The sequence below is a fragment of the Odocoileus virginianus genome, chromosome 15 (assembly GCF_023699985.2).
Source record: "Odocoileus virginianus isolate 20LAN1187 ecotype Illinois chromosome 15, Ovbor_1.2, whole genome shotgun sequence".
NCBI classification, from domain to species: domain Eukaryota; kingdom Metazoa; phylum Chordata; class Mammalia; order Artiodactyla; family Cervidae; genus Odocoileus; species Odocoileus virginianus.
In genome coordinates this window covers 20,689,632-20,829,289 of record NC_069688.1, presented here as the reverse complement: position 1 = coordinate 20,829,289, position 139,658 = coordinate 20,689,632, and the positions used below count along the sequence as shown (strand labels likewise).

Below are 139,658 nucleotides of genomic sequence, written 5' to 3'. Positions count from 1 at the left end.
TGGTTAGAAACCTAGCGTGATAAAAGGCAAGGAACTCAGAAGCTAGATCTTAATATCCAGCCCTGACTGCCCATTTGTCATAACTCCTTTTAAACTTGACAAATTTCAGTAAGTTGTGGAAACTTTTATAGATACTGGTGCCTTAATTATATTTTAGATGAGAAAATATACAATAAAATATAAAACAATCCTAGTACTTAGATTTAGGTTGTATCTATAGATAAATGTTTTATATATACTCCTTGGAATCACTTTTCAGTTAATATATATAGGTTATTCAGTATGAAGCTAAGTTAAGCATTTATATGTTTAGGGCTGAAAAAGACATCTTAGGTCAGATTCCATTTATCCAAACCTCCATTGGCATGATACTGGATGACACTGCCAAGCTCCAGGACCCTGCTTATACATTGTATTCCCGTTGTGTAGACATAAAAATTGGTTTTTGAGTTTTAATTTGCCTAATGTTCTGAGCCTTAGTAGCACAGCTGAATTTTAGTGTGCCCCTGGGTTGAGGATCCATCTTGATGCCCCATTGAAGGGTTGAAGTCTTTGCTGTTTATAATTGTTCAAATTAGGTGGTTATCCTAAACAAATGTATGTCTGTTCCACAAAAGTATATGACAGGTATATAAGCATTTTACAAATAATAAAATTTGCCATTCTTAGGATTGCAATAATGAAATTCCTGCCTTTCCTGCCAGGAGCCCAGTCCACTTTGGATTACCTTGTTCAGTGACATCAGTTAGCATGTATGTTTAAACTGTTCAGGTTTGTCTGTGTATCCAATTATGTACCAGATGCCAGAACCTCATAACTGGAAGTTGACAAGTTGACACCTTGTTTTTAGCCTGTTTTCAACCCATGTCCAACACATGCTGCACAGTCATTCTGATATTGGAATTCTCATCCCTAAACACTTCTGCAACATCCAAGTGCTTTTGATTCTGTTTTTTTCCTTCAAGCAGGTCTCCAAAACACCAGATTTTGAAAAGGGATTTTAGTGGAGTAGAACCTGGAGAGGTGTTAATAATACTAAGGTTTAGCAAAGATGCTAAGGTAACCTATGCTACCCATTTATAACAACATTGTGCCAGATCAACTTTTAAACTAACTAGCTTGGGAAAACAAAATTTCATTGCATAAAAAGAATCTTACAGTTCTATTCCTGAGGCCAGCAGTGATCTAACCTTTCCTAGAGAAGCTGGTGTTAAGAAGTTGGTAGAAAATCAGCCTGGCAGTGAGCTACTGACTTGCACTCTAGCCCAATTTTCAGCATTCTCTGCACTAGAAAGTTCTAAAACTACAGTGGCAGTTAAGATCATTAATGGCTAAAGAGTAGGTTGTTAAGCAAAATGTGCCTTCATAAATCAAAAGATACAACTTGCATACAGTTCTGAAATGTAACCAACACATGCCAGGGTGACTGATGGTTTAGCAGTTGTCATCACATAAGGATAATTGCATTTAAGCCATAAGCAATAATACATAGGGCTTGAAATATAGCTGAAACCCGGCACTTAAAATTCAGGAACTGCTATTATCTTAATTCCTTTGTTAAGTCCCTAAATTTTGTGGGACTCTGTCACCCCATGGACTGCAGCACACCAGGTTTCCCTATCCTGAAATGCAGTGAACTAACTGGGTTTTTAGTCTTAAGTTCCACAGCTGGTTGGTTAGGCGAATGCTCAAACTACCACACAATTGCACTCATCTCACACGCTAGTCAAGTAATGCTCAAAATTATCCAAGCCAGGCTTCAGCAATAGGTGAACCGTGAGCTTCCAGATGTTCAAGCTGGTTTTAGAAAAGGCAGAGGAACCAGAGATCAAATTGCCAACATCTGCTGGGTCCTCGAAAAAGCAAGAGAGTTCAGAAAAACATCTATTTCTTCTTTATTGACTATGCCAAAGCCTTTGACTGTGTGGATCACAATAAACTGGAAAATTCTGAAAGAGATGGGAATACCAGACCATCTGACCTGCCTCTTGAGAAACCTATATGCAGGTCAGGAAGCAATAGTTAGAACTGGACATGGAACAACAGACTGGTTCCAAATAGGAAAAGGAGTATGTCAAGGCTGTATATTGTCACCCTGCTTATTTAACATATGCAGAGTACATCATGAGAAACGCTGGGCTGGAAGAAGCACAAGCTGGGATCAAGATTGCCAGTAGAAATTGATATAACCTCAGATATGCAGATGACACCCTGATGGCAGAAAGTGAAGAGGAACTAAAAAGCCTGTTAGTGAAAGTGAAAGAGGAGAGTGAAAAAGTTGGCTTAAAGCTTAACATTCAGAAAACTAATCATGGCAACTGGTCCCATCACTTCATGGGAAATAGATGGGGAAACAGTGGCTGACTTTATCTTTCTGGGCTCCAAGATCACTGCAGATGGGGATTGCAGCCATGAAATTAAAAGACGCTTATTCCTTGGAAGGAAAGTTAGGACCAACCTAGGTAGCATATTAAAAAGCAGAGACATTACTTTGCCAACAAAGGTCCATCTAGTCAAGGCTATGGTTTTTCCAGTGGTCATGTGTGGATGTGAGAGTTGGACTGTGAAGAAAGCTGAGCGCCAAAAAATTGATGCTTTTGAACTGTGGTGTTGGAGGAGACTTGAGAGAGAGTCCCTTGGACTGCAAGGAGATCCAACCAGTCCATCCTAAAGGAGATCAGTCCTGGGTGTTCATTGGAAAGACTGATGCTGAAGCTGAAATTCCAATACTTTGGCCACCTGATGTGAAGAGTTAACTTATTGGAAAAGACCCTGATGCTGGGAAAGATTGAGGGCAGGAGGAGAAGGGGACGACAGAGGATGAGGTGGCTGGATGGCATCAGCGACTTGATGGACATGAGTTTGAGTAAACTCCAGAAGTTGGTGATGGACAGGGAGGCCTGGCATACTGCGATACATGAGGTCACAAAGAGTTGGACATGACTAAGCAACTGAACTGAAACATGCTTGCTTAAGTTCTTTGGTCATTAATTCTCATCTGCAAGAGGGGAAAGGTTACCCACTCCAGTGTTCTGGCCTGGAGAATTTCATAGACTGTATAGTTCACGGGGTCACATAGAGTCAGACACGACTGAACGACTTTAAATGTAAACTCCTCCAGGTAAGATTTTTTTCCTTCTTCCCCAAAGGAAACAACATTTTTCCCCTAAAAATAAAGAGAAATTCTGAGACCTTCAGTAACTCACATAACATGAATAAACTAAGCGTAATAAACATCAGCCCACTACCTCAGAGGACTTTAAAAGGACAAATGAGAAAATACACATAAATATACAGTTGTTGTTAAGTTACTCTGTCATGTCCAACTCTGTGACCCCATGGACTACAGCACACCAGGCTTCCCTGTCCATCACCAACTCCCAGAGCTTGCTCAAACTCATGTCCATTAAGTCGCTGATGCCATTCAACCATCTCATCCTCTGTCGTCCCCTTTTTCCACCTTCAATCTTTCCCAGCATCAGGGTCTTATTTCCAATGAGTCAGTTCTTCACATCAGGTGGCCAAAGTATTGGAGCTTCAGCTTCAGCATCAGTCCTTCCAGTGAATATTCAGGACTGATTTCCTTTAGGATGGACTGGTTTGATCTCCTTGCAGTCCAAGGTACTCTCAAGAGTCTTCAACACCACAGTTCAAAAGCATCAATTCTTCGATGCTCAGCTTTCTTTATGGTCCAACTTGCACATCTGTACAGGACTACTGGAAAAACCATAGCTTTGACCATACAGACCTTCGTTGGCAAAGTGATGTCTCTACATTTTAGTACACTCTGAAGCATTCAAAAATAGCTACTTAAAAGTAAAATCCCTACTGGGCCTTCAAATATTAGTAACAAAATATTGGTAGTTTACATAGTGGTATCGATATCAATGAGTCTGGGTTGTAGGCCAGCTTGTATGGATTAGGGAGGCAGAGTGTTAGTCCCTCAGTCGTGTCCAGTTCTTTGGGATATCATGGACAGCAGCCTGCCAGGCTTCTCTGTTCATGGAATTCTCCAGGCAAGAATACTAGGGTAGCCATTCCCTTTCTCCAGGGGATCTTTCCCACTTGGGGATCAAACTTGGGTCTCCCACATTGTAAACAGATTATTTACCATCTGAGCCACAAATTAAGCCCGAGGCAGAGGCAGGTTGAAAATGGGAGGCTCTCCACTCCTAACCACATTCCCATTAGATTCACAGCTACTTTGTTTTAAATATGCAGCTAAACCGGAGACAACAGCTGTGCAATTGCTAGGTCAGATTTTTCCACCTGATGCTCCTAAAGTATGTATTAAATAGGTTCAGGATCTGAGATGTAAGGTAAATGGCTAAGAGAGGAGAAATTCTAGGCTGTGTTGTCAAATATGTTCCAAACTTAATTACCTGGATATGCAGGCTTAATAATATACTTCTTTGAGCCTCAATTTTCATGTGCAAAATGAAGGGACTTGTGTCTATCTCAGGGTCATACTAGGTGTTCCTTTGCCTCTCTGGGAGACATTTTCTAACAAAGTCAAGACTGGTTTGCTAAGTGCATAGATTTCTCCCATGGCGACCTCGATTCGCACAGGGTGTGGTGCACTGCTGACCAATGGTGTTAGGTGAGATTACTTACAGGGGATTTGAGCCCAGGACATGGCTTTCCTAATTGCTTTTCCTTCACCAAACTAGTGAGTACACAGGTCCAACTCCAAAGCAGAACATGGCAAAGCCGAAGTTTAACCTTTAGAAACTGAGAAGAAATAATTCTCATTCTAGGTATACTACCTTTCACTTTCATAGCAAATTAGATTTCTAGAACAAGAGAACTTGATCTTTCTGTACGTTTTGTCCTATAAAGTGCTTTTTTTTTTACATAGAACCCACCCACCCCAAAAGGTATTGTTAATATTGAAATTTTCAGAACTTCTCTTGTAAATACAAGTTTATGTGATTTTATTCAATATCTTCTCTTTAGCCATATAAAATTTATCTCTTTAAAAAATACATGTGAGACAAATACTAAACATATTGCTGTCTGTGTATTCTGATATTAACTGATTATCTGATATGTGATTTGCAAATTCTCCCATTCTGCAGGTTGCCTCTTCATGTCAATTCATTTTGAGTCAATTTTTGTATATGGTATAAGGTGATTTTTGTAGATGGCTTCATTCTTTTGCAGTAGATATCTGTATTTCTCCCAACACCACTGGTTAGAAGAGACTTTTCTTTTTCCCAGTTGCTTCGTCTTGGCACCTTTGTTGTTTGGTTTCTAAGTTGTGTCTGAATCTTTTCAACCCTATGGACTGCTGCAATTCCTGTCCATAGGGTTTCCCTGTCCTTCCTTATCTCCCAGTGTTTGCTCAGACTCTTTTCCATTGAGTTGGTGATGCCATCCAACTGTCTCATCCCCTTCTCCTGCCCTCAGTATTTCCCAGCTTCAGGGTTTTTTCCAATGAGTTGGCTCTTTGCATCATGTGGCCAAACTGTTGGAGCTTCAGCTTCAGCATCAGCCTTTCCAATGAGTATTCAGGACTGATTTCCTTTAGGATTGACTTCCTTTAGGATTGACTGGCTTGATCTCCTTGCATTTCAAGGGACTCTCAGGAGGCTTCTTCAGCACCACAATTCAAAATCATCAATTGACACCCTTACTGAAGATCATCTGACCTTCAGTCAAGGCTGAAGCATCCTTGTGTTCCAGGAATAAATCCCACTTGGTCATGGTGTATAATCTTTTTATCGTGCTGTTGAATTTGGCTTGCTAGTATTTTGTTGAGGATTGCCTCAGCGTATTCATCAGAGATAATGGTGTGAGTTTTTTAAATTGAAGGCTTCCCTGGTGGCTCAGGAGTAAAGAATCCGCCTGTAATGCAGGAGGCTGCCTGAAATGTAGGAGGCATGGGTTCTGGTTGGGAAAGATTCCCTGGAGGAGAGCAAGGGAACCTACCCCAGTATTCTTGCCTGGGAAATCTCACGGACACAGGAGCCTGGCGGGCTACAGTCCACAGGGTCCCCAGAGTTGGACACGACTTAGCGACTAAACCAAATCACCATAATTGACATATAGCATTATATTAGTTTCTAGTGTACCATGTAATGATTTGATATTTGTATATAATCAGTAGTTTTCTTGTAGTGTTTGGTTTTAGTAATGGAATAATGCTGCCCTCACAGAATGAATTTTGCATTTTTCCCACCTCTTCAGTTTTTGGTAAGAGTTTGAAGAAGATTGGTGTTAGTTTTTCTTCAGATGTTTGGTAGAATTCCCCGGTGAAGCTGTCTGATTGTGGACTTTTCTTTGCTGTTCTTTGTTAAAGCTACTTCAATGTCCTTACTAGTTCAGATTTTTTATTTGTTAGTGATTCAGTCTTTAGAGACTGAATTTACAAATAAATTCTGTATTTCTAGGAATTTATCCATTTTTCTAGGTTATCCCATTTGTTGACATATAAGCGTTTATAGTATTCTCTTATAATCCTTTTTATTTCTGTGGCATTAATTGTAATGTCTTATATTTCAATTCTGATTTTAGTTAAGTAGTTTTTTCCTAGTTAATCTAGCTAAGAATTTGTCAATTTTTATCTTTTCGAAAATTCAGCTCTTAGTTTTATGAATTTCTCTGTTGTTTCCCTATTCTCTATTTTATCTCTGCTCTAATCTTTATTATTTTCTTCCTTCTGCTAACTTTGAGTTTAGTTTGTTCTTTTTTTAGTTCTTTGAGATATAAAATTAGATTATTTATTTTTCAAGAGTGTATTGTTTAATTTCCACATATTTGTGAATATTCCAATTTTTCCTTTGCTATTGAGCCCTAGTTTCATTCCATTGCAGTCATTTGGTATGTCCATTTCTTTCCTCAAATTTAGAAAAATCCTGGCTATCTTTTTTGGGCTATTATTTCTTCAAGTAAACTCTCTGCATTCCTCCCCACCCCCACTTCTCCTTCTGGAGCTCCTATAATTATTACTTTGATCTGCCTGATGGTGTCCCAGAGCCGCCAAACTGTTTCACTTTTCCATTCTTTATCCTTTCTGCTCCTCTGACTTAATAATTTCAAATGATTGTCTTCAGGTCATTTGCTGATTCTTCCTTCTGCTTGATTAAGTCTGCCACTAAATCCTCCTATTGAGTTTGTTAACTCAGTTATTGTATTCTTCAGCTGTAGAATTTCTTTCTTTTTTCTTTTTAAATAATTTCTGTCTCTTTGTTGATTGGTATTCTTATTTTGTTCATCCACTGTTTTCCTGATTTTCTTTAGCTGTCTGTCTGTGCTCTCTTTTAGCACATTGAGCACATTTAAAGTACTTATTTGAATTCTGTGTCTGGTAATTCATAGACCTCTTGTTTCTTTAGGGTTGGTTTCTGGAAATTTATTTTGATCAGTTGATTGAGCTGTGTTTGCCCCCCCCCCCCTTTTTTTTTTCTTGTAAGCCATGTGATCCTGTATTGAAATTTGGGCATGAGAAAAATGGCCATCCCTCCCAGTCTGTTGTTTATTCACCAATTTGTGCCTGACTCTTGCGACCCCATGGGCTGGACTGTAGCTTACGAGGCTCCTCTGTCCATGGAATTCTTAAGGGAAGAATACCGACCGGAGCGGGTAGCAATTTCCTTCTCCAGGGATCTTCCTCACTCAGGGATTGAACTCGCGTCTCCTCCGTCGGTAGGCAGATTCTTTACCAATGAGCCACCAGGGAAGCCCAGTCTGTAGGGGAACCCCAGTCTGTAGGGGAAGTCATCTTGGCTGAAGATCTGAGAACCCCTCAAAACTTTTCTGGGAGTCCGTCTCTGGGCTTGTGTGTGATTTACTAGAGGCATAGACGTGTTTCCTTCTCAGGAACCTGTAATCTCTTACTCCCTCTGGTGTCTGTCTGTAGTACTGCATTCTCCATGGTATCAGTGCAGTTCAGTCCAATCGCTCTGTCGTGTCCCAGATTCTTTGCGACCCCGTGAACTGCAGCACGCCAGGCTTCCCTATCCATCACCAACTCCCGGAGCTTACTCAAACTCATGTCCATTGAGTCCGTGATGCCATCCAACCATCTGATCTTTTGTCGTCCCCTTCTCCTCCCACCTTCAGTCTTTCCCAGCACCAGGGTCTTTTCAAATGAGTCAGTTCTTCTCTTCAGGTGGCCAAAGTATAACTCCCAACTGAAGATGACTTTGTTCTCAACAGCCTCGAGTCCGGCAACCACACACACAATATACTGCTTTCCCATCAGTGCCCTGATTCCAGAGACTGAAATTAGTCCCTTAGGCAGCCCCGCAAAAAGCCAGGACTTTAGACTCATGTTCCACTCCATTTTCCCTCCCAAGAGAGAAGCTGGGAGTTTTCTTCTGGTGTCTGTCCTGGACCGGGGTGTGGGTGGGACGAGGGCAGGCAAAACACAAGGAGCTTTCTTACCTACTGTGACCCTTCTTGGCTTTGTGCTCACCTTGTGCTGCAGACTGTCGCCTGGTTCCCGGAATTGTCACAAAGATACTGTGGTCTGTGTATCACTGTTAGGTCGCTGTCTATGTCAGAAGAAGTTCTGGGGCTTCCTATTCCTCTGTCTGGCTGACATCACTCTAATAACTCTTTTTGAAATATAAGCAAATATCATAAATAACAATAGCCTCTTAATATGCTTAAATATCCAGTAGTATTCAAGTTTCTCTGAGTGTTTTTTACTGTTTGTTTATTTGAATAAGGATCTGATTGATATTTCTCAAATTTCTTTTAATCTAGTGGTTCCCCTTCCATCTAAGAAACTGTTTAGGTACAGACAAGCCTCGTTTGGAGCAGTAGCATGGACCCAGAGAAAGTAAACACGCAACCTGAAAACTTGCAAAATGGTCCTAATAATCAACAGGAAAAATTATGGTTGTTCTGTTACCTATAAATTTTTACAAAAAAATTAAGTCTTTGCTCTCAGTTATAAATGTAAAGGAAAATATAAAAGGTAGAACTGATATTCAGTATGTGTGTGCTGTGCTAAGTCACTTTTGCTGTGTCTGACTGATTGCATCCCTATGGACTGATGCCCGTCAGGCTCCCCTGTCCGTGGGATTCTCCAGGCAAGAATACTAGAGTGGGTTGCCATGCCTTCCTCCAGGGGATCGTCCCGACCCAATGATCAAGCCCATGTCTCATATCTCCTGCGTTGGCAGTCCAGTTCTTTACTACTAGTGCCAACTGGGAAGCCTGATATTTAGTGGGCTATCATCTAAAACATTAGTAATATTAAGAAAATATTCTATATCTTTGATAAAAAAAAAGAACAAAAACCAAAACCCCAAACTCATCAATAGTAGTATGAACACTGCTTGCTTTCTCATTACGTAACTTAAGGCATTTTTTTTTTCCTATGCCTTGGTGAGCTGTCATATTTCTGACTTTGGTCATGAAATATGTCTAGTTTCTTAACGTGTAGCTTTTTGATGGTATCCCCCCTCTAGGACATCATCACCCTTTTCATCGCAACCACGTTGCTTCTTCACCTCAGTAAGTCTGTCTTCACTAAGTCCCTTTGGCTGTGTTTCTGAGTCTCTCAATGTTGCACTGTCCACAGGCCCCTGGTCCACTGTTCGCCCCACAGCCCTGCTTACGTCTGATTCAGACTTCACATCCAGCACTCTCATATTGCTTCTTCGCTGTTCTTTTGTCTCTGTGGGCCAGTTTCCTGTTCTTAAGTCTCCATTTGTGTAAAACACCACATGGGTTTATGGCTGCATGCTTTGTCGTCTCTGCCGCCTCTGTGAGGACTGAATAACATGAGCCATCACCAGACTTTGAGAGAAGTGACGTTGTTACGCGTGTGTTACTGATTTGCAGACTGGAGCGCCCGCCACAGAGTCCATCCTCTCTGCAGCCTCTCTCACAACTGATATACTGTGCTAACTGGTCCAGGAACTACATCGGTGGGGGCCTGGTGGTGTAGGCCTCTCCTGTGATAACTGTGATAAAGCTCGTGCTTACCAGAACCTGGCAAAGAAACACCACCCACATTTGTCTTGGCATTGTCTCTGATTTCTCAGGGGCAATTGTCTATTTATTTTTATTTTTCCCTTTGAAGCTCTGGGGAATCTTTGGTTTCTTTTATTTGTAGTTAAGAATCGTAATTAGCTTTTCTTTCTGGTACTAGCCTAGATCTTCCCTCTTAGGTAGACAGACCTGCTTCTCTCATAGGCTCTTCTTTACCATTTGAAGGATTTTCAAGGCCTGGAATTCCCTGTAAGGTACACGTATAGGCAGCCAGCTGCTAGACTGGGGATCCTCGCAACAGACACCACTTAAATGAGGAGCAACACTCGGTCACGCCTGATGCTTTTATCTCTTCCCAGGAGTTATTCAGGTTAGAGACAGGTGCAGTCTCCCTCTTGTCCCGAGTGAGGCAGAAGCTTGTTGGGCAGGCTGACAGGGGTTTCAACAACACACTCTCAGCTTAAAATTAAGCCTCTGTTGGAGCCTTCTTCTAACCCTGCACCCAGGGGTGCACCAACTCCTCCCTACCCAGAGCCCCAGGAAGGGCAGTTCCCACCACCAGCCCTACCGGGAATGTATTCTAGGGCGTGCCTCCTCCATTCCATCTCTTCTCACACATTCTGAATCCTAGAAAGCTGTTGAACTCAAAAGTCTGTTCCATTCTGTTTCTTGTTATTGATTTAATCCTCTGTTTTCCTCTATGATAGTTTCAGTGAGGTCTCTAAACAGAGGTGAGGCAATGTCCTTGGCTTAGTCTGCAATCCTGAGCTGATTTCTAGCTGATTCTTACCCATCCGGGACACCTCTCCTTAGGAAGAACAGTGGAGTGGTGTAGTAAGGAGACTAGGGGCTCCTAGCCAGGCTGGCTGTGCTCGAAATGCGACTCTGCTCTTTTCTAGCTGAGACTTTGAGTTATTTATCCTCTTGTATCTCGATTTTCTCATCCAGGACTTCCCTGGTGGCTCAGATGGTAAAAATAAATCTGCCTGCAATGCAGGAGACCCAGGTTCGATCTTTGGATCAGGCAGATCCCCTGGAGAAGGGAATGGCAGCCCACTCCAGTATTCTTGCCTGGAGAATCCCTGTGGACAGGGAAGCTGGCGGGCTGCATTCCATGGGGTCACAAAGAGTCAGACATGACTGAGCAACTAACACTTTCACTTTCTCATCAATAAAATAAGAAAATGCCTCATGGAATTGTTTGAAAATGAAGTGAGTTAATATTTTTAATGTACTTAGGACAGTGGTTAGCACAGAATAAGAACTATTTAAGTATTTGAAAATGAATAGCTTTGAATTTCAAGAAATGAAAAATGAATCTGAAAATGTGGCCCCTTTAATTTCTTGTCTCCACATCTAGAACAGAGTTCCCTGAATACAAGGAGGCTTAAGAAAAATTTTTTTTCCTGCTTAAAAATCACTTAGGTTCAGTGGTGACTGCTTTTGCAGTTAAGTAGGCAGTTCATAAGAAGTAAATGTGTAAGTTTGAAGGACTAAATATATCCCAGACAGGACACACAGGCATCAGAATAGCAACTGAAATGAATTCACCATACAACTAACAGGGAAGAGACACAGGCTGACAAAGGAAGCTGAAAGACAGGATTCCAAACATCTGTTTGCTTCTATTTTTGGTAATCACTGCATCCTCACAATACTTCAGCCAAAGCTCGAGGAAAGCAAAAATGCTACCTATTTAAAGCCTAACAAAAAGACCACAATGAAATATTCAGCAAAAGATCAAGTTCTAACCAAACTGCAATTAAAAAAAAAGAGCTGTGGACATTGTTTTCCTATGAGCATTCAACAGGTGTTTTCAATCATTTATCATTTGTTCACTTGTGATTGAGCACATTGTCCATTATCAAGTCTCAGATGTTTTCATTTCCAAAAGCGTCAACACTGAGCTGGAAAATTTTCCAAATACGAATCCCATTAAACTTTGGTTTAAAGAAAATGGTGGAAAACCCACAAGAACAAGAAGTAAATTGCCTCTAAATAAATAAATAAATTGTCTCTTTAAAACAAGAAGGAGAAATAAACCAGTTACACTACGAACAGGAAGCTTCATTGATCTCGATTCTTGTTGGGATCCCAAAACTTGTTGATCCCAAAATTTGTTGCTGCCATGTCAGAAAATAATGTTGACTAACATATGTTCCATAAAGATTCTTTCTTTTATTTTTCCTTTGAAATAACCACAAACTTACATAAAAGCTGTAAGAACAGTGCAAAGAATATTGTCACCCATTTGGGTAAAAATGATCAACATGACACCATCATTCAAATACTTCCCTTTGTGTATTTCAGCCCTGTCCGCCCCCCCACCCCCACAACAGTAGTGCAGCCACCAAAATTAAACCAAGGATGCTCGCCTTGGTCTAATCCTCATGTCTCATTCAAGTTCTGTCAGCAGTCCTAACTCTTTAGAGCACAGTAACAGACTGAGTCAGGCATCGCACTGCATTAAAGTTCTATTTTGCCTGATTTAGCCCATCCATTCCTCAGTCTTCCTTTGACCTTCATGACCTTGGCACTTTGGAGGGTTACAGGCATTGCAATTTGGATGCCTGCCTTATCTGCTCAGGCTGCAGCCCCACTCAGGGCTCGCTCCTGCAATCTTGCCCTTCTTCTCCACTGAGCCCTTCCCTCTCGGGCAATGTCCTGGGCAGGGCTGGGCTGCTGGTCCCACCACCTCCCACCGCTGGGTGCTGACACGCTGCAACGGGGCCACTGCCCTCCCACCCCCTCTGGGGGTGATTACACCCATGGCTGAGATGCTCAGGAGAGAGGGATAAACGATAAAGGGGAAAAAAAAGAAAAGAAAAGGAAGAGGCCTCTAACAGTCTAGAGAAATATGTTTTTGTGTTTGTCTAACCGTGAACTGTAGCAGGTAAAACTTTGATCCAGTTGATGACCTGAAGTCATCCTAAGCAGAATCACAGATTTTAAACAAAATAACTTTCCACTTACGTCATGAATCTCAGAGGAATATTTTGAGGGGTTAGGAAGTGGTCATACTTAACTATGATTATTTAAAAACCACATACAGAGAATTCACGCGGTCTTAAATATTTGTGTACCCCAGAATGATATTCAATCTATTTTGCCCATACTGAAAAATGAAATCAGTAAATTACTGTATAAAACATTTAAAGTAGTTAGAGGTTATTATGAAATGTGGGTTTATGTTCTGCAGTGATGTGCTAGGGTTCTCCAGAGAAATAGAATCAATAATATGTATGTATATATGTTGTATGAAATTTACTGAAATGTATGAAATTTATTATAAGCCATCTCACGTGATAATGAAAGTGAAGTGTTAGTCGCACAATCATGTCTGACTTTTTGCGACCCCAAATGACTCTTTGACGTCTGTGATGATTAATTTTATGTGTCAGCTTGACTAGGGCGTGAGATGCCCAGGTATTTGACCAAATATTTTTCTGGGGGTTTCTGTGAAGTGTTTTTGTATGAAATTAATATTTAAATCTGCAGACAGTAAAGCAAGTTGCCCTCCCTAACATGAGCAGTCTTCAGCCAATCAGCTGAAGGCCTGAATAGAACACAGAGTCTAACTCTCCTGGGAATAAGAGGGAACGCTTCCTACGTGGCTGTCCTTGAGCCTGAACATGGCTTTTTCCTGCCTTCAGCCTTGAGCTGAAACACTGGCTCTTCCTGGTCTCTAGCCTGTTGGCCTTCGGGCTAAAATTATTCCATTGATTCCCCTGGTTCCCAGGCCTTTGCACTCCGTCTGGACTTAAACCATCAGCGCTCCAGGTCTCCTGCTTGTTGCCTTGTCCTGCAGACCTCGGGGTCTGCCCACGTCCATAGCAGCTCCCCTGGTGGCTCAGATGGTAAAGAATGTGCCTGTAATGCAGGAGACCTGGGTTCGATCCATGGGTTGGGAAAATTGCCTGGGGAAGGGTATGGCTACCCACTCCAGTATTCTTGCTTGGAGAATCTCATGGACAGAGGAGCCTGGTGGGCTACAGTCCATGGGGTTGCAAAGAGTCAGACATGACTTAGTGAATAAACAACAACAGAAGCTTAATCCTCTAATTTCCAAAGCTTTTCTATTATTCACTCTCAGGGGGACTCTTCTAACATGTGCTATGCTGTTCCCTGCTGTATTAAACAGGGAGCACTGATTATCTAGGCTTTAGAGGGCCATCTGAACCTCAGGTGCTAGAAGACTGTCTACCCTTAAGGGCCACGGCACCATGAGGGGCTCTTGAGTTCACTTAAGGAGATGCTGCTCTAGTTGTTCTCCTTCTCTTCCAGGAAAGCTTCTCAAGGCTCTCTTTCCCAGTGGCATCATGCTTACTAGAAAAGCTATCTTATGGAAAGAGTGAGCAAGGTGCCAGAAGGCTGAGTGGAAATGGACTGGAACACAGCTAGGTCCCTGCTTGGTCCAACAGCCACGTGATTGCATCACTTGCCCTTCTGAGGCTCCAAGAGCCTGTGTAAGGCGCTTGTTTGTTGTTCAGTCACTAAGTTGTGTCTGACTCTTTGTGACCCCATGGACTGTGGCTTGCCAGGCTCCTCTATCCATGGTATTTGCCAGGCAAGAGTACTGGAGAGGGTTGCCATTTCCTACTCCAGGGGATCTTCCTGATCCTGGGATCGAACTCAAGTCTCCTGCGTTGGCAGGTTGATTCTTTACCACTGAGCCACCTAGGAAGCCCAATGTGAGGTGATACACACCCACTGAACTTCAGAAAGTATGCCCCTGCCCTCCCCCCACCCCACCCCCAGAGAGCATGCTGCTGCCCCACATCCAGATCTGGCTATAACATCTTTCTCAAATTCTGTAGTATCCTATGGTGAGCTCTTCTTTAACAAAGAGCTCTTTTCTTAGGAGCTTCGGATTGCTAGACATCTGTGGAAGGACTTCAGTGAATTCACTTTGAAATTACAGACAAAATTTTGCTTGGGCTTATGCCTGACATTTCTGGAAAGAAGATCCAACAGTGTCATCAGATTCTCAGAAGGAATGAGATGGACTGAGATCTTACTCCTAAGAAGAGGAAGTGATGAAGCGAGGTCATTAGTCTTCTGAACAGCTTCGGTCTGAGCTGAGCAGGTATAAGCGAACAGATAGAATAAATTGCCAGGGTGACCTTTGTGGAATGAGACCCTAAGGCGCCCAGGTGTGCACATGGTGCTCAAATTACAGTGCCATCTATACACTGTCCTGTTTTCCTTCACTTACGTATCACAGACATCATTTTATTTTTGTTTATAGAACTGTTCTAATATTTTAAAAATAATTACATAGGATTCCATTGTATGGCTATACTGCAGTTTCTTTATCTGGCACCTCATGGATAGATATTTATAATTTTTATTCTAGTTTTGGTCATAAACAGTGCTACCCTGCAGATCTTTGTACATATGATTTTGCATAACATATCACAGTGTCTTTTTGCTCATTCCCTTCCAGCACAGGATATTGTGATTATCTTTTGGACATTTTCCTGAATGAAAGGTGAAAACTATGTCTTTTACTTGTTATTTATTCTCTGGAAGATGTCCATGTATTTGCGGATTATCCATATCTGTTCTTCCATGAAATGTGTGTTCACATTTGCCCCATAAATACAATCTTTCTGGAGTATGAAGTGTTATAAGTGAGCAGCCAGAGCGCTAGAGGCACAGCTCCCATTTCGCCAGCGGGTGTGTGATCTGATCCTGCTCCAGAACACATTAGCCACGTCTCCGTTTTCTCTTTTCAATGGTTTTTTGCTGGATCTGTTAAGGCCAGCTGGAAATCTGATAGAAAAGTTAACTGCCAAAAGACTAACAATGCACTGATGCACTAAATAAAGATTTATTAATACCCGAAGTGATATTCCAGGAATTAATAGGAACAGAGCAGATTAAGAGGTCAAAAATTCTATAACATGACCCCAACTTGACTATGAACCTACTTAAGGAAATGCTCGTAGCAATCATCATATTTTTGGTTTTTTTTCTAAAAAGTAAAGAATGCTTTGTTGTAACCATGGATCTCATTATTATCTATAGAAAAATAATTTTATGTCCTGTAGTGAAAACGCATAAAACTTCAAACGGGTTGTGATATTTAAATGCAAACTTTGAAGTTTTATTCCTTGAATAGTCTCCCTGTAGGTTTTTGGAATTTGGTCTACTTCTTTCAACATGTGCTTGATCCTTTAAGAGCGTATTAGGAATTTGGCTCCATAAGAGGTGAAGGGCCGAGCTCTGTGTTGAAGGCAAGCCTTGGTAAGTCGTATGTTTTTCTGTAAATGTCAACATGGTTATGATAAAATCACGGTTTCAACTCAATACATATTTGCTTTATTGCAACGCTAGATGTTTCACCTAACTCAGATTTTGGATATAAAGGTCAGAATAAACTAGATTGTGGATGGGAACCAGAGGTAGGGGGGTCAGGGAAGTGCTAAAGAGGACGAGAACAGGTGAAGGAACGTTCCAGGAACGAGGACCAGCTCGCAGCTGAGAAAGAGCATGGCGTGGTGACGGGACTGAGAAGTCAGGTGTGGGTGAAACGCCTCGTCTGGGTTCCTGTGAGGAGAGACGCAGGGCTGGTGAGGTAAGGAGGGCTGGGTCGTACTTTACCCTTTGCTAAGGGATGGAGCGTTCGTTTTCCAGCAAAGCGGGGAACCCTGGAGCGAGAATGCTGCAGCGCACGCGCTTCTCACTGTGGTGGCGTCCCGGGCCCTGGATCACAGGCTCGGCGGTTGTGGCGCAGGGACTTCGTTACCTCGAGGCGGTGAGAAGAGGAGCCGCCACAGTCGGAAACCCGTCACTGCACCTAGAGAGCAGCCCCTGCTTGCCTGGCCAACTAGAGATAGCTTGCTCGGCAATGGAGAATAAAAATAAATAAATAGATCTTTGAAAAAAAAAATACAATCCTGCCTTCATACACCATATGCCTTGTCTTTATACAGAAAAAGATATACATCCAACCACAAACATCCGTGTGAGGAAGAAATAGTTATTGACAAATTCTGTTAGAAGAATAAATGGGCTTTTATATTAATAGAGGTGGCAAAGGAAATAACACCTGAAGATACCACGGTTTAAAATGGAAAGCTAACCTCTCTGCTGAGCAAGGAAAATAGCTCTCTGGCTCTCTCTCTTTTTTTTTAAATTGAAGTATAGTTGATTTACATCTATAATTTCTGCTCTACAGCAAAGATATTCATTTATATACATTCTTTTCCACCGATAGATAATAGTACTGCAGTGGACACTTTAAAACCTGTTAAAAGGGTAGATCTCATGTAGGGTCTTTTTGAGATAATTAATATTACCACGTGATAGACCAAGAAATCCACAAACAAAAGGGGGGATGTGCAACAGTCAGCGTGAAAGGATGAGCCTCTCAGAGCAGCAGGTGAGCCGTGACTGTGTCTATGTGCGAGCCTGCACCGACAGCGGGGCTGACGGAGCGCAGGACTTGGTACTGGCAGAGGTGGGCTTCACTTCTGCTCTTCCTTCTTGTTCGTCCTGAGCAAGTGGTTCGACCTCCCCGGGACTCGGATGCCTGGTATATAAAAGTTGGGGCTAAGTGAGATCTCAGCTTTGAACTCTACAATTCTATGATAATATTAAAGAGAAACAGTTTTTTCCTAATCATAAACAAATGTGATGTGAACTTCCTTCCGTGGCTATATAACATAATTAATAGGAGAGGTGTTATACTCCATAATTACTAGAGGACTTTCTATTGCTGTAATTCTGACTAAAGATCTGAGAATACTGGCATTGGTGTGCTTGGAGAAGTGCCAGGATTTTTGTTTTAAAGTGGCTACAGCAAAGAATCTAGTAACATTAAATAAAACAAGTTGTTGTTGTTGTTGTTAGAAAGGAGTTTTAGTAAATAAGAGATGCTAACTTATTTTTCATCTTTAAATAAATGTACATAAATGGGTGCTAAGTTGCTTCAATTGTGTCCAACTCTGTGAGATCCCATAGACTGTAGCCCACCAGGCTCCCCTGTCCATGGAATTCTCCACGAAAGAATACTGGAGTAGGTTTCGCCTCTTACTTCAGGGGATCTTCCCAACCCAGGGATCGAACCCATGTCTCCTGTCTCCTGCATTGGGGAGTAGATTCTTTACCATGCTGCCATGTGGGAAGCCCAAATAGATGTATGCAGTACTGAAAACCCTAGGAGATGCACAAACTTTCCCCATGTAATTAATGAAACCTCTCCCTTTTACTCCCCAAAATATCCCAGTTTGGATGCTAAGATGGAAGGGCAGCCTACTGTTAGTAGATTCTTTTCTGCTTTGCTTAATTCCAAACCCACTTCAAAGATATTCTTCATCTGGTTCTCAAGTGGCTTCAGATGGGCTTTATGAAAATCAATTGCAGCCAGAAGTGTGGGTTTTCCTCTTTCTTTTTCATTTCCTAGCTGTGGGGTTATTAAGAGCCATATTTCCAGCGATCCAACACGCTGATGCGGTTTTTGCTCTGACAGGTAAAGAGCTCAGAAGTGGTCATTCCCTCCTATGATAAGAAAGGCTGACCAACGGAAAATCAAAGAATTTCCCTGTACTCATCTGAGAACTGCAGCCACAGGGCACCCTCCCCCCAACCTCTCACCAAATCTGGAGGGTCTATCACAACCAGAAAGGTCCCTGGAGCAGAAACTGGGGATCCCAAGCTGGCAGAAAGATTTAAACCAGCCCTCAGGACCCTCTCTGCCCTCCCTCCCCACCCTGCTTCCTGGAGAATGTCCCTTCCATTCTCCACAAATTTCCAGAACTCACAGCCCAATATATCTTTATGTGTTTTTATTAATTCCAAGGACTCAAGATTGGCATGAAATTTATTACAGCAAATTTAAAGCATTGCACAATTTCACTGCAACTTTGAAGAGATTCCCTAGGGATTTTTTTTTACTTGAAAATTTAATCAAATAACCCCTTGGTCATGAATCTGCCTGGCCAGTTGATGGGGAGTTGTGTTCACACCTGCAGTGACGTGTACTCCACACTCAATTCAATTATAAATCTCGGTGACCTCAACTCACCTACAGATGGCACTGAACGGCATGGAAAAGGTTCAGATCTGCTTGCTCTCTGTAACTACAGTGACGTATCCAGTTCTACAAAATCAGTGAACAGCTCCCAAAGTTGCTACACAGCAAAATGGTGCGGAGTTACATGAAAACTGAAATCCTGCTTTGTTCAGTCAACAGGGAAAGGCTTGTATCATCTCTAAGTTTCATTTGTTTTTCAATCAACTTATAACTGCTGTACATGGATGTTTCTCAGAGGAAATTTGATTAAGCTCACTGTCAACTACAAATGGGCACTCACCACGGGCACTTGCTTCTACAAGGCTGAAATCATGAGCTACTGCAGCTGCTGACCTTCAACACCCCCTGAAAGGAGCTCAGGGTGGAGAGCAGAAATGAGGAACGCTGTGCTCGGGTCGGGGGGAGGAGGGGGAAACTTGCAGGACAGGTCTTCAGGTAGCTTGGTATTTTCAGGAGCCAATTTCATAAGCCCAATTCTTATATCTCCTCGTGTCTAGAAAAGCACTAAAACCCTTCATGGAGACCACTGCTCCTTGTGACGAGCAGAAAATTTCTGGGAAAATTTGTGCTTGATTGCATGTACTCTCCCTTCACCAAAATCACACACATACTGATCTTGCCCCACTGTCTCTTTGGAGTGGTCTTTCAGAGCTATCTGAGGTGCTATCTCCCAGACTGCAGTCCTCATTTTGCCCCCAATAAAACTTAACTCCCAGTTCTCACATTGTGCATTTTTTAAAGTTGACGTCACCGCCCCTTTTGCTATTGGGAGTTGCATGGATGGGGTGTTTCTGTTGAAACCGCGCTGTCCCCAGGGAACACAGAGTACTGCAATCTGTCTCCCTCACTGAGGACCCAGTATCCTTCAAGAGACCGTCTTATCACAGCCAAAGACTCCTTCTTCCAAGCACCCCGGAGACTCCAGCCTGTTCCTCTTAGGGCTCCAGTCAGTCCCTCTGTATCTGTTGGAGATGATGTTGGTGGCAGCTCTGCCTCTTGGTGCTTTCTCCTAGAAACGCTGCCTCTCCTCGGCCTCCCTGGGGCTTTCCCATCCTCTGGAAGTCCTGAGACTCTGTTGCTAAGAGACCCTTGTATGTGCTTAGTTGCTCAGTTGTGTCTGACTCTTTGCAACCCCACGGACTGTAGCCCACCAGGCTCCTCTGTCCATGGGATTCTCCAGGCAAGAATACTGGAGTGGGTTGCCATGCCCTCCTCCAGGGGATCTTCCAGACCCAGAGATCAAACCCGGGTCTTCTGTATTGCAGGCAGTTTCTTTACCTTCTGAGCCATCAGGGAAGCCTTTATATGTCTGTATATATATATGTATATTCTTTCTCAGATTCTTTTCCATTATGGAAGATGACTTCCTAACCCAAGGACACACATCTTACAGACAAAATCTCTCCCGGGGCCTATCTTAACATGCCTTGGTGGTTAGAAGACTACAAAGAGTGTCAACCAAATTAATAACTGAAGTGAATTTTCAATCTATTCTATATGCCAAGTATATAGGAAATTATAGGGGGGAATAAATTTTTGCCATTTATATTCTAGGCAATCTGCTACTTTGGTTATTTGTAGTTGAAAGGTGCCAGTTATTTCAGCTGTGTTTCTTTTTTTAATGACATATTTTGAAAAAACATTCAGGTTTATAACCAATATATGTTAATTAATCATTTCAGTTTTTTCCCTTGAGATGTTTTAGACCATAACTGACCTCATTTTTCCTCTTTCACTCTTTACTCTTAATAAAGGTATAACTTTATGAATAGCAATCTGATATTAATATAAACATGGACTTATTAAACAAGGGAATTTTATGTGTTAGGGTAAAGTTAAATAACACAATATTAATATATAGCTTTATGGTTTCTAGAACAGACACTTAGAGTTGAGAGATCTCAATTCTGCTATCTTAGAAGACTTAAGTTATTTTGTAACTTTTAAACGTGGCTCTGTAATTACACTTTTTCATCAGTTTGTATTTCTGATAAGGTCTCTTTCATACACATTATTATTGGACTGAATATTTTAAAATGAAGTAGGCATTTTAATAAACAAAGATTCAAGTTATTGCAATTTGATGGCTCAAGCCATTTGGTATTAAAGGACTTCTGGGGAAGGTGGGGGAAAAGTGCTTCCATTTCATTTTTCTTTCAGTTTTGTATTTGGATGTAAGGTAAGGTATAGCCTATGAAGAAGTAAGCAGACCACCTCTGGTTCATTTATGTGACAGAACACTAGATGGCACTGTCTTCCTCGGGAATTGATCAGAATTCTTTTCAAGTCCATTCGTCAGGACATGTTTCTTTTGTGTTTTCCAGAAATCAGATAAAAATATTCCCTTCACTTTCTGTTCTTAATGAAGTGTTAACTGTGTGAATAAGCATCTACACTTGAAACAAAGTGGACTGTTTGAATAATGCAACTGAATAAATGATGGGTTGGTAGCTCTTTATGGCTTCTGGGAACCAAGACTCCTGGAACTAGTTTCCTTTTTCATTGCTGTTGATGCTAATCAACTTTAGAACAGTTTCAGGTTTACATAAGCATCTCAGAGCTAGTACAGGGGGCTCCCATGCACTTTGCCTCCAGGTCCCCATTATTGCTCCCTCACTTTAGTGAGGCACACTTGTCACAGCTGATGAAGTGATGTTAACTTACTGTTAGCTGAGGCCCAGACTTCACCCAGTTTCCTCAGCTGTTACCTCGTGTCTTTTTTCTGTCCCAGGATCCCTCCGGATGACTGCTGTACATGTCGCCACCCCGTCTCCTGGAGCTCCTCACGACGACCTCAATGGTGCGGGGTTACTGACTGGTGTGCGGGTCAGGCTGGGTTATGGACTCCGGGGAGGAAGACCACGCAGGCCGGGGCGCCTCCTTGCCTGGCGTCAGGGTGCTCACTGGGCTCCATCGTGCCCGACTCTGAGACCCCATGGACTGTGGCCCACCAGGCCCACGGGATTTCCCAGGCAAGAATACTGGAGTGGGTTGCCATTTCCTTTTCCAGGGTGCACACTATTTAAAAAGTTAATTTATTTCTAATTGGAGGATAATTGCTTCACAATATTGTGTTGATTTCTGCCATGTATCAACACGAATCAGCCACAGGTATACGTATGTCTCCCCCCTCTTGAACCTCTTTCCCACCTCCCAGCCCATCCCACCCCTCTAGGTTGTCACAGAGCGCTGGGTTTGAGCTCCCGTGTCATACAGCAAATTCTCACCTGCTTTCTATTTTACGTATGGTAATGTATATTCTTCCGTGCTACTCTCTCAATTTGGAAGTGTCCACCAGTCACACTATTGATGTGACCAGTCACCGTGTACGTTGACCTTCGTCTCCCAGCTGAGGGGGGCTTGCTGAGCTTCCTGTTTCCCCGCTGTCAAGGTCCCTTTTCCCTCCTTTTCTATCCTCTTCTCCTTGGAAGGAAGTCACTTTTCACACTGAGAACTTGAGGAGCTGGGTGTGATGAGTCACCTCTTGGAAGGTGAAGTATGTACTGCATTAATCATCTGGAATTCTTCTGTGTTGGAAAAATTTCTCTTCTCCATTTATTCACTGGTTTATTTCTTTAGAACAGTGTAGACTCATGAATATTTATTTTACCCTCAGGGTTATAACTCAGTACTACTTTATTTATTTTGTTGCTCACATTTTTCCAGCTTTGGCCCTTGGGAGATCTTTCAGTTGGCTTCTGTGTGCCTTTGACATACCTCTCTCAATGTATTTTTTTCTTTTTAAGCAACTTTTAAATAGATTCTGTTCAGTCTACCAATGGGATTTCGCACTATTATTCTGTGAGCAAGACTCTATTCCGTTATTAGAGTAATATGTTAATAATGAAAACTGAAAGATGAAAGTAGAAAGAAAAAAAGCCTTCATTGCTTTGTCAATCTTTCTTACTATTCATGTGTTCTCTGAAAGTTTCTTTTTTCATTATTATTTTGCATACTTTTTTTACATTTCCTCTTTAAAAAACAGGTTTACTCATTCTTTGTAAATAATTTCATATCCTGATCATTTCTATTTAACAATACATCGTGGCTATTTTCCCCATGTTATTACATGTATATTACTTAAAATGTCCTCCATCAAATTAACCTTTCCTTTAGCGTTGAATTGGCTCATAAGTATCTTCAGTGTTTAATTCTGGATGCAGAACAGACCTTTAACACATAGGGACTGACTAAATTATCTCTCAAAATTATCTGTTTCAACATTTTAGAATTACAGTGATGAAATGAGTACATTTGAGCCTACAAGTTCTTTAAGCACTTTCACCTTATTTCATGTATTTAAGATTGCTAGGAGTTGAGCTAGGTCCAGGAGAGCAGCAATATTTTTGAAGCCCTTGATTCGTGTTTGGGTTTTCCAAAATTGGGCAAGCCGTATGAGGGCAGCCTAGGAAAAGGAAGGGGAAGATGTTGTCCAGACTACGCAAATAAGCCAGGGGTCAACAGCCAAGAAGCTAAGCAAAATGAGCTGCTTAGTAAGAAATAGGCTTTTCATAGAAATGACATCTAATTCAGAGCCTGGGTGCTGCCCTGCTCAACACAAATTCTTACTCCTTTACTGAGAAATTATGCAACTGACTTAATCCCACGTAGTTCAAGAAAATACGGGAGGAGATGACTCCACATCCTGGGTAGTACTAGTCACCTTATCCTCTCAGGAGCTCTCATAAGTGGGCAGAACAGTGAGAACTTGTATTTTTCCCTAAGAGCTCTGCTTAATCACACTACCATGCTATCCAAAATATTCATTAAACAGTTAACACAGGTGACTGAAAACAGAAAACACCACAGGCCAGGCTCTTATACATTTAACCAGAGGTCGTACATTAAAAGAATGAAATGGAATTTCATTCTGTCATTTTTTGTTTTAAAGTTATTTTTCTCTCCAAGAAGAGAGTTCAGCCCTCATTTTGTATCATGTGGCATAATAACACGGAATTTCTTTCTGGGGTTTCGCATTCAGAGGTTAAACCTCACGGACATTGTCCATGTGTCTGGCGGGGAATCCTCTCTGGCCCACTCACCCCCAATTCTCCCGTGAGGAGCTCACAGAATTTTCACTTTATCTTGTCGCAGCTTCGTCCTCACAGAGTGGGCGGGGAGCATGGGGTCCTATTTTCCCACCCATAGCTCTTGTTCCAAAAATCTGTGTATGTGTGAATTCTCTTCTCAGAGGACTTCCTTGCTATACTATTGATTGATAAGAAGAAAAATTTATTTTTATTTGATTCTCTGGAGTTGAGGGTTTTCATCAGATTTTTAAGTTTTTCACACTCTCCTTTTCTTTATTTCCTATTACAGAGTGAGCAGCTCTCTGGAATACGATTGGGATATTTTTAAAGCTGTTGACAGATGGGGAGCTGTTGTTCAGAGAGCTAAGTGACAAATGACTGTGGATGTGTGTGTGTGGTGGGGGGCATTCGTGTCGGGGTGTCCTTAGAATGAGTGCATTCCAACCAGCCAGCACCCGACATGGTGCCTGGCACATGGCAAGTGATCCACAACTGCCTGTTGATTGAATAAGTGGACGAATAGCTGGTACTTTATTGCGATATGATTCCCAAGCTTGAGATTTTGTTGTTGCTGTTCATTCACTCTGTCATGTCCGACTCTTTGCGACCCCATGGACTGCAGCACACCAGGCTTCCCTGCCCTTCACTGTCTCCTGTAGTTTGCTCATGTCCATTGAGTCGATGATGCCATCCAACCATCTTGTCCTCTGTCACCTCCTTCTCCACTCTTGGAGCCAAGGATGGTCCCAGAGAGGGATCCAAGGGAAGATGACACTCTGTCCCAGAACCAGAAACTCAGGGGTGGGCCAGGAATCTGTGATGAAGAGGCAGTTCCGAGGCCTCTAAGATTGAGAGTCATGCCCTAACTCTACAGTCTGGGGGGCTCTGTCCTTTGGTGTCCGCCCCCCACTTTGCTGCTCTCCTCCCCCTCACTCCAGCCTCTCTCTGAAACCCCCTGCAGCCTTCTCTTCTGCTGCCAGCACCCCGTCCCTCCTCTAAGCCAATCCTGAAGGTCCCTTATTTACAAAGCCTTTTTGCTGCTTGTCCAGGCCTGTCTTTGTAACCAGCCCCACCACCTCTCCACAGAAAGATCCTCTTCACCTCCCGCCCCCCAAAACTGTTTTCCTGCACTTGCATGATCGTCACTGCCCTTGTCCCGTTAAAGCTGGCCACCTGAGACTGAGTTCAGTGAAGCACTGTAACAAATGGCCACTATTAACTACGGGATAACGTTCTTTCAAACTAAATACAAGGACAAGAAATTAGGACTGATGATCCACTTTGGAGAGAAAATGCCTTACAAAGAAGGATTCAAATCCTTTGACAGGGCAAGTGTTTTAACATCTGTCACCTGCACCCCCTTGCCCACATCAGAGTGAATTTCAGGGCAGTTAGATTTGGGAGTCCACCATCAGTGATCAGAATTGAACGGAACGCCCCCTTGTGGTCTTTTGTGAAAGAGCATCTCCTTTTGTTTGTGGTCTTTGCCTGCTGCTGCGCCCTTTATCTATTTCAGCAACCACAGTTCACTGGCATCTCTACGGTCACTAAAACCACTAGACATTTCTTCCTACTTGAACTTCGAAGCCCCAGGCCTCCCTGAAGTGCATTTGATCAGAGAATATTTCAATGACTACGTTGCTTCAGGGCTTCCCTGGTGGCTCAGGCAGTAAAGAATCCATCTGCCAACACAGGAGACGAGGGGTTGATCCCTGGGTTGGGAAGACCCCTTGGAGGAGGAAACGGCAACCCACTCCAGTATTCTTGCCTGAGAATTCCATGGACAGAGGAGCCTGGTGGGCTACAGTTCATGGAGCCACAAAGGGTTGGACACGATTGAGCAATTAATACACACACATGTATTGTTTCAAAGAGATGCATAAATATTTTGCATCTTGCAGCATAGCTGCATAAAATAGGTTTTGAGTAACCACAACCCCCTGTTGGTCAATTTGAACTGGACATTTCACTAACACTAAAAGATCTCACATACTCTTCAAGCTCTCTGGTCCTTCGCCTTAGCTCCAAAACCCCAAACCACACATTTTTTAAGAACCCATTTGGTGGTAAAACATGATCTGAAGCTATGTATAGGCTATGTTCATTCCACTTCCTATGAACGCAGGCATTTTTCCTACAGAAATGTTTTATTTGTTTAGTGGTTTCTTCTCCAGTGATCACTGAGAGAAATCCACCAAATATTCAGTATATTTATTGTATTAGCCTTTCAAACAAAAACAAAAACAAAAAAGCAAACCTTAAATCAGAAACACATCTGACCCTGAGGTTAGCAGATGAGGGCTTAAGAACTTGTCTGAGCCCCAGCATAAAGTATAATTTTAAAAATTCACGGATTGTTTTGTTTTGTGACATGGTATTAACGTTCAGTGCTGTAAATAAAGCCACCTTTGATTCTAGAAGTTCTGTATTAACAGGGCACAATGATCAATCCAGATTATACCTGAAAAATCTTGTCAGTGACCTACAGATGGAGGCCCAAGCCTGCCCCTATCATTTCCAGATTTAAGGGAAATATTAGAGATCACTTGGTGACCATCTTGGGGACCCTGTGACATTTCTGGCACTTGCTCCTACTCCAAGTATTTAGATTCATAAGAATACAGGAAATTAAACTGGAAGACTTCCCTCTTACACATCTCTCAGATTAGGACTTTCTGGGATAAATTTTCATCAGTTTAATAGAACCTCAATGTCATGAAATGGAGCACAAATGTTATCAAAGCAATTCATTCAAAAGCGTAGTTTCGTAAGTTGTCTTTTTAAAAAGAGTGAATGGTGAATTAAATACTTGCATGACTTTTCTCCCCAAATTAAAATTTTTAGAAGAAATTTTCTCTCACATCTGTCTGGACTTCAAGTGTGGCATCTTGTAAGTAGTTCCTTTGCCTGCTTAGAACATCTAGCTGAGTCACGAAGATGCCACTGTAAAGGAATTTCACTTGTTTTATTTTGCAAGAAAATATGAAGAGAAACCACTCTATTCCTTTTGTGGCCCTGAATGCAACTGATTTCTCAGCCGTGAATCGGTGATCCTAGCGTCCAGGTATTCCAGAGTGACTGTGTGAATTCAAGGTAATCTTTTTTTTAAAGTGCCAAAGCACAGAATGGAGAGAATGGTGTATGGGTGTATGGGTATCTTTGTGTATCCATTGTCATTATTGCCATAAGGAAGAAAGGCAAGGCACCGCCCAGTTCATCAGAAAACTTCACGTAGCCAAAGCACAGAGATAAAGAACTGATGTATCATTCAACCAGCAGAAGTAGAAATGCAGGTACAGAATGGGGGGAAAGGAGGGCGGTGTGAGAGATGCTCTGATGGGAATTAAGCATGGGCACGGAAAGTGGCTTTAAAATCAGAAGGGTGGGGGGCTGACCCACAGGATGAGCCTTGGTTTTAATTCAGTTGAATTTATTAGATGCTGGTGCTTCGCTTCCTTTTAGCTGCAACCTCCTCAGATGTAGTTTGTTTGAGCAAAAGGAAAGCCCTCAGCACAGGCAAAATGAGAAATGAGCTTATATTTAACTTCAGCGCCCTTGATCTGTCACATTGTGTAAGCAGACAAATATGGCCCCTCCTCTAATCGACCCTCTTCTCCGCTCCTGGGTGTAGTGTGTACCCTTCTGTGATGTACTGTGCCCTAAAAGCAGACCCAGACCTGCTTTGCCGGTGGGATTCTGACGGCACCCCGAGAAGCCTTCTGGAGGGCCTATGGAAGCACCAAGTGTCCCCTCCTCCCAGGGTCACATGTCAGGGCCACGAGCTCTACTTTAGGTTCAGCGAGCTTCCTGTTTGTAAGAAAGGAAAAGGCCACACTTCCTCCTCCTCCTTCCTCCTCTACACCTACAGCCACCTTTAGGAAGGCAAGCCATCTAGGGAGAGAGAAGTTCTTCTTTTGAGCAGATCACTTTGCAATACGGGTCAAAGCTGGGGTTGGCTCTTGAACCTGGGCGTACATTGTACTCACCTTAGATTCCTGGGAAGCTTTTCAAGTTCACTGACACCCCCGTACTTCCCCCACCCAGGGCAGAACAACAGAGTCAGGATCTTGGGGATGGGAGTGGGGTGGGCATTGTGTTTTTCAAATTCCAAATAATGACCTGGGACATGAAGATGTAACCAGCCTGCACATCTCTGTGGACCCCGAGATTAAACAAGTACCTCCCCAGCCCCTGGTTCTGCCAGTCAGGAACCCGAACAGTGCATGTCATCTGCGGAGCACCACCCAGTTGGACGCAGGTCAAGAACAAGCAAGGAAGCCCGGGTGACAGAAGAGATGCGGAAGGCAAAGGAATTTAGACTTGACCTGGGGGCAGGGTGGTGTGTGGGGGACAGTTGAATGTAAAACTGCCAGACGAAGCAGAATGGAGAAAAACAAGGTGAAGGTGAATTTAGTCATTTCCTAGAGATGTTCTTTGGCTTTGGGGATTCCTTATACTCTCTCTTGATGCTGGGTCATGTGTGAGCTTCTGAAATGGAGTGTGAACAGCTGTGTATGTAAAAAAATGCAGCGTGGTGAGTTAGGTCACCAACTGTGCAGACATTAGATGGTGATAATAGTTCACCTTTGTGAAGGTGGCTCTTATGAGTTGAGAATTTTAGAATACTTTAGAATGGACCTTTAAAAAACATTATATGGGAAAGGAAGTTAAAATTTAGGGGAAAGCAGAATATTTCATCCTTTTCTTCAGGCACACAACACCTAGGCAACACATACAAAGTGAAATTGTAATGGTGCTTGATAGATAAGCCTGGCTTCCCTGCTGGCTCAGTGGTAAAGAATCCGCATACCAGCGCAGGAGACACAGGAGAGGCGGGTTCGATCCCTGGGCCGGGAAGATGCCCTGCAGGAGGAAACGGCAACCCAGTCCAGTATTCTTGCCTGGAGAATCCCATGGACAGAGGAGCCTGGTGGGCTACAGTCCATGGGGTCGCAAAGAGTCAGACAGGACTGAGCTATTGAGCACGCATGCATGTACTTTACTAAGCCTATTTGAAAACAAATCCTGTTGGGCCCCCGACAGGGATGATGGGTGTCCAGGCCACCAACTCCTCAGTTCTCCAATCTGAAAACACTCAAAAGGTGGAGAAAGAACTTGTACACATTTTTCAAATGATGTAACCAATAGAATCACCTCCCAACCCCCACTCTCCCACCAACTGGTACCCATTTTTATATTGACGACAGTTGGAAATGTTAAACACCAGTGAAAAACTTGAGATGTTACTGGCCCAGGTGTATTAAAATTAGATCAAAAATAGAAATATTAGATATATACACAAACAGTATAGGTGAAACGTGATGTGATATAGCATTTTCCATTCAAGCTTACAGTAGAAAAATTTAACAAACAAAACCTCTCTCTCACTTGCTCCAGTGATTCAGGAAAGCCTTCTCACTCATTTAGTTTCCAGCATAGCCTCATATAAATAGACTCACACAGATCACACACAATTTAGAAAAGATTGCTGAATCACAAAAATAGCCCCCAAATATGGCATTTTTACTTTCTAGAGTACAACTAAAATGAATACTTGATCAATAAAATAATGTTCAGAATCATTGAAGCAGTAAAGAAAGCTCTGATGTTTTGTAAGGTCCTAGAAGGTTTTGCAGAGATTAGAATCATCTTGTTTGTCCAAACTACAAGGTCCAAAGAAGTCTGGATAGAGGAAATTGTGGAATTGAAAAGCTGGACTGTTAAAAGACATTCCTTCTATTGGCAGAGCAGTTCCTGAAGCTCCCTTCCAGGAGAGCTGGGCAAACCTGGGTGGCTGGGGAGTCTGTGCCGCTTAATACGGTGGCCCTGCCTGCTTGCTGATGACACTTTCAAGGAAAGAGATTCCTCTGCCCGGCTGGGGTTCTGAGTGATCTCCTTGGAAAGAAGTGCTGACCAGTCCAGATTTCAGGGGGTGGGAGGTCACAGAAATCTGGAAAGGACAGGGAAGCATCTGACTTCACCTGCGAAATCTAACAGGTTGGATTAGTAGATTTTTTTTTTTTTTAACAAATAAGCTCAAGCATAGAGAACATACAAAGAAGTGTCATGAAGACATCTGGCTATTTCAGTTGTGCTCCTGTCTGCGATTTACAGAAATGGCCTCCAAACCTCTGTGTCACATGCCCCCTCGTAAACAAGAGGCCGATGTGGGTGCACTTTTGTGGGATAGGTGTTTTCTTCCCAGAAACCCATGTCCAGGTGTTGGACTTGCAGAGCCAGTGTGCCGCTGGGTGCAGGCTGGTGGGCATATCACCCTTGAGAGGAGAATCCTTTCCCGTGGAAGAAGTCCTTCCTGAGTTCTGGCCTTGTTTGAAGGAAGCAAGGACAACCAGGGAAGCCAGCCCAGGAAATAACTAGTGACCAGGGATTGTTTTTCCCTTTGAGGGAGGCGGCGGTCCCGTGCGTGGCTCGAGTCCCCGGCACTAAGGCTGCTGCTGGTACTGGCCCTCGGTGGCCGTGTAGAAGTCATCCAGCACACTCTGTAGGTAGTCAAACGTCGGCCTCTCCTCTGCCTTTTCCTTCCAGCACATCTTCATGATGTCGTAGAGCTCATCCGGGCAGTTCTCCATGCGAGGCATCCTGTACCCTTGTGACAGGGCGGTCATCACATCCGCGTTAGTTCTCCCTGGAGGCAAAAAACCCACAGGTACCATTTAGAAGCCAGACTGAGGGTTATGCGATGCAGTGGTACCCACCTTCTTCATCCCTGGTTGGAGCAAATGTCAGAGGATGCTGTGGGCTGAACTGTGTTCCCACAGTCCCTGCTCTTCTGGAAATTCCTCTCCGGAAGACCCAGCCCCCAGGACCTCAGAATGGGACTGCATTTACACATAGGGCCTGTAAAGAGGCGACCAAGCCCTTAGGGTGGGCCTAAGCCCCATCTGACTGCTGTCTTTATAAGAAGAGATTAGAACATGGAGATGCAGGCAAAAGCCAGAGAGAAGACAAATGGAGAAGATGCTGTCTCAAGGGCCAAGGATGAGCCTTGGAGAAAGCAATCCTGTCAACACCTTGATCTTGGATTCCCGGCCTGAAGAACTTTGAGAAAATACATTTCTGTTGTATGAGCAATTCAGTTTGCAGTATTTTATTACAGCAGCTCTCAAAACTGGTAGAGGGGCTAAGGACATTTCTGTAAGCAACGTAATCATATAAAGGAGGTTAGTACAAAGAGGATCTAGGCAGCATTCAGCTGCCAAAGTAAAAACAGGTGAATGTGATAAGCAGAAGACAGAGTTCCCTTTAACGACAAAAGGATGTTGGATCTGACAGACCTTGTGAATAAACAAGCAGAAGTCTAACACGTCATCTCACTGTCTTTTGCACTATTTTTTCCCCCAGCTTCTACCAGTAATTAAAAAAAAAAATCATTTTCTCATCCATTATCTCCTCCCAATACTTTTCAAAATCAGCTTTTCATTGCAAGTTTACTTAAAGAAGTCAGTATCCTTAAGTGAGCTAGACCAACTGTTTCATTTCCACTCCTCGAGTTGTTCTCAGGACGAGAAGAGGCAGAGCTTGGTGGGCTCTGGCGAGGCAACCAGCGTGCCCGCGTGCTACGTCACTTCAGTTGTGTCTGACTCTTTGTGACTCCATGGACTGTAGCCCGCCAGGCTCCTCTGTCCATGAGGTTTTCCAAAATACTGGAGTGGGCTGCCATTCCCTTCTCCACGGGATCTTCCTGACTTAGGGATCCATCCCGTGTCTCTTAAATGTCTCCTGCATTGGCAGGAGGGTTCTTTACCACTAGCTCCACCTGGGAAGCCCAGGGCACCCACTGTTCCTGCCGGGCTCTGCACGATCACTGACTGTGGAAGATGGCTTTTACTATGATCACTTGTCTCAGGGTAGCTCGGACACTGAACTGTCCATCTTTGACGCTGAGAAGAGCTTTAAGGGGAAAAAAAAAGAGGCCCTTTTAATAATATTTGTCGCCATCATTAAAATGGGATAAGAAAACATGGTCATTCAGGCATTTTAGTAGGCTTCCCTGGTGGCTCGATGGTAAAGAGTCCGCCCGAAAGATAGCAGACCTGGGTTTGATGATTCGGTCGGGAAAATCCCTTGGCAAAGGGAATGGCAACCCACTCTAGTATTCTTGCCTGGAGTATCCCATGGATAGAGGAGCCTGGCAGGCTACAGTCCATGGGGTCGCAAAGAGTTGGACACAACTGAGTGAATAAACAACAACAACATCAAAAACAAGGGGCTGGAGGGGGGCAGGCGGATCGGGGAGTTAGGGTCTAATGTGTACAGTATCAGTCTGGGAAGATGAAGTCGTTCTGGAAATGAATGGTGGTGATAAGCCCAGCAGGTGAAGGTGAGGTAGCCAGGTTTCCGAAGGAGCTAGTGATGCGGCTCTGAGCCAGAGTCTCCTCCTCCAAGCCCCAGAGCCTCCTCCACACATCACTGTGGCATATGCAGTACCTACCACACAGCACTTGTGAGGCTGTATGTTTATTGATCAGGTGTCAGTTACAGGCAGAGTAAATAATCTTTCTCTATAGGTTATAGATTATAGATAGATAACGTCAGATATCTCGGCTGATTCAAAAATACCGTCCCCATTTTGCAGTGGTGTCATTCATTAACTTCAGTGTCTAGAGCAGAGCAGCCGTCAGAATATGAAATTTGGCACTGGAGGGTTTCACCGGATTGTCAGTCCACTGTGTAGGCCCCACCCGAAGGCTTCCCCCTCCTGCCAGCCCTCCAGGCCCAACAGCAGTGAAAGTGACCAGGAGCCTGGAGGCCACATCACTGCTCTGCCCCAAAGCCTCCCGTCTCTTGCAAAGTCAGAGGTGAAGCCCCTGGGCAGCCTCTGAGGCTCGCCTCCGCTCCATGTCTGCCCCACACCTCCTGCCCCTGCTCGGGACCCTGCTCTTGCTGTTTCTGGGACACCCAGCCCCGGACAGCCCCTGGGGCTCTCTGTCAAGTCACTGAGTCCCTGCTGCTACCAGATCGCTTTTAGAACCTGCAACCCATCCCCCAACCCCAATCCCTAAAACATCACACCCTCCCCCAACAGCATACTTCCCATCCTACATACGGTCCTTATTATCAGTGATTATTATAAATGACTGTAATCAATACTCAACTATTAGCTCTCAAGGGAGGAGCTGGGACTGCTCCATCCGGCACCTTGGGAATGCTTAGCACCTTCAGATTTTTGAATGAGGAAGTGATTTAAACATTAAAGATTTACTTTTAAATTGACTGTATCCATTAATTTTGTGAAAAGTCCAACATTAACAAGAATGAGACGGCTTTGGGAAAAATCCCTCTGCTTGTATGTTCCTGGAAAAGGGAGGGCTGGCAGAATCTGGCTGGGAAGATGTTAGGAATCTGGAAATACTGAATGACGTCCCCACAGCTAGTAAGTTGAGGATCTAAAGAATCATTTGTTTGCAGACAGAGGTGGTTGTCTCTTGAAGTGGCAGAGACTCCGAAGTATATTATACAAATCTCTGTTTCAGAACTGACCAAGAAAGAATCATACTGCCTCATCTCTATGTCCATTTCCTCCACCATCGGGTGCGAGGCTTGGGAGGAGCCCCGTGTCTAGTCCTCCAACCATGTTGCTTCAGCAATACCTGTGACCACACCAGCACATTCTAGGCTGTTAGTAGTGGAATTCATTAGTGGAGCGACAGAATATGCACTCAGACAAGAAGGCGGAGAAGTGTCTAAGCATATTTTAGAACACCTTCCCCTAAAGACAGTCAAAGTTCTCACACCCTTGTCTTTCCTCTTTGTTCATCTTTTTTATGTCTCATACCACCTGTCTTTTTTCTCATATATATCCTGCAAATGGAAATAGGTAAGTAAGCAGTACCTGGGTAGGGAATTTTCCCATAGGTGACAATTTCGTACAGGAGAATTCCAAAGGACCACACGTCAGACTTGATGGTGAAACATCCGAAGTTGATTGCTTCTGGAGCTGTCCACTTAATGGGGAACTTAGCACCTAGGGGAGAAGACACAGGGGCTTTACTTGGGTTTCTGAGCTGAAACAAAAAAGTCACAGGCGTGTGACTTTCACACTTTCCTTCTTTGGGGGGGAAAGTTTTGATGATTTATTTTGAATGGGTAATACATGACTATCCTAGGTGGTTCAGTGATAAAGAACCCACCTGTCAATGCAGGAGACCCAGGTTCAATCCCTGGGTCGAGAAGATCCCCTGGAGAAGGAAATGGCAACCCACTCCAGTATTCTTACCTGGAAAATCCCATGGACAGAGGAGCCTAGCGGGCTACAGTCCATGGGATCACAAAGAGTCGGACGAGACTGAAGCTCCTGAGCACACACACACACAGAGGCTTGTCAAATTCTACTAAGCCAATGTCATAAATGGACCTCCTGGGTCTGAATCCTGGCTCTCCCACTTGCTATATGGCTTCAGAAGCTTCTGAACCTCTCCTTTTTCCTCATATACAAGATGGAAACAATATACTACTTGTCATATAGGGTTACTGCAGAGATGAATGAGATAATGTACGAAAAGCACTTAGAACAGCAGCCGCCTCACTGCAAAGCTCACTACCTTTTAGACTGCTGTTGTTGTTCAGTCGCTCAGTTGTGTCTGACTATCTGCGACACCAGACTGCAGCACACCAGGTTTCCCTGTCCTTCACTGCCTCCCAGAGTTTGCTCAAACTCGTGTCCATTGAATAGGTGATGCCACCTCACCCTCTCATCCTCTGTCACGCCCTCCTCCTCCTGCCCTGTCTTCCTCAGCATTAAGGTCTTTTTCTTTTGCCTACTTCTCCTCAAACTGTTTCCCTTGACCTGCCATTTTGCTGAAGGTGCTTAAGGCCAAAGATAAATGATAGTCCACCGAAGAGTACCGAAACTCGAGGCAGGAGAACCACCTTAAGCATGACAAATGCAAGAGATGTTTCGCAAATCAAAACAATGTTTTCAGTCTGTTTGTCACACCTATGAATTCTGTGGGCACCTTCCAGAGATAACACACAGGTTGTAATTAATCCTTGTTTAACAAGTCTTAGGAATGTCAAGGAAGTGCTTGACTCTTTCAGAAAAGACAGCACTGCAAAAAACCCCAAAAAAACAACTCACTGAAATTTCAGGAATGAGATTGTCAGAGTCCTCAGGTCACAATCAACACAGAACAGTCTCCAACAGGAGAGGCCGGTGCAGGCGGACAGGCCGGCCTCGGAGCAACAGGCCAGGGACTCGGGCATTTACCCTGCTCCGGATGTTCTTTGGTTTCCATGTATAATACGGAATGTGGGGAAATAAAGGAGTGTATTTTTGTAGTGTTACATTCACTTCTGTGTGAGTGTGTGATTGTGATAATTTCCATGATTTAATTTGTATTGGGTTGGCCAGAAGGTTCGTTAGGGTTTTTCCAAGAGATGCAATGGAGAAACCTGAACAAAATTTTTGGGCAACTCAACAGTTAAAAGGCCAGAATATAGCCTCAAATAGTATAGTACAGAATTATCGTTACAAATATTTTTTCTACAGTGAAGCGAAGTGTACCCCATTGGGTGAAAAGCTCTGACATGTAATATGAACAGAGAATTATGATTCTGCCAAGCCTCTTCTTGTTTTGCCTTGCTAAACTGAAATACAAATGATAGCATTTGTAAATTTTATAAAAGTGTCATATAGAGATAACTGAAAGAGTCATTAAAAAAACAACAATTATTAGAATACACCACAAACTGAAGCTACGGTACATTTTGAATATTGTACCAAATGAATTCTTTTTTTTTTATGATGCCTATTGTAATTGCTTTGTTAAAAATAGGCAAAAATTAAACAATAACCAAACACCTAAAGACAGCTCTGGGAACATACCTTCTCTGGCTGTGTACTCGTTATCTTCAATCACTCGAGCAAGACCAAAGTCTGCGATTTTGCACATGAGAGACTCGGAGACGAGCACATTAGCGGCTCGTAGGTCCCGGTGGATGTAGTTCTTCCTCTCGATGTACGCCATTCCCTCGGCAATCTGGAAACAGAACAAGGCTCTCCTTTAGACGTTCCACTTAGGCCCAGAGAGGAAAATCAGAAAGCTTCTGAGTTCTTGTATGATATTCTGATGGTTCAAGTTTTTCAAACAGTGGGTAAAGTATAACCACCCCCTTGAGTCCTCTCTAAAATAACTGTTCCTCCGAATCTCCAATGATGACAATCACTCTCAGCATGATTATTTAAGTTGTCTCAACCTTTCTGAATGTGTGAAGACCCTTTGGAAGACTCTGTAGATACAAGGACGTCATTGTTGCAGCTTTTCAGAAGAGAAAACAGAGCTGGGGGAGTGATGTGCTAACAGACCCAAGAGCAGGCTGTCCCTGTCACCACATATTCATGCAAGAAAAGTTGATTCTAGATTCCATTAGCCAAAGTAGTCTCTGATTTCTTCCTGTTGTTGCGAAATAGAGAAACAGAGCTGGATTTACTGGTGTCCGTCACCATATCCCTGCTGTCCAGTTAGGCAACTGCCCACAGGACCCAGGCTCCAAGCTCTCTGTGCACAGTCCCTCCAGGATGAGCAGCAAGAGTCACCCAGACACAAAGCTGACAGATGGCAGGAGGGAAGCAATGAGCCAAAGATACAACAGGGGCGCTGAAACCACATGCATCACTTACTGGAAAACCGGGTTAAGGAATTAAAATAGGGTTAAGAATCAAGAAGGAAGAATAAGAATCGAGAATAAAGTAAAGATTCAATAAAATAAGAATCAGGAAGGAAGAAAGGAAGGGAGGAAGGGAGGGATGGAGGGAGGGGAAGGAAGGAAGGAAGGAGAGAGGGATGCATGAAAGAAGGAAGGGCGGGAGGAAGGGAAGGACCAAGGGGCTGTGTCTGGTGAGCAGTTAGAGGGGAAACTAATTAGGATTCCTTCACACAGGAATGAGTGTATTCTGCAGATTCTACCTTGAATTCCAGGCAGCTCAGGGTGGGGGACCTGACTCCCCGCTAACTCCATTCTCCTTATCATTCATCAAAGGCCAGTTCAGCGGGCAGGCGCTGCGGCTCAGCAAAGGCTTAGCTCCTTACTGCATGCGATGCTTCTTCTGACTCCAATAACTACAGACTGGGACTAGAGACTCCAACGGCTGGACTGGGAACCAGGAAGAGCCGAGGTTTGCTAGCCAGACACTGCATCAGGGACCCTCGCCAGACACGCCTCCAGGGTGTGACCCACCACTCAGAGGAGCCCAGAGGACACAGGCTGAATCCCTAACCTGGGGCACCAAGGACTCACATCTCTCTCATTCTCGGTGACGGATCTGAACGCTCAGCTCATGAAAAGCGCCCTAGGAAGTGTTGGTAAGGCTCTCCTTACACATTCACTGAGTTCTGCATTTACACAAGCCTGAATGCATTTTTAAAAAACATGATTCTCTGAAATAACAACAGACTTGCAGCAAGTCCAGTTTACTCTGGCTTTCTTTTTCATCTCAGGGTTTGTTAAGGAGCTCATATTGCAAATAATAATAACGGCACTCACCAAGACGAAGATTCGAAACAATAGCATTCGCCAAATGGAATAAACAATGGATATGAGAGCATAACAAAAGCTTTTGGATAGGACTTGTTCTGAGGTCACAAAAGACTACAATTCTCTTTTTATATAAAATGTACTATTTCCCTGGTCTGTATGCATTGGTCTTTCTGGGTTTCTTTCTTTCTTTTAAACCTTAATCTTTTTTTTTTTGGTTGTTGTATTTATTTTGACTAAAGTTAATCCAGCTCTATTTCTCTATTTCTCAACACCAGGAAGAAATCAGAGACCACTCGGGCTAATGGAATCTAGGATCAACTTTCTTTGTGTGAATATGTTCTACCTCCTCTGGGCCACTTAGTCTAGCAGCTGTCAGCATGGAAGAAAGAGCTATTGCATAAATACATCACCCCCAGGCTCAGCCATCCTCTGGGATCCAAGGAGGGGGTGGTGCTCACCTCCCACTTTCTTCTTAATAAAATTATAGTTCATCTACAATGTTCCCGTCACAATGTACTGCAAAGTGGCTCAGTTATACCTGTATATTGGGTTGGCCAAAAAGTTCAATCCAGTTTGTCATAAGATCTTACAGAAAAACCTGAAAGAACTTTTTGGCCAACCCAATACATGTGTATTCTTTTTCAGATTCTTTTCCATTACAGGTTATTATAAGATATTGAATATAGTTTCTTGCACTCTACAGCAGGTCCTTGGTATTTATTTTATATATAGTAGCATGGATCTGGGGCTTCCCAGGTGGCTCAGTGGGTACAAAATCTGCCTGCAATGCAGGAAATGGGGAGACACAGGTTTGATCCCTGGGTTGGGAAGATTCCCTGGAGGAGAGCATGGCAACCCACTCCAGTATTCTTGCCTGGAGAATTCCATGGACAGAGGAGCCTGGTGGGCTATAGTCCATAGGGTCGTGAAGAGTCAGACACAACTGAAGGGACTTAATATGCATGCATGCATGCACACAGCATGTATCTGTTAATCCCACCAGCTTGGGAAGGGTGAATTGTGAAGGAGTTAGGTGGAGTTGCTCAGGTCTGATGAGGACAGAATCTGATTCAGGAGACTCCTTTGCACCCAGAGGTATTTTACAGAGATGATGATGATAATAATAAGGTGGCTGATTGACAGGTAGGTAGGTAGACATATAGAGAGAGATGGTAATAACCACCACTTCTCCCAGCACTAAAGGAGCACTTTTTATGCACCAGACACTGTTTTACCTTCATTAAACCTACTTCACATTTCATCTGAAAAACAAATCTATCAGGAAAGTTTTATTTCCACTGTACACATGCAAATGAGACTTAAAGAGGCACAGGAACCTCCTGAAAGTCCCAGAGGGAGGGAGAAAGCCAGGACTGACACCCAGGAGGGTCGACCGCCAGGTCACATCCCAGAATGTCCCATCAGCAAGACAGCTCACAACCAGATGCTTCTGGAACTCAAATTTTTCATCGAGAGGATACTATTTTGCTGAGAAGAGGAAAGAATGCTTTTGACACTTCCTCTTAGAGAATTCATTGTTGTTAAGTCCAAATTTCACAGCTCAGAAATGCTATCACAAATCCTCCCCAGGAAGAGTTCAGGAAGGACATACAAGCTTGGACATGCATGGGTTGTCTTTGTCTGGAACAGTGCTTCTCAACTGTTTTTCATTATCACCCCCTAAGGAGAAAAATTGGAGGGCAAGAGGAGGATGGAGTGACAGAGGATAAGATGGTTGGATGGCATCACTGACTCAATGGACATGAGTTTCAGCAAACTCTGGGAGATAGTGGAGGACAGAGGAGCCTGGCATGATGCAGTTCATGGGGTCGCAAAGAGTTGGACATGATTTAGCGACTGAACAACAACAAAAATAAATACAATGAAATAGGACCTCGTCCAGTAGGTCTGAGCAGTGGCAGGCCACAAAAATATCTAAGCTTTCCTCATCCCCCACGAATGAGTTCTGACTCCCGTGGGGGCAATCTTGCCCCATTTTGAATTCTTGGTCTAGAAGCTAAATTAAGCAAAGAAGGTATAAAGCCCGTTTTGCTCTATGACTCAAAAGCAGCAAATAAGATGGATGATGATATATTCTTGGCTTGGATGAGGTTAACACTCTGTCAGAATGAAAATAACCAGGCTAAAATTAAGCAGGAAAATAGTCTTTCATTCAAATAGCCCTATATATTGTGAAAAAAACTAACTATCTTTCCTTTTGGAAAATTCGACGAGGCTGAAAGGAAATTATTTTCCTAGAGTCATGCCACAGGTTAGCCCAATGGTTTGGAAGTGACTTTAATTTCCCTTCTGCTCATTTAGCAGTTAAGTTAAGTTTTAACCCTTTGAACCACCTAAACCTGCATCCCTAAGAGTGAGGCCTCCCTGGCTGGGTGTGATGTGCAGTCCAGGTGCAGAACTGCCTTGGCCCTTGCCACTTTCTGGGAGCTTGACTCTGATCCTGATTTATTCAATAAGAACCCGGATTTTAATAAGCTCTTTGTCTGCACACTGAACTTGAAGAAGCATTGCATTAGATCCAGTGCTTTTCAACTTCAGCTGTCTTAGGATTTCAAGTTCTAGACAGACTGGAACAAAATCTCAGTCTCAGGCTCAAGAATGGATGGACGACTGTCCTCCTAACGCTGGGGAAAGGAGGGCCGCACACAACTCAACTGAGGAGAAACAAGGAGCAAGATGAGCAGAGCTGGCAGGAAAGAGCCCAGGCGGGGAGGCGAGGGTGCCAAACGGGGGCTGACGGCCCAGATGGTGGGCGGCTCAGAACGTGTGTCCTGAGCTTCTGTTTCTTTTGTAACTTAGGGAGGAGAACTCCAGGCTTGGAGCTCGGAGGCAGGGAAACCGGAATCTCTTGCTGCACATCAAGGTTCTGGGGTCAGGCTGTTACTGAGAGGGCTTAGAAAACTGATTTAACCTCTCAGCTTTAAATAGTTGGAGGGGATTCTCTACCTCTTGAGCCACGTCGGTATCATGCCAGCTTCAGGCTCAGTGACGCGCAAACATGAGAAAACCTTGACTTTCTGAACCACCTGCCAACACTAAAGAAGAACTAAAAGTGTCTCTTGTCTCCATGGGCTAATTTCCAACTCTGTATTAGAGTGTCTGTGTATGAAGCGAGTGGAAATTTGAAGTAAAAAGCTCTCTTATGACCTAAAATGAGAATAATCATACAAGGAGACAACGTTGGTGATGTGTCTGGACTTTTGGTTTAAAGCTACCTTGATTGACGGTCACATGGGCTGGCCATTTCCTGAGGTCAAACAGCGTGGCAGGCATACATGTCTAGTTCCTCTTTTTCTACCTTCAGTGGAAATATATGGTGACATTTTCTCTCTTTAATGTTTCTGTGTGCAAGTGTGTATGTGTGTGCGCGCGCGTGTGTAAACTCCCAAGAAAACAGGGAGGAACCACTTGGAAGTGAACCGCTGGGACTCCCACCTGAGCAGTAACCCAGCAGCTTCTGGCAACATTTCCCAGGCATCTGGTGCCCAGTAAAAGTTCTAGGCACTGAGAAGACATTAAAAATGATGCTTCTTGAGTTAGAGGTCAATCTCATCTTGCATGCGTGCATGCTCAGTCGCTTCAGTCATGTCCAACTCTTTGAGATGCCGTGGACTGTAGCCTGTCAGGTTCCTCCGTCCATGGGATTCTCCAGGGAAGAATACTGCAGCGGGTAGCCATTCCCTTCTCCGGGGGATCTTCCTGACTGGGGGATCTTCCTGACCTGGGGATCGAACCCAGGTCTGCTGCACTGCAGGCAGATTCTGTATCACTGGGCCATCAGGGAAGCCCCAATCTCATCTTGGTGCTAAATAAGCAGACCCCCAGCCTCACGGCTGTCCTCCAGGGAGGCCTTTCAACATGCTGTGAGAAGGAGAAGTGTGACCACTGGGCGACTGCCAATCAGCTTCCCAGATAGGACCAGAGAGAAGTCTCTGACCCCGAATACCGGGAAGCTGCTGTTCTGAGAAATGGGCAAGTAACAGGCTATCTTGCTTAATGAGTGATTTGTAAAATTTTGATGAGCAGAGCCCACATGAGACAGAGCAGATGGAATAAAGGAACCTAACCTAACTGACGGACTTGATGTGATTTCTCGAGCAAAGTTAAAATCTGCCCCAGGAAATTCCAGCCCGAAAGAAAACTGGAACTGAAAACCCAGCCTGTCTTCGAATTGGCCAGTTGGAAAACATTTGTCACTTAGATGAGCAGTGAGAGAGAAAGAACAAGAAACCTGCCAGAAAGCAGGAAAGGCTAAACTTTGGTTTTCTTGTGGCACTTTGTGGCAGTTGTGCCATGAGGCATTGTTTGCCTTACTCTCTAGATACATACTTTCTTCCTACACTTGGGAAAAACAATTCAAATAATTAATCACTTTCAAAAATGCTAGGGAGATTACAAAATAATAATAGTGTTAATATTAATAAGCTGGAACCGAGCCAAAGGGTAAAAACCTCTCAAGCCTCTCTGAAGGGTTCTCTCCATCACTCTGGGGTCAATCCTAAATGGATCTGAAAAGACCATTTCGTGACAAAAGGAAAATAAAATGCAGAGAAAACAGTTTTCAAAAAGAAAGTTTAAGTAAGAACACATTTCCTTGGTACTCCAAATGGGACAGCATTTGCTTTGTGGCAGGTGATACTTCCTATAGATGTACTTCTCCATCTATCAATATTCACTGAGCCTCCATACTGGATCCCTGCACTCTTTAATCCATAATTTGGATGAAGGAAGGGATGGCTTAGAGAGCTCATTCCTTGCTATGTTTGAGCATCACATTTCTTAGAAATTATGTTTTAGCTTTATTGGGTTATTAAAACATTCTTCTTTATTCCTCTTTTTCCAGCAAAATGTCTAAGAAATAATGGAAGCTATGGCTTTGGTGATGATGGTGATGATGATGGTAAGGATGCTGATGGTGATGATGTGATGGTGATGACGATAGAGATGATGATGAGGGTGGTGGAGATAGTGATGGTGATGATGATAATAGTGATGGTGATGATGACAGCTACCATGTTTGGCTGCTTACTCTGCCCAGGCACCTTGCCAGGCATTTATAATCCCTAAAACAAGCCTATGAAGTAGCCAGCATTCCTAGTAAAGATGAGAAAGCTGAGTCTTGGAGAAGTAAGATTTTTTTCCTAGACAGACTTGGATTTGAATCCAAAGCTGGCTGGTCCTACCCCCTGTGCCCTTAATTATGTATCTGTACTAGTTTTTTCCTCTTAAAAGGGCTACAAACAGCAGAATGCTTGCAAGTTGATATCAGGGGAAAGGAAAGAAAGAAGAAATAATAACTAGATCATTTAACAAGTGGCCACATTAAAGCATGCAGTCTGTAATATCTTCATAGCTGAAAGATGAGGGCAGAGTTTGACACATACAAACTTAGGGCTGGTGAGGTTCTCTGATAGATCAAAATTTAATCAGTTCAGGGACTTTACTGGTGATCCAGTGGTTAAGAATTTGTTTTCCAATGCAGGAGACAGGGATTTGATCCCTGGTTGGGGAACTAATATCACACATGCTAGGGGGCAACTAGGCAGCCCGTGCATTGTAACTAGAGAACTGGGCAACTAGGCAGCCCGTGCATTTTAACCAGAGAATTCTTCATGCCACAGTGAAGACCCAGTTTAGCCAAATAAAAAAAAAATCCATCCAAAAGCATGCAAGGATCCACAAAGCCTCAGGAAGACACAATTTCCACACAGACAACATCACAAAATAATCATACTTAAATCACTAAGTTTCCATCAAAGAGATTTACCTTCATTAGCAGAAAAGAAAGAACCATTTGTCAACTAATTCTCATAGACTTTCTCCTACAAAAACTTATTGAACCAGCTTACATCCATTAAGATGGTTGTTACAAAAACAGCCAAACCACACACACAAAAGAAAATAAACAGTGTTGAGGAAGTGGAGAAATTAGCTATTGCTGATGGGAATATAGAATGGTATAGCCACTGTGGAAACCAGAATGAGTGTTCCTTAAAAAATTCAACATAGGATTACTGCACAATCCATCTATTCCACCACTGGGTATAAAGCACAAAGAACCAAAAGTAGATAATTAATATTTGCACAATCTCGAACAGATACACTCCTGATCATAGAAGCATTATTCACAATAGCCAAAGGGTAGAAACAACTCAAGTGTTCATCAGAAATGGAAAAAAAAAAAAAAAAACAAATTGCAGTCTATACAAACAATGGAATATGATTCAGCCATAAGAAGGAATGGAATTCTAACACAAACTACAACATGGATAAACCCTGAGGACAGTAAGCTAAGAGCAATAAATAAGCCAGTCACAGAAGGGCATATACTGAATGATTCCACTCATACAGGGTCCTCAGAAGATCAAATTCACAGAGACGGAAAGGGGAATGATGGCTGCGGAGGGCTGGTGGGAAGGAGGAGCGGAGTTAACGTTTCATGGGTACACAGGGTCAGTTCTGCAAGATGAAAAGGGTTCTGGAGATAGATGGTGTGGTGTCCACACAGCAGTGGGAATACCATTGCCAGCTGGATGCCACTGAACTGTGCATTTAATAATGGATGAAATGGTAAACTTTAGGTTATGTGCATTTTATCACAGTTGAAACATAAAACGAGGAGCTTCCAGCTGTAGGAAAGCAGGAACAGAAGGTGGAAAGTCTGCTGGCTGCAGCAGAGTGGGCCACACCCACCACCCACCACTTGCCAGTGCATTCTGCAGCTTGTGGTGGCACCCTGGCCAGGGACACCCATGCACAGCTGGGGGGACCAAGTCAAACTGGGCAGTGGTCAGGGCTCCTCCCATACCACTTCCTCCCTAGGCCACTCCTCAGTCTAACCTCAAATAGACCTGGCCGAGATGTGAATACACAACTGGGGATCAGCAGGAAGTAGACCAACGATGCCTCAGAAGATAGTCAGATGGCTGTGACGATGGGTCAGAGACTTACAATGAGTCATCTTGGGTTTTAAACAAAACAGGGGCAAGTTTCTTCTCAAAATCTCAACTTTTCCACTCTGTGAAATGCGATAAGAATAGCATCACCTGAGAGAGTCCAGATGAGACTGAAAAGGAGAACGCAAGACTACTCAACGCAAGATGGAGAGGAATGATTCCTAACATTATACATGGATCAATAATTCCTAACATCAATACATGGATCTCTGCTCAGTGCTATGTGGCAGCCTGGATGGGAGGGGAGTTTGGGGGAGAATGGATACACATATATGTATGCCTGAGTCCCTTTGCTGTCCACCTGAAACTGTCACAATGTTGTTAATTGGCTATACCCCAGTATAAAATAAAAAGTTAAAATGGTAAAAAAAAAAAAAAAAAAAAAAGATGAAATGGGACCATAGCAAATAGTAGTGATTTCCTTTTTTTAAAGCAACTTTTTTACTGTGGGAAAATGTACATAACATAAAATTTACTATTTAAACCATAAAAAAAATTATTACTACTACTGTTAATAATCCCTGGAGAAGCGCAGGGCAACCTACTCCAGTATTCTTGCCTGGAGAACTCCATGGACAGAGAAGCCTGGCAGGCTGCTGTCTGCCAGGTAGGACGGGTCATAAAGAGTCGGATGTGACTGAGCACGAACTGTTAATAATAATAAGACCCACCTCCAGATCTGGTCGTATTGGTGAATGGAGAGTAGGGCTGATCTCCAAGGGGCAGTGGGCAGAACGCTGCCCACAGGTGCCCGAGTGCAGCCTCGTGCACACTGCCTCCCCTGCTGAGCGGCTGCCACCACCCTTGGGAGGATCTGGAGCTGGACTCCATGTCCACTGATGGACTCCCTGATATCAGCTGCCTGAGGCTGAAAAGGGATGACCTGTCGATGATCACCTCCTCCCAGTCAGGTCAGGGACTCCCCACTCCGTACCCCTAGGAAAGGGCAGTGGATAACCAACACTAAGGTCAAAACTCTCCTTTGCCTGCTGGCCCCTCTTCTGCATCAAGTTCACTGCTGCTACTGTTATCAAGATGACCTACTGCAACCTGCGGCTAATGAACCGTGCTTATCACCTTGGAAGGAGAAGAAGGAAGCAAAACGTTCTCAACCTATCCTAAGGAAGAATGAGAGAAAAGCCACTGGTTCTTCCGCCCAAGCTTTTGCAGGAGAGAAGAGGTGCGATGGCTGCATGAATGTTGCCTCTAAGGAGGAATGTGGCCTGACGGGGTTTGCCCCACACACCTCCAGCGGAGGGACAAGTCGCAAGATGCAAATGTTCAAATCTGCTCAAAGAAAACAAAAACTGTCAAGTGACTCGAAAACCTTCCTACTCTGATCTTATTATCTGGCAACTGGGGCATAAGGAAACAGGTGCAGTAAGTAAAGTTTTGTTACTTGTATTAATGGAAAAGTGGAGATTCCCCAAATATTCATCTACATGAACATAAACCAAGGAATGGTAAGGAAATCAAGATACAGTTACAGGAATAGAATATTATACTTTAATAGGTACATACATGTTGATGGAGAGTTAAAACTAAAAAAAAGGTTTAGTTTATATTTACTTATTTGGCTGTGTTGGGTCTTTGCGGCAGCATGTGGGATCTAGTTTCCTGATCAAAGATCAAACCTGGACCCCCTGCATTGGGACCATGGGGCCCTAGCCATTGAACCACAAGGGAATTCCCTGGAGAGTTTTTAATAAAATGAAAAACTATAATATTCAGTTCAATACATATAACACAGCACATATGGTACAAAGCTAATATCCAATCAAAAGAGCAATTAGAAGGGAGGGATAATGATGAACTAATAACAAAAAAAAAAATTTGGTTAAAAGCTTAAAGAAATAATTCCCAGAAAAATAAACTGCAAACAAAGAATAAATATAGGAAAAGATGCATGATTTCATCTATACTAAATAAACACAACTGACAATAAAGAAATAGTGCATGCCTGCTAAGTTGCTTCAGTCATGTCTGACTCTCCTGCACCCCCCTGGACTGTTGCCTGACAGGCTCCTCTGTCCGTAGAATTCTCCAGGCAAGAATAACGGAGTGGGTACCCATATCCTCCTCCAGGGAATCTTCCCAATCCAGGGATCAAACCTAGGTGTCCTGTGTTGTAGGCAGATTCTTCACCATCTGAGTCACCAGGGAAGCATCCTGCATTTAGGGTGTGCCCTAAACCAAGACCGAGCCTAGGAGAAGGGGGTGACAGATGATGAGATGGTCGGATAGCATCACTGACTCAATGGACATGAATCTGAGCAAACTCCAGGAGATAGTGAAGGATAGGTAAGCCTGGAATGCTACAGTCCATGGGGTTGCAAAGAGTCAGGCATGCCTTAGAAACTGAACAACAACTAAACCAACGAGCAGTGTTGTTATAAGAGAAGACACATGGAGAGACACAGAGAGGAGAAGGCCTGTGAAGAAACAGTGATGCTGCCGCAAGCCAGGGAATTCTAAGAACCACCAGGAGGCAGAAGAGGCAGGAGAATCCTCCACTAGAACCTCTGCAGGGAGCGCAGCCCCGCTGACACACTGGTGTAGGACGTCTGGCTTCCAGAATTGCGAGAGGATAAAAATTCCTGATGGTTTAGCTACCCAGTTGGTGGTAACTGGTTATGTCGGCCCTAGGAAAGTACACAGTGCTCTCAATGAGATCACTCAGGAGGTGAATCTGGAGAAAGAGGAGGTCCGAGGACTGACTTCGGGGACCTTCCAGGGTTTAAATGCTGGGAGCCAAGGAGGAAACTGCCAGTGAAGTGGGAGGAAAACCAGAGAGCCGTGTCCCAGAAGTCAAGTGAAGAGGAATGTCTGGGAGGAGAGAGAGATCAAGCACGCCGCTGTGAGTCTGAGGAATGCCCTTGGACTTGTGTGGTGGGGTCACTGAGGATGACTTGTTCAGAGCTGTTTGCTCGAGAGCTGGTGAGCTCGAGAGAGCCAGAGGGGAAGAATTGTGAAGAGAGAATATGGTCCTTCAAGGACCTTTGTCGTGATGGGGTGGAGTGAACTGGAGGTAGAGGCAGCTGGAGAGGGGGAGATGGGGCGCTGTATCATAGTTCCTATGGGAATGGCACAGAAATGAAGGGAAAACAGCAGGGCAGAATTTCTAGGGCAATGTCTTAAAAGGAGGGCTTTCCAGGGGTCGTGGTGGTAAAGAATCAGCCTGCAATGCCAGAGATGTGGGTTCGATTCCTGGGTTGGGAAAACCTTTTGGAGAAGGAAATAGCAACCCACTCCAGTATTCTTGCCTGGAGAATCCCATGGACAGAGGAATCTGGCGGGCTACAGTCCATGGGTTCGCAGAGTCAGACATGACTGAAGCGACTAAATGCTCACGCACGTCTTGAAAGGAAGAGGGGACAGGACTTGGTGCCCAGAGCAGGCGGCCATCAGTCAGGAAGGAGTGAGTGTGCTGGCTTCTCCTTCTCAGGGAGTGACAGCAAGTGACCCACAAGAGTGGGAGGGGGAGGGCTGTGGGTCCGGGGACACGTATGTGTGAGTGGGGTCCCTAGGCAGCACGACCGCTGGTCTAGAAGCAGGAGAGCCAGTGCCTTCCATCAGCAGTGGTCACAGCGGGCGTGTGCACATGGGGGCCAAACAGGTGAAGGGCTGGGCTTGACCCAAGCATAAGTGATAAAGGAGGGGGCAGGTGGTACACAGAAGCCAGGTCAGGAGAGAAAAGAAACATGGGGGGTGGTGCAGAGTGTGGGGACGGGGACAGGCGGGAGCATCCTGAATGGATGGGAGGTATTGGAGGGGGCCCACATTGTTGGAGCTGGAGGCCTGGAGCAGGAACCAGGCAGATGGGGGGTGGGGGCTGATGGGCAGGAACAGGGATCCCAGGGGCAGTCTCTGGTCATAACCATGGTGGGGCTCCAGCAGGTGAGAACAAAGTCCTGGGGGAGAGGAAGTCAAGAAACAGAAGAACTGAGTGTGAGGGTCTACATGCCTGGATGACCACCAACAATGGCTGGGGCTCTGGGGGATGGAGGGGGGTACCTGAGCGAGTGTTGCACTGAGAGGCAGTGCCCAGGGATCCTGGGATGGATGGTGGGCTCGTGGATCTCAAAGCCAGGGGTCCAGAGAGGGGGAGACGGAAGGTGTGGAAATGATGAAGATCAGCTAAAACGCACGGCTGCCAACTTGAGTATAATATGATGGTTACCAACCAACGTGCAGGTGGTTCTCCAGCTCAGAGCAGCTCAGATAGTGATGTCATAGACACGAGTGTGTGTGTGTGTGTGTATAACCAGGTAACAAGGGCTGGAAACCCCGGTTGCTAAGAAAAGCCTGACAGCCCCTTTGCCCCTTGAATTCCAGCCCCAAAGGAATCTGAATGGCACTAGAGAGGAAAAACTCATCCATTTAAAAGTGTTTTCCCGAATAAAAGCATCAGCCACTGGCTGCCATGTGCAACATTTCATTTATAGTTTCTCATCCTCCTGGCGTTCTTTACTCCACAGACAGTGGAAACAAGGCAGCTCTTTGTCTTTTCAGAAAGACCCGGCTACTGCTCTTTCACTTCCTTCTTTTTCTCTCACTGTGATTTTGACCAATCATGTAAGCTTGGTACAAGGAAGTCAGCACGGTCAGAGGGAGGGGAGAAAGAAATGTACCGGGAACATGTTTCATGGGTAAATCCACCTGAAGAATGGCTCAGAAAACATCAGAAACATAAGCTCTTCTAATTAACCATTCAGAGCCATGCGAAGCCCGCTGTGAGTCAGTGCAGTCATTCGACAAATATTTATTGAGTCCCTATTGCACGTAAGGCACTGTGCTGAGTGTCTGGGACACAGAGATAAACCCAAACTGCCCAAATATTCACACTGCAGTATGTGCACTGAAAGAAATAGAAAAGAGAGAGTGGGTGGTCTCCAAGAGTAGGCTTGGGAGAGACACTGAGATAGGAGCCTGGTGGGCTGCAGACCTGAAGAAGGCTGTGCCCACAGGTCATCAGGAGTTTTTTGGCTTCCCTGGTGGCTCAGATGGTAAAGAATCTGCCTGCAGTGTGGGAGACCTGAGTTTGATCCTTGGGTCAGGAAGATCCCCAGGAGAAGGAAATGGCAACCCACTCTAGTATTCTTGCCAGCGGTAAGCCCACTGCCACTAGGGTAGGGGGCCAGGCAGGACCTATGAACCCACCTTCTGGGGCTACATCCTTGGGCAGGGCTCTGGAGGCCTGAGGCTGGGGAAGGGGTCTCAGTGCACGGAGGGGGCAAGGCTGCAGGGTGGCACTCATGGCAGAGCACCATGTGGCCTTGGGCATCACCTCTCTGCTCTGGTGGCCCTGTGGTCACAGAGTTGTCCTTCTGGCCCTTGAGCAGGACCCCAGGCTGAAAATAAAGCTGGGGAAAGTGCCTCCAGCTCCACCTTGACCTCAGAATGAACGCCAAGGACAACAAACTCCTCTTAAATTGGGGATGGAGTGATTTTGGAGACTCAGTTTTAAGTCTTCTATTGGATTATATGAAGCCAGGGAGTGAGGTAACACAAGTGTCTTAAAGCAGGTATTCTAGGGGTGGGGAAGGAAGGACTCATCTGTGAAAGGCTATGAAAGCATCTAAAGGTTTTGGGTAAAGGTCACTCATGTAAAGGTCACTTGAAGTCATTTTCTTCCATTTTTTTTCCTGCATAGAAAAAAGTCAATATGAACCTGCTTTTAAGGACAAGGACCACCATTCACCATTGCAACAAAAAGAATAAAATACTTAGGAGTATATCTACCTAAAGAAACAAAAGACCTATACATAGAAAACTATAAAACACTGATGAAAGAAATCAAAGAGGACACAAATAGATGGAGAAATATACTGTGTTCATGGATTGGAAGAATCAATATTGTGAAAATGAGTATACTACCCAAAGCAATCTATAGATTCAATGCAATCCCTATCAAGCTACCAACGGCATTCTTCACAGAACTAGAACAAATAATTTCACAATTTGTATGGAAATACAAAAAACCTCAAATAGCCAAAGCAATCTTGAGAAAGAAGAATGGAACTGGAGGAATCAACCTGCCTGACTTTAGGCTCTACCACAAAGCCACAGTCATCAAGACAGTTTGGTACTGGCACAAAGACAGAAATATAGATCAATGGAACAAAATAGAAAGCCCAGAGATAAATCCACGTACCTATGGACACCTTATCTTTGACAAAGGAGGCAAGAATATACAATGGAAAAAAGATAACCTCTTTAACAAGTGGTGCTGGGAAAACTGGTCAACCACTTGTAAAAGAATGAAACTGGAACACTTTCTAACACCATACACAAAAATAAACTCAAAATGGATTAAGGATCTAAATTTAAGACCAGAAACTATAAAACTCCTAGAGGAGAACATAGGCAAAACAATCTCTGGCATAAATCACAGCAAGATCCTCTATGACCCACCTCCCAGAATACTGGAAATAAAAGCAAAAATAAACAAATGGGGCCTAATGAAACTTAAAAACTTTTGCACAACAAAGGAAACTATAAGCAAGGTGAAAAGACAGCCTTCAGAATGGGAGAAAATAATAGCAAATGAAGAAACAGACAAAGAATTAATCTCAAAAATATACAAGCAACTCCTGCAGCTCAATTCCAGAAAAATAAATGACCCAATCAAAACATGGGCCAAAGAACTAAACAGACATTTCTCCAAAGAAGACATACAGATGGCTAACAAACACATGAAAAGATGCTCAACATCACTCATTATCAGAGAAATGCAAATCAAAACCTCAATGAGGTACCGTTACAAACCAGTCAGAATGGTTGCTATCCAAAAGTCTACAAGCAATAAATGCTGGAGAGGGTGTGGAGAAAAGGGAACGCTCTTACACTGTTGATGGGAATGCAAACTAATACAGCCACTATGGAGAACAGTGTGCAGATTCCTTAAAAAACTGGAAATAGAACTGCTATATGACCCAGCAATCCCACTCCTGGGCATATACACCGAGGAAACCAGATCTGAAAGAGACACGTGTACCCCAATGTTCATCGCAGCACTGTTTATAATAGCCAGGACATGGAAGCAACCTAGATGCCTATCAGCAGATGAATAGATGAGGAAGCTGTGGTACATATACACTATGGAATATTACTCAGCCATTAAAAAGAATTCATTTGAATCAGTTCTAATGAGATGGATGAAACTGGAGCCCATTATACAGAGTGAAATAAGCCAGAAAGATAAAGACCAATACAGTATACTAATGCAAATATATGGAATTTAAAAAGATGGTAACAATAACCCTATATGCAAAACAGAAAAAGAGACACAGATGTACAGAACAGACTTTTAAACTCTGTGGGAGAAGACGAGGGTGGGATGTTCAGAGAGAATAGCATTGAAACAAGTATACTATCAAGGGTGAAACAGATCACCAGCCCAGGTTGGATGCATGAGACAAGTGCTCAGGCTGGGAAGACCCAGAGGGATGGGATGGAGAGGGAGGTGGGAGCGGGGATCGGGATGGGGAACACATGTAAATCCATGGCTGATTCATGTCAATGTATGGCAAAAACCACTACAATATTGTAAAGTAATTGGCCTCCAACTAATAAAAATAAATGGGGAAAAAAAAAATAAAAAAAAACTATTGATGGATTGACTAAGAAAAAAAACTTAAAAAAAAAAAAAAAAGACAAGGACCAAATGATTCTATTCAAGAAATACCAGGTATAGTTGTTTGGAAAGCATGACTGAAACAGGCCAGGTGGGGAGTGGGGTGGGCACAGGGAGGAGGAGCAGTCAGGTCTAGGGAGGAGGCTCCGGAGGCAAAGGAAGGGATTCCAGGAATCGGGGACAGAGGAGGAGACCCCGGAACAGGGAAGGGGATGATGCCCCAGCTCAACTTCCACTGAAATCATCACTGGAAACCATCCAGCTCAGTTACCTGGGGGCTTCCTTGTTGCTGGTGGCACCCGTCCAGATGATTTTGTGGAATTGACCATCTCTGCAAACTGGCGGTTCCAACTCAGAGTTATTACAAGGGATCCCCTGTCTATATCCTGTTTTCTCGATCAGTAGATACTTCAATGAGGGCAGACTCAGGCACTCTAACATTTAGTAAAACAGGCTGAGAATCACATGATTGTAGACTGAGATATCTGACCTGCCTTGGTCCCCGATTTCCAACTTAAATGTGGCTTACCCTTTAACACGAGAAGGCAAAATGTATCTTGAGCACAATCACTGCGTGACACAAAGACCTGCATCTTGGAGATAGAGATTCTTTGGGGGAAAAAAAAGCCACTAAAGATATTATTAATTCTGATAATCAAAATCTATAAAAGGGGGAAATACATATTAGCAAAATGTCAGGTGCAGATGACCACAGGGCAACTCTGATCATGAAATTACAGTGGGGTGCAGAGGAAAGGACCAGTTATCTAGAGTCAGAGGAGCCATGATGGAGCACAGCAATTCTACCACCAGCTGTAACCTTGGATAAGTCCAAGGTCACCCCTCCATCTGTAAAATGTATTAAACAACAATATAAATGCTTTCAAGGTGGTTGGGCTCAAATTAAATGATGGAGGTAGAAGTGTTTTATCATCTAGGAAGAGTTAAAGAAATGCTACTTGCTGCCATGATTATAACAACAACTTTGATTTTCCCATCTTTACTGCAGTTTCGTTGTTGTTCAGTCGCTAAGTACTGTCTGACTTTTTGTGACCCCATGGACTGCAGCATGCCACAACTTTGTTATGGCAAAGGGGCTTGTGTAACTCAATGAAGCTATAAGCCATGCCATTCAGGGTCACCCAAGATGGATGGTTCATAGTGAAGAGCTCTGACAAACCGTGGTCCACTGGAGGAGGAAATGGCAACTCACTCCAATATTCCTGCCTGGAAAATGCCATGGACAGTACTGCAGCTTTACTCACACGTGACTGTGTGTTCTTTGACTTTTGGTACTTTTGTTCCCCCAAAGCTCATGAAATGCCTTGATTCCCCTGAATTACAAGATGATTTATGTGACCTCCATATTGCAACTGTGAAGTCCCTGCTTCCTTTCCTTCTCTGTTTGATGAGTCTACAAGCCCATTTCCATCTCTGCTGAAGGAAATTCCCAGATTTCACCCACTCCTCTTTCCAAGTTCATTTTTGTCTCTTACATGAGGCAAGGGCTGGAAAGCAGTTGGACAAAGTTTCTCTGCTTTGAAAGTATCAAACTTCCTTTGCAAAGGGGTCATTTTTCTACTTCAGCACAAGATGGTTTTAATACAAGAGAAGTACTGGATATGGCTGACTCAGTTGGGATTTCTTAATTTCCACTAAGTGGAGAGGAAGACGGGTTGCCTGAGGTGGGCTGGTCGATGACACTGGGGCTCCGAGGAACCTTTCAGAACTTATCCTGAGACAGGAAGTGATGAAATCAGCTCTCACAACTCACTTCCTATCTTGATTGGCCCTGAGGGAGCTTGCGGAGGGGAGAGGAGCATGGGGAAGTAGCTGGTGGGGAGAGGGAAGAATTGCTGAAAGGAGAGTCTGGGAAAAGTCCCAGCACTGCCCCTCACATGCCCCACCCCCACCCCCGTTTCCTTATTCTTCTGGGGCTGGGAATCAGTCAACTGGCTTATTTCTGCTCTCAGTCTCCCATTGCAAAAACTACTGAATTTAACCATAGCCTCTTGTGAACACTCAGTTTCCCAGATCTCTGATGCTACTGACAGTGCAGATGGAAGAAAGCAAGTGTAAAAGTATTTTATAGGCTACTGATTGTTGAGTTCAAATACCACTCAGATCCACCAATTCTTCTGCTTTACCCCATTTCCACTTTCAATAGTCAAGTGGAGGTAAGGGGTAAGAAGGTCAGTTTATTAGGAAAACTGGGTGTCCTGTGTCACCTTATTGATCGTTGTTTAGTTGCTGAGTCATGTCTGACTTTTTGAGACCCTGTCTGACTCTTCTGTCCATGGGATTTCCCAGGCAAGAATACTGGAGTGGGTTGCCATTTCCTTCTCCATGTGTCACCTGGGGCCAGCTTTATGAATATTTACTATTCTCAAGTTATTCACTATGGGAAAGCGACAATGTTCATTACTGGCACATGATGGAGGGGAAAAGGAGAAACAATTCAGAGATGACTTTCTTTGTACAGAGACTGTTTCAGAAAGGCCCATGAAGATGGAGGAGTGTGGGGAGCGCCAGTCATAAAGGGAACTGACTATCACAGAGGGATGGGGTGGCTGGCATGGTTGACAGCGATTGGATGTGTGCAGTGTAGGATTTCAAACCGAAACTGAGGCATACATGCCCCACCCTCACTGCCAAGGTGCAGGTCCCTCCAATATTACAATAAGAAAAGCCACAAGCAGATAAAATGGATGACAATTAATAACAGACAACAGGAGATCTCAGTAGTTCCCCCTAGAGGGGAGGGCTGGGGGAGAGTTGAGGCGAGGTTTGCCCTATGAACAAAGATGATCTGAAGGAGATGGAATTCGGTTATAAGGACCTTGAGCTTTGAGCTGACCCCACCTGCTAGGGGCTCCCTGGTGCTGCTGACCCTCCACAGACACTCAATTCTCCTGCTCTTAAACTAGACGTGGTACCCAGCAGTCACTGCTGGGAGAGCCAGCCTGAGACGGATGAACAAGAGCATCATTCTATGAGCTGGATGCAGTATGCTGGCTTGGACGGTGACCAGAGGTGGGCACCTCGACTGCTCCCTGGACCCTCCTGGAACCCACAATCTGAAAGTTAAAGATTAGAGATGGAGGCCTTGACTTGAACCTTAAGAACTATATCAAGATAAGGTTTTATAAGATAAGCTATACAAAACCAGATACAAAGTACCCTTGTGACAAGATAAGTCCTACCCAGACATAGCACACAACCTGATGTGCTAATTTCCACCCTACAGGCAGGCACAAATGAGACCCCGAGAGCCCAGACAGGGATGACCATCCAGGCCTCCAGGCCACGTGCCCTCCTCTTCCACAGCCCCTTTCCCCTTCTGAGAAGCAAGTGCATAAGCCCTTACGATACCCCTCAACATTCGTATCCAGTGGGGACTCCTTGGCAGGGCTCCCCCGCCTCGTATAATGGTGCCGAGAGTGACATAGGCTCGTGAGCCTCTGCCTTCTTGGTCTCCTGACTCCTGTCCGTGCAGGGTCCAGAGCTGAGCCCAAGTCATCTCTCCTCTCACTGCTCAGCAGTGGTTTTCAAAGCGTGGGCCTGGAGACTCCCCTTGGAGGTCCAGTCGTTAAGACTGTGCCTTCCGATGCAGGGGGTGCAGGTTCAATCCCTGGTCGGGGAGCTAAGACCCCACATGCCTCTCGGCCAAAAAAACCAAAACATAAAACAAGCAATGTTGTAACGAAGTCAACCAAGACTTTAAAAATGATACACATCAAAAAATCTTAAAACAAAACAAAAACTATTGGCCTACAGCCTGGGGGTCCCACAGAGCCTCACGGGGCAGCTTAGAGAGTTTGAGAAGAGGGTTCAAAAGTCAGGGCTGCCTCCTCAGCCCCCACGACAACAATCGTGCTTTTTTCCACTCTAGATATTGGAGTTGCAGATACCGTTTGAATTGCCTACTGGGATAAGGAACCTGTTAAGAGCCCCAGCTGTGCAGACGAGATGAGGGTAAGCAGGACAACTTCCTCACTTGCCTTTACTGCAGGGAGGGAGGAGAGTCACCCCCAGGGTCTCTTCAGTGTCTTCCTGCTGGCTCCGAAGCACCCTGTCCATGCCAGCTAATTTGACTCTACCCTCAACACCTCTCCTTGGAGCAGGAATGACCATACCCCTTAAACAGGTGAAGACTAATCCAAAGAGGAAAAGGACCCCTGACAGTGGCCACCGAGTGTCCAAGCATCGGCACCAGCTCAGTCCAAGATGCTGGGCTCCGACTCTGCCCCCTGACACTCTGCTACACGGCATGTGCTCTGGCCCTTGCTACTCAAAGTGCTTTATGTTAGGACTAACTTGTTCCTCTGGTCTCATCTTCTCAGAAAGTGAAAAAAAGAAGGTGCTAGTCACTCAGTCATGTCCGACGCTTTGTGACTCCATGGGCTCTAGACCTTCAGGCTCCTCTGTCCGTGGGACTCTCTAGGCAAGAATACTGGAGTGGATTGCCATTTCTTTCTCCAGGGGATCTTCTCGACCCAGGGGCTGAACCCCATCTCTTGCATGGCAGGCAGATTCTCTACCACTGAGCCACCTAGGCAGCCCGAGGCTAGTACTAGAAGTGTTACAAATGAACATTTCTCAGAATCCTAAAGACACATCCAGCAAGGAGTGTAAGTGGGGTAGAGAGGGAAGGAAAACAGTTCTTCTGTTTCCCAGAACACTGAGGCATCAGAACTTAGTAACTTAAACACTACATATACATCACTGAGAAGGTGCCATGCTTATACCGCATGGAGTTCATCTCCAGAATGCACGAAAGTAATCAGCTCAGTGGTGCTGTTTCTATCTTTCATGCAGAAATGAACGCAAGTATAAAGAGGTGGACTGGGTCAGACACAAGAGCATCCATGTCAACACTCAACACGTGCACACACGTTCCAAGAGAAACACCCATCGCCACCTCCAAGGACCTGTCCTTCGAAGGTCTACTAGGAACACAACCCTAATGCCTTCCCCCTGGAAGTGCAGTTCCATCCCGAGTCTGAAGCCGGGGGACATTTACAGCACTTTACAGCTGCTTTTTCATACGTCACCTGAGCAGAGAAGTCAATCAGCTTCGGAAGCAGCACCTTGCCCCCCTCATCGCTCTTCAGGAAATCCAGCAAACTGCCTGTTGATGAAGGAAGAGTGAATCAGTGCAGTTCAAACATACACACACAAAGAAATCCAAACAAAATTCAAATGATCATTCCTACTGGCAGGGCAGGGAGAAGGGGCCAGGTGAAATGACTGCTTTACCATTCTGTGTGGTCACAGTGCCTTTTCCTGATGTTGGTCAAACCCAGTCCCCTCTGACCTATCCCCTTTGACCTGTTGTGAGATGTACACGAGCTCCAGGTAAGAAAGGGTGACAGTGGATGCTCCTTTTCTTGCTACAGAGCATTTGTACCTGCCACCATGGCATGCATCCTGCCTGCAGGGCCTCTCTCAGACAGAAGCCATCCTGTCCTCCCAGCTGGGCTCCTCATGCCCACAGCAGACACTCACTGTCCTACTTCCATCCATGTCCAGTACGGCTCTCAGGCACCACCCAGGTGCCCAGTGAGGATGTGATGAACCAACTGTGCTTTGGAGGAAAGTGAGATCTCACTTAAAAGGGAGCAAGTGTGCGCACCAGCATTGTCTCCAGTATCCCCGGACTTCATCTCTAAAACATGCCCTGCTCCTTCTTCTAGAACTTGTAGCACCAACTTGAGGGTGACCTTGGGCAAGTTCTGTACCTTGTCTGAGCCCCCGTCAAGTGGGTAGTTCCCAGGAACTCTACCACAGTCCATGGGAGGAGCGGTTTAAAGCACGTGCCAGGGTGATGGCAGGTAGTAAGCTCTCAATGCATCCTTAACACAGAAGGTGGTGCTCAGCCTAGACTGCTGAGAAGATGAGTGTGGTCCTCAGGGAAGACACCAAGTGCCATCTGGCATACAGTAACTGCTCAGTACAAGGTGGGCACTGCTACCGTTTACATTTATGGTTAAGAACATTATTGGTTAATCAACCCCACAAGTATCTATGAACTCCTGCTTAAGCATCTGATCCTGAGTCTGATTCCTGAATGGCAGCAACCTAATAGGTAATAGGGTGTTTCCAAAATGTATTGATCTATTTATATTTATTTTCTTGGCTGTGCTGTACGGGCTGCTCTCTAGTTGTGGTACACGGGCTTCTCCTGGCAGTGGCTGCTCTTGTGAAACATGGGCTCTAGGTGCATGGGCTTCAGTAGTTGTGGCTCCTGGGCTCCAGAGAACAGGCTCAGTATCTGTGGCACATGGGCTGAGTTGCTCCGTCAAATGTGGGATCTTCCAGGATCAGGGATCGAACCCGTGTCTCATGCACTGGCAGGAGAACCACCAGGGAAGCCTTGATAGGGCTTAAAAAAATATTCTTTTTTAGAAGGACTCCGGGAGATATTAATATTCTGAAATATTAACCTATATTAAATAAGAAAATGCAATATTCATCTTTCTAACCTATTCAGTTATGGCATCACACTATAATCTCCAGTCTCAGGAGGTCACTGTTAGTTATGGATGATGGCTTAGGTATCATCTTTGTTCCTTCTGAAGATTCTTTAGAAATCATGGGCAGTTTAATTAGCATTTCTCCTGAGCTGGAGGAAGAAGGATGATGACTTAAGACTCTTGATCTGAAGGGGACAGCAGTGGGAGAAAAGATGGCCACTTGAAACCTCTTCTTCAGGGACTCTGTGATGGCATAGGAACTTGACTTTGACAAGTTTTTCAAATATTTATGCTTTAAAGTGTCATTCTGAACATTTAGATAATGCTAAGAGAACAAGGAACTGGTTTTCAATTTTGAGAACTCACAATTGGAACCCCAAACAATAATACTCTTATTTGATATCTGTATTTACTTATTTGACAATTATGTCTGGGGCCCGTCTAGGTTTGGGGTCCCATTCTTGAGGCCAGCAGGTACACGGAGACAAGTGCACAGAACTGGGAAGACAACATGTTCATTTTATAACAGATGACTTCCAGTGAGGTGGCTTATGAAAGGGCTTCATTTTCCTGTGTTTTCTGATGTTTTTCTACCAAACAGTTGTGCCCGACTCTTTGTTGACCCTGTGGATTCTAGCCGGCCAGGCTCCTCTGTCCATGGGATTCTCCAGGCAAGAATACTGGAGTGGGTTGCCATCTCCTCCTCCAGTGGATCTTCCCGACCCAGGGATCAAACTGACATCTCTTATGTCTCCTGTATTGACAGGCGGGTTCTTTACCACTAGTGCCACCTGGGAAGCCCTTGTGGTGAGCCTGCTGTTGATAATCTGAATTATCAAAGGAGTCTCTGAATGTCTAGATGTTCTCCTTTCTGAGGCCTGGGCCGTCACACACCCGGGTGTCCTTTCTGAGGGCTGGACAGTCACAAGCCTGGGTGGGGGGCGGGCACTCACCCTTGGCCATGTACTCAGTGATGATGAAGATGGGCTCCTCTTTGGTGACCACGGCATACAGCCGCACCAGCTTGTCGTGCTGCAGTGTCTTCATGAGGTTGGCCTCCTCCAGGAACGCCTGCACAGACATTGTGCCTGGCTTCAGTGTTTTTACGGCCACTTTGGTGCTATTGTTATAGTAACCTAGGGAGGGAAAAGAAGGAAGGTCGTGATTCATCAAAAACTTCATGCAGACTTAGAAGAATATTTAGCTATAGACAGAAAAAACTTCTATAAACTCTATAGTGTTAACATTATCTAAACCTTTAGGGACTTCCCTGGTGGTCCAGTGGCTAAGATGCTGATCTCCCAATGCAGGGGACCCAGGTCTGATCCCTGGTCAGGGAACTAGATCCCACATGACACAACTAAGAGTTGGCAAGCCTTAACTAAAGATCTCACATGCTACAACTAAAAAAATCACACATGCTACAACGAAGACCTGGTGCGGACAAATAAATGCTTTAAAAATAATAATAATAAGATAAACAAAACCTATATATGTAACATTAGGGGGCTTCCCTGGTAGCAGCCCAGCTGGTAAAGAATCCGCCTGCAATGCAGGAGACCCCGGTTTTACTCCTGGGTTGGGAAGTTCCCCTGCAGAAGGGATAGGCTACCCACTTGAGTATTCTTGGGCTTCCCTGGTGGCTCAGATGGCAAAGAATCAGCCTGCAGTGCCAGAGATCTGGGTTCAATCCCTGGTTTGGGAAGATCCCCTGGAGAAGGAAATGGCAACCTACTCCAGTATTCTTGCCTGGAGAATCCCATGGACAGAGGAGCCTAGTGGGCTACACATAGTCCATGGGGTCGCAAAGAGTCAGAAATGAAATTGATCACAAAATGACTGAGCAACCAAGCATAGCATAGCACGTAACATTACGGGCAACTGAGTAAAGGGTGTGTGAGAATTCTCTGTATTATCTTTACCAAAAAACTTAAAATTATTCTGAAATGAAAAAGTTTTTATAAAACAATGGTAAAACAAAACTCCATATGCACTGTACCATTTTGTCTAATGAATTTGATTTTCTCTAATTCATTAGATTTTTTTCTAATTAATAAAATGCTTTTAATCCCAAGACAAAAAATCCCATACACCATAAGTCTATTAGATACTCTTACACAACACACACACACACACACACACAGTCTGACAACTATCTGGAAGAAAATACACCAGAATACACTGAGCACTGGCTTAATTATGAGTGATTTAAATTTTGCTCACCATACCTTTAACTCTTTAACTTTACTACAATGAATATGCATTATTTTTATAATCAGAAGGAAAAGCTTTGCCCTTGAAAGAACCTTACTAACTCTAAAGTACAAAGAATACACAGGAGTCAAATAAGTATTTCTCATAGTTTTCAAAGAGAACTGGACACAGTGATTCTATGCAAAGCAAGGGCTCTGGCTTGAGCCACCTGGAAACGCCTGCCCGCCCCACGCCGTCTCACCCAGGAGACACAGCGAGAGTGCAGACAGCCAAGCAAGGAAGATGCCCATCTGGCTCGGTTAACCACAGCATTTCCCATGCTATCTCAACCTCAGAACACATCTTCATGTACCTTTTATCTCCCAGAACACACTTCGGGAAACACAGCTTCCTTAATATAGTTCCCCCAAGGCACTGATTTTCTGGGACCTGCCTCCATGATGTGGTTACTTTTTCTTTCTTTATTTTTGATGTGGACCATTTTTTAAGTCTTTATTGAATTTGTTACAATATTGTTTCTGTTTCTGTTTTGGTTTTTTGGGTGGTGAGGCACGTGGCATCTTAGCTCTCCAACCAGGGATTGAACCCATACCCGCTCCATTGGAAGGTGAAGTCTTGACCGTTGGACTGCCAGGGAAGTTCCCAACGATGTGCTTACTTTGGAGCTTGATTTTCTCCTGGAAAAGCCTTTTCTCGGTGGTTTGGTAAGCAGAAATAGAAGTAATCACATGCAGCTTTTCTTTCTGCTTTCATAGTTCTCTTGGAAGGACAGGAAAAGGTGAGGGTGGAGTGGCAGATGGTGACCACGAGTCACCCTCAAGGTCATCTCTACCTGGTGTGTGACCCCCTAACAGCCCCAGGCCCAAGAGAGACACACATCTCAGGAACGGTGATGTGGAAACATCCAGTCCCTTTTCAGGTCACACGATTATCAGCACACACACAGCTTACGCTCAGTGAAAACCAACGACAGTGGTCTCCAGAGGACTTCCCTGGTGTGGTTAAGAATCCACCTGCCAATGCAGGGGACAGGGGTTCGATCTCTGGTCTCGGAAGATTCCACATGTCGTGGAGCAACTAAGCCGCGTGCCACAAGTACTGAGCCTGTGCTCTATAGCCCTCATGCTTCAACAAGAGTAGCCCCCTCCCTGCAACGAGAGAAAGCACATGTGCGGCAACGAAGACCTAGAACAGCCAAAAAAAAAAAAAACAAACAAAAAAACCTCCAGGAGAAAGAAACCACCACCCAGCAAGACAAAAATAACAAAAGTCTGACAATCTTGAGTGCTGGTAGTGCTAGCCCCTCGGCAGGACAGCTGGGACAATTCCTGCAGGTCCTTTCTGGGCTCTGTTCTGAGCATCGCTCAAACTGAGTTGTAAAGCTTCTATCTTCAACAGCATCCTCAAGGGCCCTGGAAGGATGCTGACAGAGCAGGCTCCTTCTAGTGCAATTTTACTGAGTGAATACCCACCTGACCACAAACCCGTGCACATTGGTGGGGAGGGTGTAACCCAGAACAGTGCTTTAGAAACAAAGACTGCAGCATTTACTGGAGCTGAAGGCTTCCCAGGTGGCTCAAGTGGTCAAGAATTCGATCCCTGGGTCGGGAAGGTCCCCTGGAGGAGGAAATGGCAACCTACTCCAGTAATCTTGCCTGGGAAAGCCCAGGGACAGAGGAGCCTGACGGGCTATAGTCTGTGGGGTCTCAAAGAGTCGGACATGACTGAGGGGCTGAGCACTGGAACTAAAGATTCATACATCTGTGATCCAGTAAATCCACCCTGGTCATCTAGAGAAACTCATGTACCCTGGTACCAAGCAGCCCAAAAACGTTCACAGTGGCCTTGTTCCTAATAGCCAGAACATGGGAGTAACTCCAATGCCATTGATAAATAGTAGGGTTTCTTTTATATAAAGTTTAAAACCAGGCAAAAGTAAACTACTCTGGGTGCACACAGCCCCATACACAAAAGCAGCAGAACTACAAAGAAAAGTCAGGAAATGATCACAAAAGCCAGAATAGCAGCTGCCTTTGGGGGGACAGGTGGGGCTGTGGTTGGGAAAGGGTGAATGGGGGCTTCGGGTGTGATTCAGTGGTCACCACACAGGTTTTCATGTTGTCAGTAGCTGTGAAATCGAACGTTCGTGTGGTAGGCACTTTTCCGTCTGCTTGTTACACTGCATGTTACAGCAACAGAAGAGAAAGAAGCAGGGCTAGCTAGTCTCCTTTTGTCATCACAAAAGCCATGGGACTCACTGAGACTTTTCACAGAACATGAAGTTATGGGTCATGGATGAAGAAAAAAACAAATGCTCTCCAAGCGTAGGGGAAAAAAATCACAGCTGCGAAAGATATTAAAAATGCTGATAAGGAGTTTGAAAAGAGCAGCGATTAAAACAGCTGTGTCAAACCCAACTCTAGGAGGACAGCAGCTTCCACTCATGGCTGCTTAGGGCTGTGAAACTTGCATGACAGGGCAGGTTTCCATCTACACCAAAGGCATGAGTTTTACTCAGCGCTCAGCATCAAATCATACTTTACCAACATACTGCCCAGTAACGGCAGGTTCACACGGGTCACAGAGATGTGGTATGACAGATGGAAACACCCACACGTACTACTATGTATAAAACAGATGAACAACAAGGACCTACAGGGAACTCTACTCAATATTTTGTAATGACCTGTAAGGGAAAAGAATCTGAAAAAAGATTCTTATATATAACTGAATCGCTTTGTATACACCTGAAACCACCACAACACTGTAGGTCAACTGCACTTGAATAAAAAATAAATTTGTAATAATAAATAAATAAAAGGAAGCAGCAAAAAAAATTTTTTTTCATCTTTTGAAGGAAGTAAATAATTTCTTGTGGGTGCCGCTCTGCCATAGGTAAAGCAGAGAGCGCTCCAGTGCAGGTGTGGCTGCCTTGCTATACCACAGGACGAAGGTGGTTTTGTTAATAGGAAAAGATGAATGCAGTTGCTTTTAGAAGCTGGCTGGTGAATCATTCAATGCAGTTGGCTCCCATGAAGATGGATCAAGCAAACCTGAACGCAAAATCAGTTTCCTTTCTTTCCCAAAGTCTCTTCAGAGACTGAGCGGGGACAGGAAACGTCACCCTTTATGTCACTCATAGGTCAGTTCCCTCAGCGTCCAGCAGCCTGCAGAGGAAAACGGGTCCCCGAACCAGACGGCTGAGGATCACACGGACAAGAGGAAACAGCTTGAGGGACAAACTCCTCTCTGTTTTCTCCCCACCACTGCTCCCCCCAGATCAGGGCATTTCCTAGTATTTGTCCACTGTGCTTCGGACCAAAAAATCCAGACCATGACGTATGCCTGGGAGCCTCTGAGCCATTTCTCATGCTTCATGATAATATTCACTTACTTGATTAACAGGGATGCAATTTTTAATCTGCTGTCCTTTTTCTATCCATGAGCAAAGCTAGCCAGCTTATTTATCCCTTGAGAAGTAAAAGCTAATTGCCAGCAGCTCTAAACTGCACAGACAGACCCTGCTCTTACACGGAGCCTTGGTCAGAATGAGACGTGCAGACACATGGGAGGGGCGCATCCTTTGACCTGATTCGTAGCACATCACTCCCCACTGTTCCTTTGGTTTTATTTCCAGCATTCCCCTGCTAAATGCATTCAACAAACTGACGTAATTCAGCAGCGAAGGAAGAGCTCCCTGGCTGGCAGCCAGGTTCACAGAATCACACTTGCACAAGACCCCAGATCAAAACTATTTTTCTCCTCTTCTCTCTTTTCCTTCCTTCTCTCCCTCCCTCTCTTTCTTTTCTATCTTTAATACAAAATTAGGGGAAAAGTACCATTTAAAAACAACCAACTTGCAGCATCAACATTCCAGAGGTGAAGTTATACCATAGTCTTGCAATATGTTACTTTTGGGAGAAACAGTAAAGGCTACAATGGGACCTCTCTGTATTATTTCTTTTACATCTACAATAGCTTTATTGAAATAGAATTCATATGCCACACCACTTTCCCATTTAAAACATATCATTCATTGGTTTTGGTATATTCAGATTTGTGGTACCATCACCACAATCTTTTATAAGGACATTGTCATGTCCCCAATCCCCCAAAATGGTACCTATTAACAATTACACTGCCATCCCCTCAACCTGAAGCAACCAGTCATTTCCTTTGTCTCTACAGAACTGCCTTTTACAGACATTTCACATAAATGGGAGTCATATGACACATGGTCCTTTGTGCCTGGTTTCTTTTCTTTATCATCGTGTTTTCAAAAGTCATCCTTGTAGCATGTGTCAGGACTTTCTTTTTATTGCCAAATAATATTCCATTGCAAGGAAACACCACATTTTGTTTATCCGTTCATCAACTGATGGACATTTGGGTTGTTTACACTCTTTGGTTATTATGAATAACGCTCTTACAAACAGTTGTGTAAAAGTGTTTGTGTGAACAGATGTTTTCATTTCTGTATTATTTCAGACAACTGTGTGTGAATCGATAGTTATCTCAAAATAAATAGCTTAACTGAAAATACCCAAGAAACAGCTCGTGTTGAGGGGGGAAATTCTGGGTAATTTCTCCCCTCTATTCCATAGTCTTTGCTCTAATTTATCATACTATCTTCATAATATAGTTATTTAAAATAATAACAACTGTTCTTAAATGCTGTCAACTATATTAAATGATTACTTGCATCACTTCATCCTGTCTTTACACCATCCCTATTTTGTTGTTGCTGAGCCACTGGAGAGTAAGGTGCTGGTGTTCTGTTTGCTTTTAAGGAGGTCCACCAGATTTCTCCATTTTAAATGTAACATTTTAATTCCCTATTGTAACTGATGTATTCATTACCTTAGGGAGATTCTTTAATATTATTTAAATATCCAAAAGCGCTTTCCCCAGATGGTTTCAGCATCACGTGCTCCTCTGATTCTCATCCCTCTTAGAAGCTGTCACCTCTCTAAAAGCAGCAGCCGTCTGTCCTCTGACCCACCTCCACCCTCCCCGGCCCCCCCACCCCACCCCAAACGTGGTTACTCCAACCTCCGGCTCAGTCTGGGAACTAGGAAATCTGCCCTCCCTCCTTGGCCTGTAGGCAATGATGAAACCCGCCATCATCCCGTGCCCCTGAGGGATGCAGGAACACCAGCATCACTTAGTCCTCAGATGGTATTCCTGACCCAGGATATAATCTGGACCAACTCACGGGAAACACTGGGAAATCCAAGTGAGAGATATCCTACAAAAGGACAAACCTGTCATGTGAGATGGAGACGGGCCAAGGGGCTCTTCCAGATTCAAGGAGACGGGGTCAGTTAAAAGCAAACTCTAGATCCCGATAGCCCCGGGGACTCAATGGGACAATGGGGGGAATTAGGATGCCGACTCTACACTAGACTGCAGATCAATGCAGAACTTCCTGAATGTGACCACCATGCAGCGTGAGATCACAGCCCTCCTCTGAGGAGACACCTGCGTGAGTATTCAAGGGTGAAGGTCATCACATCTGCACCTTACCCTCACGTGACTTCGCAAAAATAAAACACGTCTGTGTGTGTATGTATAGAAATGATACAGGAAATACAGCAAAATATTAACTGGTGAATCTAGGTGAAGAATATACAGCATGTATTATAGCTGCTCCTTGGACTTGGAAAAAATATATTAAGAAATAAATGCAAATATCTCAGGGGAGAAAGAGGTGACAATTTTTTAAAAAATGAGTAGATTCCAGTTAAGACAGTTCCTTATAAAGTTAAGCATAGAATGATGTGACTCAGCAATTTCACTCCTAGGAGAATGTATATCCTCAAGAAAATGAAAACACCTGTCCACACAATAATTTGCACATAAATGTTCAAAGAAGCATTATTTATAATAGCCCAAAGATGGAACCAACCCAAAGGTCCACCAACGGATAAGTAGATAAGCTGTGGCATACCCATACAATGGAACAGTGTTCGATCATAAAAGAAGAAAGAAATTCTGACAAATATGGGTGAACCCTGAGGACATCATGCTGAGGGAGATAAGCCAGACACAAAAGGACAAATGTGTGTAGGATCCCACTGACGTGAGAGCCCTAGAGTATTACAGTCATACAGACAGGAAGTAGAGTGGTGTCCAGGGGCTGGGGAAGTGGGGGTGGGGGTGAGTGTCTGCACTATGGGTACAGGGCTTCCTTTTGGACCGATGGAAATATTCCAGAACTAAATAGAAGTGGTGACTGTACAACAATGTGAATGTGAATTGTTCACTTTAAAATGACTGACCTTGTGGTACATGAATTTTACTTCAATAAAAAAGGAAAGGTGGACAGAGCAAGGAGGAGGAGGAGGTGATGATTTAGGCAGCAGAGTGGGAACAGAGACACAGCTAAAGGAAGATCACGCCTCCGGTCTGTGGACCCAACCGGAAACAGAGTGCCAGGTACTCACATAGACCCCAATAAGCAAGGTGAGGCTGTGTAATTATGATTTACCCTGATTCCATTATCATGTTCCCAGAGATTTACAGTGCAGTGAGAATTAATGATCGACTTCCCAGGTGGTGCCAGTGGTAAAGAACCTATCAGCCAATAGAGGACATGCAAGACATGCAGGTTCAGTCCCTGGTCGGGAAGATCCCCTGGAGGAGGGCATGGCAACCCACTCCAGTGTTCTTGCCTGGAGAATCCCATGGACAGAGGGGCCTGGTGGCCTACGGTCCATAGGGTTGCGAAGAATCAGACTCGACTGAGTGACTGGGCATAGGCACACAGCCCGACTGTACCTTTCCCTGCGATGCCTGCACTTAACCGCATGTCCAAAGAATCCGGCGATGAGAGTCAGGGAAGAGGAGACAGATAAACCAGGACAAACCAGGATTATTTACCAGGATAAGTGCCCACTGCCCCTTCCTTGCAAATATTCATCCAACAAGAGAACGCCTAAGTCTCAAGGAAGACAAAGAGTCTAATCACGAGGACTGTGTAGGCTTGTTCTTGGCACCAGGGGGACAGAGGGAAATGAAAACATCAATGCTTCTGAGAAAACTGATAGAAATCAGCTGGAGCTCTTATTTCTCCAGAAGGGACTAAGGCTCCCGAGCCACACACTCACCCATCCAGACTTCCCCGAACTGCCCGGCGCCCAGCCTCTTCACCAGCTTGATGGACTCTCGGGGGATCTCCCAGGCATCCTTGTCCCATGGCTTCTGTGGTTTGGGGCTAATGCATGCCTTCTCCAATCTCCGGCACAGGCCATCTGGCTGCTCTAATTTCAAAGAGAAAGTAAGTGTGGAAAAAGTCATCCTCTGTATTTTACCAGTATCTACCGAGAAATCTGGACTATGAGTTTTATCATTTTTAACTCGCCAAGGTCTGCAAACTTAAAATGTTTATGGGGGTATCTTCTGTGTAACCATGACTTGGAATTCTTAAATGAAAGACAATTTAAGGTGCACTTGTTTTCATATCATAACAGATGTATCAGTAATGCTAATCTATAAAAATAAAAACAATAAAATAAACAGACAAACACAAGCTGACAGGATGTCACACTTAATAGACTATAATTTTAATTACTGAGCCGGTGTAAACTCTTCAGGGCACAATGGTGGGAACTTGGTTAGGTCACCAGGGGACCTCCCTCCCCCGCCCAGCCTCAGAACAGGGCCAGGGCTCCATAAGTACTCAACACATGTGCCAGATGAATAACTTGATGCGGGTAACAGAGAGAGAAGAAGGACTTACTACTCTAGAGTACTTGCTCTCTCCATACGTGGGGACATAAGCAAATGTTATGTGTATTCCCTTAGAGAAGCTTGAAGAAATAAGCAGTAACAACAGCTTCCCACTACAACTGACCTCAAACACAAAGGGAATGAACATAAAGGCTATTCATGGGGTCAGCCTAGCAAGGTTGTAGAGCAGCCTGGGGACAAAGGACCACTGACTGGCTACTTCTAATTGTTTTGGTGTTACTGCTGTAATTTCTGTTTTCTTTTACCAAGGGCATGTATTACTTTTACATGCACACATACATATATCTACACTAGGACGCAGATCTACAGATCTGCATTCCTAGTCTGGATATCAAAAGATATGTTGTAAAGTCATGCACTATATGAAAATAATGCTCATTTCTATCTTTGTAACTTTTTAACAGTAACTGTTAAACAGCACAAGCTAGGTGGGAAGGACTAGGATAATTATTCTCAAAGATCAAATCTGACCTTGAATGTTTGTGTGTGCTCAGCAGCTCAGTCGTGTCTGACTCTTTGTGGCCCCATGGACTGTAGCCCGCCAAGCTTCTCAGGCCATGAATTTTTCGAGGCAAGAATACTGGAGTGGGCTGCCATTTCCTCCTCCAGGGGATCTTCCCAACCCAGGGACTGAGTGGGTGTCTCTTATGTCTCCTGCATTGGCAGGCAGATTCTTTACCACTAGTACCACTGTTGAATGTATAGTTATAGGTTACTTTAGGACCAGTTACAGAATATGATCCTGTAACTTTATCCAAAAGAAATATGATTCTTCTTTCTAAAGAGGCTACCAGGAAAACTACTAGAGTTCATCAATGAATTCTGTAAAGTTGCAGGATACAAAAATTTTTATATTAAGTTTGACATCATATATTTATCATAACATGTATCTTTCTTTTTTTGTCTAACCTTGTGTTTTCACTTACTTTGATAATGCTTAATCATGTCGCTGATACAAGGAAAAGTGATTCGTGGGGAGATGTAATAACCCCCATTGTCCAGACTTCTGATTTTGTAGTGCTTAATCACATCACCGTGCATCGGGTCATAGTCTCTGACAGACAGAGAGTAACTTCCTGCAGAGGAAGAAGTACAAGCAAAGATTACACTTATATTTTGTAAACAAGATTGGCATTATGGGGAGGGAAGCGTTGGGAGTTTGGGATTAGCAGATGCAAACTATGACACATAGGATGGATAAACAACACGGTCCTACTGTATACAACAAGGAAGTATATTCAATAACCTGTGATAAACCAAAACAGAAAAGAGTATGAAGAATACTATGTCTATGTATAGCAGAATCACTTGGCTCTACAGCAGAAACTAACACAACATTGTAAATCAACTATACTTCAATAAAATGAGGTCTGCCCATAAGTCTTTTTTAACAGAATTCTAGAATCGTTTCTAAGAACGATTTCCTAAACAGCCTTTGCTAAGAGGCCTTATGTCACTTCTTACCTTTTAATGTCTCGCTTTCTCTGATAAGGAAAGCTCCAGCGCTGTTCCCTGGGGCCAGAAGCTGCCTTTCTGCATCTTTCCTGGTTATATCCTTGAAAAACCACCTGTGAAGACATATTAACATCCCATGGGTGTTGTAATCCCAGGGAGAAAAAAGATGAAGAAAAAGCAAGAAATCCAGCATGTCACAAAGAACCATTCCAGACCACTCCAGATGAGGACTCACTCTTCAGTTTCCAAGGTGTTGACTTTGGCCACATAGTTGCTGGGAATGAAGCCTTCTTTCTTTGTCGAAATGGACTTGGCTTTCCACCACTCTCCATGCCTGGAATAGAAACCCACATCAGAAAGGGTTTGTTGGACTTCCCTGATGGTACAATGGTTAAGAACCACCTTATAATGCAAGGGATGTGAATTCAATCTCCCGTCAGGGAACTAAGATCCTGCACAGCATGGGGCAGCCAAGCAAGTGCTTGCGCCTCCAAGAAAGAGCCCACATGCCATAGCTAAGACTCGACATGGCCAAATAAATATATATTAAAAAAAGAAAAAAAGGGTTTGTATTCAATGACTCAAGAATTACAAGAGCAATTGTCTTAAAGTGTCTTGTGGGGTGTGGGGAAGACCCTGGGACCCCAGAATGCAGGGGAAAAGTTGATGCATCCTGATGAAATACAAATATTTTTAATGATGGAAGCAAAGGAAAACAGCCTCATGACTGAAGTGTGGGTCTCTGTGCTCAGAGCTGCTGCATAAGAGTTGGTGAAAATGGTTTCCACCTTGCAGAAGCAGAGTTCTTAACTTCCTTGGGGATATCTACAAAATGGGCTTCCCTGGTGGCTCAGAGGGTAAAGAATCTGCCTATAATGGAGGAGACCTGGGTTTGCTATCTGGGCTGGGAAGATCCCCTGGAGGAGGGCATGGCAAATCACCCCAGTATTCTTGCCTGGAGAATTCCAAGGAGAGAGGAGTCTATGGGGTCACAAAGAGTAGGATACAACTGAACGACTAACACTTTCACTTTTCACACTTAGAGAAATGGGAGTCAAGGGAATAAAAGGTCATAGTTCTTAAGTTATAAACGCCTTTGTTGAAATAGCTAGTGTCCACAGGCTGATGCCATGGAAAAAAAAAAAAGAAAACCATAAAACAGTCCCAAGCAGATGAGCCTCATCACCACCTTGCATATCCTGAGAGAGGCATGGAGCCAGGGAAGGGGCTAGGGAGGGAGGAACGGATGGGTCACCAACGGATGAACCTCAGCTGTGTTCCTGTCAGGTTCCCACACCCAGACAGGACCCTCATCCGGCAAAACATGAAGGACAGTTACAACTGGCGCTAAGCTGTGGTACACTCCACGCCTGTGCCATATTTGTAAAACGCGCACACACACACACACACACACACACACACACACACACAAGCCGTTTCTGGTTCACAAGTGAGACACTAAGATACAGAGTTGAAGGGACTTGTCTTGGTCACACAGTGATCAAGTGGCAAGGCCAGGATGAGGCTCAAGTTCACACTCAGCCAGTAATGGACAACCCTCTCAGCCACTCAACACCTTATACTAAGGGTCTCCCTCCTCCAGCCAACCAAGGGTCTCCTGTTGGCCGGCCAAGGTGACCCTATATGAAGAGCAGTAGAATTACTGAAGTTCCTTATTCTCAGCATGGTCCTGAGCCCTGTGAGTCAGCCTGGAGGGGTCAAGAAAACGATGTCCAAGCATCTTCACAGAAGCGCTAAGTGCTGAGTGGGGGCTTTCCCCGAGATGACCGCTGCCTCGGCGCCCCACCCTGATGATTCACACCCGGTTGGACCCATACACTCAGTGTGAATTTGAGGAAAATAACAAAGTAGAAATGTCATTAAAAGAACATGCAGGGACTTCCCTGGTGGTTCAGCGGTTAGGAATCCACCCACCAATGCAGGGGACATGGTGCGGATCCCTGGTCCAGGAACTAAGATCCCACGTGCCTCGAGGCAATGAAGCCCACAGGCCACAACTAGAGAGCCCGTGTGCTGCAGCTACTGAAGCCCGTTACACTCTAGAGTTCATGCTCCGCAACAAGAGAAGCCACTGCAGTGAGAAGCCTGTACACTGCAACTAGAGTCGCCCCTGCTCGCTGCAACGAGAGAAAGCCCGAGGGCAGCAACAAAGACCCAGCACAGCCAAGAATACATTTTTAAAATATTTTTAAAAAAGAAATGCAAACTCCACATAGATCTAAGCCTCTTAAGGTAGCACAAATGGATAAGGAAAGACAATGGTGTTTGGTTTCAAAGGAAAAACTCTTGGGAACTGCTCACAGTAAAGCCTAAGAGGAAAATCCCTCTGGCCCTGCTCCTTCTGGCAGCAACAAGGCTGGGGTTCTGTGCCCACCCCCAGAGGGGTGTCTGTCATGCTGTGCTGCTGGCGGCCAAGCCCAGGGAGGGGGAGAGACTTCGGGACTTGGTGCTATATAAGAGAGACCCCCGGCTGCACTTACTGCTCTAGGACTTTCATCTTCTCCCCCTTCTTGAAGGACAAGTCATCTGGGTGGATGCCATCGTATGGATACAATGCGATCACGATGTCCCCTTGCTCCTCTGGATCTGAAAATGACCAAGGCGAGCGAAGACCTTTAAGAATCCACAGCGGAATGTTTAAAATGGATAACCAGCAAGGACTGATTGTATGGCCCAGGGAACTCTGCTCAATGTCATGTGGCAGCCTGGAGGGGAGGAGAGTTTGGTGGAGGATGGATACATGTATACGTATGGCTGAGTCCCTTCACTGTTCACCTTCCCTGTTCACAACATTGTTAATCGGCTATACCCCAATATAAAATAAAAAGTTTTTTAAAAAAAGAATCCACAGCAGAAATGTTGTAACAGCTTGTCACGGGGCACAGAGTGCAAGGATGTACTGAGGAAACAGGCAGCGGGAAAGAAGACCTGTTTTCCCCCCAGAGGGCCTGGGCGCCATGTGGTCTGTGGTTGGCCACACACTGTACACAGTGGTACAGTGTCTGTCATCTCAAATCATAGAGACCTATGACCTCAATGACTTCCAGCTCTAGGTTTAAAATACGATACACCTGTGCTCATAGCAGCATTGTTTACAAAAGCTAAAAGGAGAAAACTATCTGAGGACACTGTGTATACATACCACAGAATAAAGGAAGCAAAATTCTGACACCTGCTACAACAGGGATGAACCTAAAGACATTATGCTAAGTGACATAAGTCAGCCGCAAAAGGACAAATACCATTTAATTCCACTTAGGCGAGATCCCCAGAGCCGTCAAACTCATAGAGACAGAAAGTAGAATGGTGGGTACCAGGGGCCGGGAGGATGGGGGGTGGGAGTTTATGCTTGATGGGCACAGAGTTACTGTTTGAGATGATGGAAAGTTCATCATCCCAAATGGAGAGATGGATGGATGGAAGTGATGACTACACAAAAATGAGAAGGTAGTTAATGCTACCAACCTGAACACTTCCATGGCTAAAATGATAAATTCTATGTTATAGCTATTTTTCCACAATTAAAAAAAATTCAGAGACATATAGTTTTTTAAGGCAGAAGCCTAGTGTGTCTCCCTTTGCCTGGCAAAACAATAAAACTATCCTTTTCTACCTCACCTGACCGCCCGCCCCCTCAAAATCAACAAAAACATCCAGTACAACTACTTTACAGAGACTCAAACAGTAAAAAAAAGAAACTACCATGGCGTTATGAAAACATACCTTTAGTTTGAAACCTCTGTCCTGGTAAAAGCTGAGAGTCCGCAACCTAAGAGAGAATATTCGTTAGAAAAATATTTTCTGTGTTTAGCGTTTTATGCTTACATTCACACTGTATGTTATGTCATTTTCAAACGGAAGCAAATAGGGTTAAGATTTGTTAATTTATTAAGCCAGAAAGAAGAGGAGTGCAGGGGAACAGTCCTGCAGAGCTGTGTTCCGATCCCTGCCCCAACCCTGACCATGGAAAGGCTTTTCCTTCTTCAGCAACCACTGGCCTGGGGGGCGACAGGACATGTCCAGCACTCTGAGCCACTGCTGATCTAATCGGCACCCTCCCCCTGATTTGGTACCAGAGCCCGAATATCCTTGGGGATGGCGGTTTGCCCTGCAACATGGTGATGCTTCCCAATTCTCCAGCCTTCTATGCAGATGGCAAGGAGTTGACCTGCAGGCAGGTGATGGGGCTTTGGGATCGGCTTTCTTATTCCCTGGCCTTCTTCTTTCTGCCCAGAAGCAAGTGATGAGCTGGGCTTTCAGCAGCCATGGATACCAGTGACCAGAGACAGCAGAGAAAAAGATGGAGAGAGGTCCTGGGGGTCACTCAGGTCCTTGGTGACCTTGTGGAAGTGCCACCCAGGCCAGGATTGCTGATCTTCACTTTTCCCAGACTTGTTTTAAAAAGCTGTTGTAAGGGCTTGGTCACTGGCAGCTGAGAACAAGTCCTAACAGATCCAGGCTTCCTGTGGCTGACCCCCGATTCCGCTGTGGGGACAGATGGCATCCCTGTTATTTTAGCTTGGAGCTGAATGATCAGGAAGGGCCTGGTGGTACAAAAGGCCACCTCAATCACCTTGGAAATCAAATTCCTTTTTCCTTCGTTGACATGGGGAGGATGCGTGAGACTTCCTGGGCTTAATCGTGTTTCTCTTTGATTAATGTGATTGAATGGAATATGGACCAAAACAGCTTGTACTGAAATTTAAATTTCTGATGGAAGTCAGCCCATCAGATCTCCAGGGCAGGGGGTGGGAAGCAGGGGATTATGTTTTTCTGGCTCAGAAACTCTTGGCTCCAGATGATCTTTCAATACTTATTTCAAGGAGTTCTATACTGATTTTTAAACTCATTCAGATTTGCGTAATTAGAATATATGATTAATTTTAAAGGAGTTAGAGGAAACAATTAGAAGACGAGAAACTGATTAAATCATTCCGAAAGCAGCAAGCTGATTTTCAAATATCAAAGAGCTCTTAATTGATAAATGATTGAGCACACTCTTCAGAAGGCCAAAACACATGTATAGAAGTCATCTGTCAGCACTCTTCTTCCCTAAAATGTCTTTTCCTTAGAGTGTTGTTGAATTCGTGTCAGTTCAGCCTTGCTGTCATACAATAAAGCCTGTAATCAATACAGGGGTGTGTTTTGGGCACATCTGGCTGGAGCTGAACGTTATCCATGGACTAAGGCCCAACTGCCCAGTTCACAAACCAGGGCACCTGTGACCACAGAAGGCAGAGTGCACTGTGCTCCGGGGGTGCATGAGGGAACCGAGAGATTTCAAACATGCTTTCTACTTCTGCTTTCTAACTTAACTTTTAACCTCCTTTACTCTTACCAAGAGGAAAAATGGTGCGCAAGTTTACACTGGTCCCCTTTGCTTTTCTGAATGAAGGACATCTTTTATTACGTTAAAAAAAAATGGGGGATTTTAAGCCGTGTAAAATCTACAGCACATGACACTAGAAAAAGTCAGGTCCTTTTTATGATGCCTTTGAAGTCTATAATGAGAAAATTATCTGTGACTCCAAGTCCTTGTATCATTTCATTTTCTGTTAGTCATATTTCCATAGCATAGCTCCACATCTATACCTATTTGTGTGATGTGTTTTTGAATATTATATTTATAAGTATTTATAACTAAATTATTGAAGTTATTAATAATTTTGTACATTTTGAGTTTCTATATGTAAAATTACAATGTTTTCTAAAATTTTTCTTTATTTTTGGCCGTGCTGGGTCTTCATTGTTGTGCACGGGTTTTCTCTAGTTACGGGGCTATTCTCTAGTTGGGGTGTACAGGTTTCTCATTGCAGTGGCTTCTCATGAGCAGGGGTTCCAGGGCACACAGGCTTAACTGCCCTGTGGCATGGGGGTTCTTCTGGACAGGGGATCAAATCCACGTCCCCTGCATTGGCAGGAGGAATCTTTACCGGTGACCATCAGGTAAGTCCACAATGTTTTTCTTAAATTTCTTTTTTAGTTGTGCACCACAGCCTATGGGGTCTTAGTTCCCCAGCCAGGGATCAAACCCTTGCCCCCTTCATTGGAAGCATAGAGTCTTAAAAACTGGCCTGCCAGGGAAGTTCCTAAAATTATAACATTAATTTACCTGTCTAGAAATATCACGTAGGGAATTAACAACATAATATATTCATTCTTCATCTCTACTTTTTTGCAAGAATACCAACACCAACTTACCAATCTCAACAATGACATGTGACCTTGACACACACTATACCTGCAGGAAAAGGGGGAACGTGGGGGAGAGGGCTGGTAGAGGGCGTGACAGCAATGATATACTTCTAGAATGCCAAGGCATTTAAAAACATGTCAAATTAGAGAAACAATGAAAACTCTCAATGAAGGCATTTGGACTAATGTGGAATAAGCTGCTTTCAGCTTAAACACTGAAAAGCTGGTTTCCATAAAAACCAGGCAATGGGGGATGTACATATATGCAGTGAGCAAACAGAAAGGAACTAAGATCCGAATTAAAGTGCATTTAAGGTTGTAATTATCCAAAGCTCTGCTCCTTTCTTCCATGAAACATGATATTAGTTCTTTGCCAAGCATTTCTCAAATGCATCAGAGAGCACATCCATCATGTAAAAATGCTGGTACAGATATTTGTCCTAGGTTAGAAGGCAGAATTAGTTGCTTTTTAAAAAAATCTTTTAATTCTCTATAATAAGTCATGACAACTTCAGTGTTTGTACTAGTTTGAATTAATTGAAGAACAACATGATGGGATAAAGTATGATGGCTGCCCTGGTGGCTTAGCAGTAAAAAATGTACCTGCCAACGTGGGAGACACAGGTTCAATCCCTGGGTCAGGAAGATCCCCTGAAGAAGGAAATGGCAACCCATTCCAGTATTTTTGCCTGGGAAATCTCACGGAGAGAGGAGCCTGGTGGGCTATGGTCCATGGTCTCAAAGAGCTGGATATGACTGGGCGACTAAACAACAAACAACATCTACCAAAGGGCATATTAGCACCTATTTTGGCTTCGGACTTGAATTCAGCATTTCCTTCTGCTTCCAGACCACTAATCTTATTGCCCATCCTAAGTCACACAAGCTCATATACATGTCGTTACAAAAAAAGAGAGGGTATTTGTACCAGTGATAGGCAACGTGATAATCGCCAAACATAAGAAGGTGACCAAAGGCCCCTTTATTGTACATTAAGTGGCCTGGTTGTCTCGAATATATTTGTAAACTCTTTAAAGGATTTAGTTACAAAGTATATGAAAATTATTTGAGGCCCAAGTAATTAACATGATTTCTTGGGGGGTTTTTGGCATGAACATGGTACAGATTTGGAGTTTAAATTATGCAGCCATGCTTTGATCCTGCCGTGGGAATGCTCCCCTGAGACTATCTACTTACTGGCCTTTGGTGTTTATTGGACGTTGGATCTCTCACATAAATAGTTCGGTCAGTATTACGTACTGGTTGCGTCTTCAAATCTACTCCATCGTCATTCAGATTGTCTTTCCTTTTTGACTTTATACATCCCATAGTTCCTGTTGGAATACAAAAGCAATGGCATCGTTTTACCATTCCAGAACTGGCTTCCAGCCACCGAAGTCTCTCCATTAATCAAGAGAACGTGACAGCGACTCAACAACAACAACAAATACACTTCTATTCTTCATCGTTGATGATTTAACCAAGTCAAAAAGGTGAAGACTGTCCACAAGCCAGGTGCTCATTCATAATCTGTTCACTCATTTATTCAACAACAATTTATTGAGCATCAGTTTTATGTCAGCATCAATTTCTGCCCTAAAGACGCTCCTATTCTAGTGGTGAAGATGCGTGAATTAAAATAGCAATGCGATGTGGCAGGTCAATGACAGAGGATGCACAGGACATAGGAAAGGACATTGACCTCAGGCAAGAGGAAAAGGATGTGGGCAAGGGAAACGTCCTGATGGAAATGCTTTGAGTCAGAATGGGAGTGATGTCAGCTAGGTGGCAGAGTCAGTAAAGGGATTCCAGGAAGAGAGAACCTCACATGCAAAGAACTGGCCCCGGGAACACGGCCCCTTCGGGGAACTAGTTCAAGTTGAACCCTTCAGAGAACAAGTAGGGAAGTCCAGGAGTTGGGCTGAAGGGGGAGGCTTGGCTGAAGATGAATGTCACTATGCAATGTGAAGTGAGAGGACCTGGGGCTTCCAAGGCAAACATGATGGAGAGCCAGGAAGCATAAAGAGTGGTTCCATCCTTATGTGGCTGGGGCCTGGGGCAATGGTGGTGGCCTTCACGGAGACTGCAAATCAAAGAGAAGACACAGGTATGGAGAAAAGATGCTTGTAGGAACATCCACACGATCACATCTGTAGACTTCAAAGTGAGACGCGTGAGTGTGGAAAACAGGAGAGATGTCAGAGCCAGAGGCACAGAGGGTGCCGCCAGCCACCCTAAGGCCTCAGGAAAGACCCCCGACAGCAGGGGGCTTGGGCACAACCGGTGAGACAGATGGAAAAGTGAGCGAAGTCACTCAGTCGTGTCCGACTCTTTGCGACCACATGGACTGTAGCCTACCAGGCTCCTCTGCCCATGGAATTTTCCAAGCAAGAGTACTGGAGTGGGTTGCCATTTCAACCACCCTTCTAAAGGCTAAACTCTTATCTGCCTATTCAGTTATACTAGGATGTACAGAGCGCCACCCAGAGCAAACTGGGAACTTTAGATCTAAAGGTGACTATAAAACTGAAATTGGATATGACTATTCCTCACAGCACAGCCTCACGGTCAAATTTATACATTAAAAACAGAACAAAATCGGTTATGCACTCCATTACAAGGTACTGGAGGGCAGTGTTCCCAAACCCAAAGGCACACGAGAATCACCTAGGTTCACAGAGCAGATTCCCTGGACACAGTCCAGGAAGTTCTCCCGGGGCACAGCGGGGCAGGTGCTCTGCTGTGACTGTCTTTCTAGGGCACTGCCAAAGGGGACCCCTGCCCAGAGCATCACAGAACAAGGACGGTTTCACGTGGGGAAGGCAGGCCATGGGAGTTCGGAACACCTCCTGGAGGAGGAACGGGTCAAAAAAAGCCTCAGGAGCTCGTCCCTGTTGCCCCGGCTTGGCCCGCCTTTGGTCCTACAGGCCTTGGCGACCACCACCTTGTTTATCATCTCATTGGCTGACGTAGGAAGCCTCTGAGGACGGTCACGCCTCTTTCTGAAACTAGTGAGCTGTAGTTCCCAAAATAAAGGGGAAGCAAGTACTTCTTTGACTCAAAACAGCACGGTGTTTTTTTTTTTCTTTCATGCACTGAAGTTTCTGAAATGGGATGGGTTTTCTAGTTGGTCTGTAAATAAACAGGGGAGTTCTTTTTTGACCCATCCCACCTCCACCCCTACTCCTACCCTCCAAAAAAAAAATGTGTTTTTAACTTATTCACATTAGAATGGGGCTGCCTGAAGGAGGGAAGTCGGTATTGGAAAAGGCCAAACTTAGTGGACTCCAATGGCTCCCTGAACGGCGAGGGGAGCAGTCCAGCGGGTCCCTAGGACACACGCATCCCTGGTCGTGTACACCTCTCCCTAAGATGTTTCCCGGGAGCCCACTTTTCTCCCCAGACCCTCCCTGGTTCCAACACACTCCAGTTCTGTCTTTTTTCCAGATCTGGACCCAAACGTTACCTCCTCAGCAGGTCTTCTGAAGCAGACAGGCTGGGGGCCCAGCCTGTTTCTTCTCTGAAATACCACTCTGAGCAGGTGCTCCAGGAGGGCTCGTGGAAAGAAGGGATGGACCAAGCGCTCAGGCTGCGGCACCCTGGGCTTCCAGTGTGCTCATCCCAGGTCCTCCCACTCCAGACAGGCAAGGAAAGGCAAAGGAGACATCCCCGCCCCAGACATTGTTGTTGTATTGGAGATAGAGGCATAGAGACCTGTAGAACTAACTACTAGTTCATAGGAAACATAGGTTAAAGCATCAAAATAATCAGACAGATCCATGATGTGTCATGATGTGTCAAAAGGTGGGAACTTCAGAAGTATTCCCTGAATGAGCTTTGAATGGGTAGGTGAGTGGGGGAAGACACGTGGGTGGATCATTGGAGATATCTGAATACATGTGGATTTGATCCTGGGGAATCATGAGGTTCATTGGTGTGATGATGGTACTCTGGTCATGCAGAAGGTCCACATCTGAGGAGATGCTTTTGAGGTGGGTAGGGATGTGGGCTCAGGGTATCTGCCAACTGTCAACATTTCCACCAAAACGAAAAAGAGAAAGGGGGGGATAAGGGAGCAAGAGGAGGGGACAAATGTGGCAAAATAGTTTAAAAAAAACTAGGGACTTGAGGTGAGGATGTTTTTTTCTGTAGATTTGAAATTTTCAAAATAAAAAGTCAGATAAGGGAGAACACAGGAGGACAATATAAACGACTTTATGCAAAAAAATTGCTTGCAAGATATTAGCTACCCCTGTAGTGTCTGTGCGTGTGTGCAGACATTTGTGTGTGAAGGCAGATGAGATTAGAAAGTCAGTCTGTGGGTGTTAGTGATATGGCACAGATAGGGGAATTGGTGGTCCAGTCCTTTGAAGGGGTGATGGTGATCGTCTGAGGGCAGTGGCCATGGGAAGGAAGACAGAGAATGAAAATTAAAATCGTCTAATCTGCAGATTATTATTTATTTATGCATATTTCATGATTTCCCTCTCCCTCATCATATGGACTTCCCTGCTGGCTCAGATGATAAAGAATCCACCTGCAGTGCAGGAGACCTGGGTTCGATCCCTGGGTCGAGAAGCTCCCCTGAAGAAGGGAACGGCAACCCACTCCAGTATTCTTGCTGGAAAATTCCAAGGACAGAGGAGCCTGGCGAGCTACAGTCCATGGGGTCACAAAGAGTCAGATATGACCGAGTGACTCACTTCTCATCACACAGATAATTGAGAGCCCCGTGTGCACACTGGAGAGGAAGACCCTAACCCACTAGCACTGAGCTTTGAGTCTGGGTCCCTGCAGTTCAAACACTCCAGCAAAAGAGCTCAGATAGCATCCTGTTGCATCAGAGGATAAACAGCACCAGGTCCTCAATTCTTTTCACTGTGCCACAATACCAGAAAAACACAAAACCCAGGGCCCCCCAACAAAAACTGAGAGCCCAGTTACGTGTTTGCAAGTGACAGGAGCCATGCTTTATAAGGATTTACACCTTAGTATTTATTTATTTATTTTTTTTTAGTTTTTTTTTCTTGTTTTTTTTCCATTTATTTTTATTAGTTGGAGGCTAATTAATTTACATCATTGCAGTGGTTTTTGTCATACATTGAAATGAATTAGCCATGGATTTACATGTATTCCCCATCCCGGTCCCCCCCCCAATATTTATTTTTGAATTAAATATCTGTAATTTTCTGAGCATCTCATCTAATCCTCAAAGAAACCCCATGACCCAGGTATTATTATTAATCCCATTTTACAGAGGAGTAAATGGAGGCGTGGAGAGATTACCTGACTGGCCTCAAACCATCGCACAAGTGAATGGTGGACTCACAGAGCTTTCGCCTGAAGTATGTGCTTTTTTTCCTTACCCTTTTGCCAAAAAACGGCTATTTTTGAAAAGTGTTTTATCTCATTATTAATAATGCTGAAGACACTGTTTTTTATAGCCTGCTTCTTTCTCAAAAAGGATTTGAAATGCTTCTACCAAAAAGTGAGTTTAATAAACTGGAGACAGAAAACTCTAGGTGAGAAAAAGAAGACAATGTAAATGGGGACCCAGATTTGCGCTTGGAGCTTTCCGGCAGGAAGAGCCACAGCCAGCATCACAGGGTGCTCTCCTGGGAAAGAGGAAGCTGACCTGGGTCCACAGTGGACGGGGACACCCCAGCATAAAATGTCTAAAGCTTCATAGGATGGGCTTCACATGAAGTGTTGTCGGCAATGTCTTCGATATTTCTTTTTAAACAGTAAAATGAAAGCACATTTTACATGTGGACTCTGTTATGGTTCAGTTGTTTAGTCGTGTCTGATTCTTTGTGACCCCATGGACTGTAGCATACCAGGCTTCCCTGTCCTTCACCATCTCCCAGAGTTTGCTCAGACTCATGTCCATTGAGTCAGTGATGCCATCCAACCAGCTCATCCTCTGTTGACCCCTTCTCCTCCTGCTCTCAATCTTTCCCAGCAGATCTGAATTAATCATGATAATACCTGAGGGTCTGACATGAAAATACACCCCTAGGATGTTGTTCATCATAGAAGCTCAAGTAGATGATCTAACCAGACACAGACAGTAGGCGACCCTCTGTCACAAAGGGACCTCCACCAACATATCCAGAAAACAGGATTGGGCGACTTTTCTGTCCAGATGTTCACTGGGGCAAATATCCATTAGTGGTGCCTCATCCTCACTGAAGGGCCTTCGAATACTAAAATCTTTGTTTAAAAAAGAAAAACCTGAAGAAACTCTGGGATAAAAGGCTAATTATGACTCCTCGTTTATCATCGGGCTGCTCATGGTCAGACCAAATAATGTCCCACAGTTATCCACATGCTCAGCAAGGAAGCAGCTGTCCATTTGGAATTCCACTTCTGAGAGGTTGTTCTTTTTTCTCTCTCCAGCTTTTTTTTTTTTTTTTTTTGACAATCTTCTTGATTTACTGGCTTTGCTGGGTCTTCGTTGCAGCATGCGGGCCTCTCTAGTTGTGGTTCTTGGGCTTAGTGGCCCTGTGGCATGTGGGATCCTAGCTTCCCGACCAGGGCTCAAACCCCCGTCCTCTGCATTGGAGGGTAGGTTCTTTAGGGAACCTAAATCAGCAGGGAAGTCTCTCTCTCCAGCTTTATTGAGATATAACTTACATATACCATTGTATAAGTTTAGGATGGACAATGTGATGATTCGATATACTTACATATTGTGAAATGATAACCTCAAAACAGTTAACACATTCATCACTTCACACTTTTAGGGGTTTTTGTTGTTGTTGTTTGTTTTTATGGTGAGAACCTGTAGAGGATTTGTTCTTTAGATATGCTTACACAGACCACAAGGATGTTCATACTGGTGTTATTTATATGACAGACACAGACAATCTAGATGTCCATCAACAGGGGTTGTGTTGTTGTGTGTTAGTTGTTCAGTCATGTCTGACCCTTTGCGACCCCATGGACTGTAGCCTGCCAGGCTCCTCTGTCTATTTCGTTCTCCAGGCAAGAATACTGGAGTGGGTTGCCATTCCCTGCTCCAGGGGATCTTCCCAACCCAGGAATTGAACCCAGGTTTCCTACATTACAGGCAGATTCTTTACCATCTGAGCCACCAGGGAATCCTGATAGGGGAAAGTTCATTAAATTAGGCCAAACTAACATATTATACCACATGGATCATAGTCTTGTCTAACTCAATGAAACTAAGCCATGCCATGTAGGGCCACCCAAGATGGACGGGTTATGGTGGAGAGTTCTGACAAAATGTGGTCCACTGGAGAAGGGAATGGCAAACCACTTCAGTATTCTTGCCTCAAGAACCCCATGAACAGTATGAAAGCAGGAACAGAAGGGGATGACAGAGGATGAGATGGTTGGATGGCAACACCAACTCAATGGACATGAGTTTGGGTAAACTCCGGGAGTTGGTGATGGACAGGGAGGCCTGTCGTGCTGCGGTCCATGGGGTCGCAAAGAGTCAGACACAACTGAGTGACTAAACGGAACTGAACTGAGCATATTATAAGAGTGAGGAGGGTTAAAAAGAGAGATTTGCATAATTTGGATGCTCTTGACCACCAATCATTGTTAATTGAAAAAAATCCATATATATCCATCAATTTATGTAATCAATCAGCACACACACACACACACACACACACACATCCATGTATAATTAATGTGCACGGAAAATAGTTTGAAAGGATCCCACCATCAACTTGCTTAGGTTCTGAAGTCTGCTTGTAAGGTGCAGCAGCCTATATAGAAATTTTCTCTTAAAAATGTCTAAGGAAGGGAGTTTCCTGGTGGCCTAGTGGTTAGGATTTGGTGCTGTCACTGTGGTCACCCGGGTTCCATCCCTGGCCTAGGAACTGAGATCCCATAAGCCCCACTGTGCAGCCAAAATATATATATATTTAAAAATTCCTAAGAAAGACACCACAATTTGCAAAATATTTTGGAGAAAAGAAAAGTCAGATTGCTAAGCTCAAATCCTGCATCCCTCAATTATTAACTGTGTGGTCTTGGCCAGCAACCTCACCTCTGTGCTTCAGTTTCCTTCTGAAAAAAAAAATGGAGATCACTTCATCTAGCTCATGTTTGTTATGAGGGTGACGTGCCTTAAATAAGTAATATTTGTAAAGTGCTTAGAAGTAAAGCAGCACATAATAACAGCTATATACATCTCTGCTAAATAACACATAAATAAATGTAGCCCAAAGGCTAGGTTTCCCTCCATTACTGGGAGAGAGAGAAGTTGTGATGAGAAGCACAAGGAAACCCCGTTTCACCCCTAAGAGGGACCCGCAGCAGCACACTTCCCAAATCAGCTTCTGGCTGGCACATGCCCCATTTACACCTTCTAAATGGAGCTTTTCTCCCCTCTCCCACCTCCCCTCTGTTAGGCAAGGTAGCCTAGACGTCAGGTCACAGTGTCGTCTACTTTTTTAAAAAAAAATTTTGTTTACTTATTTTTGGCTGTGCTGAATCTTTGTGGCTGCATGGGCTTTTCTCTGGTTGCGGGGAGCTGGGGCCGGTCTCCAGTTGCCGTTCTCAGGCTTCTCACTGTCGTGGCTTCTCTTGTTGTGGGCGCTCAGACTTCAGTATTTGCAGCTTGAGGGCTCAGTAGCTGTGGCTGCCGGGCTCTAGAGCACAGGCTCAATAGTTGTGGTGCAAGGGCTGAGTAGCTATGCAGGATGTGGGATCTTCCTGGATCAGGGATCAAATGCATGTCTCCTGCATTGGCAGGTAAATCCTTTACCACTGAGCCACCAGGGAAGCCCTGCTGTCCACTTTACTAACATGATGATGTAAACATAAATGTGTGTATTCAGTTCAGTTCAGTCGCTCAGTCATGTCTGACTCTTTGCAACCCCATGGACTGCAGCACACCAGGTTTCCCTGTCCATCACCAACTCCCGGAGCTTACTCAAACTCATGTCCATCAAGTCGGTGATGCCATCCAACCATCTCATCCTCTGTCGCCCCCTTCTCTTCCCGCCTTCAATCTTTCCCAGCATCAGCGTCTTAGAAAAGAGTTCTTTGCATCAGGTAGCCAAAAGTATTGGAGTTTCAGCTTCAGCATCAGTCCTTCCAATGAATATTCAGGACTGATTTCCTTTAGGGTGGACTGACTGGATCTCCTTGCAGTCCAAGGGACTCTCAAGAGTCTTCTTCAACACCACAGTTCAAAAGCATCAATTCTTCAGTGCTCAGCTTTCTTTATAATCCAACCCTCACATCCATACATGAATACTGGAAAAACCATAGCTTTAACTAGACGGACCTTTGAGGGGAAGGAATTCTGCAATGAAAGAGGTTCCTGAGTTTGGATTTACATAATATACATTTCAGGTAATATTTTGTTTTTCACCATAAGTTTCACAACTTTAAAAGATATTCCATCATGGCCATTTCAGCCTGAAGTTCATATAAATTCACCTCTCGGCTATAGAAAGATTTTAAAATCACCAATTTCTCCTATTCTGAGAGCTAAAAGAAATAAAAACAGGAAATTGGATTGCTACTTCCCCTTTAAATCTGAACTCACATTTTAACAGCTATTTCACACATTTACGTTCAGAATCCGAGATCTTAAAATCGAAAAACAAAGGTACTAGAATTTAACCCCTGAGAACATAAATTTCTTGCCTTTACAAAGTGCTACAAAACAAATTTTTTTTTGCTTTGTTTTGTTTTTATTATGACTTAGCATTTTCTTTTTATGATGACTGATGTATTTTCTTTCTTTAAAGACGGGTGCCTTTATCCCAGCAGTCAAACAGAAACTCAACAAAAACATTTTTTTTTTCACTTCACTGCAACTTCCCAGACTGAATGTGTACATTTGCAGTGCGCTTTCCCAGGAGCTAGTGAATAATGCATCCAGAGGTTCTGAAGTGCCCCCCCCGGCTCCCTTTGGCCTGACCTTGCGAAATGTAAGTGGTCATTCTGGAGTGACCAGAAGCATCTCTAGGGCAGGAGACAGACAGCATGTGGGAGACGAGAGGAAGGTGAGGACTTGCTCGCTCTGACTGGCACAGTGCAGACCAGGAAGACTCTACCAGAGATGGACCCATGCCTGGTGATCAAAGGTCCCTGTCAAAGTGCATCTGAGCCCAATGGCCTTGGAGCTACACTCCCAACCACCCAAGGCCTCTTGCCTGACCGTGCAAGGAGCTCACCTCCAGAAGAGCTGAGTGAGGGAGCCTCAGAAGAGAAAGGAAGCCCCAGGAACATAAGAATGGGTGCCTATGATCCCAGACAAAAGTGGTCTTGAGCTTCCAAAGCAGGTTGAGCTTGGTTCCAGGATCATTCACAGGGACTCATCCCCAAGACAACTCTTTTTTTTTTTTTTTTTTTCATTTATTTTTATTAGTTGGAGGCTAGTTACTTTACTATTGTAGTGGTTTTTGCCATACATTGACATGAATCAGCCATGGATTTACATGTGTTCCCCATCCCGATCCCCCCTCCAACCTCCCTCCCAAGACAAGTCTTATCTGGGCAAACTGGTACTGGTTATGGAGCCTGAGAGATGTACCTTGCCTACCCAAACAGAAACCTTACAGATGCCCTTTGACTGTTTTCCTTTTTCCTTTACTTTCCTTTACTTTTGGAGGCTTTTTTAGAGATGCAAAGTCCAGGGAAGAGTTGCGATCTTTTCTCCAAACTGTTTATAAGAGAGAGAGGGGTCAGAAAAGTCTCCTGGGTATCCTGGGTGAGGAGGGGGACAGAAGAAGAGGGAGCATCAGAACTCAACCCCATGATGAGAACCATCAATTACAACTTAAGTAGTTGTCTTTCTCTACTATAAAGCCCCCGCTAAGATCTAAATCATTTTAGACCAACATTACTGTTTGAACAAAGGTCCATTTAGTCACAGTTACGGTTTTTCCAGTAGTCATCTACAGATGTGAAAGCTGGACCATAAAGAAGGCTGAGTGCCCAAGAACTGTTGCTTTTGAACTGCGGTGCTGGAGAAGGCTCTTGAGAGTCCCCTGGACAGCAAGGAGATCAAACCAGTCAACCCTAAAGGAAATCAACCTTGAATACTCATTGGAAGGACTGATGCTGATGCTCCAATACTTTGGTCACCTGATGTGAAGAGCTGACGCATAGGAAAAGACCCTGATGCTGGGGAAAGATTTAGGGCAGGAGGAGAAGGGGAAGACAGAGGATGAGATGGTTGGATGGCATCACCGACTTAATGGACCTGAGTTTGTGCAAATTCTGGGAGATAGAGATGGATAACACAAGAGAAACTTGCACCTATCGACATCTTGGAAGAGGGCAGAAGAAACAAGAAGGACAACTCTTATCTTGAAGGTGTAGAGTCACGATGGAAAACAGACTGTTTAAAATGGAAATGATTTGACCCCAGTGGTCAACTTAAGGTTGTTTTCCCACCTGCTGCTACTCAGAGAGCCGGAGAGAGAAGAATTAGATATTGTGAAATTTTCTTTTCCCTCCTTTTTCCTTTCTTTCCCTTTTTATTTTTTTGCACAGTTGAACTGAAGTGTGCAAAATCTGCAAGACTGTTTCACAGAAGATGCATCAGTTTTCAGAATTAGAGAGTGGTGATGGTTTTACAACCCATGAGTATACTAAAAGTGTATCAATAAAAAATTAATTTTAAAAAGCCCCCCTCCATGCTGAAATGAGAGACCCAGTGCATTACGGCTGATTCCCTCTTCATTAACTCTTCTTCAAGCCTTTGAAATAAAAATCTGATCCATTTTAATTTACCTCATGTTTGCTGATATCTTTATTCAGTTTGAAACCATTTCTTTATTTTGTGCTTTAAGACCCAGGTGCAGCTTCAGGAAAACCCGGGGATCGGGCAATGAACTATAACATGAATGTGTGGCATAACAATGTGAACCTATCCTGTGACACCAGAGATCTTTCGAAATAACAGTCAGATATGAAAGACGGCAAATCAACTGCATTTTTGGAAATTTAATAACCTGGTACTGTTTTTATCACTACATTAATTAGAGTGAGTCCAGAAAAGAAATGCAAGACAGTTTCAGAGGTAGATGAAGTTCAAATACCTGGAGGTTTGGCGTCCAGCACAGAGAAAGTGGAAGAGAAATCTAGCTCTTGCTTGGAGAAGAGTGGAAAAGTGACAAAAGGTGTGGGGAATTTAGGAACCCAGATGTCTAGCTGCAGATCTGGCCTGGATGGTTCTGTAGTTATGGACAAGACTAAGCTGGTCTCAGGATTCTAATCTCCTCACCAAGAAGTGAAATTGGTGGGCATGGCGCGAGAGAGTATGTCAGCATATATCAAGGGCCTTTAAAATGTATCCACTTCTCAACACAACACCCACACCTCTCGCAATAAGAGATTTCTAAGAAAATAACCAGGTAGTTACACAAAGCTCTTAAGAAAGGGATTTTTATTGTGAGACTGTATTATAATACCATCCAATCAGAAATACACTTGTTTGACATGGAAGAAACCTAAGTGTCCATCAACAGATGAATTGATAAAGAAGATGTGATATATATGTGCATCTATATATATATACACCATATATATGCAACTGGAATATTATATATATATAATAGAAAACTACTGAACCATAAAAAGTATGAAACAATGTCATTTACAGCAACATAAATGGACCTAGAGATGATCATACTAAGTGAAGTAAGCCAGGCAGAGACAGACAAATATCATATATCACGTATGTGTAATCTAAAAAATGACACAAACGAACTTATTTACAAAACAGAAAAAGACAGACATAGAAAACAAACTTTATGGGTAACAAAGAAGAAAGGTGATGGAGAGACAAATTAGGAGTTTGGGAGTAACATATACACACTACTTTGTATAAAATAGATAATCAACTGGACCCACTGTATAGCATAGGGAACTATACTCAGTATTTTGAAATAATTTATAATGAAAAAGAATGTAAATATAGACTATATAGTTATATGTCATTGTCATTTAGTTGCTAAGTTGTGTCTGACTCTTTGCGACCTCATGGACTGCAGCCCATCAGCCTCCTCAGTCCATGGGATTTCCCAGGCAAGAATACTGGAGTGGGTTGCAGTTTCCACCTCCAGGGCATCTTCCTGACCCAGGGATAGAACCCATGTCTTCTGCATTGGCAGGTGGATTTTTTGCCACTAAGCTACCAGGGAAGCCCATGTGTGTGTGTGTGTGTGTGTGTGTGTGTGTGTGTGTGTGTGTGTGTATGTAAAACTATATATAACTGAATCACTTTGCTATACACCTGAAACTAACACAACATGGTAAATTAACTATACTTCAATTTAAAAAAATAAAAAAGAAAAACAGACTTGTTTGGCAGATAATAGGTCATTGGTTAAATAAATGGAGACTAGCTCTTGAAATTCATTTCACCCAAAACCAATTCTCTGAGGATTTTCACCTTACAAGATGATAAATTTACCAAATTTTGTATCTTTTAACTCTTTGTGTAGTGTATATAATTTCATATTTGATGCGATGTTTTAACAGCTTAAGTTTACTGCTGGTTTGCGTTAGTATTCAATAGCTTAAGGGTATAATAATTTTTATCCAATGTAATTGTTTTAAAACCTTTTGAAGAAAAAAAAACCTTTTGAAGGTTTCTATGATGCTCTTTTAAAAGAATGTTCTATTTTTAGAAACTAAGAATTGTTGAGTCTTCTTAGAACTATATTAGCCTTGTGCGTGCATGCTCAGCCATTCAGTCGTCTCCGACTCTGCAACTCCATGGACCGTAGCCTACCAGGCTCCTCTGTTCATGGCATTTCCCAGTCAAGAATACTGCAGTGGGTTACCATATTAGCCTTGATTACTAGTGACTGGTAGCCAAATTATTAAGCATAATTATGAGATAACTGGAGAAATTTGATCATTTATTGAATATTTGATGATAAGGAATTATCATTTTTATGTTTAATAATGGTATTAAAATTTATGTTGAAAATGTGACTCTTTATCTTTTAGAGATTAAAATTGAAATGTTTATGGATGTAATTTTGGAAATAGTAATTAGCTTAAGTGTAATAGGAGATATCCTGGAGAAGGGAATGGCAACCCGTTCAGTATTCTTGCCTGGAGAATTCCACGGACAGAGGAGTCGGGCGGGCTGCAGTCCATGGGGTTGCAAAGAGTCAGATACAACTGAGCAACTAACACACAATAAGAGATATGACTTTTCTGTAGTTTCCTACTTCATTTCTTAACTTTTAGGACAAGTTAATTTTTAAAAATTCCTTTGAACATAGTGGCATGTTTTTTGCTTTGTCTGAGGCTCAAGTCTTCTGCTTCTTTCTCAAATTCCTCTATACACCCTTACTTCCTTTCCACATCTCAAGATTCTTCTAATCCTTTCATGTCAACTGATTTTACAAACAGCCGACAGATCAACGCAGCCTAACTTATCCTTAGAATCCAGACATTTAGCATACCATATGTGTTGGGAATGTTTTTTTAAAAATATTCATTTATTTATTTGGCTGCACCAGGTCTTAGTTGTGGTATGCAGGATCTTTAGTCGTGGCATGTGGGATCTAGTTCCCAGCCAGGGATCAAACCTAGGCCCCCTACTTTGGGAGTGAGGAGTCAGCCACTGGACCACCAGGGAAGTCTCTGTGTTGAGAATGTTTGATCACTTCCAATTAGTTTCTGATCCTTCTAAATTCAAATTTAAACTTAAAATTATAAGTTTTTAATTGCACAACTCTCAGAGTTGATATGCTATTTGAAGAACTAGCAGGAGAACATGAAAATGCCTAAAGTTTCTTTAAAAGTAGAAATAATATTCAAGTAGTTCAAAGAAGCACGTCTTCTGGTAAATTGGAACATTTGATAACTTTATCAAATTGGCCTTCAGGCAACTGACTTTTGTAAAATTGGTCTAGAACATGATACCTCAACAAAAAAGAATAGTAGTAGTCATTAAAATATTGCACATTATATCTGTTGACATAAAAAGATATTCACAATATATTTAAGTCAAAAAGCAACACATATAGCCAGAGGCCATTTTTTTTTGTGAGGAGAAATGATATAAACAGGTAGGAAAAGTATCTAGGAAGAAATAACCTAAACTATCACAATGTTCATCTACAGGTGATGAGTTTGCAGGTATTATGGGGTTTGCCTTTTTCTTCTTACCATATATGTATATATATTTACATGTATGTGTACATGTGTGCTAAGTTGCTTCAGTCGTGTGTGACTCTTTGTGATCCCATGGACTGTAGCCCACCAGGTTCCTCTGTCCATGGGGATTCTCTAGGCAATAATACTGGAATGGACTACCATGCCCTCCTCCAGGGGATTTTCAAGACCTAGGGACGGAACCTGTGTCTCTTATGTCTCCTGCATTGGCAGGTGGATTCTTTACCACTAATGCCACCTGGGAAGCCCTACGTGAGTGTGTGTGTGTATATATATATGGCATATATATAATTTCCTATTCAGATATATATATGTATACAAAACACATATCAGAGTTTGAAGAATCTTAGGTCATGTGTTTAATTACCCTTAATCTAAAATTTTAAAAGATGTTTTTATTTTGTGTAAATTATACATACATATACAAAGTCTCTAGTATATATAAGTATATATATAACATATAATATGCACACACATACATAAACTTGTAGAAAAATGGATGGAAATTTTAAAACAAGAGAATCTGAACCCATAACCTAAGGTCCTTCAAACCCAGAGAATCTGTAGGAGGAAAGAACCTGGGGAGACTCCAACTGGGGCCATTGTCCATCTACATTTGCTAAGATCACTTGGAAATGAAATGTTAATCATGTAGACGGTTACAGATATCAAGAAAAGGGCTCCGTGTCCAGGAGGTGCATACCAGCATGCCCTGGATGGACAGAAAGCACCTGCTGGCTATCTCAAGAGGCGACAAGCACTCAGTTCCTCATGTGGACACAAGAGATAGGTTCCATGGATACCTACAAGCCTTCTTCTCTTTGATTCTACGGCAGTTGGAAGGTCATGCCAAGATCCATGCCGGGAATGAGGTAAGAGGTGGGGAAGGAGTGGGTGAGGCTGGGTAGAGGCTGGGGGCTGAGCTATACGAGAGGAGGCCAGGGTCCTGACTCTCTCGTGACAACAAACCCACCAAACATGCCGGTGACAGTCCCCGGGATTGAGTACACAAAGCTGATCCTATTTGCATAACTCTTAGTTGAGCAATTTCACACAGAGGAAGACACGGGGGATTGCTGAAACAAGTGGGGGTTTTTGGTTTCGTTTCTCCTCACAGTAAAAGGGAACACTATGAAAACAAGATGAGCTAATGGAAAGTTAGGTATCACAGGGAAAACGTGTCATTTCAAGGACCAGAAGAGGAAATTCAAAGCAGAGTCTGAATTCTGTATGCACAACCCACCAAGAAGCAGATGGAACATCAACCTTATTTCCAGCCTCAGAATTTTAGAATCAGTGGTCCAGCCACTTCTCTTTAGAAATACATAAAATGATATGTTTAAATTCTACTTTAAGAGTTAGTCAGGTTTTACTGTACAGCAGAGGGAACTCTACTCAATGTCATGTGGCAGCCTGGACGGGAGGGGAGTTTGGGGGAGAATGGATACATGTATAAGTATGGCTGAGTCCCTTCACTGTTCAGCTAAAACTAGCACAACATTGTTTGTTAACTGGCTGTACTTCAATAAAAAAAAAAGTTTAAGTTGGGATTACATAAATAGATATAACAAAATAGAAATTATTATGAAATTGAGAAAAAGTGAAACTAAGCCCAAGATAGCTCAAAGCTGAAGGTCATATCTTAAGTGGTCTGCACAATTGTGAGATGCAGACCAAAAATCTCCAGAACTTCAGGTTTTCTTGAGGCTAAAGCAAGAGGACAACATGCCCACAGATATAAATAAGTCTGCATCTCTGCAACAGGCTTTCTCAGCCTCAGTACTACTGACATTCTGAACCAAAAAATTATATGTTGTAGGCTCTGTCCAGTGCATTGTAAGGTCATTAGCAGCATCTTTGGCTTCTACCCACGACATACCAGTGACACCCCTGCCCGCTCCACATGGCTAGATAGAACAACAAAAATGTCTCCAATATTTTCAAATGTCCCCCCATGGCAGAAAATCTGATGTTTCAATTACTGGTAATGAGCTTACGTATCGATATGTTCTGTCACAGACTGGGACAGAACAATATGCTTTGTCACTCATCAGAGAAAGGCAGGTCTACTATTCCTTTATAATATGTAAAGCACATTCATAGCCAAAAATTCCGTCCAGTAGATGCCTAGCACTCTGCTTACACACAAAGATACAGACTCACAAACACACATACAGACCTGGTGTTTGTTGGACTAGACCCAGAAACTTTCTACAAGAAAATCACCACCCTGGCTCCATACTTATATACAATACAAACTAGTATCATGAGATAAAACTAGAACAGTTGTTGTTCAGTCACATCTGACTCTTTGTGACCCCATGAACTGCAGCAGGCCAGCCTTCCCTGTCCTTTACCATCTCCCAGAGTTTGTTCAAATTCATATCCATCAAGTCAGTGATGCCATCCAACCATCTCGTCCTCTGTCAAGAACGATAATCACCTCTCCCTCTTATGAAGAAACTAAGGCTCAAAGAAGTCAAGCCAAGAGTAGCTACTAATAGATTCTATTTCCACTGAAGGTAACAACAACGGCAAAAAAGCCAAACATCTATACTGTAAAAGTATAGTAAACACTACAACAAACGGCCTAAAAACTGTAGTGCTGTATGCACAAAACTGTATAGATTATAGTGGAAACACCATTCTGAATAGCATAAAAAATTTAAAAAATAAAAGTATAGTAAACAGACAGACAGCCCAGAAATAGTCAATTTGTCTTTTACAAAGGAGCAATGGCAACTCAATGGAGAAATGACAGTCTTTTCAATAAGTAGTGATGGAACAACTGGAAATGCAAAATGCCAAATGCAAAAGGAAAAGTTAATCTAGATCCAGATCTTATATCTTTTATAAAAACTAACTCAAAATACATAACAGAACTAAGTGTAAAATGTAAAACTATACACCCCTTGGAAGATGACATAGGAGAAAATCCAGCTGACCTTGAGTTTGGCAATGACTTTTTAAACAAAAAAACCAAAAGTATGAGCCACAGAAGAAAAAAACTGATAAAGCTGGACTTGATTAAAGTTGAAAACTTCTGCTCTGCAAAAGAAAATTAAAAGACAAGCACAAGCTGGGAGATCTTTGAAAAACACAAAAAAAGGACTGGTGTCTAAAAAAATACACAAAAATTCTTAAAAATCAATAATACAAAAACAACCCAATCGAAAAATGAGTATGAGATCTGAACAGACACCTCACCAGAGAAGGCAGAAAGATGGCCACTAAGCCTGTGAAAGATGGTCCACATCATGTCATGAGGAAGATGTGGATGAAAACAATGAGATACCACTATGCACCTACAAGAGAGACAAACATCCAAAACACTGACACCACCCAAGTCTGGACAAAAGGCAGAAGGAGAGGACCTGCCATTCACTGCTGGAGAATAAAAATGGTGTAGCCGCTTCGGAAAACAGCTGGGCAATTTCTTACAAAACTAAACACACCCTTAGTACCTGATTCAGTAATTCTACTACTTGCTATTTATCCAAATGAACTGAAAACTTAAGTTCACAGCAAAACATGTATATGGATGTTTATAACAGCTTTATTTATAACTGCCAAGACTTGGACACTACTAAGATATCCTTCAGTGGGCGACTGGAGGAACACACTGTGGTCCAACCAGACAACAAAGTATTATTTATCAACAAAAGGAAATGAGCTATCAAGTCATAAAAAGGCATGGAGGATACTTAGATGCATATTGCTAAATGAAAAAAAGCCAGTATGAAAAAACTACATAATGTATAATCCCAATGCTAAGACATTTCTGGAAGAGGCAAAACTATGGAAGCAGTTAAAAGGTCAGTGGTTGCCAGTGGTTCAGAGAGAGGAAGGAATGAATGGGTGAAACACAGGGGATTTTGTGGGTACTGAGCTATCTGTATGACACCGTAATAGTAGACACATATCATTACACATTTGTCAGATCCACAAAAGGTACAGCCCCAAGAGTAAACCCAATGAAAACAGTGGATCTGCATTCATCACAATGTATTAATATTAATACTGGCTCATCCATTGTAATAAATGCACCACACTATGCAAGATGTTAATAATTAGGGGAAACCAAGAAGGTGGTTGAGTACCACATGGAAAACCCTCTGTACTTTCCACTCAATGTTTCTGGAAACCTGAAGCTACCCCGAAAAATAAAGTATTAATTTTTTTAAAATTTAATAGATTAAAATTTGTGACAGAATGGGCATGGAGCCACATACTTCTGAGTTGATACTTTAGAAAAATGTATCCTCAATTTTGAAATGACTGTATTACCTTAAAATATTTCTGCTGAGAAAAGTTGTCCACAGCTACTAGCATGTCCCTTCCTAGCACCCAATCTTTGCAAAGATTGCAATGATCAAGGGCAGGCTGCTCTGCCTTAATCATCGTTATGTAAAATACAATAGAATTTTGTTAAATCCTCTTAACTGAATCCCCAAACTTCTACAATGATAGTTTGGAAAAATAACTGATAAGAGGTAGAAGTTTACTAATGTTTATTAAAGTCATGTTCCTAATGATATTCCTGTAGCCATCTACAATCAACGAAAGATACAACTAAATTAGACATAAAAAGTCAGAAAGACAGAGACCATCAGATGAGGCAGCCCTTGAGTACACACACATATTTGCATAATGCACAGGATTTTATCAGAAATTAGCAATCCTGAAGAACCACTGCTGTCAATCAACAGTTCAGTAAGTTGATTAAGTAAAAATAGGATGGTAACAGACACTTAAACTATATGGTAGCATTCAAGAGACTCCACCATAGTGTAGAGCTATTGGAATTGAGGATAAGAAAGTGGTTGGATCTGGTGAGTAAAATGGATGGTGGGTGCTAGGAAGGAGGGGTGAGCGTCTGATGCTTCAAAGTGTTTCAGTTGTTTTAGTTTTTAAATGATGTGCAAGTATCTCCTTGAATGATGTGAGCTGGACCATAAAAAGCCTAAGTGCCAAAAAATTAATGCTTTTAAACTGTAGTGCTGGAGAAGACTCTTGAGAGTCCCTTGGACTGCAAGGAGATCCAACCAGTCCATCCTAAAGGAAATCAGTCCTGAAGAGTCATTGGAAGGACTGATGCTGAAGCTGAAACGCCAATACTTTGGCCACCTGATTTGAAGAACTGATTCCTTGGAAAAGACCCTGATACTGGGGAAGATGGAAGACAGGGGGAGAAGGGGATGACAGAGGACTAGATGGTTGGATGGCATCATTGACTCAATGGAGATGAGTCTGATCAAACTCTGGGAGATGGTGAAGGACAGGGAAGGCTGGTGTGCTGCAGTCCATGGGGTCGCAAAGAGTAGGACACAACTGAGCAACTGAACAAGAACAACAACATCTCCTTGAAAGTGACAAGCATCCATTTTTAAAAATGGCTAAAAGAACTCTGTGACTGAATAAAACAATGCTTATAATGTAACATTTTAACAAGACCAGATTAAAACTGAATCCACCTTATGATGACATATGTAGGAACAAGTCCGGAAAGAACTATTCAAATCAAATGAAATCAGAACGGGAGGGGGAGAGAATCAGTACAGTTATTATATGTGATGGGTTTTAAAATTACAAGTGGAAAACAGTTGGTTATTATTAACACAATAAAATAAACTTCAGAAAAATTTTTGTTTAAATCAAAATTAAAATAAAAACACTTTCACACTTCTATGGTCAGTTTTTATTTTTCTCCCTCTCCACTCCCAAAATGTCTATGACAAGCGACACTGCTTTACTTTCATAGAAGTATGATCTTTTTATTTAAAATGGATAACCAACCAGGACCGGTACAGCACAGGAACTCTGCTCAATGCTCTGCGGCAGCCTAGATGGGGAGGGGCGTTGGGGAGACTGGATACACATCTGTGTATGGCTGAGTCCCTTTGCTGTCCATCTGAAACTATCCCAACATTGTTAATTGGCTAAGCATTAGTCACTCAGTCGTGACTCTTTGTGACCCCATGGACTGCAGCCCGTCAGGTTTCTCTGCCCATGGGATTCTCTAGGCAAGAATACTGAAGTGGGTTGCCATGCTCTCCTCCAGGGGATCTTCCTGACCCAGGGATCAAACCTGCATCTCTTATGTCTCCCGCATTGGCAGGCAGGTTCTTTACTGCTAGCACCATTATTATTTTTTAAAATGGTACTGAGTTGTGATAACGAATGCATGTGAAGTGGTTTGGACCTGACTCCCTAGGGAATGGGACTCTGGTGTTCTGCTCTAAGATGGCTGTGAAAAACTTAACTGAGACCCTCAGGGGGTTGTGAACCGAGGGGCTGGGGCCCTGTGAATCTGTAACTTTACACAGTGAGCAGCAGCAGGAGGGGGAAGATGCAGCAGGTGGGTGCTGTCAGCTGAAGCAGCCAGGCTGAAAGAGGGTGGAGGGTGGGCCCCAGCAGGTGCACGTGGCGGGAGGGGGCTGGGGTGCTGGCGCTGGAAACCCACCCTGTCACCTTCCAGGCTGTCCACTGTGCTCTGAGCAGAAACCACTGATTCTCAGGGAGTACTGATGCTGGACCGGATGCCCCGTTGTCACTTCCAGAAAATTCTAAATCAATTAAACAGCATGATGGCTATTCTGTTGAATTTCCATTACTCGTAGGGCAAATTTCTCATTTTCCCCACCATCCTCGTCACCCAGGATCAAAACCTCTGTCATCTCTGCAGTCCCGTTTTATTCTCCATTGGGCCCTCATCACTTTCTGGGTAACCTCGCTGGGTTTCTAGGCTTAGGGAAAGGCACGGACAAGGCCAATAGCGTCATTCTGATGGGTTCCCCCTACATTAGTCTTCTTTCTCTACTAAACTCTGTGTGCATGCTCAGTCGCTCAGTCGTGGCCCACTCTTTGCGACCCCACTCTTGGTGCCTGCCAGACGCCTCTGTCCACAGGATTCTCCAGGCAAGAATACTGGAGTGGGTTGCCATTTCCTTCTCCAGGGAATCTTCCAGACCCAGAGATTGAACCCACGTCTCCTCTGGGTCTTATTGCAGGTGGATTCTTTACCCATTGAGTCACTGGGGATGCCCCCTACTAAACCTTACATGATACTAATGACTAAAAGGTCCACTTTAGATGTGACTATTCTGGGTAGTGTGGTTGCCTCCTGGCCAGTCTCTGTGGCATCAGGCTTTTCCCTACTCTGGGCTCAAATTTGTGAATTATCATCTCATCTTTTCATTTACATTCAGGATCCATCAGACCCACCTTCTACTCTTCACCTGATTAAATAAATGAATTCTACCTTTACTCAGAGGCAAGCTTCAAAACTGAGATGTGCTCTCATTCACCCACTCCTTGCCCACCACTCTGTATTCACATTTCTCCATGGCATGATCACACAAATTTAGCTTCTGGATCTATTTTAGCATCTGCCTTGTCCATCCTCAATGAATGGCAAGTCCCGTGAGAGCCAGGATTTTTGTCAGGTCTGTACCCCGTTGGACTGCCAGTCTGGAGAACAGAGCTTGGCACTTGGAAATGCTCATACATATTCATCATGGCATGGAGGACACAGTAGAATAGATGCTCAGGAAGTGTTAAGACACCATTATTACTACTATACCATCATCTCAAATTCTGCTACCAACATCTCTAGTACTGTCAACAGGAGAAAAATGCAAGTGTTCAGCTTGCCCCACACAGCTCCTCACAGCCTGGCTCCAGTCTGTCTTGCCGCTCAGTGTGACAAGGACAGAAACTTGCATTTACTGACATGGTAGCGCCATTCTGCCTCCCCATGTAGGCCAATCCCACTGATTCTCCAAAGCCTAATTCAGACCGAGTCTTGCCTACATCCTTCTCTCCCTGACCACTTCTCTCCATAATCGATTTGGGATGTAACCGCAAGCCCCAGGGCACCACCAACGGTCCTGTTTTATGTGGGTCTGTAACTCCTGCATCAGTTGCTGTTAATGTGTCTGCATCTGTCTCCTCCGTGGAAACTGTAAACTCCTTGACATACTAACCGCTCAGCCTCCTTGTACACCACCCTGCTTCCACCACTGAGACACACACAGTCCCCTGATCTGGTCACCATGACACAGCAAAACACCTCTATTGAATTGAAACTGAACTTAGAAATTCCATGGACTACGCTGGGAAAGATTGAAGGCCGGAGGAGAAAGGGACGACAGAGGCTTAGATGGCTGGATGGCATCACCAACTCAATAGACATGAGTTTGAGTTAACTCCGGGAGTTGGTGATGGAGGAGGGAGGCCTGGCGTGCTGCAGTCCATAGGATCGCAAAGAGTCAGACTCAACTGAGTGACTGAACTGAACAGATACAGTAGTTTGCAATTAGAAGCAATTCTGTAGGTAGGTCCCATTATTTTTATTAGCCACAATCTATTTGGTTTATAACAGATGATCAACAAATGTTAGTTCCCCAAACTGTTTTAGTTTCAGACAAATCTAGACCATGGCAGCCACCTATTCACTCAGCCTGTGGCCATTCAAACAATCTGGGCTGAAATCTCAACTCAGTTATTTCTCCCAAATGAAGGCGCCAAGGGCTTTAGGATGAGGAAATTTGGGTCCAACCTGACCCCTGTATTTATTAAGAGCCATAAAAACGTCAGCCAGTTACTTAATTGAACTTCATCCTACTCATCTGTACCGTGCAGATAACACTACTCCTTCAAGGGTTATTGTGAGGATTAAATACAACAGCATATGTTAATCCCTCCACCTCAAAACAGTGAACAATGCATAACTTCCCATTTTCTCTTCCCATCCCCCCCAAACAGGGAGTGCCAGATTATAGAGGAGAAAGGCTCATGGGACCTTTGGCACAAACAAAACTGCTAAATAAAAATCACTAGGGAGCCTTTACAAATGTGGGTTTCACCAACTAAAGCGTTACAGTTTGCACAGCACCGAAGACAGGCCTCTAAGGCACCCCACCTTCAGCCCCATCCCAGACTTTTGTTCCCTTCCCTGAGATGGAAGTGGGCCAGATTACAGAACCCTCCCCACTCACAGGGGGCTCCGATCACTGAACTGCTCAAGCCTCTCACTGTCTTACAGCCCCCACTCACCCATCTGGCAGACAAACGAGCTCTGTACTTACAGGTCTTTCTTTTTCAACTGGCTTTGGGTCTCTTCTCTGATTTTGTCACCAAGAGAGTAAAAGCCTGAAGAATTCTATTTTTGGCCTCCAAGTGTGGTTGGCTGAAGGACCCAGAGGACTAAGGGGCAAACAGCGGGGACACAGTTCAGTCCCCTGGTCCTTCACTCCCCAGGTTTACAATGAATGAAAAGGCAGCTTAGGTGCTTCAGACCCCAAGGCCCAAGCCTGCAGCCTCAGCCACCATTTCCGGAGTTCCTCCTGCAACACGGCCCTTCTCTGCCCATCACCCCTCCACCTCCGGGAAGCCCTCCAGCCAGCCTCACGCTGAGCTGGAGACTCAGACGGGCACAGCAGGCCTTTCAAGCAGCCCCAGGAGGAGGAAGTTTCTTGTTCCCACGGGCCTGGGGTTTTTCTCTCTTGGGTCTGTTTTCTCTTTCTGAAACCAGGAAGCTCAATTTGCCTAATGGTTAAACCCAAAAGGATTACAGATTTTTTTTTTCTGTAAGAACCCGCAGTCCCGTGGTCCATCCCTCCTGGTAAAAAGCAACCCGTTTCCAAACCACCCCGACACAGCGGGGCTTTCTGTTCTCCCCAGGGAAGACTCTTTCATGCCACTATTTGGATGAAAAGTACAACATTAACAGATCATTCATATTTCTGTTTGCCCCTCTCACCAAAACGCTAAAAGTGCAACGACTGAATAACATCTCAATTCCCTAAGGAGACAAAACCCACTCTTTCTTTTCTCCCTGCCTCTATTTCTTTCTCTGCTTTTAACCAAACTGCTTTTAGGTTCAGACTCTCACACTTAGATCCCTCACATTTCCGTTCATTAGCCCTGAACGCCCAGCGACTTCTGCTTTTCTTGCAGTAATTGAGGTTCTCCTTCTCGCCTCTGGTTTTTGCTAAAAATGTGCCCTCCCTTAGTAACACAGCCAAACCTTCAACAATCCTTCCTTGTGCCATCAGTCCGGGGCCACTGTCCCCTACCCCCAGGGCACCTACTTCGGGAGGGCTCTTGTCAACATCACTTATGTGTGCTTACTCACAACTGCCTGATTCTTCCCAAAGAATCCTTTCTACACGTGTCGCTCAATTCTTTTTCTGAAAAGAAACTTTTTATTTCGTATGGGAGTATAGCTGATTAACAATACTGTGATGGACTCAAGTGGACAGCGAAGGGACTCAGCCATACATATAATGTATCCATTCTCCCCCAAACTCCCCTCCCATCCATGCTGCCACATTACACTGAGCAGAGTCCCTTGTGCGGTATGGTAGGTCCTTGTTGGTTATCCATTTTAGATATACTGATCTGTACATGTCCATCCCAAACTACCTACCTACCTAGCCCTTCCCTTCGTCAACCATAAGTGTCACTCAATTCTTTTAAGCGTATTTTCAGCTGTGCTGGTGACAGCAGCACATCCTGTGTTTGGTCTACCAATGTGTTTATTAGGCCACAGCTCTTTTATTACTGTTATTATTGGAGTTTAGTTGCTTTGCACTGTTGTGTTAGTTGTTGCACAGCAAAAGGACTCAGCCACACGTGTGCACACATCCTCACTTTGTCACCACAGAGCACTGAAGGAGTTCCCTGGGCGGCAGAGCAGGTTCTTGTTTATTTTACACATAGTAGTGTATGTGTAAGGCCCACTTAGGCCTTGATTCTTAAGCTGAGCTAGGCATTGGATATCATGGGGCTTCTAGGGAAAACACCCAAGCTCCGGTTCTACACCAGACCACTCCAATCAGGATCTCTGAGGGTCAGGCCTGGGCGTCGGTAATTTTAAATCTCCACAGGTGAACAAGTAACTCTAAAAACTTTTTAATCATTCCTTTTTTAAAAAGATTTTCTGGATGCATACCATTTTTGAAGTCTTTATTGAATTTGTTACGATATTGCTTCTGTTTCACGTTTTGGTTTTTTGGCCCCGAGGCCATGAGGGATCTGACTTATCCCACCCGGAATGGAACCCGAACCCCTTGCATTGGAAGGCAGAATCTTAACTACTGGACCGCCAGGGGAGTCTCCAACTCTAAGACGTTTAGGTGGTGGTGAGTGTGATGCAGAAAAGGCAGGGTAACAGGAGGCGAGGGATGGGACGGTTAGTGAGCAAGGTCTGGGTGAGAACATGTTCATGGTGAGGACCCTACAGAAGGGAACAGAACCACTGAGTCCCACATGTGGATCAGAGATGGAGTGGGAAGAGGGCTGGGCTGCCCAGCATCCGAAGTGGGAGGTCTCCAGATGCCCTTGTCCTGAGCACCGCAGACTTGCTTACTCAGCCCTTCCTTCAGCTCAGGGCAGTTTTGTGTAAGACCTCAGCTTCCTTCCAATATTTCCTCCTTTCTGCTTACGCTGTGGCCAGAGCAGGTTTCCATGCGAACCCAAAGAACTACTAATGCCACAGGTTATCTAATTTAGACTCATCTTATTTGTGGAGCCGCAGCTGAAAAATTCCAATCGGGGAATCTGGGGGGAACTGAGTACGGTGGCTACCACTGAAGATCCCAAATGCACTATTCCTTTACCTGGTCTAGACATCCACTGTCTCCTCATTCACAGTACTCGTGGGTCAAACCAAATGTCCATCTTTTCCAGCTCAAATTCCATGCAGCTGGGGTCACGGTCACTTGTTGAATCTACCCCAAGAGACACAGGAGCTGCAGACACCTTCCAGACATGGGCCTCCCCTCAAGGAGGACTCTTTTCTTCCCTTCTTTCTTCAGTTCATATCACCAGCTCCCCCTCCTTCACTCTCAATAAGTTGGACACAATATCATTAGCGTATCCAGTGTGTAAAAATGTTTGAAGAACAATTGCAAAAGAATGACTCTTGCTGATCTCAGCATGCTCAGTCACTCCAGTCATGTCTGTCCCTTTGCGACCCCACGGACCGTAGCCTACCAGGCTCCTCTCTCTATGGGATTATCCTGGCAAGAATACTGGAGTGGGATGTCGTTTCCTCCTCCAGGGGATCTTTCCCATCCAGGGATCAAACCTGTTTTCCTGCATTGACAGGCGGGTTCTTTACCACTGAGTCATCTGGGAAGCCCGTCATCATTCCAAATGAACAGAAACCTGGTCTTTTATTTTTCTGTCTGTATACACACACACGGGCTTCCCTTGGGGGCTCAGACAGTGAAGAATCCGTTTGCAATGCAGGAAACCTGAGTTGGATCCCTGGGTTGGAAAGATCCCCTGGAGGAAGGCATAGCAACCCACTCCAGTATTCTTGCCAGGAGAATCCCCATGGACAGAGGATCCTGGGGGGCTACAGTTCATGGGGTCACAAAGAGTCAGACACAACTGAGCGACCAAGCACAGCACGCGTGCACACACACACGCACACAATGTTACCATCCCCACACCTCTAGGTCAGTGTGCGCTTGTCCCTCAGCGGTGGGGCGTCGTGACATGCAGGACATGGTGAGGGGTTTATACCTTCCTTCACATCTGGTGCTCAGGAATCAGCATCAAAGGCAGGACACCCACCTAGAACCCCTGTTCCAGCGGAACCATCTCCACTGCTCTGGGATCTGCACCCTGCACACACCCTCCCAGAGTGGCGTCAGGTCTGGAAATAAGGCATAAACCTTTCAAAATTACCCCTAGTCATCTGACAAAGTCCAGGAGAAGCACAAAATTTAGCCTGAAAAGCACTATTTTTATTTTTTATTATTTTTTAACTTTTTATTTTATATTGGAGTATAGCCCTGAATATTCACTGGCAGGACTGATGCCGAAGCTGAAGCTCCAATACTTTGGCTACCTGATGTGAAGAGCTGACTCATTGGAAAAGACCATAATGCTAGGAAAGATTGAAGGCAGGAGAAGGGGACTACATAGGACGAGATGCTTGGACGGCATTACTAATTCAATGGACATGAGTTTGAGCAAACTCCAGGAGATAGTGAAGGACAGGGAAGCCTGGTGTGCTGCAGTCCGTGGGGTCACAAAGAGTTGGACACAACTTAGCGACTGAACAACAAATAGCCGATTAATAGTGTTGTGATAGTTTCAGGTGAACACTGAAGGGACTTAGTCATATATATACATGTATCCATTCTTCCCTGGGCTTCCTTGGTGGCTCAGCTGGTAAAGAATCCTCCTGCAATACGGGAGACCTGGGTTCAATTCCTGAGTTGGGAAGAGTCTCTAGAGAAGGGAAAGGCTACCCACTACAGTATTCTGGCCTGGAGAATTCCACGGACTGTACAGTCCACGGGTCGCAAAGAGCTGGACATGACTAAGTGACTTTCACATTCTTCCCTGAACCATCTGAACTCACCTGAACCCCTGGCCCATCCAGGCTGCCACACAACACTGAACAGAGTGAAAAGCACTATTTTAAAATGAGAGAATAGCACACCATGAGAAACACAACCTCATCAATTCCAATTTACTGGTTTCAAAGCCAATGTCTATGGAACTCTTACTGTGTACTTGGTACTGTGTCAAGTTCTTTACACGGATTGTTTCAGTCAATACTTAGAACAGTCTTTCAGATATAATATTATCTCCATTTAACAGATGAGAAATTTGAGGCTCTGGCAGGTAAAGTAACTCCTCCAAGGTGACAGAGACAGTAAACCTTGGAGCCCGAGTTGACTTGCTTGCTCTCAGGTCAGCACCACTTGCCCCCAAAACCCCAAGAGTCCACACCTGAGAGCATGCAGTGCAACTGAGGACCACTGTGCCCCATCACCCACCCAGAGGAGCTGCCCACTGTGGATGGGTAAGACAGGCCCTTAGATGCTGATAGGTAGAGGGTTTCTTAGCAGGTGGGGTGAGCTGTTGGGATAGAAAAACAAGACCACAGGGGTGAGCTTGGCAGAGGGCAGAAGGAAGGAGTGATTACAGAATACACCTCTGAGGGCAGAAACTGGCAGATAGAAATATCTACTTAAGAAACATGACAAGTCCCCCCACCCCACCCCCCACCCCCAACACTTTACAGACAACAGAGTCAACATTTCTGAGCCGGGGAGACTTAAGAAGTCATCTAGACCAGCTACTTCAGCATCTCCTGGGAAATGGGTTACAAACACCACTCCCCAGCTGGACCTGGGGCATCACTGTCTTGTCGGTAAAACAAGGAGACTGCGCTAGTGAATCAGTGGTTCTGGACCTTACCGCAGGTGTAAGAATCGCTGGAGGTTCTCTCAGACCCAGACTGCTGGTTCCACCCTGAGAGGGGCTGGTTCTCTGGGGGTAGAAGGCAGGGGCTTGGTGTTTCTAACCAGTCCCTGTCCAGAACTGCAGAACAAAATCCTAGAAGATCGGGCAAAGGACAGTAAGGGCTGCAGTGCAAAGCAGGCAGCAACCAGTTCTAGAATTCAGAGATCTTGGACCACTGTAATGCAGTGCAATGGAAACTGAAATGAGAAGACAACTTTCAAAAGGAAGAGCAGATAACAGATGAGGCTTCAAGGTGAAGCACAGCCTCAGTCATCAACCCCGGGCTAATGTGTGTTATTATAAAATGGATCTTTTACATTTAATTCACAAACCCATCTGGCTTCCCACATGGCACAGTGGTAAAGAATCCATCGGCCGATGCAGGAGACACAGGTTCAATCCCTGGGTTGGGAAAATTCTTTGGAGAAGAGAATGGAAACCCACTCCAGTATTCTTGTCTGGAAAATCCCATAGACAGACGAGCCTGGCAGGCAGGCTATAGTCCATGGAGTTGCAAAGAGTAGGACACAACTTATCAACTGAGCGCATACACACATCCATCTGAACTCCCCGTCTACGTGGATGTCATTCACTTGTCCTAATTCTAAGCAGGAGAAACCTCGGGCAACAGAGGGTTGAAGCCCCCTCCTAGTCTGGTAGCCTAGGATCCCCCAACACTAAACCCACTGTCATTGTTTACCTTTTCCACATTTTTTTCAAACTGGGTTCCCACGTTACAAACACAATGAACAAGGTCGGGGAGTGAAAAAAAACACAGCATTTTCCTTGGTCTTTCTCCCTTCACCAAGTAGGTGAATCTACCGGCTTTTGTTCTGAGATGGTGCTTTCTCACGTCTGGAGGGGAGCGTGAGGTGGGTGGAGAGGAGGGACGAGGAACACAGGTCACACGGAGATGCAGATGTGTGGGTTCCCTGCAGAATCTAGAAGACACCCCAGGGCTTGGACTGGTGCCTGGACACCTCAGCTGGTCCAAGCAGCGCCCAGTCAAGGCTGCTGGTTGTGCCAACCCACCTACAGGACCCCTCCCGCCCTGAGACCCAAGGGACCGAAGCCTCTCACACATGGAGACTGGAACATTCTGGCTTTTTCTTCTCTACTCTCACTTGAAGGGAACATTCGCTCCCTGAGGTATGGGGTCATCCCAGCAGGTTTCATGTTAATACTTCCGATGCTTCTAGGGAGCAGAGGGCTGGCCTCCTGGGGACACACTGCTCTCTGTGCCTCTTGGAAGTCGGGCCTGGACCCCCTGACTTATCTCGGGACTCACACTCCCACCAGAGCCAAGTTTGAAACTCTCCACCCTGGTTTTCAGCCCTCTTGTTCTCCCTCTACCCCACCCCCAGCCCATCCGCCACGCCACACGGTGCTCTTCCAGTTATCTTTCCAAAAACAACTGCAGCTCTCTGCCATTTCCTCGTTCCTCACACGATGGAGCTTTGGCAAGACTCTCCCTTCACAGCAGCCTACATTCTTGGTTCCACAAGCTGCTCACCTCGCTCCACACACCCTAAGGACCAGCTCCATGGAAACCCCACACCTGAGGGCCCCATTCTCCTCTAACCATCACACCTGCTCCTTCCTGGAATAACAACCCCCACCACCCACCCCACCAGCCCATAAGCAACCTCCTCTTTCTGGTTTCAAATGAAACATTTCAAATGCCTCGTCCTCCGTGCAAAGCCGTCCGGAGCTACCAGGCAGAACTGACCATCCGTCCTGGCTCCTGTCTTGTCCACGCAGCACCGCCAGTGCCCCGGATGCTTTCAAGCCCATCGGCAGACATTCAACAAACTCTGATGAACTGTGTAACTAACGAGGCCACTTGTGTGCCGTTATTTCTCCTCCAATCTCTCAAAAGGATCTTTCACTCACATCTTCAAGATAGTTGGAATTCAACGACTGTATCTTATTTTTAAAATTATTTATCTATTTATTAACTGTGCTGGGTCTCTGCTACTGCATGAGGGCTTTCTCTAGTTGCAGGGACCAGGGGCGACTCTGTGTTACCGCGCCTGGGCTTCTCGTCGTGGTGGCTTCTCTTGTTGAGGAGCACAGGCTCTAGGCGCGGGCTCAGTAGTTAGTTGTGCACAGGTTAAGTTAACCTGAAGCATGTGGGATCTTCCCGGACCAAGGATGGAACTCTTGTCTCCTGCGTTGACAGGGGGATTCTTTACCACTGAGCCGCCACGGAAGTTCTCAATGACTATCTTTTAATTCTTTCACTCAAGCCAGTGTTTTCCAGATTTGCCAGCCCATGAAAATGGCTGGCGTATTTGTTAGAAACACAGATTCTTGGACCCTGCCCTAGGCAGACCCCTGAATTCAAATCCACGTGAAGCAAGTGAGCATTCATAACAAACATTACAGGTGATACTCTTGGTTTGACTTAGGGGACATTCTGTCCCGCACTGGAAGCGGAGCAACTTTGGAAATAGAGCAACAGTCATAAGCCTTATTGACTGTTCATACGGAATTTTTGGTAAAATTGTTTTACTAGAAGATTTAAGTAGAAGGAGTGGAGAAAAAGACAAAGTCATGGCATATGTCCAGTTTTCACTTTTGCAAAACATTCTCTGGATAAGGGGCCATTTTACATCCAAACCCTCTGTAATCAAAATATTTATTTAATCAAGTGGCTTCACCCTACATAAGAATAAAGTCAAGGAGAATGAACTTTTTACAAGGACCACTTTAAAAGAAATCTTAATATCTGTAGTCCAATTAAAAAAAAAGATGTATCTTTTTAATCAGGAAATGCAATACCACAACTGTGCTTGTATACACTTGTTTTTTCTTCATAAACATAGAAATGAGAAGGCTAAAATTCTTATTTAGGCTAAAATTTCAGAAAATACTTCAGTGTAGCATGCAGTTAGTTGTAATGTTTGTTTAGTTACCAAGTCGAGTCCGACTCTTTCGTGACCCCATGGACTGTAGCCCACCAGGCTCCACTGTCCCGGCAAGAATGCTGGAGTGGATTGACATTTCTTCCTCCAAGGGAGCCTCCCAACCCAGGAATCAAACCCACCTCTCCTGCATTGACAGGTGGATTCTTTGCCACTGAGCCACCTGTGAAGCCCAAGTGTAACGTTAGTTATTATAGTTGTAATGTTTGGTGTAATTGTAATGTTGGCTTTTATAAAAGCTGTGACTAAGACACTTCTGCTCCCAATTTATTTTGCCTGTCCTTGGCTGACCACACAGCCACTTCACTGCAAAAACTGTCCTGTTTGTCCTGTTTCATTATGCCTATGGATGGATCCTTAAAGACACACTGCAAGAGAGGCGCATAGAAATGTTACACAATGAACTATTAATAGAAATATTCCATAGCCCAGTTCCTAGGAAGCACATTTCTTTTTTCCCACCATTTCCCTTAGTAGCAGATTGAACGTGTGCAAGTGTTAGTCGCTCAGTCATGCTGACTCTTTGTGACCCCAAGGACTATAGCCCGCCAGGCTCCTCCGTCCATGGGATTCTCCAGGCAAGACTACGGGAGTGGGTTACCATTCCCTTCTCTAGGGGATCTAAATGTTTATTTAGAAAATAGCTGGTCCCAGTCACCTATGTCCTGAACTGCTTTTCTCTATTCCTTTGGAGCAGAGAACACAAGATGGGGGGTGGGGGAGGAGGAAGGGGAGACAGTTGGAGGGGGGGGCCTGTATGGAGAAGCAAGGGACAATTCACGAAATGTCCATGTCTTCCTGTTTACACACCCTTAAACAAGGCGTTCCAGCATCACAACACACACTTCCTGCCCCATCTTCTCCAGCTCAGTAAAGGGCCTCCTAAGTGCTGAGGCTGGAGACCTGGAAGTCATCCTGTACTCCTCTGTCTTACTCCTCAGATCCAGCTCATCAGCAAGGCCTCCCCATGGACATCCACTGCCCGTCCTCAGTCTGACCTCCCGGCTCCAGCCCCATAGCCTCCCACTGCCAGAGAAAACGCAGGACACCCAGCAACACTGGCATTTCACAAAACAGCCAATCATTGTTTAGTATAAGGGCGTACCAAACATTGCATGAGATATACTAAAAATTCATTCACTGCATGCCTGAAATTCAATTGTAACCTGGGCATTATGTATTTGTATTTGTTAAATCTGGCAACCCTCTCTAGGATTTCCCAGAGGGTACTAATGGTAAAGAACTTGCCCGCCAATGCAAGAGATGAGATAATTTGGTTCAATCCCTGGGTTTGGAAGATCCCCTGCAGTAAGAAATGGCAACCCACTCCAGTATTCTTGCCTGGGAAATCCCATGGATAGAGGAGACTGGCGGGCTACAGTCCATGGGGTCACAAACAGTCAGACACAACTCAGCAACTAAACTAAACCACTACGACATACTGCTGATGAATGAATGAATGAGTTTCCTGTCTATAAAACGAGATTTCCTTACATTGTAAGCAGTCTTCACTGCAGCGTGTCCAACTTTCATAATATGTTGACATCCCCAAATAACCTTTTCTGCCCCAAAGTCAGACTTTTCCCTCTCAAACAGTGAAATCACATTCCTGCCTGTTGCACGGAGCTTCCGCCCACCCTCCAAGTTCAGAGTCACCAGGAGATCTGTCTTAGTCCCACCAGGTGATAGATGGGACACTGTCTTATTCGAGCGTTTCATTGTATTTTAAAGTGGTAATTTAAAAAATGTAGTGGGAAGCTAAAAGTCCAAGGTGTTGATAGGAATGCTAGGAAAAGACACGATGAAAATTACAAGGTAGGTTGAAAGCAGGAACTCTTCAGCCTTAAGCAAAACACTCTTTTCAGTGTAAGCTGGTTGCATTTTCTGATGAAGAAAATGCATGCAATTGAGACCATGGATGGAAATGCTGAACACATATTAAAAACTGTGTCTGAACAGGATTATGTAGTTTTGAAATGGTACAAACTGTTCAGCTGTCTGGGAATGGAAGCCCTTATCACACACGACTCTATTTCTGGCTTTGAGGCTCCGGAGAGGAAGAAGGGCCTGCAGGGGACCATCTGTGACTCAGCTGAGAAGCAAGGCGGCCAGGTCCTCCACTGCAGCATGCAAAGACCCTGCCCCTTATTTTATAATCCTTCTGATTCCTGGCAATTGTTGGAGTTTCTGAAGAAGAAAAACATGAGGTCTTAGTTTGGACTTTTCTGAGCTGCTGGAGGAATGGCATATTTGCAGTGGTCCAGGCTCTTTGCGCTGGGTAGATAGGCAACCTGAAGGCGGGCCAGGAAACCGCAGGAGAAGGAGGAAGGGAAGTGCTGAAGGCCCCGTGTCGGGTGGGAGAGCCTGAGAGTTGACTCCAGCAAGAAGGAACAAGAGCAATGAATGCATATGCTAACCAGAAACAGTGGTTCCAGGAAATCGTGCAAAAGGTTCCCCAGTTCAAGACTAAATTTGCACATGGTTTCTTGAGCCATTTAACAGATGCAGCACTGTTTTCTTTGAGAAAGCCTTGGAAAGGTACCAGGCTGCTAGCTGACATGAGGACCACTAGGCGTTCAGCACACAGTCATGGGAGCCTTCCTCACGCGGATGACGGGGGAGGGTGATGAGCAGGACCCTTGGGAGTTCTCGGTCAGTGGAGAAGCAGGCAAGTCCATGCTGACGTGGAGGGCACAGGTGTCCAGCAGAACAGTGTCCACTGCGCTTGGGAGCCGCAGCAGGAAGCAGATGGTCCTGTGTGTCCGGACGCATGTGGCCAACACCTCAGTTAGAGCTGAACTGAACTCACCACATGACACCGTTTTTAGTGTGCTGTTCTTACTGAGGCAAGATATAGAGAGTCTCTTGGAGACGGATGGTGATGAGGGTTGCAGGACAGTGAGAATGTTTTTAATGTCACAGGACACTTAACGGTGGTTAACCCTGGTGGTTCAGCAATTAGGACTCCCCGCTTTTACTGCTGAGAGAGCAGGTTCCATCCCTGGTCAGAGAACTAAGATCCTGCAAGCCAAGCCATTGTGGCCAGAAACTTTTTAACTAAAAAAAATTAAAATGGTTAAAATAGTAAATGTTGTGTTAGGTATATCACAATTAAAAAAAAAGAAGAAGAAAAATAAATTTTAATTATACACTACCCACAAAATGTGTAGAGTAAAATGCACAGATCTTAAATGCTCTGTGAGATCAGTTTTTTGATAATGTCTCCACCCATAATCCCAGTTTCCAAAGCAAGATGGAGAATGGCCATGTTCTGTGTGGACACAACCTCAGCACCCTTCGGTCCACTTCTAAGTCACCTCTTCCCCTTGACCACTGTTCGTGACCTTCCGAGAAACAAGATCAGACAGTATGTATTTCTTTCTGTTTGACTTATCAATCCTTCACTTAATATGATGTTTTGGAGATTCAACCAGTCGTTGTTGGAGCAGTATCTTTTTTTTTTGGTTTGAGTAGTCCTATTTTATGAATACATTCATCCAGCTCTATTGAATCACTCTTCTGATAATGAATATTTGTTTTATGCACAGCATTTTTGTTTTATGTACATATTATGAAAAGAGTTGCTATATACATCACCGTACACATCTTTTTGTGGATATGCATCTTCATCCTTCTTGCATAAATACCCAGAAGTAGAAAGGCTTGCCTGTGAGGCATTTGTATGTGGAATTTTATAGTAAACCACTAAATGGCTTCCTGCAGTGGCTGGACCATTTCCACTCCAGTCTCCCCATACCCTCGCCTTCGCCAGCATGCTGTGATTGTCAACGTTTTTTGGGTTTTTTTTTAATGGACACTAATGGCTCATGGAACCAACGTGAATGATGCCAGAAAAGGGTAACAGCTTTCAGGCAGGGCTACTGGTTTCCCAGAAGTCTGCTCCTTCCCCCCAAGACGAGAGGACCAGCACCCCAAGCTGGAGATTGAATGGGATTCCTTTCTTTTCTTTCCTTTTCTTAACAAACCGTTTTCACATGCTCTTTCACAACCAATCCTGATAAGAAATTCTAACAGATGGTGAAAGAGCAGCTCGGAGATGCGGTAATTTGCCCAGAGCTCACAGGATAAATCTCACCACCCTGGCCCTCTGCCTGAACAAGTGCCCCATCTCCGACACTTAGGTCAATCTGGATGTTAAAAACAAAACAAAACCTCTGAACGAGCTACAACGGCACTATGCTACTTCTTGGCTCCTACACAGACTTCCTTTCTTTCTTATGGGTTGCTTTGACAGAGCCTTGCTCTGTAGAGGTCACGAGCGACCCTCAAACGTTGGAGTCCTGGGGAGAGGGGAGTGGTCCCCTAGTGCAAGGGAGATGCTCGGAAGAAGTAGGAGTTCTGTGTACCCACATGCCTCACAACACAACCAGGACTTGCCGTGCTGGAGGCTGAGGCTCTCCCAGCAGGTGGGGTGTCCCGCCCCACCTTCAAGCTTCTGGAGTGTGTGGGGGGAGACTGGGGGCGCAGGCCCTCTAAACCCAGAGACATCCCACCCCCCTAACTGGTGCCCAGTGTGGTAGCCCCTTCTCCAGGGACAGGGAGCTATTCCGCACATCTCAGCTCTCAAGACATTTGACACTCAGGTGGGAACTGACCAGATATTAATACAACATCTGAATTCACTGATCTGAACTTCAATCCATACAGCCCTGACATCCTCAACGGCTGGATCTGGTGAAGTGGTTCAACCTTGGTACACAAGCAGGGTTTCGAGGAGAGTGCTAAAAAGCACCAATGGGGACTTCCCTGGTGGTCCAGTAGTTAAGACTTCATCTTCCAATGCAGTCTGCACAGGTTCAATCCCCGGTCAGAGAGCTAAATCCCACAGCCAAAACACCGAAACATAAAACAGAAGCAATATTGCAACAAATTCAATGAACTATCTTAAAAATGGTCCACATCCAAAAAAATCTTTAAAAAAGAATAGAAAGCACCCATGCCTCCACTATCCCCCTTTTATTAGTTGGGGTGCAGCTTGGGCCCAGGGAGAATTAAATGCTCCCCCATTGATTCCAGTGAGCAGCCAGGGCTGAGAAGCACTAGAAAAACGCTATACTTTGACTTCACCTACTCTGAAAAAGACTTTACAGTCCAATGGTGTTGGGATCCTTTTATCAGATACTGAACTCCACTTCAGAATAGAAATCATAGTAATAGACATGCCATGTGTGTTGTTGTGTTGTATTCAGTTGCTCAGTCAAGTCTGACTCTTTGCAACCCTAGCAACAACAGGCTTCTCTGTCCATAGGATTCTCCATGCAAGTATACAGGAGTGGGTTGCATGCCCTCCTCCAGGGATCTTCTCAACCCAGGGATCGAGCCCACATCTCTTGCATTACAGGTGGATTCTTTATTGCTGAGCCACTGGGGAAACCCAGATGGGCCATGTGAAAGTGAAAGTCGCTCAGTTGTGTCTGACTCTTTGCGACCCCATGGACTATACAGTCCATGGAATTCTCCACGCCAGAATACTGGAGTGGGTAGCCGTTCCCTTCTCCAGGGGATCTTCCCAACCCAGGGAGGAACCCAGGTCTCCTGCATTGCAGGGGGATTCTTTACCAGTTGAGCCACAAGGGAAGCCCAAGAATACTGAAGTGGGTAGCCTATCCCTTCTTCAGCAGATCTTCCTGACCCAGGAATCGAATCGGGGTCTCCTGCATTGCAGGCAGATTCTTTACCAACTGAGCTATCAGGAAAGGCCAAAGTGAAATTCGTTCAGTCGTGTCCAACTCTTTGTGACCCCTTGGACTATACAGTCCATGGAATTCTCCAGGCTAGAATACTGGAATGGGTAGCCTTTCCCTTCTCCAGCGAATCTTCCTGACCCAGGAATAGAACCCAGGTCTCCTGCACTGCAGGTGGATTCTTTACCAACTGAGCTATCAGGAAAGCCAAGGCAGGCCATAGATGATTTAATTTCAGATGTCCTGCTGGCCAGCTGCTACAAAAACCATCTCATATTGCATTACAATTTCATGCTCTTACGCAAGAGTGGACATTGGAATTTATCCACCACCAACTTAACCCCATACCTGAACTCAAATCAGAAAAAAACAGCATGGGGAAAAAAAACAACACTGATTAAATAAATGGACCCCACTATTAAAAATTTGCTGATGCAGCAAAATTGACTTTCCTATCACAATTTGTCTTCTGCAAACTTTATTTTTTATTCTAGAAGCTGTGAACTTTTATTCTATAAACTTTATTTTGTTCCACTTGGCCCCAAATGGAAAGTTATTTAGTCCTGGATTTGGCTATACTCTAACCATAAGAAAATGGCAGTATTTGCAAAGTATTATCTTTGGGGCATATTTTATGAAAAATATTAATTCACTTATACTTATCTCAGGTTTATCTACTAAAAAACTATCACTATCATTTTCCTTTAGTTCAAGAGTCCTTCTACCTTATAGTTTATAATCAATGCTCAGAGAATGAACGTTTATGAAAAGCAGAGCTACTTCAAATTTTAAACCTCAAGATCTACATAAACAACAAAAGAGCTTAAGTTCTATATAAACAAACAATAAACTAATCATCACTTATAAATGATAAAGTCTCAATAAACCCAGTGAATTCAGATTATACTATCAACACAGAAATAGAAAGAACTTACAGTGAAGAGCAGCTTCCTAGGAAATAACTTTTCTCCTCACCTTAAAGGTAAAACTCAGAACAGCAGAAAATTACCAACCAGTTCATTTCACAAAACCTTGGCAGTCAAAAATATCAGAAGCATAGCTGACCCTTGAACAGGGTGGGGCTAAGGGTGTTGTCCCCTTGGAGAGGAAACTCCATGGACACCTCTAGAGTCAGTCCTGGTTTACCGCATCTGCAGATTCAAGCAAGGCAGATCGTAGTACTGTCATATTTACTAAGGAAAGAAATCCAGGTATAAGTGGACACATGCAATTCAAACCCATGTTGTTCAAGGGTCAACTGTAATGCGATTCATTATTCTTCTCTTACTGGGGTTTAGTTCATGTTTTTATTTTACCCCACAGGTCTGGCATACAGGGGCACCCGATAGTGCAGGGGACAAGGGTTCGGTCCCTGGGCCAGGAGGGTCCCTCACGCTGCAGTGCAGCGAGCCTCGTGCACTGCAGCTGAGCCTGTGCTCTAGGGCCTGGGAGCCGCAGCAAGAGGAACCAGCAAATGCGAAGCTCATGCACGGCAACCAGAGAGGAGTTGAAACTGGACAGAAAAGCCCGTGCAGCAAGTAAAACCCAGCAGAGCCAAAACCAGGTAATTTTCACTGTTCCCCATGAGCTCACATTGTTCTCTTGAAAACTTGAAAGAAACAAAGAGGGGCTCTATCTAACATCTGGTCTACCCACTGCATAAACACAGTGAGACATTTTTTAAATGACGACATATCATCACTCATTCATTCAGCTTTTCTCACCCTACACTCAATCCCATGTCTATCCAGGAATGAGTCCATTATGACCCTGGGGTAGTTTATTACCCAAGTCACAGTCCTAATGCCCTTTCTGGCTTAGGTTCTTCTCATCTGTTTACATCTGGTTGAACCAGGGAGTGCAATTAGACAAAGAACCAGCACGACTACTCAGCAAGGAGTTCTCTCCTCTGCACGCAGCCCAGCCTCCAAAAGATCTCAAGCAAGTGGCTGGTCCTGGACAAAGCAGCGGTTCTACAGCCCAGAGGTTCTTACACGACCAGCAGTGGTTCGAAACTGTCAGTCAATTGGGTTTATTTCAGTGTATGACTCATGTTGCTTGTGGATCGGCATCAAAAATATGGACACAAGACTCCTCCAGCTCTACCCTCCTGCCCACAGGAAGCAAGGATGACACACAACCTCTGCCAACGCCCAGCCTTCAGGTACCATATTTGGGGACTATTGGTCCTGGAAAATCCCTAGAAGTGGTTCCAGCCAGGCCACAAGATAGACCAAAAGAGGATCCTGTAGGAGTGAACACAAGGACTGACGTGGAGATTAAACAGCAATGTTTATGCTAATGTCAAGGTCAAAACACTTCTGCTTATACTGACTTCATCAAGACCAGAGAAAATTGGGATTTTACTTCAAGAGTCACCTGGCACCCCAAGAATGAAAGGAAATTGAGGGATCCTAATACATTTTCCCTTCTAAAGAAAGTTGAAGTCTCATCCACTTTCCTTTTAATTTCTTTTTGGAGAGCAATCATTCAGAAATGGAAACAGCCCATTGAGGAACCATAGAGAGACAGCAAGCAAGGGGTACCCAAGTGCTGAATGGAGACACTGTCCAGAGGGTTGACACGCTTCCCAGGGAATAAATCGGTTTAGCCAAGGCTTAACCATACATGATCTTGAATTCATCCCGGAAAATGCCACAAGGAACAGAGGAAGGTAGTGAGGCAAGGATGGATGTATGACTCACCAGATCCGTATTCTTTGCCTTTTATCCAGCCCTTTGCCATTAGTAATCTATTAACTACAATCTTAATAACTTTTCAAAGTCCAAGGCTTTGTAGCTGCGTTTTAAAGAGTTGTGATAATGTAAGATATTGCTTCATTAGGAAGAAAACCCCAAGCTACATAACTGAGCAAAAGAAAAATGTGAGGGAACTATGAAGAAAAGGCTAATCCAAGCATGATTCAATCTTTGTTACAAAACAACTGATTTGCTTTGCTTGACCAGCAGAGGAAAATCATTTCTTTCCCAACAAATGGTGACCAGGACACTAGAGAGAAATGGAGTTACCAGTTGAAGTTAATGCATATAAAATCAGCTGCTTTATCCTAATCACACTTAGGCTCTTGATCTAATGTTCAGATTTTCAGCTCAATTTCAATATTTCAATTTTATTTGTCTTTGCAAGTTGTGATCATAATAAGAATGACACCAAACTGTCAGAACTGAGGGCTCTCTCTTGCTTTGGCTGGTTGTGAGTGTCTGGGTGTTTTTCTCCCTCAAGTCAGAGATGTTGCACCTTGGAACTGTATAGCTGTAGAGTTGGCCTTAAAAGTCAGATTTCCAGGATTCAAGTTCGAGCTCCACCCCACAGAGATGTGGGCGTGTTAACACTGGGCAAGTTAATTAACCTTCAATTATCCACAAAAAAGGGGGATGATAACTGTACCGATTTCATAAGGTTGCTGTGAGGATTAAGTGAATAAAAACTTAGCAATGTTTAGAATAATGGATGACGTACACAGTCTGTGCCCAGTAAATGTCCCCGAGCTGTATTTATTATTGATCTCTCAGGAGGAGTTGCATTCCTGTGTTTGCATTCAAGTTAATGTATAAAGTCAACTTGATAAACTATCCAGGATATTACCTTCCACATATTATAACCATGATTTTTTTTAAAAATAACCTTTCAAAGTTAAATAAAACACATCAGCCCGGGAGTCGAGCTGTCTCCTATTCCATTTACTTAGTAACCAAAGAAGAAAGTGGACTTCCCAGGTGGCTCAGTGGGTAAGGAACACACCTGTCAATGTAGGAAACACAGGAGACTGAGCTGGATCCCTGGGTCGGGCAGATCCCCTGGAGGAGGGCATGGCAATCCACCCCAGTACTCTTGCCTGGAGAATCCCATGGACAGAGGAGCCTGGAGGGCTATAGTCCACGGGGTCACAAAGAGTTGGACATGACTGACTGAGTATGCACACATGTCAAGGAGAAGGCATTTATTATCTCTAAGTCTTGGTTTCCTTAACAATACCAAGAATATCAATACCAATATCAAGCCTTCTAAGGGATGGTCATCTAACAGAGGACACACACTCAATACATGATCGCTCTTTTTATTATATTTTCTGTAAAAGGTAATTATGGCCTGACACAAAAGTCAGGCAAGTAATAACAGTGCTGGCATCACTGTAAGATTCTTCTGGGAAACCCCTGGTGGTCCAGTGGTTAGGACTTGGCACTTTCACTGCCCCGGCCCAGGTTCCAGCCCTGGTCAGGAACCAAGATCCTGCAAGAGTGTGTGTTAGTTGCTCAGTCGTGTACACCTCTTTGTGACCCCATGGACTGTTACCCAACAGGCTCCTCTGTCCATGGGATTCTGCAGGCAAGAATACTGGAGTGGGCTGCCATTCCCTTCTCCAGGAGATCTCTCCCACCCAAGGACTGAACCCAGGTCACCTGCACTGCAGGCAGATGCTTTACCAGCTGAGCCACCAGGGAAGCCCAAAGCCTGTGGCCAAAAAGAAAGAAAGAGAAAAGAAGATCCTTCCAATTAAGCAGGAAACTGGCTTTCATTCTGGCAAATTAACTACTGTGCCCGAACTAATCACTCCCAGCTCCTTTTCTCCTTGGGCCTCGGCCATCAGTCTCCTCCACAGAAAGAAAGTTCAGAGTGGATTTCCAGGCTCACCTTGACCTAGTCATTAGTAAGACAGTCTGAATTTTGGGACCTGCGACCTACAGAGGCCCTTTAGCTCCCTTCAGAGCCCAGGCAGCAGGAAAAACATAAGTCATTTGGTGTGTTCCCTCCTCTATCCATCGCTCATCCAGACATTTTCTCCCTTTCAGCCACACATGGTGCTCTGAGCTTGAACAAACATTTCCAAATGCACTTCGGGCTCAAGTCCAAGCGCGCACCTAAGTTCAGAGGACCACAACCCTCTCAAAATCTCTGCAGTCACTTCCATATTGTTGCACAGAATCAGCTCCCTAAAGACTATCATGGCTAAAAAAATGATCACTTGAGCAAAAAGAAAAGCAAATATGAAATATTTGTTAGGCCTCTATTATGTTTCAAGTACATCCATACAAATAAACACAACTGAACTTCAAAAGACCTTCTGTTAGGAACTGCCACCTAGCAGATGGTCACAGGGAGACGTGAGAAGTCAGATGACTTGCTCGAGATGATACCTCTGAAAGGGAGGACTCACACCTGCGAAGGTGAAGCCAGGTCACGTGACCTGTCCTCTGTCTGTCCCGCCCACAGGACATTCCTCCTCTCACAAAGAAGAGGAAGCACTGACTCAAATGACCCCATCTCCCCTGATGCCAGTGACAGCCTGAGAGAGGCAATGGCCATAATTGCTCTCCGAGTGAGGAGCTGGGGCTCATGGACACTGCTGCCCAAAGGAAACCTAGGAGTTAAGAGCAGGGTCATCTCCCCTGAGGAAGCAGGGTTGGGGGAGCGGACAGCAGAATTTTGTAGTTGTTCAGTTGCTAAGGCATGTCTGATTCTTTGTTACCGCATGGACTGCAGCATGCCTGGCATCCCTGTCCTTCACCACCTCCTGGAGTTTGCTCAAACTCATGTCCACTGAGTCAGTGATGCCATCCAACCATCTCATCCTCTGTCACTCCCTTCTCTTGCCCTCAATATTTCCCAGCATCAGGGTCTTTTCCAAACAATCAGCTCTTCACATCAGGTGGCCAAACTAGTGGAACTTCAGCTTCAGTCCTTCCAATGAATATTCAGGGTTGATCTCCTTTAGGATTGACTGGTTTGATCTCTTGCTGTCCAAGGGTCTTCTCCAGCAACACAATTTGAAAGCATCAATTCTTTGGCACTCAGCCTCCTTTATGGTCCAGCTGTCACATCTGTACAGCAGCAGTGCAAATGCCCAGAGTTCACCCCTAGAATCTATAGCTCAGCTTCCCAAGGTCTGCTCCTTAATAACTTTCATTCAGGTTGAATAACACCACCCTGTACCACCTTAGAGGATTCTTCTGGAGAGGACCTTTATTTCTTTTAGGTAGATTTAAAAGAAAATAAGTACTACAAGAATCCTTCTGCTCCGCAGACACCTCAAGGTCACCCTGGAGCAACACGGTTCTCAGAAGCTGCTAGATTGTTGCCAATGCATACCATAGGTAAGGAAGCTGGTTAAACTGTTTTTCCATCTTTTCTTTTTTTTTTATTCTCAACTGAGAAATGCACTTCATCCCTGGAAAGCTGCCCTGCTCTGGCCAGTCCCCTTGCTAATCCTCCTCTCCCTCCATTCCCACCTTCCCTCCTGGTTCCAATTCCTGTGGATCATCCCGTGGTGAAAATGCAGATGCCAAACATCAGCAACTGCAGCTGGAAGAAGATGAACCTGGGGCTGGAGCTGTGGGCACTCCAACTCTGGGCTCGGCGACCGCCCTGGGGCGGGGTCATTCCCAGCCTTGATGTCTGGACCACAACCGTGACTTCTTCATATTCCTATATTCCTATGGATACCTCTGTACTCTGCTACCTGACTGTATTCTTCATATTTCATATGAAATAGAAAGTTACATTCTTCAGCCCACTTTAAAAAACATTTTGACTTCCTGAGCATTTATGGAACAATTCTGCTATTGAAAGTTGATGGATGGGTGGGCAAGTCATAAGCCTGCACATTCATGACCAGGGAGCATCTGAGAAGTGTTTCCAAATCATGAACAGATGAAGCATTACTTCATGGGTTAATGCATCCTGCAGGTCAAACGACAGTACCCTCTCACCTCCAACCAAAATAAATGTCAAAACTACAAGAAGCGGAACAGTCAGTCACAAGGGTGCTGTGTTCCTTCACATCAGAAAAACGAGTCCCCTTTTATGAGGACTCTCATAACTGAATTCACAAAGCCAGTTGGCACTTTCAAATGTCTGTGTGCATAGCAGGATGTTTGATTACTTGTGGGTCACTGGAAACCACCCTTATCACACCCACATTTCCACATTTGCATTTATACATTTACTGAGCGATGCAGAGATGAGTAGAAAAACAAGCTATATATGGTGAGTGCAATCTAATTTTACTAACTAATGGTCGGATAAACAGGTATTTAAATAAGGCTCTGATCAAACCCACAGTGTGAGAGTTTTGGCAGCTGAATATCCAGGGTATAAAACCTGACCAGGACCTGCCCTCTATCATGCCTGTGCCAGCCAAACCCACAGCTTGAAAACTTGTTCATCTGCCAAGCCAAATGGCTCTGTGCAGCTCTTCAATCTCTTACACTTTATTGTGAAAAAGCCAAAGTGGGAAACTAAACTAAAACTTGAAGCAGGAAGGCAGATGCCTTTGAGGAGGCAAAGTATTATGTATCGGGGGGAGGCACCCAGAGATGCTGGTTGTGCGCATCGTTCTGCTTCTTGATCTGGGGTGGGGTTTACAGGAGGATCTGCTTTCAGCTAGGTTTGCCATTTCCTTCTCCAGGGGAACTTCTAGACCCAGGGATCGAACCTGGGTCTCCTGCATCACAGGCAGATTCTTTACTATCTGAGCCACCAGAGAAGCCCTAGGCTTGTCTGTGTTTTGGTATTTTGCTCCATATACATTATACTTAAGTTAAAAGAAAAAAAAAAAACCTATGCTAGGAAAGTTAAAAAAAACAAAACAAAACAAAACTCTTCACATGTATTAAGAAATTCACTGAAAATATTCTTTCCTATTATGTAATTTGGAATTGAGGGTGTGTGGCTAGAAATAACATAACTATCAAATTAGAAATTGCCTTTTAGAGCCATCCATTTCACCTTTTCTAAAAGGCCCTGAAAGAAAGTCACTTAGCCTGCGCTTGTGTGTGTTAGTAGCTGGGTTATGTCCAACTCTTTGGGACCCATTGGACCGTAGCCTGCTGGGCTCCTCTGTCCATGGAATTCTCCAGGTTAGAATATTGGAATGGGTGAAAGTGAAAGTGAAATTGCTCAGTGGTGTCCGAATCTTTGCAACCCCCCATGGACTGTAGCCTACCAGGCTCTTCCGTCCATGGAATTTTCCAGGCAAGAATACTGGAGTGGGTTGCCATTTCTTTCTCCAGAGGATCTTCCCAACCCAGGGATCGAACCCAGGTCTCCCACATTGCAGGCAGATTCTTTACCAGCTGAGTCACCAGGGAAGCCCATGCTTACAAGCTTCTAACTGGTTTCCAGACCACCCTCACCTATTAATATTTGTACACAGTTCTGCTTACCAGGCACTTCCCTGGCGGCTCAGACGGTAAAGAATCTGCCTCCAATGCAGGAGACATGGGTTCAGTCCCTGCGTTGGGAAGATCCCCTAGAGAAGGAAACAGCTATTAACTCTGGTATTCTTGCATGGAGAATTCCATGGACAGAGGAGCCTGGTGGGCTACAGTCTATGGGGTTGCAAAAAGTTGGGCACAACTGAGTAACTTCTACTTTTCTGCTTACCAAGTTAACTTTTTTAAAATTTTTTTAATTTTTAAAAGTCTTTTTATTGAATACTGAATTTTGTTTAGTCTCTTTACTGCTTCTTTCTTTCTTTCTTTTTAATGTTTTGGTTTTAGGGCCATGAATCATGTAGGATCTCAGCTCCCTGACCAGGGTCAAACCCATACTCTCTGCATTGGAAGGCAGAGTCTTAACCACTGGATCCCCAGAGAAGTTCGACAACTTTTAAAAAATCATTTCTAAATTGTATTAAAATACACATAACAAAACTCACATCTTAACCATCTTTAATTGTACAAATAAGTGCCTACATAATCTTGTGTGACCATCATCATGCATCTCCAGAACTCTTTTCATCTTACAACACTGAAATTGCAGGTCCATCAAATAACTACATTTCTCCTTCCCCCAGTCCCTGGCAACCACCATTCTATTTCCTGTCTCTATGAATTTGATTTCTGACCAAACCAGTCAATCCTAAATGAAATCAACCCTGAATATTCATTGAAAGTACTGATGCAGAAGCTCTAATTCTTTGGGCACCTGATATGAAGAGCTGAGTCACTGGAAATGACACAGATGCTGGGAAAGATTGAGGGCAGGAAGAGAGGAGTGGCAGAGGATGAGATGGTTGGATGGCATCACCAACTCAACAGACATGAGTTTCAGCAAACTCCAGCAGATAGTGAAGGACACAGAAGCCCAGCAAGCTGCAACTCATGGGATCGTAAAAAGTTGGACAGGACTTTAGCAAATGAACAGCAGCAAAAGGATCTCATAGATGGAATCATACAATATTTTTCCTTTTATTTCTCTTAACATACTGTTTTCAAGATTTATCCGTGTTGTAGCCTGCATCAGAGTCTCCTTCCTTTTCAAGGCTGTATGATATTCCCTTGTATGTATATACCACATTTTGTTTATCCATTCACCTGTTGATGGACACTTGAGTTGCTTCCACCCCCTGGCTATTGTTAATAATGCTACTATGAATGTGGGTGTACAGATATCTCTTGGAGACCCCCCTTTCAATTCTGGGGGGTCTATACCGACAAGTGGAACTGCTGAATTGAAAGGTAATTCTGTGTTTAATTTTGGGAGTAACTGCCATACTGTTTTCCAAAGGGTCTGCACCATTTTACAGTCCCAACAGCAGTGCAGAAAGATTCCAATTTCTCTATATCCTCACCAACATTTGTTATCTTCTGGGTTTTCTTTCTGTCAGTTTGATTTTTTTGGTAGTAACGATCCTAAGCAACTTTCTTCTGTTATAACAACGACTACCATTGGCTATGTGCTTCAAATATAGTTTAGTTCTGAACCTGTTACATCCTGGAATCCCCACAACCAGCCTCTGAGGTTTAAATCTGAGGTCAGCAAAACCAGCACCTTATGCCTAGGAAGAGACAGACCTGGAATTTGAACCCAAATGTGACTAATTTCATATACTGTGCTCTAACCACTTCACACGCTGCCTTCCTTCTTTACCAGAACTCTTGGTTTCTCTGCATTGATTCAGATGCCTAGGGATTTCCTGAGCAAGGTAACTGTCCCACCCATGACCACCGCAAGTTAATTTGTCAGCCTCTGGTGTGTGAACAGCCCAGACAGACTAGAACACAATAAACTCTTTAGGACAGGAAGTTCACACTTATTAAGGCTTATGTTTCCCCCAAGAATCCACCACCACAATGCCTGACACACAACACTCAGTATTTTTAAATATGCTGCTGTTCAGTCGCATAGTCGTGTCCGACTCTTTGCAACCCCATGGACTGCAGCACGCCAGGCTTCTCTGTCCTTCACTATCTCCTGGAGTTTGCTCAAACTCATGTCCATTGAGTTGGTGATGCCATCCAACCATCTCATCTCTGTCACCCCCTTCTCCTTCCCTCAATCTTTCTCAGCATCGGGGTCTTTTCCAATGAGTCAGTCCTTCGAATCAGGTGGCCAAAGTATTAGAGCTTCAGCATCAGTCCTTCCAATGAATTTATGGGTTGATTTCCTTTAGGATTGACTGGTTTGATCTCCTTGTTGTCCAAGGGACTCTTTAGAGTCTTCTCCAGCACCACAATTCAAAAGCATCAATTCTTGGGTGATCAATCTTCTTTATGGTCCAACTCTCACATTCAAACATGACTACTGGAAAAACCATGGCTTTGACTATACGGACCTTTGTCGGTAAAGTGATGTCTCTGCTTTTTAATCACTGTCTAGGTTTGCCATAAATTTCCTCCCAATAAATATACATTTTAAAAAATCCACTGTGATTACAGAAGCCCAGTTATCAGCATTAATTCCACACTGGTCTGTGCGACTAGGACAAACACAGAGCAGACAACCACACACAGTATATATCACAAATCAGTGATCAGAATAACTTACACTATCTTCTTTCCAATTTTCAATTTCCTGACTTTCACATATTGTGTTTTATTTTTTTATCTTTTGTCCAGGTCTTACTTTCCTTCTTTCCTCTCTCTCCTACACCTTTTCTGTTTGTATCTTTAGATCATCTATGGAACATCACTTTTTTCACTGATTACCATCCAACCCAAAGTATACCACTCATGAACCAATCACTGGTAAGAACAGTAGCATTTGACCAATCAGAGCCAGTTTATAGATGGGGATGTGGAAAACTTCTGCAGAAACTTGCATTGAGAAGCTGGATCTTAACATAATCTGGGCTCTGTTAGAAGAGAGGTGAAGTAATAGTGCTGGTGGACAGTACAACAGTTACGTCCCTACACATTCCATATTTACAGCCACAGTGGTTGGATAGTCAGTCCAACAGTGGCTGGCTTCAACTGTGCAGAAACAGCACAGAACCAGAACCAACAAGCAGAAACCATAGAAATAAGACATTACAGTACAAGACAAAAAAAAACTCTTTAATATCCACAGCTGGACAAAAATGAAATGGGCCACTTTGGCCAACAGGGATATACCTGTCACAGTTCTTCTCACAACATGACTTCCTCTACCACCGTTAGAATCACTGGGACAGATGCTAACTTTTGAGACCCAGTGCTCAACAGAAAGTGACTGCTTGATAAGGCCTATGTTTTAGAAACACAGCCAAGATACCTTCCTCCTCTGAGAGTCTGATTTTCATGTTGGACACCAAGGTAGACAGGTGATGTCCAGAGTCCAGTGGCTGACACTTGACACAAGAGGGGATGAGTCATTTGTTAAATGTGGCTGTGCAGTATAGCCTTTGCTGAAGACAGAACTATAGGAATAAAGCAATATTTGAGTCATTTACCAAACTGCTCAGAAATTTTTTCTATTAAAATTTTGAAAGGTTATCTACAGATAAAGGAATTTATGGAAAATGACCATTAATTTCTCATTTAGTGGTTATCTTCATTTATTTAAAACTTTAAAAATAATTGAAAACCATAAAATAAAACGTATGTAGACAGTTATGAAACTGAACTTGTTGAATTTTGTTTTTTATGTACACTTGCCATGCACTAAAGTTGAAACAGCTGGAAAAGTCCACATGGTCCAGAGAGACAAAAGCCAACCCTTTGGGTGCGTGTTTAATTATCCTAATGGCCATAAACTGTGTGTGAGCAACTTATTTGAAGCAAGGAGCACGTCCACTATTGTATTTGTCCATCACTCTTCGGATAATAAAGTTTCTCATTATTTAAGGATGCCTCCCTTTAAGGTCTTCAAGTGGTAAATTCCTTCTCCCCCAACCCTACATGACCAAGCATCATCCCCTCACTGTCACCAAGAGTCCTGCCCTTCTGTTTGCAGAGTGCTGTGTTCACCCGTCTCGGGCAAAACCAATCTCGCTCTGAGAACCACGCTATGGCCCCATGTCCCACTCCTGAGGGCATCTTTGAATGCCAAGAACATTGAACTCACCCCCTAGCCTCTGGTGATTCCTGGTACCCCAGGCAGATCAGAAGTTCACCTGACTTCTGATTTGTGTCACCTGGAAGACCATCTTCTTTCCACCACATTACACTATCTCCTCTCAAGGTTAAAACTAATAATCCCTCGGGGTCTGCAGTCCATAGAGTTGCACACGACTGATGCAATTTAGCATGCAACAGGCACTGAATACAGCAGGTATTCAACAGGCCATGTCTGATCATGCAAGGGCATTCTTTGCAGAATTGCCCAATTATCCCACTTTGTCCAACTGCTGCCATTCCTGGTTATGGTGAGGTTTTTAAACACACTAATTTGTATATGGTAAGAACAAGGCCAACACCAAGCCACTGCTGTAGAGCAGTCTCCTTTATTTATTTACTTATTTATTGGCACCCTTTGGGAATCTTAGTTCCTCAAGGAATTGAGCCCATGCCCCCTGCACTGAGAGCCCAGAGTCCTGACCACTGGACTGCAGGGAAAGCCCAACAGTCTGCATTTAAGTCAAATGGAAAATACTGATAACCCTACAGAAGCTTAGAACTCAACTCCTTTTTCCCCTCAGCAGTGTTGCCTCATCAAGAAGATTCAGATAAATGTCTGGACAAGGTCATCATACCTGCCAGGGGAGTGACCAAGTATCTGCTCGCTAGTGATTAGAAACGAGTCTGAGGTTATGTACAAAGGCAATAAATACTACTTTCCAGCCCCCGGTTAATTTCTGTGGAAGTCCCCATTCCTCCACCTGTTAATCATCCACCTATTCAGAGGATGACACTCACCTATTCAGAGGACACTTAGCCATCACTGAGTGTCTCCGTGTCTCTACATTTCTTGGCAACATCATCAATACTTTGTTACAGAAGAGTCTAGTCAAGAAGGTGATTGTGATGGGGAAAAAAAAATGGTTTCCTACAAAGACTTTCTACAAGATTCACCTTGGTCTACACAGTGAAATCCAACACTGAGGGTCCTGGGGGCACGGGTCCTTCGCGCCTGTGCGAACCACCTCATCACTGCCTGGTCAGCCAGGGATGCTGTGTGAACCGGTCTGTTCTCCCCACCCCAGACTCCTTCTCCCCTGCGGCGTTTCCTCCCCGAAACTGGGCCTAACGAATGGTTCTCAAGAAACTCAGTACTAAATATGAGTAAATATCAGTAGACACTTCTTTAGGAAAATATTATGTCTGCTTACGCTGTCTGCAATGCATGAGTTCCTCTAGCGTCGGTCTGCCTACAATGATATCCACACAACCATCAAAAGGGCCATTTTTGCTCTAAAGTTTCCTGCTGTCACGCCGGCTTATTACGCGTCATGGCCCATTACACCACTGTCCTAAAACCACAGAAGTCATAATCTTTGTAACAAAAGAAAGACGTAAAAAAGAAAAATCAGCATTCACCCATCACCCAGAAAAAAATCAGTACTGAAAACTTTAGTATAAAAAACTCATTGATATTCATAGTTTATCATTGTGTCAACATAAATACTGTATTTCAGAAATGGTAATATATATTACTCTTCAGCTTGTGTTCAGCTTTTTAAAGAACATCTTTCACACTAGTAAGTATAATTTAATTCTATTTGAAAGATATTTACAAGGTATACCATTCATTGTATGCATGCTAAGTTGCTTCAGTCATATTCGATTCTTTGTGACTCCATCGACTATTGCCCGCCAGGCTCCTCTGTCCATGGGATTCTCCAGGCAAGAATACTGGAATGGGTTGCCATGCCCTCCAGGGGATCTTCCCAACCCAGGGATCGTACCCGCATCTCTTATGTTCTCCTGCATTGACAGGTGGGTTCTTTACCACTAGTGCCACATGGAAAGCCAGATGTATCTTAATTTGTGTTTGTATAATAAACCTTATTGGACAGGAGCTTATAGAATAGCTGGGCTCACTTCTGTGCGTTTTACTTTACTTATGTAGTTATTTTGGGGCCAAGCTGCTTGCTAGATCATAGTTCCCAGACCAAGGACTGAACCCAGGCCACAGCAGTGAAAGCAGAAAGTCCTAACCACCAGCTCACCAGGGATTCCTCACTTCTGTGTATTTTACATCTCACCAAGGTGGTCTCAGAGGACTGCCTGGGGTCACACTCCCCGCCCCCTACAAGCTGTGGGGAGAGGCTTTTCACCAAATTTCCTTTCTCTCTTCCTCTTTCTTTCTTTGCATACAGATGGATGTGCACTCTGGCACAAAATAAAACATGATGCTTCTTGATATGGATCAAGGTCAAAGAAGTTTGAAACGTCACTGATCTACCCCAAGTATTTAAAGAGAGGCTGGTAGCTCAGATACTAAAAAATCTGCCTTCAAATGTAGGAGACCCAGATTTGATCCCTGGGGCAGGAAGATCTCCTAGAGAAGGAAATGGCAACCCTCTCCAGTATTCTTGCCTGGAGAATCCCCTGGACAGAGGAGCCTGACAGGCTGCACCCATGGGAGTCACAAAGAGTTGGCCACGACTGAGTGACTAACACAGCTTAAAGAATTTTTATTATTTTTTTAAAGAATTTTTAAAACAGCACTGAACCACTGTAGTTAAGATTAAGAAATAATTATACTGCTTGAACATTAAAAGATTTCAAAACCTCTACTCAGAGTTTTGTAATGATTTCCATGATGAAGAATTTCAAAACGAACATCTTTCTGTGGCTGAACAATCCAGCATGGCTGTGGGAGTCGTCTCCCCACCCCAGGAGGCTCCACACTGAGGACTGTCTTCATTCTGTTCCTCCCTCCCCTCCCCTCCCTTCCGCCTTCTCAAGGACCAAGTGCCAAGAAGATGGTAGAAGAACCCCAACCCAGAGGAAAAAGCAGGGCTGGGTGGTGAGGAAGGTGGGGCTGCAGGCAAATGATGGGCCTGGGCCTTCAAAGCAGAAGGAAGTATCACTTTCTTGGGGCCTCCCACTGCAGTTCTGTGCTCTATGACCCAGCTTCCCTGTGGAAAGCAGAAGTGGGCCTCCCTCTCCAGACAGTCCCTCTGAGACAAGCTTCTCAGCTGCCCTTGCCCCTGTGTGGGTTAAAGTTTCCAGGAAGACTGGAGGCACCCAGAAGGCCCAGCACCTGGGAGACATCTCCACTCTGGCTGGAGGCAGGATGAACCCAGACCTGCCTTACTGTCTCACTGGGGACCCACACCAGTGCCAAAAAGTCACCACAGTTCCCACCAAGCAGTGGACCAGTGGAGAGGGAACGGGGAACTGGGGAGAGCTGACAGTGATCTTCCAACCAGCATGACTCAGGGTCAATACAGAGAGTGATGCTAGATGCTTACAGAAAGGGGGGAGTGTGAAGCCATGAAAAAGAATGAAATAAGGCTATTTGCAGCAACATGGATGGACCTAGAGAGTCACACCAAGTGAAGTAAGCCAGGCAGAGAAGGAGAAATATCATAGGACATCCTTTATATGTGGAGTCTAAAAAAGAAATGGTACAAATGAACTTACAAAACAGAGACTCACAGACTTAGAAAACAAACTCATGGTTGCCCGGAAGAAGGGATAGTTAAGGACTTTGGGAAGGTCATGTACACACTGCTATATTTAAAATGGATAACCAACAAGAACCTATTATATGGCACATGGCACTCTGCTCAATGTTATGTGCCAGTCTGGATGGGAGGGGTTTGGGGGGAGAATGGATACATGTATATGTAGGGCTGAGTCCCTTAGCTGTCCACCTGAAACTATCACCACATTGTTAATTGGCTACACCCCAGTACAAAATGTTTTTGGTGTTAAAAAACTAAAATTTAAAAAAAAAGAAAGGGGGAGAGTGTGGGCAGGCCCAATAATATCTGACTTTGTCTTAAGTGTGAATGGTAAAAAGGAAATGAGACACTTAAAGACCCTCTGAACCTCTCAATGAAGACTTCCTTCTCCGAGTCCTACGGCTCATCAAGAGCAGAGCCCTCAGCAAGCACCAAGAAACATCCATCCAATGGTCTCTGTTAACATATCCCCATTCGTCCATCATTTTATGGAACATCACTTACACATATAAGCACAATGAAGAAAGCACACAGTTACACTGGGGTTAACCAATAATGGTCAGTTCCTATCAATGCAGGCTCTGTAAGGCAGTGAGAAAGGAGTTGAAGAGAGGAGAGTTAGAGAGGAGAGACTGGACATGCGTCGACGGTACATAAAGCAGAGATAAGTAACCAACACTTCGGAAGAGTTCTATAAAAGGAAAATTGTATTCTGATTATAAATACAACTGCCATTAAACAGCTTGGCAGCAAATCAGGAGTGTTGATGCTTAGTCAGTACTAAGACGCAGACAGTGACTGCAGCCATGAAATTAAAAGCCACTTGCTCCTTGTAAGAAAAGCTATGACCAACCTAGACAGCATACTAAAAAGCAGAGACATCATTTTGCCAACAAAGGTCTATATAGTCAAAGCTATGGTTTTTCCAGTAGTCTTATACAGCTGGGAGAGCTAGAAATGGCTGAGTGCCCAAGAATTGATGCTATTGAACTGTGGTGTTGGAAAAGACTCTTGAGAGTCCCTTGGACTGTAAGGAGCTCAAACCAATCAATTCTAAAGGGAATCAGTCCTGAATATTCACTGGAAGGACTGATGCTGAAGTTACAATACTTCGGCCACCTGATGCAACGAGCCAACTCACTGGAAAAGACCCTGATGCCAGGAAAGATTGAAAGCAGGAGGAGAAAAGGGACGACAGAGGATGAGAGGTTGGATGGTATCACCAACTCAATGGACATGAGTTTGAGCAGGCTCCAGAAGATGGTGAAGGACAGGGAAAGCTGGTGTGCTGTAGTCCGTGGAGTCAGGAAGAGTCTGACACAACTGAGCAACTGAACAAGAACAACAAGGCAAAGTGAAGGTCAGGACAAAACTGAAGAGAAAGCCCAAGAGTGAGGAACCAGGGTGATAATAGCCCCTGCAACTAGCCAGCATGAATGAGCCTTTTCCACACATCATCCCAAGTAACTCCTGAAACTTGTTGTTCTAAATGACAAGACAGCCCTTTCAGCTAATGCAGGCAAGGGAATCTGAAAGAAGGTCCGAGTCTTTAAACTGGTGTGTTCCAAAAATTTGAATCCCTCCATGGGCAGGGCTTCCCTCACAGCTCAGTCAGTAAATAATCTGCCTGCAATGCATGAGATCCGGGTTTGATTCCTGGGTGGGGAAGGTCCCTTGAAGAAGGGAATGGCATGGCTACCCACTCCAGTATTCTCATCTCGAAAATCCCATTGACAGAGGAGCCTACAGTCTGTGGGGTGGCAAGAGTCAGACAGGACTTAGCAACTAAACCACCACTAAGGGAAGATTTCCATACTATTTTCTACTCATGGGCTTCTCCCCCAAATGGGAACTTACTCAAAATAAATGTCAGAAATGATGAGAGACTGAACTCAAGGTTTCACAATTTAAGTATCAGGAAACCAGGCAGCTGTAAGAAATCTTTCAGTACTTCTGACCAACTTCCTCTTCCTTGTCCTTCTCATCAATCTTAAAAGCTGGGAAGGAATGTCTATCCATTATAGGAGTGTGGACTTAGGATAAGCCCGGTCCACAACAGGAGGCTGCGCGTTTCCACATGCATCCCATGGGCCCTGTCTCCTCACCGTGTATGTTCCCCTCAAATGACACCTCTCACTGTTATAACAACTATACAGGGTAGGTTTATAAAAAAAAAAAAAACCATACAGGTAGGGTTTATAAAGAAGCTAGGGGGACATTTTTTACAAAGTATCATTGAGTATTTCTATACTGTCCCAGGGGCTTCCCAGGTAGCTCAGTGGTAAAGATTACGCCTGCCAATGCAGGAGACTTGGATTGGACCCCTGGGTAGGGAAGAGCCTCTGGAAAAGGAAATGGCAACCCACTCCAGGATTCGTGCCTGGGAAATCCCAAGGATAGAAGAGCCTGGTGGGCTACAGTCCATGGGGTTGCAAAAGTGCTGGGCACGACTTAGCGACTAAACAACAACATCATGCTGACCCATAAGCACGGAACAGCCCTGAAGGCAGTCACTAGTGCTGCTCTGACAGTGACCAGGACAGATGTCATCTGGGGACTTTTCTGGGCTCCCCTTTCCCTGAGCAGGCAGCAAAGTTGAAAGGCACAGAAACTCAGCTCGACAGAACAGCCTCCACACCCTGCTCACTTGTCCACCAGCTCATTTACTCTGACAGTTCCTTAGTGCAGACCATCTCCATGTGATAGAAGAAGATGACCTTGTGATTCTGTCCTTAAAATGTTTATTAAATGATGAGTTCATTTCTTTACTTTTAAGTAATGGAATACCTATTACAGATCCAAAGGCAGAAAAGTGGGAAAAGCTCTTAAGAGTTGGAGTGGGAAAACATACCTACTAGGCCCAACGAGACCACTTAATCAGGCCTGTGACCGTGGACATGCCAACTCTCCCCCCATCCCGCCTCTTTTTTTGGTCCCTGCCTACCGTGCAGGGTCCTGAGAGGTTTGGAGGAAATCAGTGTTCAGAAGGCTTCAGAGCCCCGGATCAGCAAAAATCATCAGTACCACCATTGGCAGAGGAGCCAAGGAAACGTCTGAAACTGTCTCTGACATTAACATGTCACTGATCAGCGTCCCAACTAGTGATGCGATGACCTTTCCTTGTCAACTCTCCCCATGCCTGAGGACGCAGAGGTCACAGATCAATGGTGTGAGTGGGCTACATCAATGTTCCATGCTGGGGGGCATGTGTTCCCATTTGTGCAGATTTTAAATGAATATGGGTTCGTTTATGGATAATACGATTTCATGTTTGTAAGTTACAACACCGTATATTCATTTGAACCAGTTAGCATCTCAAATGTCTTGGTTATTTTTTTTTTTTTAATACAAAAATAATGGAACTAAAAAGCTTTGGGAATCATTGAATCACTACCTCGCTGGACTACTTTTCCTGCTAAGAGAATGCCATGGGCAGCATTCAGGTATCACACAAGTACTCTACAAACTTTTCCAATATTGATGATTCTAGGATGTTGTGTGTCTTTTTGATTGCATAACAGCTTGCCCAGATGTCAGCTTTGCAGGCTGCATCTTACCATTCCAAATCAAGACTTCTCTCCCAGTGTTACAGCATGGAAACCAGTCCTGAATGGAGAACTCTAGTGCTGGGATAACTTGACTGTCAAGTTCCTCCAATTCCCATTTTAGAAGCCAGGACTAGAGGGCCAGTGGGCTACAGATGCCTTAGGGGCCAGCCCTGTTCCTCAGACTTGCACGGGGCCAGGCTTGGAGGAGACCCTCCTTCCTTCTTCCAAGCAATCTCGACCATGTGACAGGCACCAGGGCTGGCGTTTTGGACAAACCAGACAAAGCTCTTTTCATGGACATTTCATTGTAGTGGTAAAAACAGACTATAAACATATGGGCAAATCATAATATAATGTTAACCACCACTGTGAAGAAAATGTTGATGGGATAAATGGTCCAAGTAATTTATCCCAAATCACAGCTCTGATAAGTGATGGAAGACACCCAAAGTCAGGCTTCCTGGCTCCTGTTTTTTCTCCCTTCACATCGGCTGCCCTCTATCCTTCTCTCAGGAAGAAGGTTACCCTATTCTGCACCCAAAGAGGACCAATCATCAAGAGCCTCTTGTGATCAAATTAAATGTCTTCAAGCCTCAAAACACTGACTGCCAAGACAAAACAAGGAGCCACCTGAATCCTACCCTTTTCCAGCAGAGCTTACCTTATCAAGACAGATTCCGAGGACTCAGTAAGTGCCTATTTCCCTCCACCCTGCTTTAGAAGGTGCTGGAGAGAGAGACCCACCCCCCACACCCACCCCAGCCCTTCTGAACCCTACAGACAGCTGGGGGTAGCCAAAAAATCAAAAGTAAGTCAAACCTCCTCATTGCCTTGTTCTTAGCCTGGGCCAGACTCCGGCCCTGCTTTGGGACAGTAAATCACTGGTGTATTTATTATGCAGTGTATCAGTAAGGTCAAGTGGCTAAATTGGATAAGCCGTCTTAGGTTTAAAATCATCAAACTGCAAAGAACCAGGGAGCCTCGTTGTTATGGACAAAATTATTTGCAATAATAACAGCACCTTTTATGGAATGCCTAGTATGTGCTTGGAGCTTTACATGCAACAAATAGCTCAGAAGGTAGACAAGGAAACCCTAACCGAGAATTTCAGTAACGGGCCTCAGTTCACACTTAGCTAGGAAACTGAGAAGCCTGGGTTCAACTCGAGTTTCTGAGATGACAAAGTTGGGTGGATTTGGGGTAATTCAAACAGACAGACACACACATAGACACACACCCCACGATCACGCTTGCTATTAGATGAAACATAAATGCTCAGCATCTCGAAGACACCACAGTGGCCGAGATAACGCAGGAAAGTGGGAACTGACGCTCACACCCTTCCCCCAAGGCGAAGGAAAGGCAACCCCTGAATTCTTAAAATAACTCTCGCTTCCTCTCGGCCGCAGGGGGCTCGGGGCTGCGGCTCCGCAGGCCGGGAGGCGCCGGGCTCGGCGGGAGGGTGCGCACCGCCTCCGCCGCAGCGCCCGGACGTCAAGCTCCGCCCGGGCCACGAGAAGGGCAGATGCCCGCAGTTCGCGGAGGGGCCCCGGGATCCGGAGGGGAGACCCGACTGTGCAGGCCTGGGGTCCCCCCGGGGATCCCCGCCGCGAGCGCGCTCTGCGTGGAGACGGGCTTCCCCGCCCGCGCGGGGACAGCATCCGCCCTAGGGGCAGCGCCGGAGGGCCCCGCGGTGCGCCCGCCCCTCCCCTGCGCCCGAGCACCGAGACACCTGCGGAGCCGCCTGCCCCCGCGATCGCGCTCCCGGGGCCGAGTCTCCGCGGGCGGAAGGCATCCGAGCGTACTCACCGCCCCGCCGCGCGCTCCCCACTCCCGCGCTGCACCCCCCCCCCCGACCCCTCCCGGGTCCCGCCTGGGACTCACCAGTTCCGTGTGTGAGTCGCGGGGCGGCGGCGGCGCTCCACGGTGGCCGGGGGTCCGAGCTGGGGCCGCGACGGGGCGGCCCGGCGGGGCAGGACGGGGCGGAGGCGCGCGAGGTGTGGGGTGCGGGCGGGGGCCCGGGTGGCGCGGCCGCCCCGCCTGCCGCGGGCTGGAGGCTGCAGGGCGACCGGCCCGGAGGCGCCACGGCCCGGAGCGAGCGGCGGCGGCGGCCCGGAGCAGTGGCGGAGGAACTGGCAGTCGCCGAGCTCGGCCGGGAGGTCCCAGCTACTTCCTGGTGCTCGGATTTGCATACCGCGCCTGGAGGGCGGGGAAGTGACCGTTTGGCCCCTGCCCAAGGTTTGGGGCGCTGGCGTGGCCGTCGCGCAGCGCTTCGAAGGCACAGACTTGCGTCCCGGTGCGCAGAGCCCGGGAGCCTGCAGACGGACTGAAGGGTCTTCCAGGAGCTCGCCCGGCAGCTGGCGTCCTGCACAGCGAAGGAGCCCCTCGAGACTCCGTTCCTTCCCTTCAGCCTACTCCCCAGTGTTAGGAAGAGGGGTGCTCCTGGCAGAAGAGGGGGCGCTCGGGTCCCCCAACATTTGGAGTCCTCTGGAAAGAGGATGCTCCTGGTCTCCTTTAGTTCTTAACCCGTAGAGTCTCTCCTTAAGGGTGTACCTAGAGGCGTACTGATGGGGGTGGAGGTGGCCGTGGCATTAGATGGTCTGGCAGTTACCGGTTCCTTAAGACTTCCATTTCCTCCTGGAAAAATGGAGACAGGGCTGCTGGGAGGTTATAAAGGGCACTGCGCCTTGCACACGGTCATGATCGCCCTAATCTTTCCCTCCTACCATCTCTGCATCCTTGCGTGCTGCACATACCTGACCAGTGTTTGTTGAAACAAGACCATCTTCAAGCTAATGGTCCAACTGAGTCAATACCACTTACAAACCCAGGGTAGAGAATCAGTGTCCCGCCCTGTGGATACCCACGCGTTCTAAGCAAGATTCCTGCTCCCTGGAATCCCAGCATTGCACTGCAGCTCAGAATTTACAATGAAATAATTAGTCCCCTGTAGTAGATTTTAGAGTTTGTGCCAATAGCAGACACCTGCATAGGGCATTGGTTTGACAAGACTAAGCTTGTCAGACCAATAACCTTTTATTAACAATGTTCTTAGGAGGCTGGCCCCACCGGAGTCTGCAACCACAGTCCTGGGATCAAGTCTACCATCTTGTAACATAACCCATGGAGTAGTCACTTATTACTGGTACCAGAGGACAAAGGTCTGCAAACTACCGCCTTAAACAACAGCAGTAAGTAGTGTGGTTTCTACTGATGATGATCACTGGTATGTAGTCAGTTTCTTGCTGAAGAGGAAAGATTGGATGACCTGCTGGAAAGTGTTGACTAGCTTGGATCCTACTGAGTAATTCACTATGTGAGAGCCCATTTCCTGGACTTTTCTTTAGAACAACCTTTCAAATATCTTGGCTTTAATTTAAAATATTTGCTATTACCAATGAGTCCTTGAGATCCTGGCTAAAGGCATCTGGCAGATAAGAACAGCACACAGAGTGTTTGGTGTTGGTTAATCCGTCTAGAAGGTCTTGCCAGTTTTTGTATTTTTGGTAAAAGGGCTCTTGAAGTAAGAAACAAAACATCATCAGGGAAGGTCCAGTTGTCAAGACTGTGCTCCAAATGCAGGGGGCACAGGGTTTGATCCTTGTTCTGGGTACTTAAAAAATGAAACCATCAGGCAGAGCTAGGCTTGCATCAAGCCCTACCATTTCTTCTTCTTTTGCTTTTTTTTTTGGTGATAAAAGTAAAGATCTCCAAAAGAGATCCCCAGAAGGGTTATTTATTTATTTTCAATTAAAAGCTGAGTGCAGAAGAATTGATGCTTTTGAACTGTGGTGTTGGAGAAGTCTCTTGAGAGTCCCTTGGACTGCAAAGAGATCCAACCAGTCCATCCTAAAGGAAATCAGTCCTGAATATTTATTGGAAGGACTAACGCTGAAGCTGAAACTCCAATATTTTGGCCACCTGATGTGAAGAACTGACTGATTTGAAAAGACCCTGAGTCTGGGAAAGATTGAAGGCAGGAGGAGAAGGGGATGACAGAGGATGAGATGGTTGGATGGCATCACCGACTCAATTGACATGAGCTTGAGCAAACTCTGCGAGTTGGTGATGGAGAGGGAGGCCTGGCACGCTGCAGTTCATGGGGTCGCAAAGAGTCGGACACGACTGAGCAACTGAACTGAACTGAACTGACTGAATTTTATTTTTATTGAGTGATTCTTTAAATTCTACAGTGCTTTACAGTTTTCAAAAGTTTCACACACATGATATAATATAATCTCTTAATAATCACTTTTTGTTAATCTCCTGCCCCTAAAATGTCCTTCCTCAAGCTCACCCGCTTCTCACTCTGCACACCCAAGTGTCCTGGCTAAATTCCTCTCTATTCATCCAGAAAAGGTACAGTATGCAATACTCACCACTGTTACAGGGTGCACTTTCTCCGGTGCCCCTGCTCCTCTCTGGGAGCTGCCCTCCAGGGGTTCAGGCTCCTCAGCGCACCTCTAGGATTATCTGTGGAGCCCCCCGGGTTGGCTTTGCCTGGAGGGACAGAGTAGAGGCTAAGACTCTCCATCTGACTCTTGCAGACATAGCCATGGACCTGAGCAATAATGCAGGTCAGTTGTGCTCAACTGAGTGGCACCTGAAAATCACCAGTCCCTGGTCTGCATTTATTTTTAAAAATTTTATTACTTTATTTGTTTGTTTTTGGCTGCCATGCATAGCATGCAGGATTTTAATTTCCTGACCATAAGTCGAACCCGAGCCCCCTGCAATGGAATTGCAAAGCCCTAACCACTGGACGGAATTCCCTTCCCAGGTCTTTAAAGGGAAGTCTGGAGGGGACCCAAATCATCAGATTGTCCCAGTGAATAGCCATGTTGGGGAGCCACTGGGAAAGACCCCCAGCCAATTGTTCTGGGAGAATATGGGGCAAACGTGCAAAACAGATGGGTTTCTGCTTCTCACCAGTGTTTCTAGCAAAACACACTGGGAGGCCTTTCATCTGATGCATTTAGCACTGATGAATCAAACAAGTTGTTTGAAGTGAGGAAATCATAAAAGTGATGTAAGTGTGCCTTAAGCGTTTTACTTGAACTTCAGCTAAAGTGCATTCATTCAGAGAATTCCCTGGCAGTCCATGCTTCTATTTCAGGGGGCACGGGTTCAGTCTCTGGTCAGGGAACTAGGATCCTGTATGCTGTGCAGTGAGGCCAAAAAAAGAAAACAGAATTAATTAAATAGTACTTTAATTAAATGGTACAAATTAAAAGTACATTCATTTACCTCAATGTCCCACCAGGGTGTTTCCAAATTCACCTTGCTGAGGTTACATGTGCTGGAATTGAACCCTGGAATTGCATGCGCTGGAATTGAACTTGGACTGATAACAAAGCTCAACTCAGACCCTTATATAAGAAGGCTGCCTATGAAGTTCAGGCTTCTCAGCCTGAGACACCTCAGACACAGCACAGCAGGCCTGGAAGCAAAGAGAGAAATCGAGGCTGAGTTCCTTTACATTTATAAAGGAAGATCTAAGCTACCTGAATGAGAAACTATTAAAACTGAGCCAAACAGTAATAGTAACACCAATAACTAGGATTGGAACCTTATCAAATTTACAACAAAGTTAATTTGTTGCTCAGTGATATGCAAGATTGTTCTACATGGTAATGAGACCAATAATACTAACTATGTCTAAGAAATTCTCTCCTTGAAATACTATTCAGCCATAAAAAGAACGAAACAATGTCATTTACAGCAACATGGATAGACCTAGAGATGATCATACTAAGTGAAGTTGGACAGACAAAGACAAATATCATGTGGTATCACTTATGTGTGGAATCTAAAATAAGATACAAATGAACTTTACGAAGCAGAAACAGACTCACAGATATAGAGAACAGACTTGTGGTTGCCAAGAAGGGCATGGGGAAGGGACGAATTGGGAATTTAGGGTTAGCTGATGCAAATTGTTATATATATGTATAACTGAATCACTTTGCTATACACCAGAAACTAGCACAATATTGTTAATCCACTAGGAGCTTGGCAGGCTACAGTCC

The 139,658-nt window shown here is 44.4% G+C and overlaps 1 protein-coding gene across 5 annotated transcripts; it reads right to left on the bottom strand.

Annotated features, from left to right (window-relative positions):
• Positions 1 to 28,996: 28,996 nt before the first annotated feature.
• On the bottom strand, positions 28,997 to 135,741 carry LYN (LYN proto-oncogene, Src family tyrosine kinase). 5 transcript variants are annotated; one of them, XM_020900826.2, is made up of 13 exons: positions 135,514 to 135,741; positions 77,439 to 77,575; positions 73,770 to 73,815; positions 72,527 to 72,632; positions 70,261 to 70,359; positions 70,035 to 70,138; positions 69,497 to 69,646; positions 67,928 to 68,080; positions 59,558 to 59,740; positions 57,183 to 57,259; positions 35,864 to 36,017; positions 33,872 to 34,003; positions 28,997 to 30,664 (listed from the first exon to the last, which is right to left on the bottom strand). In XM_020900826.2, the coding sequence occupies exons 2-13, from the start codon at positions 77,568 to 77,570 to the stop codon at positions 30,462 to 30,464; spliced, it is 1,539 nt and encodes a 512-aa protein (XP_020756485.1). In that variant the 5' UTR covers positions 77,571 to 77,575; positions 135,514 to 135,741; the 3' UTR covers positions 28,997 to 30,461. The 5 variants fall into 5 exon arrangements, with proteins under 5 accessions (XP_020756485.1, XP_070333230.1, XP_070333229.1 ...); XM_070477129.1 differs by having other exon boundaries at positions 77,502 to 77,575; XM_070477128.1 differs by lacking the exon at positions 135,514 to 135,741 and adding an exon at positions 100,469 to 100,828.
• Between the last annotated feature and the right edge of the window lie 3,917 nt (positions 135,742 to 139,658).

Excerpts from the sequence above, each read along its gene's own strand:
- LYN (XM_020900826.2), bottom strand. The coding sequence starts at position 77,570 with ATGGGATGTATAAAGTCAAAAAGGAAAGACAATCTGAATGACGATGGA. Across the intron at positions 69,647-70,034 it reads AGAAAGCGAGACATTAAAAG|GAAGTTACTCTCTGTCTGTC; the intron begins GTAAGAAGTGAC and ends CTTCCTCTGCAG. Across the intron at positions 68,081-69,496 it reads CATGATTAAGCATTATCAAA|AGCAGCCAGATGGCCTGTGC; the intron begins GTAAGTGAAAAC and ends CTTTGAAATTAG.